At 40.6% G+C, this 144,179-nt stretch overlaps 3 protein-coding genes and 2 long non-coding RNA genes across 9 annotated transcripts; 3 read left to right on the plus strand and 2 right to left on the minus strand.

The window, feature by feature from the left end:
* Window positions 1–5,829: 5,829 nt before the first annotated feature.
* Window positions 5,830–7,620, plus strand: LOC143860643 (uncharacterized). Its single transcript, XM_077371387.1, has one exon. It carries the CDS (start codon window positions 5,880–5,882, stop codon window positions 7,410–7,412), a length of 1,533 nt encoding a protein of 510 aa, XP_077227502.1. The 5' UTR covers window positions 5,830–5,879; the 3' UTR covers window positions 7,413–7,620.
* Window positions 7,621–34,299: 26,679 nt separating this feature from the next.
* On the plus strand, window positions 34,300–37,044 carry LOC143861392 (uncharacterized). Its single transcript, XM_077372312.1, has 2 exons — window positions 34,300–34,440; window positions 36,136–37,044. The coding sequence occupies exons 1-2, from the start codon at window positions 34,300–34,302 to the stop codon at window positions 37,042–37,044; spliced, it is 1,050 nt and encodes a 349-aa protein (XP_077228427.1).
* A 9,215-nt stretch (window positions 37,045–46,259) lies between these two features.
* On the minus strand, window positions 46,260–86,900 carry LOC143860650 (PHD finger-like domain-containing protein 5A). 5 transcript variants are annotated; one of them, XM_077371400.1, is made up of 4 exons: window positions 86,746–86,883; window positions 85,965–86,057; window positions 46,677–47,083; window positions 46,260–46,468 (listed from the first exon to the last, which is right to left on the minus strand). In XM_077371400.1, exon 3 carries the CDS (start codon window positions 47,052–47,054, stop codon window positions 46,722–46,724), a length of 333 nt encoding a protein of 110 aa, XP_077227515.1. In that variant the 5' UTR covers window positions 47,055–47,083; window positions 85,965–86,057; window positions 86,746–86,883; the 3' UTR covers window positions 46,260–46,468; window positions 46,677–46,721. The 5 variants fall into 5 exon arrangements, with proteins under 5 accessions (XP_077227515.1, XP_077227514.1, XP_077227513.1 ...); XM_077371399.1 differs by having other exon boundaries at window positions 46,260–46,583; XM_077371398.1 differs by having other exon boundaries at window positions 46,260–47,083; window positions 86,746–86,900.
* Window positions 58,237–63,246, plus strand: LOC143862686 (uncharacterized). The gene is made up of 3 exons (XR_013240432.1): window positions 58,237–58,485; window positions 59,266–59,339; window positions 63,101–63,246. It is a non-coding gene; the product is annotated as an uncharacterized LOC143862686 (long non-coding RNA).
* Window positions 86,901–111,666: 24,766 nt separating the features above from the next.
* LOC143862618 (uncharacterized) lies at window positions 111,667–113,383 on the minus strand. The gene is made up of 3 exons (XR_013240391.1): window positions 113,023–113,383; window positions 111,930–112,022; window positions 111,667–111,802 (listed from the first exon to the last, which is right to left on the minus strand). It is a non-coding gene; the product is annotated as an uncharacterized LOC143862618 (long non-coding RNA).
* Window positions 113,384–144,179: the final 30,796 nt, after the last annotated feature.

Raw genomic sequence — 144,179 nt, forward strand, 5'->3', positions numbered from 1 at the left:
AATCCAAGATACCTAAAAGTCCAATTTTGCATAAATACTGAGCATAAACAAATTACAAAAGTGATAGTACAAAGGAGTATGGGAAAAATTGTAAAATGTGAAAAATATTAATACCCATCTCTAAGGCCCTTGAAATTTTCTTGTCCTATTACAAATTAAATGCAGTAAATAGTTGTTTCTCCTTACTTGCATCACCATATTTCAAATGTAATAGAAATTACTCCCTTTATTAACCATTTATATAAACATTATTTATGATAAAGATATGTTGAAACCTTGTTTGCATATGTACAATTCTATTAATTAGAAAATTTAGTAATTCAAAAGTAAAAAAGAAATTTACCATTGTAATTTGCTCCAAATTTACAAAAATGGTAATGGCACTTTTCTCTATTAGAGATATGAGTATTTTTTTATTGAATATAATGAAAAGAGGCTCAGTTTCACATAATCACTACAACTTTCACCTTTGAAGCGATCGAAGCAGTAAGGGTGATCAACGACTCATAGTGATTGGCCCCACCACCGCACCAATTTACAATAATAATAAAAAAATCTGAAATTCAGTTTAACAGCTGTCTTTTTTCATTTATTAAACTAAAAAAGAAGAAAAAAGAAATAAAAAAAGTCAGTGAAAAGTAGGCACCAATACCTCTCATGAGCAGAAAAATAGGGGGCCCTGTGATCTGTCCATGTGGCTGATGTGGCAATATTTTTCAAAAAGTATTGTACAAACCACTCCATAGGATGATCCAAACTGTTACCTTGTTGGGCAATGAAATCCCAAAGGGCAACACACAAGAGGGGGTGAATTGGGTGTTTTAAAACATTTTATTCAAAAGTTAGGGCTTATGAAATTAACCAAGTTAGTTCTAACCCTTGTTCAAGATTATATTCAAATAGAAAATGGAACGAGATTACCAGTCACACCACAAGAGAGACGAGAGGGAGCAAGGAGACTACACGGTAATTTTATAGTGGTTCGGTCACAACTTGACCTACTCCACTACCCAAGTACTTGGTCTTTCCTTAGGATTTTCTCCACTACGGTGAGACTCATCAACACCGCCTCACAAAGCGTTTACAAATGATCACCTCCTCCACAAGGGGGTACACCCTTGTTTACAATCAGCCTCCGAGGATGTTCTTCTTCGTTGCACCACCGCCTTGAAGAAATAAACTCCTCTTCACAACTCCAAATACAATAAAGGAAAGAAAATAGGGAATGAAAACTCTCAAGCTCATACAATCTCCAAATGATTGAAACTAAATGCTCTTGGAGACCATCTTTACAAGAAATGAATGCAAGTTTAAATGCTCAAGAGGTTTGAAGAAGAATCCTTTTGATTTTAAAGGAGAAAGTTCTAGGGTTTTAAAGATACTATCTCAAAAGGTGTGAATGAAGGTCTTTTGTGGTCTATAAATAGCCCTAGTTCATTTGGGACCGTTCAAGGGTAAAACTGTAATAAACTGAGTAGGTATACCTACCCTGCGCAGGCCCTAACGGCTCTTTTGCCCAACCGGCGCGGTCGACCGAGCCACCGCAGTCACCCGCCCTTATCGGGCGCCCTTTTTTATTTTTAAAATTCAAATCGCCGCGGTCGCCCGCCGAGGGCTACCTGTCCGATAAAAAAAATTGGTTCAAAAACCTTTAGCGGTTGACCGGACCATGGCGGTCGTCCGCCAAGACCTTCCTGGATGTTTTCTGGCTTTCCAGAAAACCAATCCGCGGTCGACCGGCCCGCTTAATTTCGGAGGTTACTGGATTTCCAGTTAACCTTCTGCGGTCGCCCGACCGAGCCCGGTCGACCGGCCCTGTATTAAAAACTTGATTTTAAATATTTTGATTGAGAGACTTGGGGCCATGGTCTTTGGGCTTCACTCATGTGTTTTTAAATGCTTTAATACACTAAGAAAAATGATTTTAAAGATGATTTGAAAACATTAAAATATGCAAACACTAAATGCTAAGACGACTCCAATGCATTCTAGATTATATGAACCTTGAGTCTTCTTGATCTTCAATCTTCTTGGGCGCTTGCATGAGCTTCTCCTTATCTTGAGATAGTCTTTAACCTTGTCCTTGCACTTTTCGTTCTCTTGAATCTTCGATCGACCATATGGCTTGAAGGATGACCACCAAGACTTGACTTTCTCCAAGACTAGCCCGGCTCTTCTTGCTTCAAGTGTTGATATGAACATAACCTGTCTAAATCACAACACTAAAGAAGCCATTAGCAAACAACCATCAATTTGGGTTTGTTAATCATCAAAACAAGAGAGGGATGTACCCTTAGGCTTACAAGTCACAACGTAAATAGGCTAAAAAATTCATTTTCATATAGGGTGATCCTAACCTTCGGATCTATGGGGAAAGGAAATGAGCCCATGTGGAACTCCATGAATACTGCCTTCAGCATATAGAATCTATGTTAGACAAAATAAAAAATTTCAACTAAATGATAAGTACCATGTTTTGTTATATGTATAGTACAAAGATTGTGTTTTGAACTTCATGTCTCATGCAAGTATTGGCTTACTTGAAAATTGACACACCTTGATTGGTGATCCTAGCCTCTTGATCGCATGGGATCGGGACCTTATGGATGGAATTATGATGGTGTGGTTCATCCATAGCGGGCACTGTATATTGGCAGCCCAGATCAGTACATAGTGATTAAATGTAAAAGAAAGTAAAAATCAAAATTATAAATCCTCTGTAAAATAGAGTGAGAATGAGATCATGAAAATAAAAAAAGGAGAGGGCCGGAATCATGTCCGTGCACTAATTCTTAGAAATCACTTGTGCATTACTTAAATCCAAAATCCAAAAGAAAACAAAGTTACCCCGGTTTGGGCTACTGTGTATTGTTTTATGCCAATATTTCCACCATTAATAACCATCAAGTGCTATTCCATTCCCACAACCTTTGATTTTCAATGTATACTGGGAGTTCCTATCTTCTAGCGATCATTGTGATAGTAGGAAACATGGAGTGGTGGAGAAATCGAAGAGGCATTTTAGTGGTATATTGTGAAGATAAGTGCAGAGGTGAATTATAAACGTTAGGGAATTTGAGGGTGATTGCAGATAATTGGAAAGGAATTTGCAGAAGGAAGGGTGATTGGAGATAATTGGAAAGGAATCTGCACGAAGATATTAATTGCTGATTTTAAAGGATATTCCAGTATTGAGGAGGTTAATCGAAGAGGAGTCATTTTTGTGATATCAAACATTATAAAAGGGGAGAAAACGTATATTAATTACTGATTTTTAAGGGAGAGATATTTTAGGAGGGATAGTGGAGATATTTCCTCATTGAGCAGTGGAGAGAGAATGAGAGATTTTAGGAATATCTTAATTTCCTAATTTAATTGCTGATTTTATGTGACTTTTTATGGGGGAAATGATATTTTCCTCCTTGGACGTTTTCCGTGACACGTTGGATTGAGGCCGGATGGGGGGGACTGTTCACGTCAGCGTGAACAGTGAAACCCCCATCCTGCTATTTATAATAGATTTACCTTCAATAAGAAACAACCGTCACTTGCCTAAGTTCCACTTGTTCTAAATTCATTAAAGAGACAGATATGTTACAAGCACATCCGATATATAATAGGGATATGATATATTCTCACCCTTTCTATCAAGGGACAAATGTAAAAGAGCAGTTAATACACTAGGGGGGCTTTCCCAGTGAAAAACGGATCGAATATATCTGGGCTCTAGGAAGACGATTAAAAAAGAAAAGACGAGTTATTGCAATTATCAAACAAAGTAGTGCCAATGCCAATATATAATAGGGATAATATAATATATATTATGAAATGATATCTGTGCGAAAGTGTTATGATAAACATGTGCTCAACTTGCCTGTCGTGTAGTATTTAAAGGGATGTCAGAGGATATTACGGTTCTCAAAAAGCTCTTAAAGCCCTTTAAGTATTGCACGACAGACAAGTGGAGCCCATGTTTATCAAAACACTTCGGCGCAGATATCAATTCCCAGTATATAATATGGGATTATCTAAGGACCATTGCAGAAGGCATTTAGCGGATGGTACCAGCAAATCCCCAACGGATAGGGTGGGGGCCACTATTTTACTCATCATGTTATGATGAGGTGGGGCCTATTATTTTACACTCAATGCTTAGGGGTGTAAACGGATCGAATTCGAATCGGATATGGCTATATCCGAATTCGATTACAGTATACACTATCCGAATTCGGATTCGGATTCGAATTTTACGAATATTTAATATCTATTACCGAATTCGTATCCGTCGGATATTGTTCGAATTCGGATATTATCAGTATACGTTTATCCGGTAAATTCGAATATTTTATTGCAGCACTTTATCTTTCTTCTCCTTCTTACTCATCGAATAAATTTTCCAAACCCTAAAACCAGACCTCTACCTTCTCTTCACAAAATTAACTCTCAAACTCTAAAATATGTGAGATCATCTTCTTCCTTTTAAAACAAAGGCAGAGAGAGAGAGAGGCGGTGGGGATGGATGATGGTGTTGGTAGTTGTCTTTGGGTTTTTTCTTCTTCTTTTTTATGTATATGATGGAATGGGTTTTGGCTATTTTGAACAGGGGAAGTGGAGTGCTGATGGTGGAAGATGAAGAGAAATGGGGATGGAGATGGGATTGGGTTAGAGATGGAGGTGATGGAGGTGGCTGTGAGAAGGTGGAGAGGGGCGGTGGTGGATTTTGGTGGGGTTGGAGGCACCAAGGAATGCCGAAGATGGTGTCTCAAACTCCTCCTTTCTCCTCTCTCTTGCTTCTCCTTGCAAACCTTAGAAGTCCCCTCTTTTAATTGCATTTTAGTTTTTTATATAACCCTATCTTAAAAAATTGATTTGAGCCGTCTATTTACCATCAATGACTATGGCCTTTTTGCTCTAGAATTCTCTAAAAACTATGACATCTTCTTTCAATCACCATCATCTATTTGTCACTTTCATCCTACAGCCCACATTTGTTGTTTCATAAAGAAGCCATGTCAAACTCTAAGAATGCCCTTAAAATGAGAGATTACTTCATTTCCTACCCAAAACACTTTCTGTTTTTTGTGTTTTTATAAAAAGAAAATTCAGTTTTCTTTTAGAAACAAAAGATAGTGTGTCATTACTAAAAATAAAGAGAGAACATTTCCTACACACTTGTGTAGGTAAGTTACCTACACACTAGCTTAAAATACAGTGGGGGCCCACATTGTTTGGGTGATCCAAACAATTCATTTGAATGGTCCTCACATAGATAGGGTGTCCACAAAAAATCAGATCCATAGGATCATCCCAACCCTACGATTTGTGGAGGTAAAATTGACGTGTATAAACCTTCACAAATTAGTCCATTTTTTGCCTCCATAGTTTGAATGGTTAGGATGATCCTATGGATCTGATTTTTTGTGGACACCCTATATATGTGAGGATCATTCAAATGAATTGTTTAGATCACCCAAACAATGTGGGCCCCCACTGTATTTTAAGCTAGTGTGTAGGTAACTTACCTACACAAGTGTGTAGGAAATGTTCTCTCAAAAATAAATATTAATGATATTATTAATAATAAATAAAAAGGATTTACTTCTTGGATTCGGATGTTAAACGGATTGGATATACCATTTACCAGATTCGCATCTGCTAAGAGCCGGATATCTCATAAACGGATTCGGATAATATCTGCTTGAAACGGATCCGGATAATATTCGCTTTAAAAGGATTCGGATGCGGACGGTAATCGAATTTTCGAATAACCATTTACACCCATTGATTCGGATGCGGACGGTAATCGAATTTTCGAATAACCATTTACACCCCTATCAATGCTCCAGTGACCACCCATTTCTCAGTGGAAGACAGTACACATGAACTCTACTTCTTTGACCACCAAGCCGACGAAATTGACTCTCCACGCTTTAAAGACGATCATCCCATCTTCGTTCCAACATATACAGAAACACAAAATGACTCTCTCTTCTCATCTTCTCCATCTTCTCCTTTTCCTCTCCACTTATTTTTTCTCTCCATGTTTTTCTGCCGGAAAATGCCACCCGGACGACGAATCCGGCCTACTAGCTTTCAAATCCGGCATCACAGAAGACTTCTCCGGCATTCTCTCATCATGGAAACCCGGCACAGACTGTTGCACCTGGTCAGGAATCAACTGCCGAGTCGACAACCGGGTCACTGAATTGAGTGTATCTGGCCAATCAGATAACCCCAAAAGCTTCTTATCTGGCTCCATCTCCCCTTCTCTCTCTAAACTGCAATTATTAGTTGGTATCTACATGGGAAATCTCCTAAATCTCACCGGCACTTTTCCCCAATTTATTTTCCATCTACCCAAACTCTCGTACGTCTATTTAGAAAATAACAAGCTCTCTGGCCCACTCCCACCAAACATCGGACAGTTATCCCAACTCGGGGCCCTCAACTTGGCCGGCAATCGTTTCTCCGGCAAAATCCCACTTTCAATTTCTAACCTCACCCAACTGGGCCAACTCAATCTCGGCCAGAATTATCTCACCGGCGAGATCCCTGCCGGAATACTGAATCTCAACCAACTCACTCTTCTCCGGCTAGACCAAAACAGACTTTCCGGTAAAATCCGCAATTTTTCGTCTTTCTCTCAGCTCTCGGTTTTAGACCTCTCTTACAATCAAATCTCCGGAGAGATTCCGGCCACAATTTCCAGTCTGGCATCTCACCTCCGCTATCTCGAACTGGGTCATAACCTTCTCACTGGAAGCATTCCAGATTTTCTTGGAAATTTTAGAAGTCTCGACACATTAGATCTTTCAGGGAATTATTTTTCTGGGGTTGTGCCAAAAAGCTTTAGTAATCTTACTAAGATATTTAATCTGGACCTATCTCGGAATAATCTCGTGGACCCATTTCCTGAAATGAATGTTAAAGGGATTGAGTCACTCGACCTCTCTTATAACAAATTCCATCTATCAAATATTCCCAAATGGGTCACTACGTCTCCTATTATTTACTCTTTGAAGCTAGCGGGTTGTGGAATTAAGATGAAATTGGACGATTGGAAGCCCTCACAGACGTATTTTTATGACTATATAGATCTCTCGGACAACCAGATTTTTGGCAGTCCAGTGGTATTACTGAACCGAACTGAGCTTTTAAAGGGTTTTTGGTTTTCTGGCAATCAATTGAAGTTTAATGTGACGGATTTGATATTGCCCAAATCACTGAATGATTTGGATTTGTCTAGAAATATGATATTTGGGAAGTTGCCAAGCAGCATTTCGGGGCTTCAGAAGTTGAACGTGAGTTATAATCATTTGTGTGGTCAGATCCCGCCGAACAAGTTCCCGGCCACTGTGTTTGTAGGGAATGATTGCCTTTGCGGTTCGCCACTTCCCCCTTGCCGAAAATAGACATGTTTATGGAGAATTAACTGTTTTCTTGTAATAAAGTGTGGTAGAAAGAGTTGCTTTCGCCGGGAAATGTCAATGCTGGTGTTGTTGTGACTTTGCCTGCAACACTTGTTGTTAGATGGATATGTAGGCCAGCATGAATGATTTTTAATAAATAAGATATTTTGAGTGGAGGGAATGATTTATCATTTCTATACTATTCAAATTAGGGCTGAAACTTGAGCCGGGTTTTACCCGACCTGAAAATAGCCTGGGTTGGGTTCAGGTTTCATGGGTTTCGGGTCGAGCCGGGTTGAGCATTCAAAAGCCCGCATGAATCTCGGGTCGAGCCAGGTTTGAAGGGGCCCGACCCGGCCTGAGCTACATAAGTTATAGTATGTACATTTTTTTCTATTTTAGTTAAAAGTTAAAAGTTAAAACCCACGCACCCACTGTTATTGTATGTGAGTGTAATTTCTGCTTCTATGAGTTGAGTTGATTCAAGTGTTTGATTCAGCATTGTTTGATTGTAATTACAACATTGTTTGATTACAGCATTGTTTGATTCAAGTGTAATGTGAGTGTAATTACATCATTGTTTGATTCAAGTGTAATGTGAGTGTAATTTCTGCTTCTATGAGTTGAGTTGCATTGCCAAACAAGAATTTTCCTTAAAAAATTGCGTCAACGTGAAAAAACCCGACCCGACCCGAGATTTATCATGGGTAGGGCCGGGTTTGGGAATCGTGGGTTTTCCAAAAAAAAACCCGACCCGACCCGACCCGAGATATTTCTCGGGTAGGGTTGGGTTCTCCAAAACCCGACCCGACTTGCAGCCCTAATTCAAATTACCGCATGGAATAAATGAAGTGGAATGGCCATGTTCAACATTGGCACACTAGAATCTACTGATGGCTGGATTATCTTGAAGTATAAATGATTAAATAACACCAACTCTAATATCTTAAGCTTTTGGAGTAATTGGTTGTCTCAGAGGATAAATTTAGGGGAGTGATACCCCCCCTCCCTTTAACAGAAATCGTTAACTTTCCCCTCCCTTTAACAGAAATTGTTAACTTTTATGTGGGGGGGGGGGGCTATCACTGCCCTAAATTTAAAAATAGGCAATTTTTTTGGGTATAAAAAAGGAGATTGTTGCACTCAACTGAGGGCATGTTGCCAACTATTATTTAATGAGGTTCTGTTTTTTTAGGTGGGATGAGAAAAGCAGAAAAAATCCTGAAAATCCCGTTCGTCTACCGACCCGCTATGCCTATTTCCCAATTTTCACCTCGTATTTTGACTAAAAAATGAGATTCTTTGGAGCAACTCCGTTGCTTCCGGAGATTCTCATTAATATGTTTTCGCCCGTTTAATCCAGCGAGGATGAGAAGCATTGCCGAACACTTCCACTGTGTTTTTCAAAATTAGCCTTTCACTTTCTGTGAAGGGCTTGAGTAAAAAATATGTGTCTTTTAAGTGAGACTGGCTTACAAAAAAGTTAAAAGGCTAATTTCTAGGCAACGAGCAACTTACTTGGTCGTGATGGAGGTGAAACAGTCTCTTAGAGAATACCGAAACTTTCCTTCTCTCCACCTCTTTTTTCTACTTGTTAGATGTGGTGTGGGTAAATTGTACTTTTGGGGATCGAAATATATCGTAATGTAATAGTGCTGCAGTAGATGAAATCGCAATTAAAAGAAGCAATAATCCAGTATGCATAGAACTGTAAACAAAACAGAGGAAATGTGTCACTTATCGAGTTGAGGCATGAATCTGCATTTGTTATCTTTGGCAAATCTCACCCCCACTATGACGAATCAACAGTGCAGATGAGCTAAGTGACGTATGCCTCCAGGATAATAAATCAACTCTCACTCTAGGGGTGTCCACTCATGCAGCCCGGATACTTATCGAACTCACTTATCTTTGCCGATTGCCTTATTCAGAAATATTTAGGGGAAGAAAAATGCAAAATACAGATGAAGAGAGACCATAAGAGAGAAAACAGAGAGCCTTTTTCCTTTAAGATCTGTTCTCTGTTATCTCAAAAACTGTTTTAAAGATAACAAAAATAGTACCCATTGATGCACAATTGACGTTTCCAAACAGTCAACTAAATTACATAGAAACCGCATATCAAACGATAAAATGAGATAAACTCCAAATGGTAAAAAGAAATGAAATAACGGCAACATAAATACTTTTCTGCTATAATGTCGACGCAAATGCCATCTTCGCTTTAGCGCTTAAGTAAATGCCTCTTAACGTTGACGATAATTTCCAGATAACGGCAATGTTATTCTTCTATTGACAGTAACGTTAAAAAGGAAAAGGATAAAACAGCAACGTAAATGGTGAAGGTTGATAGACTTTAGAAAATATAAATAAAACGAAGAAAAGAGCTTTGAACTGGGCCGGGCAGTGCGTCTGTGATATAGCCAAAAACCCACCAGGTCCCCTTAGCAACTCGTGCCCTTAGGCCCCCCTTTTTCCTCTTCTCATTAGAGGTGGAAATATATATACCTAATCGTCTCCCATTCTTCCAATGTGGTCTCCACATTACTCCATGAAGAATTGGAGGGAGATCCAAATTTGAGGATGAAAATTTACAAAAGTTTAAAAGAGTAAAAGTTAGCTAGAAAAGACAAAAGACACTAAAAAACAAAAGACCACAATTTGTAATTTTGAATCACAACTGGCTTTTCCGCTAAGAAAAATCAACACTACCGCCGACGTCCCTTGCTCATCAGTGAGACAAGGAAGGATGATTGCCAGCGCCATAAGAGACAGCGGAGATGAAGAAAGCGACTGATCAACACTTCGCAAGCGGGTGTCTGGGTCCACCACCCATCCTTCTTATACGAGAGTGACCGGATGTAGATGGGCACGGCTGACTTATTATTCGGCCCGCATGTTCTCAATAGAGCTGGTTTATAGATGATAATAAGTAGGGCTGCACATGTTTCGGTTCGGTTCGGTTTTGGGGGATTTCTTGAATCGAACCAATGCCATCGGTTTGGAAAATTTCCAAACCGGAACCGAACCGTTTGGGGGTCAAACCGATCTTGACCGGATCGGTTCGGTTCGGTTCACGGTTTATCCGATTTTCTTGAGTTGGATTGCTGCCTAAGTTATTCTTTTGGTCTTTGGTGTTATATTTCCGCCCATTTATTTACTTGGAACCACCCATTTTGGTTGGTCTCTTCTCTTTCTAGTTAAATACATTAGATTTGGGTGTGCCAAGTAAAGAAAATTGATATATATATATATATATATATATATATATATATATATATATATATATATATATGATTTATAACAAAAAATAAAAAAATGACAAAAATACCATCGGTCCATCGGTTCGGTTCGGTTTTTCCGGTTGAAATTTTTCCTAGACCGTGACCGAACTGATCCAAACAGTTTATGGAAAACCGAAACCGTGACCGAACCGATGCCACGAAAAACCGAACCGAACCAAACCGAAAGGCCCGGTTCGGTTTGGTTCGGTTTATCGGTTTAGGCGGTTAAATGTGCAGCCCTAATAATAAGATAAGGGAATTGACATCAGCACAACCATGTTTTGATATTTTCGCTAACCCATCTAGTCTTTTAGTATTTAAAGAGCTGTCAAAAGTTTATTACATTTTCCAATAATCTCTCACGCGTCAATTAAAAAAGAAAAGACAAGCTAGGTTTGTGCAAATTTTAAAATGATTGTGGTGATATCATTTCCCTAAGATAAAAAAAACCCTTGGATGAGACTGCTGTAAGGGGTGGAGACGGCCATGCCGACCCACCAACAACCCAATAAGATGGTGGTAAACACCTCCAGTCTTCTTTAGGATTGGAATCAGCTCCTATTTTCGTCCCCTTTTTCTTCCCGGGGTCAACTCTCTAATGTATTTATGACTAGGGGTGGACATGGTTCGGTTCTGGGTTTACCCAACCGAACTACAAACAGCCAGACAGGTATATATGGACTACAAACAGGCCCTATCAAATTATATGTGAACGGGTATATATGGACTACAAACAGGTATATATACCTGCATATCAAAGTTTTGGGCAATTCCTAATATACATTATCCAATGCATATCAAAGTTGGGATAATATTTATATATGGACTACAAACAGGCCCTATCAAATTATATATGAAGTTATGAACTACAAATTTGGGCAATTCCATATCCATTATCAATCCATTGTCAAATTTGGGATAACATTTATAAATGGAATAATGGACTACAAACAGGCCCTAATATCCATTATCCAGTGCAAAAATCAAATTAAACCAATTCCTCAAGTAAGTAGAGTCCGTTCTAAGTTCGGTTCTCGGTTCCGGGATCCCAAACCCAGAAACCGAACCAAATATCCCCGGTTCCAAATTTTCCGAACCGGAACCGAACCATATATAGCTGGAACCGAACCGACCAAATGTGCCGGTTCGGTTCGGTTCGGTTTGGTTCCCCGATTCGAACCGGAACCATGTCCACCCCTATTTATGACTATTCTTTTTACACAACAAGTGGTCTGGAGAAAGAAAAGGAGGCAAATATATCATTTCGCTAAGGCAGGCCGTTTGGATTGAAGAAATTTTCTAGAAGAGTTTGGAAAGAAATTTTTTTTCCAGAATTTCTTGGTTTTCCCTTGTTTGATCACATGATAAAAAAAATAAAAAAATTGAACCAGTGCAGTTTAGAATTTTTTAGAGGGATCTTCATTTGGTAATGATAGCCCTCTAAATAAACCATACCATATCATTTTCCTCTAAATCTTGGAAAGATTTAAAATTCTTAGTGTTAGGCCTGAAATCGGTAACAGATACATCAGTGACGTAAGAGCTGAGCTGGAAGACCCGAGGAGCTGAAGTGAAGGAGATAAGGAACTGAATCCTGGATAAGGAGCAAACGAGGTCAGAAGACCAACCCGGAGTGTTACTCCCGACAGGCCCTTCAACACTTAAGTCAGTATGAGCAGGAGTGCAAAGCTTGTTTTTAAGAGTGGTGGGTGAGAAGTTCTTACCCTTGGTTTGAGCTTTGAAAGCCCTTTTATAGAGGGTGGTTGGCTTACCTACGCCAGGACAGGTGTCAGCCTGTTATAGGCTTGAGTTTACCTACTCTGAGGTAATTACCATAATACCCATGGACAGGTGTCAGCCTATTATAGGTTGCTATTTTTATACCCCATCAGTTGCCCCCCAGTTCTCCAAGTCATTGTAGTGATTTCGGGAAGTGTGGTGAGTTATATTCTTGATCGGGGGGAGTCTATCCGACGAAGCCGTTTGTCCAGCCTAGAAATCAGTCCGGAAAATCTGTCTGTCCGGCGAAGCCGTTTGTCCGACCTGGAAATCAGTCCGGAAAAATCTGTCTGTCCGGCCTGGAAATCAGTCCGGAAATTTTGTCCGTCCGGCCTGTAAAAATCAGTCCGGAAAATCAGTCTGTCCGGCCTGGAAATCAGTCCGGAAAATCTGTTTGTCCGGCCTGGAAATCAGTCCGGAAAATCTGTCTGTCCTGCCTGGAAATCAGTCTGGAAATTATGTCCGTCCGGCCTGGAAATCAATCTGGAAAATCTGTCTGTCCGGCCTGGAAATCAGTCCGGAAAATCTGTTTGTCCGGCCTGGAAATCAGTCCGGAAAATCTGTCTGTCCGGCCTGGAAATCAGTCTGGAAATTCTGTCCGTCCGGCCTGGAAATCAGTCTGGAAAATCTGTCTGTCCGGCCTGGAAATCAGTCCGGAAAATCTGTATGTCCGGCCTGGAAATCAGTCCGGAAAATCTGTTTGTCCGGCCTGGAAATCAGTCCGAAAAATCTGTCTGTCCCACCTGGAAATCAGTCTGGAAATTCTGTCCGTCCGGCCTGGAAATCAGTCTGGAAAATCTGTCTGTCCGGCCTGGAAATCAGTCCGGAAAATCTGTTTGTCCGGCCTGGAAAATCAGTCCGGAAAATCTGTCTGTCCGGCCTGGAAATCAGTCTGGAAATTCTGTCCGTCCGGCCTGGAAATCAGTCCGGAAAATCTGTTTGTCCGGCCTGGAAATCAGTCCGGAAAATCTGTCCGTCCGGCCTGGAAATCAGTCTGGAAATTATGTCCGTCCGGCCTGGAAATCAGTCTGGAAAATCTGTCTGTCCGGCCTAGAAATCAGTCCGGAAAATTTGTCTGTCCGGCCTGGAAATCACTCCGGAAAATCTGTTTGTCCGGCCTGGAAATCAGTCCGGAAAATCTGTCTATCCCGCCTGGAAATCAGTCTGGAAATTCTGTCCGTCCGGCCTGGAAATCAGTCTGGAAAATCTGTCTGTCCGGCCGAGAAATCAGTCCGGAAAATCTGTCTATCCGGCCTGGAAATCAGTCCCGAAAATCTGTTTGTCCGGCCTGGAAATCAGTCCGGAAATTCTTTCTATCCGACCTGGAAATCAGTCCGGAAAGTCTGTCTGTCCGGCCTGGAAATCAGTCCGGAAATTCTGTCCGGCAAAGCATTCTGTCTGGCTTGGGCCGGACTGATTTTTGTCGCGTAGCGGACGCGCCATATTCTGTCCGGCTTGAGCCGGACTGATTTTTGTCGTGTAGCGAATGCTCCATATTCTGTCCGGCTTGGGCCAGACTGATTTTTGTCACGTAGCGGATGCGCCATATTCTGTCCGGCTTGGGCCGGACTGATTTTGTCGCGTAGTGAATGCGCCATATTCTGTCCGGCTTGGGCCGGACTGATTTTGTCGCATAGCGAATGCGCAATATTCTGTCCAGCTTGGGCCGGACTGATTTTTGTCGCATAGCGAATGCGCCATATTCTGTCCGGCTTGGGCCGGACTGATTTTGTCGCGTAGCGAATGCGCCATATTCTGTTCGGCTTGGGCCGGACTGATTTTTGTCGCGTAGCGAACGCTCCATATTCTGTCCAGCTTGGACCGGACTGATTTTCTTGCCGGGCACAATCGCTTTAAGAGCTGTCCCTTACACGAGCACTTCACGGGTGCCCTTAGCCCTTGGAGATACGCGCGTATTTATTCACACCCTTGCCTCGAAGTGTGTGTTCGTCATTAATGAAAGACATGTGGCACCATTCAAGGGCCCTCGAAGTGCGTGCCTTTCATTAAATGCGAACCGCCTCAGCTGAGGCTTATAAAAGGAGATTTTTACCTTTCACATTTCACTTTTACTTTCGCTCCCTCTTTTTCTTTCTTTCTTGCTCTGCCTGCTCGGCTCGGTTAGCTCGAGGTTGTGGTCGTCCGCGGATTTAGGAGCTTTTCTCTGTTTTGTCCGGTAATTTTCTTGAGCGCATCTTTTAGTCGTTTCTTTTCCTGCTTTCATGTCCCGTAGTAACTCCAGCTCTGAGTCCGGTTCGGAGTCTGGTTCAGGGGAATCATCTTCCAGTAGCTCAGGGTCTAGTTCGTCAGGGAGGGCCCAAAATAATTCGACCAGGACTTCCGGACCAATAATGGCAAGTCCCGATGTTAGAGTAGAGATCGTAGATAGTGATGACGAGGTGAATCTAAACGAGGTGATTTTGGATTTGAACACAACTCCGCCCCCAACGGATAGTTATCTCCGGGCAGAGGGGAGTGTTGGTAGTGACGCCGCCGAGGCGTCCACAACATTTCTCCCTGGCCGAGCCATTGAGGTCATAGCTAGGGCCCTGATGGACGCCAATCCAAAATACAACGTGCGGGCTCTTTACGAGGAGAATTACCTTGACGAGTCCATGATGAGGGACATTAGGGATAGGTACTGTGTTCCCCCAAGGTTTGGGCTGAGGGAGGCGATAGAGGGAGATAGGGCTTGCAACGAAAGCTCCGACGTCTGCATATACGATGAGTCGTTGAGGGCCGGGCTCAGGTTCCCTCTGCTCCCGTTCTTTATCACTGTCCTTCAATATTACGGGTTGGCTCCGGCTCAGGTTGCGCCGAACCCGTGGAGGACGCTGACCGGGTTCGTATACCTTGTCCAGGGCCGGCTTCAGAGAAACTTGTCTGTGTCTTTGTTCCGCGCGTGTGCGCACTTGAAGAGGCATAAGGACGGGGGTTGGGTTTACATTAGCCAGCGCCCGGAGGTGAAAATGATCACTGGCATTCCCTCTTCCATACAATTATGGAAGAACCTGTTCTTCTACGTCGAGGACAGGGAGTCCACCGAGCCCTGGCCGGTTCCTCTGAAATGGGATGCCCCGGATACAGTTGCAATGAGTCGCAAGCCGTTCCTCAAGGGCGAGGATGCGAGAACGTTTGCCCTAGTCCGCGAGGAGCTGGACCGTGAGGGACTGTAGACACCCCCATTTTACTCCGCTCTAATCAACAAAGAAATTAATGTTTTGTTATCAGTCTTTTTCAGTGCTTTCTATTCCCGTGTTCGTCCCTTATGCTTTCTCGATCTTTTCAATCATTTCCGCCATGTTTCGCATTTTTCCGCCAAGTGTTGAGGACGATTATTTACAAAAACCTAAACAAAAGGAGAATTTGGACCCACTGGGTGGCCGCTCATTGAGCATTTCAATTAGATTTGGATCAAGCAAGTGTGAACTGCGTTGTTTTCATAACAGGCATAGCGCATTTCGGCTAATGGACATTGCAGCCCGGTTTGGATTATCTGATGGAAAAGGTTTAAGAGGGCGCGGCCAATTTGCTTTGCGGTCCATTAATGGGAAGTTCTCGATTATTATAAGGAAATGAGTTAGGAGGCGCTACCAATCCACATCTATTTCGACATTTGCATGGCTCGGATCAACCCATGGGATGGTCTTGGTCACCCAACGAAATGGGCATGCAGGTACCTTTTAAATATATATATATATATATATATATATATATTAAAGGAGCGTACTGCCACACCAAGGCATGATCCTAGCCATCTAATGAATGGGAAAGAGTCTCGGCCGTCCATGTAAAATTGCCAACCCACCTACACGTTTTTGGCTTGTTTCTATAAAAAAAAAAAAAGAGAAAAGAAAAAAATAATTGTTGCCAAGGAATGTCGTTGTTACTCTATTCATGTTATATACGTTTGGTAGGAAGCCTCTATTATGGCATGGCCAAAGATATGGAATCAATCTCTCGGCTAGGCAATAAAAATCTCTTTAATTTAGTAATTAAGGGAAGCTATCAAAGAAAGAAAACAGCACATAAGCGGGAGACTCTATTTTTTTGGAGGAGATGGAGGGGCATCAGCTCTCTTCCCGATTGGTATGATTCTTCTCTTCGACAGCAGCCATATTCACCTCTCTCAGCCATCTTCACTTCTCCCTCTATCATTTCTTATCTTCCCCACTGTCTCTCGGCAGAAGCTCTGGGCGAACAAAAAAAAAAAAAGAAGGAAGAGAAGAGCCGAGGCTCTGTTTTGAGTTGGAAAAAAAGAACATAGCAATTCTGCGAACAAGAGAAAGGAGGGAGGATCGGTCTTAAGGAGGGAGGATCGGTCTTAAGGAGGTAGGAGCAGCAGCTCTCTGGGCTTTCGGATCGCTCTCATCTCTACACCATTTCAGCCTCTGTTTTTTCCCCTCTCCCCATTATTTTCACATTTTTTTCTTTTCCCCATCTCCTCCTCTGTTTTCTCACCTTCACCCATCACCTTATGTTTTCTCACTCTCCTCTCCCCATCATCTGCGAATCCCCACCTCTCATCATTTACACCTACCCCTCACCAACCCACAACACAAAAAAAGAAAAAGAAAAAAGAAAAGTAACAGATACAGAGCATCGTATTCACGTTTTTTCCTTTCACTCCCTGTTTGTTTTTTTCTTGTAAGCCCAATGGTTTCCTCCTTGGCATTCCCATCTTATTTTGATGATTCCAATACACAAGTGATTTATGATCACTAATGTGTTTAATTGTCTAAGTTGTAGATCACATTGGTGCTAAGACAACATTGCTTGGATTGAGGCCAAGAAGATCTCATTGGACCGATTATGAAGGCCAAAGACTTCGGAGATCCAAGACAAATGAAGACTTGAAGAATCGCATTGAAGATCGAAGTCAATTTAGATTGTATAAAATCCAATCTTAGTTTTAGATTTTAAGAGGCATAACTAAGGAAATAAACACACACCCAAAATTTATATGTGATTGTCTTTGTGGTGTTCCAACACCTTGGAACCTTCATAGCAATCCCAACTTGGTGTTAAGTTGGAAGCCCAAAAACATGAAGTGAAAATCTGCTCTTCATAGGCTTCTCGGAACTCTGAGAAATGGTCCAGTAGACTTTTTTCATCTTCTGTTTGTATTCCTGGAACTCCGAGATTTTTTCTCGGAACTCCGAGAACACTGTAACGGTCATATTTTGAGCCGTTGGGAATTTTGCTGGAATTACCACAATGCCATTGAACGGTCATATTTTGGTTTTCCTATATATATGGGCATTCTAAACTTCCAAACCATCAATCCTAACACTTTAAAAACCTACTTGAACATCCTTAGAGTGAATCAAACTTGTTTGTGCCTCTCATCATCTAAGATTAGGATTCGGATCTATAGGCTATATTTGTACATCTTCTGCAAAGTTGTAAACCCTTGTGAGGGATTTTTGTTCTTTCTTTCGTATTCAAGAAATTATATTCGGGCGAGTGTTCGGAGAAGCGTAGCCCACTCTTTGTGGTGAGGATTGCCACCAAGGTTAATGGTGATCGGAATTTGTAATCGGCACCGATCTTCGCCGAAGTTAAGAAGATCTCTTAGTGAAGCCATCAACGGGTCTTTGTTGGTGGAGTGGAGTAGGCCTCGCGTTTTGAGGACCGAACCACTTTAAATCTCGGGTGCACTCTCTCTTGAACTCTAGCTCTTTACTTTGCATTGCACCTCTAGATTTAACTTGTGTAATTGAATTTCATTTTGATCTCTTAATTTCAAATTTAGGTTTGAGTTTTCAAAAGATTAAAACTTGATAGAAACCTAGTTAATTTTCACTCCTCATAGTTGCCGTACTCGGGACCACCCTTGGAATTTCATTCTTCTTCTTTCATATTCACTCTCTATCTCCCCTACTCGCTTCATGTTCCTCTCTATAATCTATATCTCTCAACAAACAGAGCACTCTCTGTGTTGATCTCCATTCCTCTATTCCTCTCGGTGTTTCACCCTCTCATTCTCGCCCATCTCTCTGTTCATCTCACTTTCTATCTTTCTGTATCTTTCACTCTATCAATCCCGCACTCTCACTCTCTCTCTCTCTCGAATACTCTCCCTCCTTATCTCTCTCTCCCCATCGGCTGTGAGAAAAATAGAAAAAAACAAAAAGAAAGAAAGAAAAGAAAGCGGATATCGGATCGCACGTCGGCCGGATTTTCGGATTTTTTTCTGCTCTCGGATTCGGCGAGGATCTCAATCACAGGTAAGTGCTCAATTATCAGATTTTTCCAGGATGATTTGGTATTTTTTTTATATTTTTGCATGATTTTTAAACATTTAATTGAATTTAATTGAATATTATATGTGTGTGCTCAAAATCATGATCTGCATGGGTGTTTCAATTCCGTTCGGTTCCAAAATTTAATACGATGTTCTACTTAAATAGAGTAAAATAACTATCGGATCGGATCGGACATTGGATCAACGGTTTTTTAGAATTTGAGTGAAAAGTAGAATTTTATTTAAAATATTGGCTGAGAAATTACGAAATTCGAAAAAATAGCCATCTCAGGATGATCTATTTTTTGGAATTTTAAATTTTTTTTGTGTTCATCACATCAGAACAAGGTTGGAGGACATTTTCCAGAATCGTAATTTTCTCGAAAATCGTGTTTTAAAAATAGAAAACTCTTCGAAAATATCTTTTCGACGAAGAAAAATAAAATATATACTAAATGAATTCCAAAATTAATGAAATTTCGTGGGAAGATAATATGATACGGATACATTCTACCATGAATTTTTGAGAATTTATTGAATCTGTTTGGTATATTATTTTATGTTTTCTTTGAAAATTATCAGATTTTGGGAGAATTTTTACTGATGTCAGATCACAGATAAAATTCTCAAAAGTTTTACAGTAGTCTTATATTCCATATTTCTTGTTGTTTTAAAAGTTTCAAGTGCTTTGCATCTTGTTTCTTATGGGATGTAGTGTTAATTCATAATCTGGTCTGAAAATTGAAAAATTCGAAATTGATAGTAAATAGTTTCCTAAATTCATGAAAATCTTACAGCATGCTATATTTACTCATATATTATTTTTGTAGAAATTTCATTGAATTTAGATTTCTATTTCTAGTAGTTTCTGTTTTATTTTTGCAATCTGATCAATTAATTGTTAAATCAAAATTAAATATGGGCTTAATGTAAAAATATGTAAAAATCTTTCAGTAAGCTACATTTCATCATATCTTGCTGCTTTAGAAGTTTCAACTCATTTCGAATTCGTTTACAATAGTTTCACTTGTAAAATCACTCATATGTTTAAAATTGGTAAAATTCGTTGAAAATCCGAAATTAATTGAAAATCATCTAAAAATCTCTAAAGAGCCTTAAATCTCTGTCACATATTAACTCCTTAATCCATTGAAACAGAAATCTTAGGATCTTTAGATTTTCCTGGAAAAATGGCCAGCGCATCAATAATCGTATCCCTATCGCACTCGATCTTTGACAATTTGAATATTTAAGCTATATCACGTTGTTGGCTCCGAGGTTACTGTCCACGGAAATCCTGAGATATGCCAGTCAATAAGGTGCTATAACCTAAGTATTAAATTGCGCAAGGAAATAGCGCACGATTCCCTTCCTTGGATGCTATTCTGGGCCGAAATTGATGAACCCTAGAACCATTGGTAATCCTTGAATGTCCAGAAACTGAAAATCCTTGAAATCTGAAATTCATTAACCTCGAGAATTTAAATCAATTTGTCTTGTGTCTTTCGGAACCGTTGGATCGCGGTTTCCATCGTAAGAACCATTAGAGCCCAATTTAGGAACACTGGTGTCAGGTCGTGTCCTAGGTTTTAGGGAGTCTTAGGTTTTAGGGAGTCCTAGAGTTAGGAGTCCAGCCTCATCACGGACGCTTGCTATGGATAGCAACCGTGCCATAGGTCTAGTTACACTAGTCACCCAATCTTTCCCTAGGACAAGCCTAGTAAACTAGGATGTAGGTTAACCTGCATTAGTCTAAGGAACAACTTGCATTTAGATAAGAATCATATAGCATCTTAGATGAAATCCTAGGATAATAAAATCCTCAACTTGAATTAAATAACTCATCTTAAAACTGTTGAAACAGTCAAATCAGTCTAGATCGGTGTCTTAGTTGAGTTAGGCATAAGTAGCTTAGCTTAGGTGCACCGAACTACGTCGACTCTGATCCCAGTGAGGCTTGGGTACGTAGGCAGCTTGGATGTCTGATGGCATACCAACCGCGAGTCGGCTCCACAATAAATTGTGGGGTTTTGTATATTAATTTTCTTGTAAATTCTTAATTAAATCACTTAGGATTTTCAATGAAATTAGAATTTTAGGAGAACTTTCACTTAGATTGAATCCAGACAAATTAATAAATCAAGATACACATTTAGGATTCACATTGAAATTAGATCATAGGATGCATGTCACATAGTTCGCACATTAACAAAGAGTTGAATGAGCCATTTAAAATAAATTTAAAAGAGTTAAATTTTGAAATTGAAGACCGATTATCGGGCAGGAATGGTGCATGTGGTGGATAACTCCCCATACCTTCCATTATTGTAACCAGACGGCGAGTCTAGATTTCTGGTTAATTATGGGTCCTAGATCCCACATCTAGGTGGCGACTCTGTCACTCTCTTTTGTGTGGAATTCGGATTGCCTTAGTGATCCCAAGTTTACATAAAAGATGAATTAAAACCAATACAAAGAAGCACACGCCAATCGCGTGGGTACGAGAGACCAAGAGGGAGCGTGGCGGCTCGCGCCCCACCCCCTCTCGCAGGATCGGGTCCCACAGGGACTTATTCATTGTTCGGACTTCCATGGGGAAGAGGTTCTGGTCGGGCTTGGCCTTAGTACTGCGACCCCGGCACGTATGTGGCTAGTCCTGCTTTTAAACTCATTTTCCTCTTTTTGTTGTTTCTGACTGGTTTGTTCATCTGTGTTGACTTTCAAAGATGCAGAAACAATCCAAGATTGAGAGAGTGAGGCAAGGAGCATTTGGAAGGGCCCAGCAGGGCCAGAAAAGGAAAGCTACTGAGATGGCGAGTCCGGCTCCAACCCAAGACATGGCGCCTCCCAAAGGCAAGACTACGGTGAAGCTGGTCGGTGCCTACGGCCGAGGAGCCGGGTCTTCAAAGTCGAGTGGGACATCTACTGGAGCCCGTCCTCCCCCTGCGAGGACTGGAGATAATGTTTTTCGGCCCAACTGGGCCGTGTAGAAAAACGACTCCGGCCTCGGTGAGAGCCGGGTAGCTGCGGAGCTCCTCACTATAGTTCTCCTCAGCAAAGATAAGCACCAGGTTCTCCACGAACCTCCAGCTGCTGCCGACGAGGCCATATTTTCTTCACTTTATCAGGTAAGATAGCCCACGAGTATGCTTGTTTTCTGTCTTTTGCCTCGCTTTCTTGTGTTAAGACTTGCTCACCTGTAGATTGGATTGTACTATAATGACCTTCGGGAGAAGAGCAAGAAGTTCTCCGAGGCAATAACAAAGTCTGAGGAGGAGAGTGGTACGCTGATGAAGCGGAAGAGCTTTAGAGGTCCATTGGACAGACGGTCGAGGAGAACAAGCGGCTCAAAGAAGAGTTAGCCGTTCAGAAGCATAAGGCAGCCGAGGCCCTCAACGCACAGAGGGAGAGAGCCCGGGAGAGACTCGAGGCGGCCGTTCAGAAGAAGGAGGACGAACTCATCAGTTTGTCCAGCGAGTCCTACAAGGTGGGATTCTGGGATTCTTTGACTGCCTTGAGCAGGTTAAGGAATCCAACCCTACTGTGACCCTGACGGGAATGGTTCTCCCTGACTCACCGGCGCCTGACGACGATGAGCCGGGAACCACCGCTGCCGCAGAGGTCCCGGAGGCGGACCCATCACGGGGTGGTAGCCATGGGATGTCTTGAGCTCCCCTTCTTTCTCTCCCCTTTTTTTTGTAATGGTCCTTGGAGACCCAACTTTTGTAACAGTCGTTTGAGGTCTCATTTTTTGTAATGGCCCTTCAAGGCCCTACTTCATGAATGGAAATTACATCTTGTTATTTATCGTCCATTCTCCACTTGTCTGCCTCTGGCTCTAGTTAGCACTGTTTTTACTTACACTGTGGGCTAGATATAATCTGGGCAAACATTCAAGCTTCAACTGATCCAGGTCTTTGCGGGGTGAACCGAGGGGAATTAACCAGCGAGTACCCTAGTTTTAGCGAACTGGGTTTCCAAGCAGCGAGTACCCTAGTTTTAGTGAACTGGATTTCCAAAGAGCTTTGGTTTTTCTGCATCCGGGCTGGTTCCGGACCAGGAGTGCGCTCCCGGTCTTTGCGGAGACGAGCCGTGGCGAATCAAGCAGCGAGTACCCTAGTTTTAGTGAACTGGGTTTCCAAGCAACGAGTACCCTAGTTTTAGTGAACTGGATTTTCAAAGAGCTTCAGTTTTTTCTGCGTCCGGGCTGGTTCCGGACCAGGAGTGCGCTCCCAGTCTTTGCGGAGACGACCCGTGGCGAACCAAGCAGTGAGTACCCTAGTTTTAGTGAACTGGGTTTCCAAATAGCGAGTACCCTAGTTTTAGTGAACTGGGTTTCCAACGAGCTTTGGTTTTTCTGCATCCGGGCTACTTCCGGACCAGGAGTGCGCTCCCGGTCTTTACGGAGACGAGCCGTGGCGAACCAAGCAGTGAGTACCCTAGTTTTAGTGAACTGGGTTTCCAAGCAACGAGTACCCTAGTTTTAGTGAACTGGGTTTCCAAAGAGCTTTGGTTTTTTCTGCGTCCGGGTTGGTTCCGGACCAGGAGTGCGCTCCCGGTCTTTGCGGAGACGAGCCGTGGTGAACCAAGCAGCGAGTACCCTAGTTTTAGTGAACTGGGTTTCTAAATAGCGAGTACCCTAGTTTTAGTGAACTGGATTTCCAAAGAGCTTTGGTTTTTTCTGCGCCCGGGCTGGTTCCGGACCAGGAGTGCGCTCCCGGTCTTTGCGGAGACGAGCCGTGGTGAACCAAGCAGCGAGTACCCTAGTTTTAGTGAACTGGGTTTCCAAATAGCGAGTACCCTAGTTTTAGTGAACTGGGTTTCCAAAGAGCTTTGCGAGGAGATTTGCAAAAGTGTTTGTCATTCACATTCAATATATGTTTACAAAGTCAGTTTTCACGCCGGGTGGTTTACTACTGGGAATATTTGCGGAGGTTCTTTGAATTCCAGGCATGGGGTAATAGGTGCTCCTCCAGTGTCTCCAGCTTATAGCTCTCCGGGCGAGTCTCCTCTTTTAATCGGTACGGCCCCTCCTAGGTCGGGGAGAGTTTTCCGACCTTCTTTGGTTGGGAAATAGCAGCTTTCCTTAGGATTAGATCCCCTGCTCGGAATTCTCTGGGGCGTATCTTTGAATCGTGATAGTTGGACACTTTTTGCTTGTAGGCAGCGACTCTGATTCGGGATTCTTCCCTGGCTTCTTCCAATAAATCGAGATTTGTGCGGAGCCCGTCACCATTGAGCTGTTCATTGAAGTTGGTGACTCTAGGAGACGGGGCTCCCACATCGACGGGAATCACGGCCTCCGTTCCGAAGGACAAATTGAATGGTGATTCCTCTGTCGGTGTGCGCGGAGTAATGCGATACACCCACAAGACATGATAAACCTCATCTGCCCACCAGCCAGCTTTTTCGTCCAGCCTCTTCTTTATCCCCTGCATTAGGATTCTGTTTGTTACTTCTGTCTGCCCATTCGTCTGAGGGTGTGCCATTGAAGTAAATCTCTGTTCGATCTTCAAGTTGGAGCAGTACTTTCAAAAGTTTCGGCAGTCGAATTGTCTACCGTTGTCTGATATCAAGACGCGGGGGATCCCGAATCTGCAAACCACGGACTTCCAAAAGAAGTTCTGCACGTTTTGCTCTGTGATCTGGGCCAGAGGTTCAACCTCCACCCACTTGGTGAAATAATCAATGGCGACTACTACGAACGCGCGCCTTCCGGAGGCCGGTGGAAAGGGGCCCAAGATGTCCATTCCCCAAACTGCGAAGGGGAGTGGGCTGATGATCGGGGACATGGACACAACAGGTTGGTGGATGGTGGGATAGAACTTTTGGCATCTCTCACACTTCTTGACCAGGCTCAGTGCGTCTTGTCTTAAGGTAGGCCAGTACAGGCCTCTCAGCAGCACTTTGATTGCCAGGGCCTTGCCCCCTAGGTGTTCTCCACAAATTCCTTCGTGCGTCTCTTGCAGAGCGTATGCAGCGTTGCTTGGCCGGAGGCACTTCAGGTATGGGAGGGTGTACGACCTTTTGTACAGGCTCTCACCATCGAGGAAAAATCGGGCCGCTCTTTGTATCACTTTCCGGGCTTCCTTCTTGGCTTCGGGGAGTTTTCCACTCCGCAGGCATTCAATAATTTCATCCATCCAGCAGGACTCGTGTCCCACCTGCATTACCTCAGCGGCCTCATTTTCGATACTGAATTTCTGTAGAAACTCCATACATATACTCCCGAGAGTGGTGTATCCGGATGCGGCTAGTTTAGACAGCACATTGCTTTTGTGTTTTCTGTTCTGGGGATTCTGATGACCTCAAAACTTTTGAACTTGCTGGATAACTGGCGAACCTTGGAGAGGTATTTGATCATACGCTCGTCACGGGCCTCATAGATCCCTTGAATCTGGTTAGCAACCAGCTGGGAGTCACAGTATGCTTTCAGTCTTTGGGCGCTGGTCTGGACTGCAAGACTCATTCCGGCGAGGAGGGCTTCGTACTCAGCCTCATTGTTGGATGCGCGGAATCCGAACCTCATGGCGTAATCTAAAGTGAAGTTGTCAGGCCCGGTGAGAATCAAACCGGCTCCACAGCCACCCTTGTTCGAAGATCCGTCCACGTATACTTCCCAGAGCGGTTCGGCGGTCGATGGATCCTGTCCTGCGGGTACGGGGATGATTTCTATTTCAGTTTCATCTTTTGTCCGCTCCTCAGTTGTGATTACCCTTTCCACAGCTGGGGTTTGGACAATTTCGGATTCGGTGATCTGCTGGGGGATGGTGCATTCAGCCACGAAGTCTGCCAGCACTTGAGCCTTGATTGCCGGTCTTGGCACGTACTGGATATCGAATTCGCTCAGCTCCACGGCCCATTTCACGAGTCGTCCTGAAGTGTCCGTCTTATGGAGAACTTGCCTGAGCGGCTGATTGGTCATGACCTTTATTGTGTGGGCTTGAAAATACGGCCTCAACTTCCTGCCTGCCATCACCAGGGCGTAGGCCAATTTTTCGACCCGTTGGTACCTGATCTCGGCATCATGGAGAACTTTGCTAACATAGTAGACAGGCTTTTGCTGGTTGTGCTCTTCACGAACTAGGACAGCTGCTAGAGCCGTGGGGCTTACGGACAGATATAGGAGTAGCTCATCACCTGGTTCTGGCTTTGTCAATAGTGGCGGAGAGGACAAGTACTGCTTCAACTCCTCGAATACGGTCTGGCACTTCTCTGTCCAGGGCGCAGTCTTGAGTCCTTTGACGGCGTTGAAGAAGGGTAGGCACCTCTCTGCAGATTTTGAAATGAAGCGCCCCAGAGCGGCCACCATTCCTGTGAGCCGTTGCACTTCTCTGATGGTTTTTGGTGGAGTGAGCTCCACCACGGCCTTATCTTCTCTGGATTGGCCTCTATCCCTCTTTGGCTTACCATAAACCCCAAGAACTTTCCCGAGCTGACGCCGAAAGTGCACTTGGTGGGGTTGAGCTTCATTTTATGCTCCCTCAGGATCTGAAATGTTTCACTCAGATCGAACACGTGATCTTCTGCACTTTGTCTTTTGACCAGCATATCGTCGACATAGACTTCCATGTTACGACCGATCTGATTCTGGAAGAGTTTGTTGACGAGCCTCTGATACGTGGCCCCGGCATTTTTTAGGCCGAAGGGCATGACACGATAACAGTACGTCCCCTGGTCCGTTATAAAGGAAGTCTTTAGTATGTCCGACTCATACATTCTGATCTGGTTGTATCCGGAGAAGGCGTCCATGAAGCTTAGTAGTTCGTGATTTGCGGTGGCGTCAATGAGCTGATCGATTTTCGGGAGCGAGTAGTTGTCCTTGGACAAGGCCTTGTTCAGATCAGTGAAATCAACGCAGGTCATCCACTTTCCATTTGTCTTCTTCACCAGGACCACGTTTGCCAACCAGTCCGGATATTGGATTTCGCGAATGAAGTCAGCCTTAAAAAGCCTCTCCACTTCTTCTTTTATTGCCTGCCGCCTCTCGAGGGTGAAATGTCTTCTTTTTTGTTTCACCGGCCTGCAGGTAGGATCAACACCAAGTCTGTGCGTGCTGACCTCTGGGTCTATCCCGAGCATGTCAACAGGAGCCCATGCAAAGACGTCTGCATTGTCCTGAAGAAACTGGGTGAGGCTACGCCGGGTGCCGCTGTCTAGAGAGGAGCCGATCTGAACGACTTTCTCATTATCATTTTTACACAAGGGGATGGAGATGAGGTCTTCGGCGGGCTGAGTCCCCCGGGCTTCATCCCTCAGATCTAGTAGTTCAATCGGCAGCGATTCCACCGCGTTTTTGCCCTTGAGTGCCATTGCATAGCACTCCCTGGACTGAGGCTGGTCTCCCCGGACTTCTCCTACGCCGTTTGACGTTATGAATTTCATCTTCTGGTGATACGCTGAAGCAACTGCGCGGATCAGGTTCTGGCCAGGCCGTCCCAAGATAGCGTTATAAACTGAAGTGGCCCTCACTACCAGGAAGTTGACCATGGCGAAGGCTTGGCAGGGTGGCTCTCCGACGAGGACTGGGAATTCAATCTGTCCTGCCACTTTCACGACTTCCTCTGAGAAACCGAACAGATCGGAGTTTGCCGGCCTCAAACGGTCGTCACCTATCATCATTCTCTCGAAAGCATGATAGTAAAGGATATCGGCCGAACTCCCATTGTCGACAAGGATTTTCTTCAGCTCCCAGTTCGCGACGAGGATTGTCAGGACCAGGGCGTCATCGTGTGGCAATATCAAGTTGTCGAGATCCGCATCTGAAAATGAGATCTCGTTCTCTGTCCTCATCTTCTTGCTGATGTGTGCACGGTGTTGACTCGGCGTGCATATGCTTTTCGAGCAGCAGACGATGTGCCCCAGCGGCGGGTCCGCCCATAATTGTGCCAATGACTCCCCTTGGCTGGGATCGGTGTGCCTCTGGTTGTGGACTAGATGGCAGAGGGGATTGTCCCCGGGCAAGGGGCGGCTGCGACCGTTGAAGGCTCCGGCCCTGGGGACTCTTCTCTCTGCGCTCTCTTGAGTGGCCGTCACCTCGGAGATATTTTTCAAATAACCCCGGCCAATCAACAGCTCGATTTCTTCTTTGAGCTGCCAGCAGTCGTCTGCGTCATGACCGTGGTCCCTGTGGAACCGACAATACTTCGACTTGTCTCTCTTATTTCCCTTGGAGATCATTCTGGTCGGCCATCTTACGAACTCTTCTCCTCTGATTGCGGCCAGTATGTGTCTCCGGGAGGTGTTGAGAGGAGTAAAGTTCTCTTCCCTTCTCTGGGGGGACTTCTCTCTTCTGGGGGCCTTATCGTCCCTACGCTGCTTGGTAGGGTTTTTATCCTCAGAGGTTCTCCTCCGATTCGAGTCCAGGGCCGCCAGTGTCTCTTCAACTGTTATATACTCCTTAGCTCCGGCCATTAGATCTGCCAGTGAGTGTGGATTTTGGCGAGCTACTGACCGACGGAAGTCGTTAGATCTAGCGCCCGCGAGGAGCGCGTTCATTGCGGCTGAGGGATCTAAATTCGGCACTTGGAGTGCCTCCCTGTTGAAGCGGCTGACGAATGTTTTCAGAGGTTCATTATCCTCCTGCCGCAAGGCCATCAAGGATGCTGTTGTTTTCCTTGGCCTCCGGCTGCTTATGAAGTGGCGGACCAGATCGTCTCCAAAATCTTCAAAGTTGCTGATGGAGTTCGGTTTGATCCCTGAGTACCAGTCTCAGGCCGCATCAGTTAGTGTGGTCGGGAACGCTCTGCAGAGGAAGCCGTCGGATGCACCGTGGAGGAGCATCATCGTTCTGAACGTCTCCAAATTGTCCACAGGGTCAGTGGTCCCGTCGTATTGCGGGACGGTTGGCATTTTAAACCCTGTGGACGCCGGAGCGTTCATAACGTCGTCGGTGAACAGCATTCTACTTGAGAACACCGCGCAGCAGGCCAGCTCTGATCTTTTGCCAGCTCTTCTATGCGGTGGTCCATTTCTTCTATCCTTCGAAGCATCGGGTCAGCTTTACGGTCTGGTCGGTCCAGTGACCTGCTTCTCTCCACTGACGGGCTCGCCGCAGAGCCGGATTGACTTTCTGGGCTCCTTCGACGAGGCTGGGAGTTTTCTTGTGGCGCGTGGTCTTCGTGAGCTCGGTGCCTTCGCGCAGAGCGGGAGCGTGACCTCCGGCGGTGGTGAGGTTCTGTGTGGGCATGCTTGGCTCTAGAGTTCGGGCTTTGTCTCGTGGAGTGGTGAGTTCAGTCCTCACCGTGGCGCGCTGACTCTCCCCTGTGGATATTCGACCTTTCCTGTACAGGTCGTGGAGCTTCTGGAGGAGGTTGGGGAGGCGCTTGGAGTAGATGTTGGAATTGACCGACAAGAGCCGTCATCTGCTGAAAAAGAGCTTGAACTTGGTCCGAAGTGGGCATAGGATTGAGGTGTTCCGAGCGAGCTGGGCTCTGTTCTGCTGTAGCAGAAGTAGCCACCACTTGCGAAGCGATTCGCTCACTCCGGGTCCTGCGCGGTAACACGGCTCGAGTAGTTCGTGCAGTTGGTACCCGAGAATTCCTCTGTCCTGCCATTTTGTAAGGGGATCTGAACAACTTTTAGTTCGCTGTCCCACGGATGGCGCCAATCTGTTAGGCCTAAAATCGGTAACAGATACGGCAGTGACGTAAGAGCTGAGCTGGAAGACCCGAGGAGCAGAAGTGAAGGAGATAAGGAGCTGAATCCTGCGCAAGGAGCAAACGAGGTCAGAAGACCAAGCCGGAGTGTTACTCCGGACAGGCCCTTCGACACTCAAGTCAGTATGAGCAGGAGTGCAGAGCTTGTTTTTAAGAGTGGTGGGTGAGAAGTTCTTACCCTTGGTTTGAGCTTTGAAAGCCCTTTTATAGAGGGTGATTGGCTTACCTACCCCAGGACAGGTGTCAGCCCGTTATAGGCTTGAGTTTACCTACTCTGAGGTAATTACCATAATACCCCTGGACAGGTGTCGGCCTATTATAGGTTGCTATTTTTATACCCCATCACTTAGGAAAATATTTTCAGTCAAAAATGTTTTTCCTGCATTCCAAGCAAGGCCTGAATTAAATATGGTATGCATATGAATTGCTAAATAGGTATTAAATACCTTATAAATGTAAATTTCCTTGTAGCTATTAAGGCTTTGTTTAATTGTTTCTTTCAACGGAGAATGGGTGTAAAACAAATGTTGTGCCGACTTTTAAGTGGAAAATTGGCGTAAATTTTGTTTTACACCCATTTCTTAGGACAAAAGAAACTGAGCCTAAATATCTTATATTTTAAGCAAAAGCTCTATTCACAAAGGTTGATGATATTTTCACCCCCTGCAGTACTTGCAAACCCTTATAACGTGATTTGACATAAAGTTGCCCACTTGTCAAGTCAAATCAGGTTATAAGGGAGGTGTGCACGTAATGCAGGGCGTGAAAATATCATCTCCCTTCACAAAAGCATTTAGTTTGACATGAATATTGTTCGTGCATAGCACATGCTGTTTTTGTGTAATACAGAAAAACCGTGTGTGGTCATGTTCATTTTCCTAAGGCTCGGTTGAGTGGCGGAAATGATGTGGAAAAAAGTAAAGGAATAGAAAAGCTGTGGGAACGCTTGAAAAAAAAAAAATACGTGTTTCAGCTTCATGGCAAAGACTATCTGAATACACCCTTAAAGTTACTTGAAGATTTTATAAATGTAAACTTTATTGAAGCCATTAAATACCTTATAATGTGAATTCCTTAAGGGCCCTGATAGGGCATAAATACAATGGACCGTTGGATCTCACCAAGTGTCACCCATGCGGCGAAAGAATCTAATCACGATTAGAAGAGACATTAATACACGGTAAGGCCACGTGATCCTACCATGTGTCACCTCCTCGCCTCCAAAAAACTTCATCATCACGATTATGGGCAAGATTACACAACAAAGCCACGCGCACCGTCAAACCAGGGAGGCAACCCAATCCAGCAAAAGAAAGCCTTCTCTCTGAAATGATGAAAAGGTCAACGTGGTGCCCCATGAAGAAGATTTGCATGCAAGATCAAAGTATAAATACGCCATTAAGCCCCTAAGAAATGACCCGATCCAGCCGGGGGGAAAGCAAGGACTCCGAAAAAAGTAAAGTCATTAGAGGAAGCTCTATATCGCCAATAGGACTTCCCCAACTTTAATCACGAAGGGAAGGAGGCGCTGGACGCCCTATCCCTCTCACGGCCCCTAACTCACACACCTAGATATCGGAGAAAGAGCCCGCACATTTGCCCTGGTAAACCTGATTGTACCTTCGTCATTTCTTGTTGTTCTTTATATCGTTGGTCCAAAATCTGACTTGGGTGTCGAAGGGGTCTTCCGGGACCCACCCCGGACCTCCCTGACCCCTTTGTTTGTGATTGCAGACCCCCGCGAAGGCTCTCTACCCACCACGCGATCGCGAATCCGGATTCTGGGGCCATCATATTGGCGCCATCCGTGGGACTCGTCTGAGCCTGAACACTTTGTGACGATGAGAAACCACGTCCAACAACAAGAAATAAGAGTAATGACCAGAAGCCAAGCCCAACATGCACAAGCTCATGTCTCCAATTCTCGGGGCCAAAACTCGCAGGCCTCGGGCCAGCATAGGCCCGCTTCCAGCATACCACAGATGGTCCTTACTATGGAAATGTTCAATGAGCTTCGCCAGAAGCTCTTCCTACGATTGCCTCCGCAACCGAAGCCTCCAGTTCCGGAAATGCCTCCAGCAACAGGTGATCGGACTAAAGCCTACGAAGAGGATGGCAGAGACTCCTGAATAATGTCACCATCGACGGAGGTGCGCACCGGTCCGAGCTGCCTCCCTTTCGACAAATAGCCCTTTACCTCCCCTAGCCGGGGAGTATCAACCAGACGTCGGGAAACAAGCTATCCAAAGCCACGCCCTCCCTACCCGGACGACTCGGTTCCAAGAGTTACCTCCGGTATGGGCGGAGGAGGTGGCTACCTCGGCGCAAGTGCTAGGGCTGGACCAGCTGGCTGATCTGGAGAGACAGATCCGAGAAGTTAAGCGAGCGATGAAAAAGCCCTATGCCCATGACATCCTAGACGAGTGGGAAAGAGAGATAGTCTCCCCATTCACCGCGGAGATCCTAAAAACTCCCGTGGAGATGGGGATAGATCTCTCCCGATTCTTTTGTTACGATGGAAGCACATATCCCCTAGAGTTCCTCCAAACTTTCAGGAGGGTAATGGCACTCCGAGGAGCGTCGGATGGATTTTTGTGCAAGGCCTTTGCCTCCTTGTTGAGAAACACCGCTAACGACGGTACTTGCGTCTAGAGCCGGACTCCATCGCATCCTTCCATGAATTCGGAAGGAAGTTTACCGCAAGGTTCGCCAACAATCGCCTCCGCCATGACCCGGCGGACGCCCTCTTGGCCCTCCGACAAGGAAAGAACGAGATCCTGAGAGACTTCATGCTAAAATTCAATGCCGAGTTGGCTCAGCTTTCCAACATCGACATCCAGATAGCGGTTGCAACCCTAAAGCACACCACCACCGACCAAAACCTCAAACTACACCTCACCCTCAAGCCACCGCGGGACCTACAAGAACTTGAATCCAAAACTAATAATTTCATACGAGCGGAAGAAGCCTGCGTATGGGAACGGAGCCGGGCCGGCCACGAGGAAAAAAAGAAAGAAGATGGTAGGGGGCTCGGGAAACTTCCGGCCGAAGAAAGACCGGCGAACCGGAACCCCATTCCCATCTTTGAAAGATTAGGAAATGCTCCAATAAAGGTTCCCCTCTCCCATGTCCTGTTCGCCATCAGGGATCATGGTCTCCTAACCCCTCCCAAAAAATTGAGCACTGACCCAAGAAAGTGATCCTCCGGAAGGTTTTGCGAGTTCCACAGGGACCACGGTCATGAAACCGACCATTGCTTCCATCTCAGGCTAGAAAAACTGGCCGGGGAAGGTCATTTAGATCAGTACCTTAGGAGCCCCGCGTGAATAGAGCGCTCCCACCACCTGAGCGAAACGCACTGCTCTTCCCCTGCCAGCAGGTCGAGGGGCCGACGTCGGTCCCCCAGCAGACACCGATCTCGCAGCATACATACCCCTCGAGGCAGTCGCCACCGCTCGCGGCACCACCAGTCCCCCAAAAAAGAAGAGCCTCCCTGCCAGGCGCCAGCCCCCGAGCAGCCTCCCACTGTTGTTGGAAAAATCAACATCATCGCGGTAGGGCCTACGGCAGGGGGCCAATAACAGCGGTCGGCGAGCGTACGCAGAGCGAGTATACTCCCTGGAAATACCTTCTAAAAGGGCTCGTACGGATCCTCTCCAAGAAAGCCAGGTCATCTCCTCCACTAAGGACTACGACGGACTACAAGTCTCACACGACGACCCACTAGTCATCAGATTGATCATCGCCCACTTCGATGTAGAAAAGATCTTGGTAGATACCGGGAGCTCCGTCAACGTGCTACACCTCGAAACCTTCGAAGAAATGAAATTGGACGAGGGAAGGCTGGGACCTGTGGAGTATTCCATATACTGGTTTTCCGGTGCATCCATACGGGTCAGCGGCAAAATTGACTTACCCATCACCTTCGAGACGCACCCCCTCCAAAAAACCGTTATGACCACCTTTTTTGTCATGGATATACCAATCGCTTACAGCGTCATCATAGGACACCCCGCCCTGAGGGACCTAGGAGCGGTAGTTTCCACCCCCCACCTTAAAATGAAATTCCCCACTTTGACCGGGATAGGAGAAGTACGCGGACAACAAATGATAGCGCGCTAGTGCTACGCAACAAGCTTGAAAGGAAGCAATGCCCCCGCCAAAAACTTCGCAATCGGGAGCGAAGACCCCCGAGAGGAGCTAGACTCCCTAGAGGAGCTAGCCCGCACAATTAAAGGGAAGCAGATTGAGGAGCTAAACTCCATCCCTATATCTGAGGACCAGCCAGAGAGAGAGGTCCGGACTGGCTCCCTGCTAAGAGGCACCTGACGGGACCAAATGATTAGCTTCCTCAGAGCCAACAAAGATGTATTCGCGTGGTCTGCTTCGGACATGCCTGGCATACCCGCAGAGATCACGGTTCACCGGTTGAACGTTAATCCTACCCTCAAGCCCGTCCGACAAAAGAAGAGAAACTTCGTGGCGGAACGACAAACTCACATCAAAGCTGAAGTGGAAAAACTACTACAAGCCAGATTCGTCAAGGAAATCCAGTACCCCGAGTGGCTATCCAACGTGGTCATGGTCAAGAAGGCCAATGGTGGTTGGCGGGCTTGTATAGACTTTACTGATCTGAACCAAGCCTGCCCGAAAGACCCCTATCCACTACCACGCATAGACCAACTCATCGATGCCACTTCTGGGCACGAGCTCCTCACCTTTCTAGACGCCTTCTCCGGTTACAACCAGATAAAGATGCATAAGCCGTATATTCCAAAAACGCGTTCATCACTGACCGGGGCGTCTACTGTTATATTGTCTTGCTCTTCGGGTTGAAAAACGCGGGGGGCACATACCAACGGCTCGTGAATAAGCGGTTCCAAAAGCAAATAGGCGGAAACGTGGAAGTATATGTGGATGAGATGTTGGTAAAAAGTCTGGAAGCCCGTGAGCACATCTCCGACCTCAAAGAAACCTTCGACACTCTGCGGCGAGCCCGGATGAAACTCAACCTGGCAAAGTGTGCCTTTGGGGTGACCTCCGGGAAGTTCTTAGGATTCATGGTTAGTCAAAGAGGCATCGAGGCCAACCCCGAAAACATCAAAGCCATCCTAAGCATGGAACCCCCAGCAACGGCGGTAGAGGTGCAGCGGCTCGCAAGACGGGTCGCCGCCCTCGGCCGCTTCATGTCCAGATCTGCCGAAAAATGCCAGCCATTCTTTAAGCAGCTAAAGAACATACGGGAGTTCAAATGGACCCCGGCCTGCCAAGAAGCTTTCGACGCCTTAAAGAGGACCTCCAAACACCACTAGTACTGACCAAACCCGAGCCCGAAGAAGAGCTCTGCCTATATTTGGTTGTCAGTCCTACGTCGGTAAGCGAAGTACTGGTCCAGGAAAAGGGCAAGCGGGAACATCCGGTGTACTATGTGAGCAGGATCCTCCACGGTGCGGAGGTGTAAGCCCAATGGTTTCCACCTTGGCATTCCCATCTTATTTTGATGATTCCAATACACAAGTGATTTAAGATCACTAATGTGTTTGAATGTCTAAGTTGTAGATCATAATGGTGTCAAGGCAAGATTGCTTGGATTGAGTCCAAGAAGCTCTCATTGGACCACATTATGAAGGCCGAAGACATCAGAGATCCAAGACAATTGAAGACTTGAAGAATCTATTGAAGATCGAAGTCTAAAAGAATGTATAAGATCCAATCTTAGTATTAGATTTTAAGAGGCATAAATTAAGTTAATCTCACACACCCTAAATGTCTAAGAGATTGTCTTTGTGGTGTTCCAACACTTTGGAACCCTCATAACAATCCCAACTTGGTGTAAAGATGGAAGCCCAAAAATAGAAATTGAAAATCTGCTTGACATAGGCTTCTCGAAACTCCGAGAGAATTCTCGGAACTCCGAGAGATTCCTCGGAGCTCCGAGAAATGGTCCAGTAGCCTTTTTCCAACTTCTGTTTGTATTCCCGGAACTCCGAGATTTTTTCTCGGAACTCCGAGAATACTATAACGGTCAGAATTATAGCCGTTGGGAATTTTCGCAGGAATTACCACTATGCCCTTGAATGGTTATATTTGGGTTTTTCTATAAATATGGGTATTCTAAACTTCCCAATGATCAATCCTAACACTCTTAAACTCTACTTGAATATCCCAAGAGTGAATCAAAGCTTATCTGTGCCTCTCATCCTCTAAGATTAGGATTTCGATCATAGGCTCAATTTGTACATTTTATTCAAAGTTGTAAACCCTTGTGAGGGATTTTTTAGTTCTTTCTTTCTCATTCTAAGATTGTATTTGGGCGAGTGCGAAGGGACGCAGAGCCATCCCTAGAGGGCTAGTGCGAAGGGGACGCGGAGCCATCCCAAGAGCGAGTGCGAGGAGACGCGGAGCTTTCTCCGGTTCGTGGCAAGTCTTGCGAGGCGAAGCCGAACCAAATTGTAATTGGGTTGATTCCTCGCCATTAAAGGAATCCTTAGTGAAGCCATCAACGGGTTTGGTTGGTGGAGTGGAGTAGGCCTCGCGTTTTGAGGACCGAACCACTTTAAATCTCGGGTGCACTCTCTCTTATCTTTTGCTCTACATTTGCATTGCACTTAGGATTTAACTTGTGTGCTTAATATTCATTCCTTGATCCCTTAATCTACAAAATTAGGTTAGAGGTTTTCAAAAGATTAAAACTTGTTAGGAACCTAAATTTTCACTCCTCATTAGTTGCCATTTCGGGACTACCCTTGGATTTTCAGGAGGTCTGGTACCTGGACACAGAAAAGTTTGTCTTCGCCGTCGTCACCGCTGCCCAGAAGCTTCGCGCCTACTTCCAGGCCCACCCCATAGTACTCTTGACAAACCAACCCTTGAGAAAAATCCTACAGAAGCCTGAGACCTCTGGAAGAATGGTAAGCTGGGCCGTCGAGTTGGGAGAATTTGACATACAAGTCCGACCAAGGCCGGCCATCAAATCCCAGGTCCTCGCTGATTTTATAGTGGAATTCACCGCCCCCGCCACGGAACCAGCGCTGGTAGATGCAACCAGTACACCGCTGAAGAACCAGCCCGTGAAAACGAGCGCGATGGGCCCAGATCACCTGAGGATGACAACGAGGTCCATTTGGATCCTGAACGTGAACGGTTCGGCGAGCAAAGGGAGGTGCGGAGCGGGGGTGGTCCTCCAGGGCCGGGACGAATTCGTAGCGGAATACAAACTACGACTAGACTTCAAAGCCTCCAATAACAAGGCCGAATATGAAGCCTTATTAGCAGGGTTGAACCTAGCCGCGGAACTTGGCGCAAAGAAGTTAAAAATCTACAGTGATTCGCAATTGGTGGTGGAGCAAGTAAATGGGACCTATGAAGCCAAGGAGCTTAGAATGAAAAGATACCTCCGCAAAGTGAGAGAAGAGCTGGATGGAATGGGGAGAGTCGAGGTCCTCCAGGTGCCGCGAGGTATGAACGATCACGCGGACGCCATCTCCAAAATAGCCTCTGAAGAAACCCATGACTTGGGCTCCGTGTACACGGAGATACTGCTGCACCCCAGCATCGACGAAAAGCAAGTCTTAGTAATCCCGGCCAGACCAAACTGGATGGATCCCATAGTGTGGTACCTAGAGGCGGGGTACTACCCGAAAGCAAATTGGAAGCAAGGAGATTAATCGCCAAAGCCGCCCACTATGTGCTCCACGGGTCCAAGTTATACAAACAGTCATACACTACGGGAGGTACACGAGGGGATCTGCGGAGACCACGGGGGAGGGAGGACTCTGGCCCAGAAAATCATAAGACACGGCTACTTTTGGCCTACGATCCTCAGAGACGCCCAGGAATTCGTCAAAAAATGAGGTCCGTGCCAGAGATTTGCCATCCCCCCCCCCCCCGCCAGCCGGCCTCCCCCTATACCTCAGTGACAAGCCCGCTACCCTTTGCCATGTGGGGCATGGACCTGGTCGTCCCATTTCCAAAAGCCCCGGGAGGACATACAATGCTGTACATCACTATCGATTACAAGTGGGTCAAGGTCAAAGCTGTGGCAAGACCAAACTCTAAGGCGACAGAAAAATTATTCTATCATGACGTGGTATGTCGCTTCGGCATTCCAAAGGCACTCATGACGGATAATGGACCCCAATTCACGAGTACTGAAGTCTGCAAGTTCTGCAATAATCTGAGCATCGAACACCGGTTCGCCTCCGTAGCTCACCCTCAGGCTAACGGACAAGTGGCAGTGACCAACAGGATCCTAAAGAAGCGGTTGGGAGAAGCAGGAACTCCTGGGTAGAGGCACTCCCCAACGTCCTCTCGGCCTACCGGACAACACCCCTGGCCGTGACAGGAGAGTTCCCCTTTAGCTTAACCTTCGAGGTCAAAGCCGTCATCCAAGTAGAGATTAGTCTCTCCACTTTCCGCACAGAGAACTACGACGAGCATGAAAATTCTGAGCTCCTCCGGAACACTCTCGACCTTATTTTGAAAAAAAGAGAACGGGCTAGTCTCTGAATCGCCTCCTACCAGCAGAGGGTGGCGAGATACTACAACTCCCGCGTGAAGAAGCGCTCGGTGAAACCCAGGGATCTTGTATTACGACGATCAGAGGTATCCGACCCCCAAAACTCCGGAAAGCTCGCCCCAAAGTGGGAAGGACCCTACAAAGTCATTCAAGCACCCCGACCCGGAGCATACCAACTTGAACACCTTGATGGGACCCCGGTCCTCCGAAGCTGGAACATGGACAACCTCCGAAAGTTTTACCAGTAAAAAGAAAGGGTAAGAACTATTTTTTCTTTTAAATTGTTATGTATGTTTGTCTCTCTTTTTTGTCATTTTCAGCACGAACCTGTGTATCTCCTTTTGTGATCAATGAAATAGTGTTCCCTCTGAAACTATACGCACCTCCACTTTCTAGCCTGCAACGTATGCCGGGCTGAAAGAATACAAGGAGTGGGACAGAGGTAAAATCTGGGTTGATCCCCCCAAGAATACCCTAAACGCTCCCCATGAGAAAAAGACATGTCCTTTATAAGGGCAGATAGGGCCCATTAACTCTGAGCTGATCACTCCAGAGGAAGATAGCCCTTCCATGAGCCCGATACCCTAAAGTGACACCCCGCGAGGGCGCGCTAGAGGTATTCTAGTCGGCAAGATTAAGAGTCAACCATATTCCACAAAAAGAGAAGGGGGAAGGGACCTATAAAAGGCTCAACCACCCTACACAGTATCATACAAAATATGTGGGAAGCAAGCAAGCCTCCCTTTCGCAGGCCCTCGAAAAGAGGGAAAAAGGGGGAAAAGAAGAGAGAATTCAAAAAGTTATTACATACCCAGTGTGTCGACCTCAAATAAGGCCTTAAAGAAACAAAGTTCGACAAAAACTCAAAAGTGGCTGCGTTCACCACCTCACTAGCCTCCTACGGGAGCCTTAGCGTCGACAGAAGCGCTCGGAGCGGCCGCCAAGTCCTTAGCCGGCTCCCCGGCATCCGCAGGGGGATCCTTCGGGACAGTCTCCTTGGCATCATGCAACAGCTTTTTCAAAGGGAAAGAAGGATAGACATCACGAATGCGCGCCGGCACTCAACGCAAGCCTTTATCTATACATCGATGCTAAACGCAGCCGCGACCTTTAAGAACTCCTCTGAATCTCGCCATTCCTCCCGCGCCTGTGCCAGCTCCTCAGCATACGTCTGACGGACTACCAACAGATTATTCTCCGCCCTATCCCCCAACTGCTCAGACATCTGGAGCTACCCCCGAAGGTCGTTGACGGTGTCATCAAGCGCCGCCCTCTCGGCTTGGACCTTCTCGAGGTTCTCGCCCAAATTACGGATACGCTCTTCAAAAGTACCCATCTCGGACTCGTCCTCGATCATGTACTGCAGCATTTTCCTGGCATACCTCTGAGCCTGGGAAGTCTCACCACAAATGAACCATTAGCAACTCACCACGTACAATATCAAAACATCCAAGAAAACAAAGTCGACAAAGCAATGCTTACACAAGATATAGAATGAAGATACCGAGCCCCCAGCGCCCTGCGTGGGAAATTCTCCAACTCGGCCTCGTCACTAGAGAGGGCCGTCATCAACCCCAACTCCACCCCAACCCGTGGGTTCGACAGGACGCCGTCCTCCACACCAATCTTCCATTCCGGCCTGAACGTTTCTCCTTGCATCTCTTAACACTGCGTGGGGACCTCCATTCTTTCCAAGAGCAACTTAGTCATGCATGACCCCTCAAGCCAACTGGGGTGTCCTAAACAAATGCAGTCGAGGCATGGACCTGCCGACCAGCCTTCCCTTGAAGGGCACGAGGGGGAATGACCCTCTTGGCAGGTGGCTCCGACTCCTTAGGAGGAAGTCTTGTCGTATCTTTTGCCCCCACCGAACGGCCGGAGGAACTGGATGGCGCGGGCTCAAGAGGCCTGACAGCAGACCGGTCTTTTCTTGCCGCAGCCATAAAGTCAGAGGGAATCTTCGGCCGACCAGATTTACCCTTCGCTGGCTTCACCATGAGTTTCCCTTCGCAGCGTCCTTGGAGGAAGACATACCTGGCACAGGGAACAAAAAAAGGAGAATAGAAAAGAATACCAAAGATAGAAAACCCCAGACAAAACTATTAGCAATGAGAGGGGCTCACCACGAATACTGGCGGAACTTTCCCCCACCTCCTCACCCGTCCAGCGGGCCCTCCTCTCCGTAGCACGGAGCAGAGCATATTTCGTCAAATTTCCCTCCCACCTAAATTCAGAAACATCGATGGCCTCTCCAGAAGCAAGCCTCTCCAGGTCAAACTTGTTATAGTCAGACTCGTAGGGGGTGGACTTCCTTCTCCACTCATCCGAGCTCCTCCAAGACCTAGGAAAACCCCAATCCGCATCCAACGGAGGGATCATGAACACATACTCCTCCTTCCACTTCTTGATCGAAGAAGGCAAGTTCGCTGCAATCTTCCCCTAAGGACGCTGGGTCAGATACAACCAGCTGTCCTCACCCTTCACCAAAGGACTAAGGGCGACGCAACTACTAAGCAAAGGAAGGGTAGGCTGAACCCCGTGAAGGCCCGCCTTGGCCACAAAGGCCAAAAGAGTGCGCCAACTGTTGGGTGCCAGTTGGGAGGGGGCCACCCGGTAAAACTCGAGGGCCTCGACTATAATGCCCAAGAGCGGAAACCTAACCCCTGCCCTAAAAGCCTCTACATAAAAAGCCACATCCTCCTCCGTGACGCCCTCGCACACCCCATCCTTGGAAGAAGGGATGCTAATCCCGTAATCATCAGGGATATGATACTCCCTTCTAATCCTCTCCGCCGCCCCCTTGTCCAAGAAACTCTTGTACGACACCACCCAGCCTGGGCGGATAATGGGGCCAACCCTTATATCCCTAATCTCCTCCTCGAGAGTAGGAAGAGCCTGAGCAAAGGGTTCAGAGGCAGCGGCCTCCGAGGATGAGCCAGAAGCCCCGGAACTATCCTCCAAGTCTTTGGGCATCTGGTTGCCTCGGGAATGGCCGTCCCCACCCTTTACCAACCGCCTCCTTTTCCTTGGCTGGTCGCTCTCCACTATTTCTATTGACTCACTATGAGGGTTTTGAGAATCGGTTGTATCAGACATCGTCGAAGAACAAACGGAAAAGAATCAGAAATCAATTGAGACAGGAGGAATGGAACTCACTGGAGCAAAGACCAGAGAAGAATCAACAGCAAGAGAAGAAGATCGCCTCGAAGAAAAACCCACTTCACCCAAAGAAGACGAAGAAACAAGGCGAAACAGTCCCTAGGAAGCCTTAAAAGTTAGGGTTTCAACACGTGTCAGCCAGCCTCCCGCCTTTTCCAATTGGGTGGGACGTGCACACATGGCGCCGATTTAGGAACTCGAGGAAACCGCCGAAAATTGAAACGCCAGTTCTTGCGGGAAAAAGACATTCCTACCCCTGCCTCTAACTTCCCGAACAAGTTATCTCTACAACTTTCCCGTCCAAAACAAGGTGAACCACCATTTGAAGGACCCTCCTCGAACTTAGCCCCACCTAATGAAAAGTCTGGAAAGGACTCGGGTTTTAGATCGCCCTGCCATACCAAGTCCGGCGGGAAAAGGCTCAGAACCCATTAGAAGGGTCCGGCATACAATTCCACCAGATGGAAAATACCAAGTATGGTGGGAAAAGGCTTGGGACCCACCACAAGGGTCCAGCATACCATTCCACCAGATGGAAAATACCAAGTACGGTGGGAAGAGGCTCGGAACCCATCACAAGGGTCTAGCATACAATTCCACCAGATGGAAAATACCAAGTACAGTGGGAAAAGGCTCGGAACCAACCCAGAGGTCTGGCAGGGCCACTACAATTCCACCAAATGGAAAATACCAAGTACGGTGGAAAAAGGCTCGGGGCCCATCACAAGGGTCCGGCATAGAAAAGGCTCGGAACCCATCACAAGGGTCCGACATACAATTCCACCAGATGGAAAATACCAAGTACGGTGGGAAAAGGCTCGGGGCCCATCACAAGGGTCTGGCATATAATTCCACCAGATGGAAAATACACGGTGGAAAAAGGCTCGAAACCCATCACAAGGCTCTGGCATACAATTCCACCAGATGGAAAATACCAAGTATGGTGGGAAAATGCTCGGAACCCAGCCCAAGGGTCCGGCAGGGCCACTACAATTCCACCAGATGGAAAATACTAAGTCCGGCGGGAAAAGGCTCGGAACCCATCACAAGGGTCCGGCAGGGCCACTACAATTCCACCAGATGAAAAATACCAAGTCCGGCGGGAAAAGGCTCGGAACCCATCACAAGGGTCCGACATACAATTACACCAGATGGAAAATACCAAGTACAGTGGGAAAAGGCTCGGGACCCATCACAAGGGTCTGGCATACAATTCCACCAGATCAAAAATCTCGAGCACAGTGGAAAGGGCTCGGGTCGCATAACAAAGGCCCGGTCTTACTTCTACCGCTCCGCTCAAATAACTCGACTACTGCGCAGATGGAAAGGAAGCATAAGATACAAGTCAGAAGTACAAAAAGAAACTATTCATAACTATTTTCTTCTGGCCCACGGGCCTACAAAAAAGGGGGGAGGAGAGTAAAGACAAAGAAGAGAGGGCACGCAGACCTGGGCCCCCATGACCCCCAATAAAAAAAAGAAAAAAGGAAAAGAACCCCTCCAAAGTCCCCCTCATCCCATTCCCTCCAGCCTAAAGCGACTGGCCATTGAAAGAGTTTTCCGCATCAGAGAGCTCATTATCGCTATGCTCCTCCTCCGAAGAGCTCCCCCAATCTGGATCCACCAGGCCCGCCGATGTCTGGTCATTTAGCCACCTCGCCCGGTTCCTCAACAAGTCGTTCTCCACACGCAAGGCTGCGATCTCTCGATCCATGTCGATCATCCGGCTACAGACCTCCATTTCCCTACAATAAACATAAGAGAAGAACGAGCAGTTGCGATGAACAAAGGCTTCATGGGACTCCCTCTCAAAAAGGGGAGGAGGATGAGAGCGTGGGGGAAACCCTTGAGGCGGGCTCCTCTCAGGAATTGGTTTTTGAGGCCCCAACCCGTCAGGGTTTGTTTCAGGGCTGCTGGGAGGACTCCCCTCGGTAGCAGCCTTCCCCTTATCACTTACAGAGAGACCCTCCAGAGACAACAACATCTCTGGCAAGCCCGAAGAGAGGCAGAAAGAAAGCAAAGAAGGAGAAAGGAGCGGAAAAGTGATCTGTGTAAAAGGCGGAAAAAGTCATCCTTTATAAACCCAAAGAGAAACCCTTGGGTAAGGAAACGAAGCAACTTGCCCTACGCGTGTCCACTTCCTATTGGATGACCGACCAGCACCGCATAATGACACTACAATTCCTCGGGAAGGAACCGCCAAACGAAACAGCACGTCATCTCGTATTCCAAGGCTCCCATAAATGCCCTCGTCATGATATTCTTTGACCAGATAAACAAACTTACTCCCTTGGACCAAAGGAGTAGGGGGGTATTATGATAGGGCATTAATATGGTAGACCGTTGGATCTCACCACGTGTCACCCATGCGGCGAAAGAATCTAATCACGATTAGAAGAGACATTAATACACGGTAAGGCCACGTGTCACCTCCTCGCCTCCAAAAAACTTCATCATCACGATTATGGGCAAGATTACGCAACAAAGCCACACGCGTCGTAAAACCAAGGGGGCAACCCAATCCAGCAAAAGAAGGCCTTCTCTCTGAAATGATGAAAAGGTCCACACGGCGCCCCATGAAGAGGATTTGCATGCAAGATCAAAGTATAAATACGCCATTAAGCCCCAAAGAAAAGACCCGATCCAACCGAGGGAAAAGCAAGGACTCCGAAAAAAGTAAAGCCATTAGAGGAAGCTCTATATCGCCAGTAGGGCTTCCCCAACTTTAATCAAGAAGGAGAGGAGGCGTTGGACGCCCTATCCCTCCCGCGGCCCCTAACTCGCCCACCCAGATATCGGAGAAAGAGCCCGCACATTGGCCCTAGTAAACCTGATTATACCTTCACCATTTATGGTTGTTCTTTATATCGTTGGTCCAGAATCTGACTTGGGTGTCGAAGTGGTCGTCCGGGACCCACCCCGGACCTCCCTGACCCCTTTGTTTGTGATTACAGAACCCCGCGGAGGCTCTCTACCCACCGCGCGATCGCGAACCCGGATTCTGACGCCATCAGGCCCTTTTGGATACCCCTTAGATTTGGATTTGGATTTGGATTTGGATTTAGAGGTGAATTTGGATTTCCAAAATCCATGGATTCAAAATCCAGAATTTTAAAATTCAGAAATTTATGAATAATGCCGTTTGGATGACCACGTATAGATTTGGATTTGAAATCTAAATTAATTTTTTTTGTTTGGATGCTCTTTGGATTTGAATTTGAAATCTAACAAAACCAAAATGCCCTAAAATACTTGATATAGGGGCATTTCAGCCATTTTCCATGATCCAAGGGTATTCTAGTCATTTACCCTATATGGGGCCGTTTTGATCATTTTTTATGTCATAAGGGTGTTTTAGTCATTTTCCATAACTCAGGGTATTTTGTCATTTTCACCCGGTATAGGTGTATTCCGGTCATTTTGCATGACCCGGGGGTATTCTAGCCATTTTACCTAATATGGCGTATTTTTATCATTTTTATCTCATGAGGGTATTTTTAGTCATTTTAGTCATTTTTCATGAGCCATGGATTATTTTTACTTGATATAGGGGTATTTCAGTTATTTGTATGATCTTGGGGTATTCTAGTCATTTTACCCTATATAAGGTTATTTTAATCATTTTTATGTCATAAGGGTATTTTAGTCATTTTGCACGACTCGGGAGTATTTTTCATTTTTATCTGGTATAGGGGTATTTCAGTCATTTTGCTTGACCCGGAGGTATTCTAGTCATTTTACCTAATATAGCATATTTTTATCATTTTTATCTCATGAGGGTATTTTTAGTCATTTTTTATGAGCCATGGGTCATTTTTACTTGATATAGGGGTATTTCAGTAATTTTCCATAATCTTGAGGTATTTTAGTCATTTTACCATATATGAGGTTATTTTGATTATTTTTATGTCATAAGGGTATTTTAGTCATTTTGCACGACTCGGGGGTATTTTTTTCATTTTACTTGGTATAGGGGTATTTCGGTCATTTTCCCTGACCCTGGGTTTTCTAGTCATTTTACCTAATATGGCGTATTTTGATCATTTTTTAATGTCATGTGGGTACTTTAGTCATTTAACACTTCTTTAGTATATTTTGGTCATTTTAACCCATTACGGATCACATTTATATTTATAAATAACCTCTCGCAGAAAGGATTTATAAATCCAAAAAATTACACTAAGATGAGGAATTTGTAAATCTTGTGGATTTCACTCAAATCCAAATCCAGATGTCATAAAGGCTTGCCAAACGCCGAATTTGGATTTCAAAAAAAAAAAATGCACCTCCTAATCCAAATCCAAATCCAAGGGATATCCAAACGGGCCCTAATAGCTAATAAATATTTTACACATTTAAATTTCTTATAAGTTTAAATTTCTAATTTCTATTCAATACCTTAGCATGCCAAATATAATGGGAAAAGTTGCTACGCCAACTTTCCTATGGTATTGAGACCACTATAAATCTATTTTTTTCTGCAACTCGTTAATTTAAGCTCTCTGCTCACAATCATTTTCATTTTTCACCCCATAAAATATTAGTTATGGACTAATGGTATATATTTTGTGGACCAGACTGATATAAGCACAACCATGTTTTGATAATGGGATGAACCAACCTTGTTTTACACGTTTTAACAAGCAGTCATGTAAAACGAGGTGAGTTCGTCCCACTATCAATTGTGATGCTATTGGTGGCCTACATTCTTTGCCTACAACATCATATTCTCACATAGCGTGTTTGGTTACACATTAAAAAAATTAGAGAATTGCTAGCGTCCATCGCAAAAGGGTTTTCGCGGGCTGGTCTGTTGCACATTAGACCAGCAATGAAGACAACAGCTTTTGTCTCCATTCACAAGGTGGCTGGTCTGACGTGCAACAGACCAGCCACAAAAAGCCTTCTGCGATGGAGCTCAGCAAACCCCAAAAAATTAAGTTGCACCAGTAATTCGTGTTTCTTTTAGAAGGATCTCCAATTTATGGGATTTGCTACAGAATTTCAGGGAAAGGCATTTCGTGGCTGACTTTTGCACGAGAAGCCACCTTAGATGAATAAATTAATAACACAAAATCTGCTGAAAAGTGAGCATGTGTAGGTGTTCTCTCGTGCAAAAGTTGGACACAAAATGCCCTTCGCGAAAATCCCTAGCAAATACTTCAATTTATAATGACTGTCTCTAAATAAGTCACAGCAATATCATATCCCTCAAAATAATAGAAACTAAAAAAATTCCTTGAAATAAAATTTCTACCAGAAATGTTTTCCCTGCAATCCAAACAGAGCCTTGAGTAATATAGGAGATATCACATATAGGCAATTTCGCAGCTTACCATAATTCGAGGTATTTTAGTACGTCGCAGAGTTACTTTAAATCCAAAATAACCATTATAGAAGGTCAAGGCTGACAACTGCATTCACAGAGTTACGATAACCATTCACAGAGTTACGATAATATTCGAGGTATTTTAGCCCTACTGCCATGCTGCATGCCTGTCCTAGAAGAGAATTGTCTAATCTCTATTCCTAATTCATAAGAAACAAAAAGGATTTACTTGGAATGTCAGCAGAAAGAAACATAGGTTTCTGTAATTTCAAAATCAGAAGTTATCAACATACCATATGGAAAAGATGTAATGGACCACTGTAATCCTCTGCAATGCTTCATCGTTTTTTAAAACCATATTTCTTGCGTTCATAGAATAGATCAGTTTTGGCACTCCCTAAGTTGACAATCTTGGGACAACCATCCCTATCTTTCTCCTGCTGAGTGCACTCTTTACAGTAGTATGCATCAGAAATCCCAACGCCTCCACAAATAACACACCGACCTTGGAATGAACCATAATTGCATTCATCACAGACACGCACGAGTGTGCAAGGCCGCACATATGAGTCACAAATCACACATTTCCCATCGCATTTCTCACACAAACGGCCAATGGCAATTCCAGGTTGCTTTCGGCACATAATAAGATCAGGATGGTGCTTTGCCATGCTGACGCCAACTCTAGCTTGTCAGACACCTGCACCACATATTTCATAGATCTGTTATGCTACTAGATTAAGTACAAGTGCTTAGTTAATGATATGGTATCACATCTATATCTATATGCCAAACACGAGAAAATTGAGTGCTCGAGTACACCTGGAATACGGGTGTGACAACCCAAGAGGGGGGTGAATTGGTCAATAAAAATTTTGGTCTTAATTAAATGGGTTATTAAAATTAATTTACTAATTAAGCACTTATTAATCTAACCCTTGTTCAAAATATTCAAGATAATGAAATTTAGGATTTAGATATTACTTTAAGCCTATTTGCCTTAACCCTTGTTTTAATAAAATATAAATACAAGAAGGGGTAGAGTTTACCAATCACCACAAAGTGCGAAGAAGATGAGGAGAGAAACACAAGATTTATAGTAGTTCGGTCTATCACAAGACCTACTCCACTCTTCCAAGTTTACCTCCTTGGGGCGCTCCACTAAAACAATGAGATTCTTCAAAGGGCGAATCTCGAAGCCGTACACCCGACTCCTCCAACTCCGAAGGGAACAAACCCTTTTTCGCACGAAGCCTAGATGAGGGCACACTCACTCTTACAACGTCTTCACCTTTCTTAACGGGCCGAAGAGTAGACCCTCACAACGTCTTCACCTTTGTTACTGGGCCGAAGAGAAGACCCTCAAATACAAATGAAGAAAATAAAAGAAAAACTCTCTTGCCTCTTAGATAGGCGGATTACAAACTTGAAAGCTCACAAACACTCCAAGGAAGATAAAATGTAAAGCCTATGGAGTTCCTCTTGATAAAATGTGCAAATGCAAGATCAAAGAGCTTTAGCTTTTGATAGAAGGTTTTAGCTAAAGGAAAATGGGTTTTGATCCTTCTTAAATATTCAAAAGCTTGTAGAGATAGGTTTTAATGATGTGTATATAGTGTATTTGAAAATATGACCGTTTTAGGGTAAAACTGTAAATAACTGGCTTGAAAAAGTCAAGCTAAAAACGCCCCAACGGCTAGTTTGCTCGACCGAGCCATCGCGGTCGCCCGCCCATATCAAGCACCCTTTTATATTTTCAAATTTCTTACCGTCACGGTCGACCGACCCCATGGCGGTTGTCCGGTGAGGTCAACCTGTTTGCTCAAAAATTCGACTCATAAAACCTATCTCGGTCGACCGACCCACGGCAGTCGCCCGCCCAAACCCATGCCAAAATGGTTCTGATGAAACAGAACCCATTCCGCGGTCGCCCGGCTTGACTCGGTCGACCAGCCCGATAATTTTCGAGATATCCTGGAATTCCAAGTACCATCCCACGGTCGCTCGGAATATCCCGGTCGACCTGCCCTGTGTAAAATTCTATTTTTAACTTCAAAGTTCAGGGGCTTTTGGGCCATGGTCTTTAGGCTTAAGTCCTAGGTTTTGAAAACACATTTTTGGGTGTGTATGGTTTTCAAAAATGTAAAAACTTAAGTATGAAAACCATTTGAAAACCTATTGAAAGTGCTTTTTACAAAATATCAAGAGGACTCTAAATACATTCTAAAAATAATACCGTTGAGTCTTTTTGGAATGTATTCGCTCCTTTGCACTTCCTTGGACTTCTTTAGCTTGAGTGAACATCTTGAACTGTGTCTTGGCTTTTGTGACTTCCTCCGATCTTCAAATCATGTTGAGAGGTGCATGAGGAGTCACCATGGCATGTTCAACTCCAAGCTCCTTCTTGACACTTGCCTAGGGAACTTGTGGGATCTTCATGATGAGCTTCTTTACTTGAACATCTTCAAATGAGGATGTTTTCACTGTAGATGCAAGCTCTTGGTTCCTTTGATCCTTGATCCACAAGCCATGTGTTGAGAAGAGTTATGTACATGAAAATCATGTATACAACACAACACCTCAAAGCAACACATCAGTCCATAAATGCTAATCAATTTGTTTCGCTAGCATCATAACAAGAGGTAAGGTGAATGATTAACCCATGGGAACCCTTGGGCTTACAACACCAGTTTTGTCAGATTTATTAGAGTAGCGAGAATATATTTCATTTATTTTGTCACTTTAAAAAAAAAAAAAGATAACTAAGCAAGGATACAAGTTACAGAGGCAGAGACTGCCCCCACATACAAGGATTCACGACGCACCCCCATTTTGGCTACCAAATCAGCCAACACATTTGCACTGCAGGGGGGATGTTGAAAAGACAAGAAATGGTGATAATGATAGATAAGAACCCTGAATTCGGTAATAAAATTGATAAATCTACATGAAACCGAGAGCCAATGACCCGCGCAATAACATTGGACGAGTTGCCTTCCACTAATATCGAACATGCTTCATTCCGGCCATTCAAAAAAGAATCCATTGAAATGAAGCAGATACTACAACCCATAAGAATGGCACGAACCCCAGCCTCATTTGTATCGCCCCCACGCCCAGCCAATTCAAGCTGGGTTCGGGTTGCCCAAAGATACGCCGAAAAAGTTAATTTTTGTAGTATTATTGATCGGTGGGCCCTACTTTGGGCAGTGCTTTTCCTTATGCAGCCACGAAATGTCAAACTATCTAAGGATGTGGCTCCAAACTACTCTAGCCATCATATAGTGGATGAATAGATGATTACAGGTTTCCTCGAGAACATGGCAGAGAATGCATCTATTCCCTAAGCTGCATTGCTGTCTCGAGAATGTCAAAAGTGTTAATCTACCCACGGGCAACCATCCACCCAAAGCTTTGAACCTTAGGACGGGCAGCTACCAACCAAATCCTAGACCAGTTACTAGACAAACCTGGACCACTAACTGGACAATAGAAAAAAGAGCATCCGGTAAACATGCCTTTAGGATCCAGTGCCCAAATTCTACAATCATCAATGCATGGAGCAATGAACACATTATCGACGCATTCAAGAAGATTGGTCAAGGCTTCGATCTCCTGCTCCTTAAGATGGCAACAACACTCCCCACCCCAAAACACTCGAAACAATAAAAAAAACCAACTGCCTTTGTCACAGACAATCCAATAGAGGCTTGGAAACTCAAGACACAATAGACTTAGACACAAGCACACATCCTCCCAAAATCTCACCCTATCCCTTTACGCACCATAAACCTTGCAAAAATAAAAGAATACATCCCTAACACTACAAACATATCTACCATTCAGAAAATAATAATTAATTAAAAACATACTAGAAACATATCTCCAAATACACGAGCCTCGGTGATGAGGATCGGAGGAACCCGTGGGGCCATATTTGCCTAAAAGGACTTAGTGATTTTAGTTCCATGTAATTTAGTTTTAGGAATGTTATTTCCATGTTTACTTTCAGGAGTTTTATTTTCCATGATTATTTGCCTATATATAAGCGTGGTGTATGGGACTTCTATTTACCTTTTGGAATAATATTGAGTTACAGATTTTTTTTTTCCCCTCTAATTCTCTCTTTCCTCTTCTTCCTTCTTCCCCTCTTTCCTTTCTTACCTTCTTCTTATTCTTCTATTCTTCCATTTCTTCTCTTCCTTCCTCTTTCTTCCTTTTCTCTTCTCCCGCCTGCATCAAATTGGTATCAAAGCAAAAGATCCAAGTTATAGTTTTCGGTCGCCTTCAACCTCCAAATCAACGATTTTCTTGTTCACAGGCTCATTGTTGCCGAAATCTTCTAAATCGCAGGCTCATAATTGCTGAGATCTTCTAAATCGCATGCTCATCAAATACTTTTGTCTACTTTTGGCTTTGGAACTAGGTCATTGCTTCCCAACTTTAGGGAAGAAACATGATGTGCTACTAACCTTAGGGTTTGAAAGTCTTCTAGTACAGATTGAGGATGCCTTTGGTTCAGTTCTACTCTGAGAATCATGCCCAGAGAAGTCATAATATACAGCTTTAGTATAGAGGTGGATGATGCAGGCTCTGAGTTATTGAACTTTGGCCCTTTAAATAAGCTTGAAGAGAGCATCGTCGGCAACCAGGATTTGGTCTGTGAAGAGCATCAGCTTTGAAGGCCTGCAGCCTCTCCGCACGGACTTGTGCTTCAGCCAGAGGACTCAACTTTGTCGGCTTCCCCTTCTTAATCACCGCCTCCATCTTCCTTTTCTCCGACCCATTTTGAATTCTTGATTTCTCCTTTCTCCTCTTTCTTCTCTCCCTTCCCTATCCCGAAATCTTTGCATTTGTCGCTTACGGCTGTCCTTTCCTACGACCTAGGTACTTCCAACGCACAAGTAGCTTTGAGCAATCATTCTATTGACTCAAAGTAATATAATCAAAATGTGCACCTTCAATGTACTCCTTGTACCGTGACAATTTGGGTCCTCAGCTTTCTTAAGTCTGTACACTTCTTCTCATCTCTCCTCAAGCAAGTAGTAAAAAATCGACAGGGTCCGGTGACAGATCACACCCAGAGATTTACGCGGAGCTACAAGGGCTGGTTGAGAAGGCACCAATCTTGCTAAAACAAGGGCTGACCGATGCGGGGAAAGATGTCGGTTCGAGATTTCTTTAGTCGTCGACGTTTTAACCCTCAAGTAGGCTTGGATACTAGTTCCAATCACTATATTTGTGGCACCAGCCTGGATTGGGCATCCCCGACCTTTCTGGATTTGCTCGACAGCGGATACTCTACCCAGGAAGCGTTATCTTCGATTGGGGTATACAACAGTTGTTGTCGGGGTTCCTTGATAGTTCTGGGCCAAAGGGGAAATAGAGATAACCCCTAGTGCCCCCCCCCCCCCCCCCCCCCGACAAAAAAAAAAAAAAAAAAAAAAATTTCCCTCGATCGATCGGAAGCCAAGAAGATTTGGATTTATTGACACGCTGTCTTGACCTCAGAAATGGCTTTGCTCGCGGAAAGCAGTTTGTTTCAACTCATAATGCAAGTGATCGGAGGTGTTCAAAGTGCAGCTACAATAATTTTGGCACTACGCGTGTTTGTAGAAAATGTTTGGAGCCGAAAAACAGGATATTTGCTGATATCGGCAGAAAGATAGCTTCTGGAAAAGTATGGATCCCGAAGATGCCTTACCAAAACATCCCGAAACCCTCTAAGGATAGTAACCTCGTAATATCTATTCCTAGTGAAGTGATTAGCAAAGGAAGAACTTTTTGAAAAACTGCTTGATTGGTACCTTGAGAAACAGAGTCCTACTGGAAGAAATTTGGTCTTGGGTTAAAAGACATTGGGCTCTGCCACAGCTTAGCAAACCTTTTTGCTTGAGCCCTTTATCGGTGCTTTTCCCTTTGAGTCCCAACGTCAAGCTACCTCTATTCTCCGAAAGGGGGGCGATGCCTTGGGAGGTTACCTTTTATCCCTCCAGCCTCAGTCTCCTATTTTGAATACAGGTGCAAGATCAGTGAGACTTAGATTCTCTAATATCGAAGATCCGCCAACGGTTGGGCCTATCCCGGTTGCCTCCGGGGGTAATTTGGTCAATTTCATTGGGAAAGAGCCGTTTGGTATACCTACTCCCGATTTTGAACTTTCTTCCACCTCGGGAATGGCCATTCAGAAAAAACGTATTGAAAGGTCCTGTCCCATCACCGAATGGGATTTTGGTCAGTCCCAAGGAAATATCAGGTCAGAAGTATTTAAAAGCCAAATCTAGCATTTCTGCGGGGAAAGGTACTAGAAAGGATATATTTTACGGTAACCTCCACCCCGTGTTAGTCGAGAAGTCTGTAAAAATCAAAAATCATTTTTTCAGAAGGAAGAAGAATAAAATAATCCTGAAAAATTCAACGAAGAATACCAATAGTCGATCGTCAAGGAGTTGTGCCCTCATAAAAAGCGCTAGACCCCGAAAAGGTCTGCAGGGGCGAGGGATGAATATCGAGAAAAAATATTTATTAGCTACAAAAGGCGGTTTGTCTCTCTTTAAAAGAAACATTTTGGTTCTTGTAAGAGAGAGAAACCAAAAAATCTCAGTCTAGCATCCAAGTTTAATCTTCTTCTAAAAGACTTTGATAAACCTTTACATCCTCTTGTCCCCTCTATGGATTCTACTCCTCCATCTCTTCCGACCAATCAGGAGACAGTCTCGTTTCAGGTAAGCGATTTTCAATTTCTCCGAGATTTACAGTATGATGAACAAATGGCAACCAAAGAACATCCAACTCCCAAGGAAACTTACATGTCTATCTTGAAGAATCAATGGAAGCAATTCAAATGGGAAGCTATGGCTAAAAAGGAAAGCTTCTTCTAGATTTCAGGCATGTCTGATCCAAAAGAAGCATTTGTTCAAATTTATAAGATGGATTTTTTCCAGAAGGCTCTAGAAGAAGAGCGTCTTGCGCGTCGTCATCGTTGGGAGGAGAATAAGGCGGCAGAGATTGATCGGCTAGAGAAGTTAATAGGTTCCTCAAATGAAGTCTCCCAGATGTCTCGAGACTCCCTTGATCGGGAAGTTGGCTTAGAAATTCGCAAGCGGATGGGTGAGGTCGAGAATACGCAGGAGGTGGATTCTAGACTGATAGACTTCCTGGAATTGGAAGAGGATGTTGTTGTCCCTCGTGAGGAAATGGACGAACTCTTGGCAATAGGTGATGTTTTTGGAATTGGTTTTGATGATAATTTGGAAGCAACAAAAAACCTGTTTCGTGCTATGGCTATTAGGACATTGAAGGAGTAGAGAGAAGTTGGTAAGGAGAAGGAGAACATGGGGGCCAAGGGTAATAACCCTGAATGATATGCCTTCCGGCCCCGAGGAAGAAAACAGAAAAAAAGGAAGAAAAAGAAAAAAAAAGAAAAAAGGGAAGGATTAGAGAAAAAGGAGTAGGAAAAAGAGAAAAGAGGATTGGAAAGTCGGAAAATGATAGGGGATGTTAGGAGAAGAAAAATAGGGGAAATATGTTTTAGTTCAGTGAGATAGAAGGACTGGTTTTTAGGATAGATTAGGTTGGATTTAATGGTTTGTGGAGAGGCTATGCTAGCCAAAGGTTCAACTTTCAGGCTTAAGAATTTGAAGAATGATCTTCCCCAGGATTTACTGCCTAGTAGCTTGCCGATTGATATGTTACATATCTAGAATTTACTTTCTATTGTAGTAGCTTGAGAGATTCGTTCTTTCACTTCGCTTCGTCTGGACGTTCTAGGTAGGTTTTTCCTGGGCGTGCAGGAGTTTGGTAGTGTTGAGTTCATAGGGGGCAATATCATCTGTTTCTCCAGTCTTGCCAGATGATGTTTCTAAGGTTCTAGGTTGTTGAAGAGTAGTGAGTGGTGGCCTTATCACGCATAGGTGGTACATACTTTGTGGTTGAAAGATGATGTAAAGAATACAGTCTTTTGTGTGCAGGGATGAATATAAACCAATGTCAATGCTTTGTTTATCTCTTTTGGACTGGTGCCGGCATGTCAGTCCCGATTGCTATCTTAATATTAATGAAATATGTCAATTTTCAAAAAAAAAATCGACAGGGTCCAAACATTACGATCGGTAGCTTTGTTGGTGTGATTTGAAACTGAAACTCTTGTTGACTTTGTCATGTTTAACCTTGTGTGGCGTGTATGAGCTAGGGAACGTCAAAACCAGCTTTGTATGATGATAGTGCCTTTGGTTCGTTGCTCTAGTTTCGTGCTCTCTATAGAAGGTAACAAGAATGATTGTCTAGCATAAAATTATGACTGTGCAACCTGTGGAGTCTCCAAGTCTATAGGACGTGCATGAAAATCTTGGCGATCTACACCATCCAGGTGGGATAGCAACCCTTCAAATTTAGCGTTTCAGCCTTCTAACAACTCAACTATTCGATGAACACTACATCTAGAAGACATGTTTTTAACCTAAGGTACGATACCAAATCTCATATAGGATGATTCCTTGGAAGGGGCATTGGGGTGAAAAAATTTGTTGAAAATTAGGGTTTTGATCCATCCCTGACAACCAATGACACGCCCCAACCCAAATTTCTAGGCCGGTGCCCATAGCAGTCGCCGCAATGTCTGTAAAGTTACCCCTACAGACATGCAAGGCTCAATTTCCAACAATTCACCAATTTACTCACAGCATAATCATTGTAAAAGGGTATATCTTTCAGAACATTTACTAAATAGTGCGGAAGCTAACTTTACTTAATTAAAATAAAATACCATCTCAAATACAAAATTCATAATAAGTATTCTAAATACATCAGCATCAAATCACCTCACCACATTGAATACTAAACTAGAGAATAAAAGACTGAAGTAAAATCTCTCGATCAACCGCGTGGCAAATCTCCACTGCTCAGCGAAGATACTAATGATCCTCAAGGTCTGAAAAATTGTAGGAAACAATAATGAGTACAATGGCCTAGCGGATAAACCATAACCGACCAGCGAATACACACACACACACACACACATATATATATAATACGATGCAATGCCTACAATCTTAACTTATGCAAGTTAATAACATGCTTTTTCATTGTTCAAATTAACAATATTTCAAAGAAAAATTATTTGGAAAGCCGCTTTTGAAACTAAGTGCATTACGAAGTTTTCAAATTCATAACTTTGTTTAAAAATTATTATCCAGGGGGTTTTTCAGTCTTCTTTGAGGCCAATGTCACACCTCATTGGCAAGCAAGTACCCAAACGAACGAGATCACACCACATTAACCAACGTTCACGGGACAACAGTCAAGTGCGTGCAAAATATAATCAATCGTCCTCACCCCAAAATCCATCAATGGTGGCCTGCAAAATTCATCGTCTATGGCAAAAGACACAAATAAACCAGCAAAATCCACCATTGGGGCCCGAGCTACGTTACATGCTCCATCTCGACCATGTCTACGTGATCACGTCCAGCGTACAAACCCCCTGGCAGGTAGTGGGTACCAAGTCAGTGAAACACAACTCGCACTAACAATTCCATACCAAGACTGGGGTAGGTCTCAGTTCGAAGATTATAATTAATTTTGAAAAATCCTTAGGTCTCAAGGTACTTGGGGTATCTTTCAACCCCTTTTTCCCAATAAGTCAAGGGTATTTTCTAGAGTATATATCAAGAGTATCTTTCAACACAAATTGTTATAATGACATGTGTATCTTTCAACCCGATCATGTGATTTGCCAAGGGTATCCCAAACCCAATCAAATTTAACTTTTCAATCCATTTTAAATTTGAATGTTGTAATTAAGCTAAAGAAAAATATTTATTTTGGTTTCTAATGTTTAATGTTCTTTTTAAGGCTTTCAATGCAAATCGTAGTTATCACACAATTTAATCAACTTATTTTCTTACAAATTTTTGTTTTTATGCATATACAAACTAGGTTTTTTTCTAAAAATCAATGTACAAGTGGTTGAATTTCAACCGTACATGCATCACTATTCATGAATCAAGTGTATAAAGTATAAACCAATTCGTAAAATTTGCAAAGTATGCATGAGGTATGCAATTAATTCACATCATGTATGTAATTACATTTACAGAGGTCTCATTTAACCCATAGATTAATTTCTTGTGAAATTTATCATAGGGAGAAACAATACACCGGAGAAGTTACAATCTACCTACCTCAATTTGCACTCCCTCCAAGATGTTTCCGATGGGTCCGGGACGATTTCCAAATTCCCGAATCCTTCCCTTCTTTTCCCTTAGATTAACAAGATCTTCCTCCCAACAGTGCTTCCTCTCCCCCATAATCTCTCTCAATCCTTTTTCATCACAACCTCTCAATTTCTCTCTCAACAGAGCAAAGGTGGGCAGTATGGGGTGGTCAAATTCCTTAAATAAAGATGGAGTCGTCGAATTACACCACTTCATAAGGTTTTTTCGTAAAATCATATACCCATTCGCCCCCCCCCCCCGCCCCCCCACATCCCTCCACGTGTTAATGCAAGACACAAATCCCCTCTTAAATCGTGTTTTCTCTCTACTAAAACTCTTCCCTTTAAATACCCCACATGAACTTTCAAGTATTAACACCATTACCACTTATTTTTGCAAATTCCTGGAATGCCCCTATGTAAACATGTACCCCATTGGTTGATTTCTAACCAATCAAATTACAGATACACCCATATTAACAAAATAAAGGTAAATATAGTTTAAGAAAAAATAATCATTCAAAAAACATAGTTTGAGGAAAAATAATCATAAAAGAGAATGGAGCAGGGGATTACAACCAACCTGCCCAATAAAACCTGTAGAAGTTTCTTCCTAAACCGGCCAGTGCAGAGAGGGCAAAGGTTCCTCCTATTAGAAATGGAGCTAGGGTTAGAAGAGAGGAGAAGAGGAGTGAAGGACGGAGAGTCTCTACTAAGGGAGCTCCTCATGTAAATGATGTATATATATGCCCAAATAGGGCATCCAATGTACAATGACTACAATACCCCTAATCTACAAGTAATGACTAAACTACCCTAACACACTACTCAACACTCCCCCCTCAAGCTAAAGTGTATATGCTATGGAACTCCAGCTTGGCACAAAGAAAACTATAACAACTAAAAATAACAAAAAGTACATAATCTCATACACACATTCAGCTTGGTATAACACTCATCCTCAAGGTGGTCTGGTGAATACATAATAAAAGATAACGGCCACCATAAGAGTACGATCGTCGAGAATCGTGGCCACCAAAAAAGGAACAGCTCCCCCTGAAGCAACACTATGGCAAGAGCAAACAGAACAGGGCCTCCCTCTGAATGAGAGCCCGGCGAATAAAGTTGCAAACTAGCGGTGCGCACTATGAATAACGGCGAAGTAGCACAACGCCAGTAGAAGAAGAACAAGCAATGGGGAAACCATCGGAGACGAGGTCGACGGGGAAACCATCGCCTAGAGATAAGAAGAAAATAAGAAGATAACCAACTAAAAATGGGGAAACCATCGTCTAGTGAGAAGGTTAATGGCATGACCATCGTTGTCTGAAGATAGGAAGAAAAGGAGGAAGAAGATAACCAACCAACGATGGGGAAAACTAGGGGTGCAACTTGGGTCGGGTTCAACCCGAAATTGGGTTGGGTTGGGTCAAGCAATTTTGGAAATCGGGTTGGGTTGGGTTGAGAAAATTCAACCCGATTTGGAAATCGGGTTGGGTCGGGTTGGGTTGTCGGGCAACCCGACCCGACCCGAAACCCGACAATTCCTCCACTATTCCCTTATTCACTTTCAGTATTACGAATTTAGTCATTTACGATTTAATGATTTATAGTTTTATACTTTTATACATAGAAAACTGAAAAAGGCAAAAACCCAAAATCTGTAATACACGTATAGTCAAAACCCTAAGTCCCTAACCCAATAAAAAGTTAAAAAATAAAAATTGAAAAAACCCATTCTCCCATCTTCGTCTCTACCGCCTCTACGCTCTCTGGCTCGCCTCACGCCTCTCCCTTCCTCCATCGACATTCGACGAACCCTCTCAGGCTCGCCTCTCCCTTCCTCCATCGGACCATCGACGAACCCTCTCCAGCTCCCCTCCTTGCAGGTAAGATCTCTCTCTCTCTCTCTCTCTCTCTCTCTCTCTCTCTCGTTTTTTTTTCTTTTTTTATGGGTTTTGTTTAGGCCTTTAGGGGAGTGATATTTCTCCCCATCTGATGGCTATTTTCCCCCTCTTTAACAGTTTTCGTTAACTTTGGGTTCCTTTTGTTTTTGGAGTTAACGGTTGCTTCTCCACCCCTTCATAAAAGATTAAAAGCTAACGAAAACTGTTAAAGGTGGGGAAATAGCCATCAGAGCCTCAGAGGGGGAAATATCACTGCCCTATGTTTATTTGTTAGGGTTTATCTAAAGATCTGTGGACAAGGGACACAATTATTCTAGGGTTTTGATTTCTTAATGGGTTTATGCTACAAGCAGAGATTTCATTTTTTGTTTACTTTGGGTTCCTTTTGTTTCGAGAATCAAAATCTTTGTTAATCCCTCTGTCCTTTTTTCTGTAAAGGGTTTGTAAAATGCAAAGCTCTCTCTTCCACAGATATTATAATAATAGTAATAGCAGAAATTTCATGTTTTTTTATGCTCTGTACTGGATTATCAAAAATTTGCCTCCTATATTGAATAACCTCCTAGTTTTTTTTACTATTATCTAATGATCTATTGCCCTAATAACAATAGTAAATTTAGAGTGTTATCTATGCATATTGTTTAATTAGGATTGTTTAAGTAATCTCACAATCTGGGAAGTCTTATTGTGGATTCTATTTGCATTTGGTAATTTGGATCATTTTCGTTTCGGTAACTTTGATGCTCTTGGAATTTCATACAGGTTGTGGAGACTTGGGTTAAGAATTTCATCCTCATCCAGGCAAAGGGATTCAACAAGCAGCTTATTGATTGGGGGTATGGATATTATCTCATTATTTTTGCTTGTTCAATTCATCAATATCGGTACATTTTTTTATTTTTTTACTCATTTCATCTCCTTCATTCTATGATCAGATGTCTGAAATGGAAATTATGGAAGAAAACAATGCCAATCTAAATACAAATGTTGATCTTGATACGACTTCTTTGTCTGAGGAGGTTACATCAAAGTGTAAAAATCCATATAGAACCACCTCACGTGTTTGGGAACATTTTAGCAAAATTCCGAGGCCAAGGGGAGGGAAGCCAAATAGGGCAAAATGCAACTACTGTGACAGAGATTTTGGGTGTGATAGTACTCAAGGTACTAGTACACTTAAACGGCATTTGACAAAGTGTGTAAGATATCCACACCATAACAGAGGGAGGCAACAAGTCTTGTCGTTATCTACATTTTCTGATCAAGCTGGTACTTCAATTTCAAATTGGAAATTTGACCAGGACTTATGTAGAAAAGAATTGGTGCGCATGCTGATAGTTGAGGAGCTACCTTTCAAATTCGTTGAGCGTGAGGGATTTAGAAATTTTTGCAAATTTCTTCAACCTAGGTTCAGTCTTATATCACGTACCACCGTTACTAAAGATTGCCTAGAGTTGTATATGAGCGAGAAGAGGAAACTGAAAGAACAATTGCAGATATCAGAGCAACGTGTTTGTATCACCACTGATATGTGGACTTCCATCCAAAACCTTGGATATATGTGTCTCACTATCCACTACATTGATAGAGAGTGGAATTTACATAAGAAGATCATTAATTTCTGTGCAGTCCCCTCTCCACATACGGGTGAAGTAATTGGTAATGAAGTTGAATTATGTTTGTTGGCGTGGGGCTTGGAGAAAGTTTGCACGATTACGGTTGATAATTGTAGCTCAAATGACGTTGCGATCCGAAGTTTGCGAAGAAGACTGAATAAGAAGAATAGTCTATTATTGGAGGGTGATTTCTTACACATGAGGTGTTGCGCTCATATACTAAATCTAATTGTAAGAGACGGGATAGAGGAAGCCAAGACATCAGTGCTTAGAATTCGTGGCGCGGTAAAATACGTTAGAAGTTCACCTGCGAGGCAACAACAATTTAAAGTGTGTGTGGAGCAAGAGAAGATATCATGTAAGAAGGTAGTGTCTCTTGATGTATGCACTCGTTGGAACTCTACCTTCCTTATGTTACAGACTGCACTAGAGTTCCAAAAGGCATTCGAGCGTTTAGAAGATTTGGATACTAATTATCCGAAAGACCTCAAAGATGGGACACCTACTCAGGAGGATTGGGAGCAAGCAAAAGTTTTGTGTAGGTTCTTGGAACGATTTTATACCTCTACAAAAAAGTTATCTGGATCACTTTATATCACCTCTAATGTTTATTTTCACGAGGTTTATGCCATTGAAGTATTGTTAAGGCAGTGGTCAAATAGTCAGAATACTTCCCTACGTGATATGGCATTGAAGATGAGGGAAAAATACGACAAGTATTGGGGCAACATTGATAGGGTGAACATAATGTTACTTGTAGCGGTTGTCCTTGATCCCCGTTATAAGTTGAAATATTTAGAATTTTGTTATTCTAAAATTCGCTCTGCTGACATTATCTTGGAATTGATTGTAAAGGTTAAAAATGCTATCGATCGTCTATTGAAGCATTACCAAACCATTGAAGTGGTTTCTGAGGTTTTTTCATCTCAATCAAATCAACCTCGTGTACAAAATCAGATTGAGCTTCTTGATGAAGAAAATTTTGAGTTTCAAAGTTTTCAAGATGAGTATCGTAGACAGTTCGAAGAAGAAGAAAACATTCAGGGATCAGAGTTCGATCGTTATTTGCTTGAGCGTCTTGAAAAAGATTCTAACTTCAACATTTTGTATTGGTGGAAATTTAATGGGTCAAGGTTTCCCATATTGAGTAAGATAGCTCGTGATATTTTAGCAATTCCGATCTCGACAGTTGCATCGGAATCGGCTTTCAGTTCAGGGGGACGGGTACTTGATCAATTCCGTAGCTCTCTGACACCAAAGCTTGTTGAATGTCTGATTTGCACCAAAGATTGGTTAAGAAGTTCATCAACCCCTGCTGAGATTGAAGAAGCAATCGAAGAGCTTGAGCAAGTTGAGTTAGAAGGTAACTAAATATTCACTTTTATTGTATTTCTTTTGTACCATAGCAATGACATTAGATAATTAGCTTTTGTAAAGTACTAATTATGTTTCTTGTATTTCTTTCAGTCATCGGTGAGGGAGTTCGAGCTGGTTGACTATTCATTGGAATTGATTCTACGGCAGGTATACATTTCATTGTTTAGAGGAGAATGAAATGCAATTTTGTCATTCCTTTATTAGTTATATAAGAAATTTGAGTTGTGCTATTTTTTAATAGTTTTAGAACATGGCTTGCAGCTTGACATGAGACATCAAGGGAAGTGAGATGATATACGTTGGTGCAGACTTGGAGTGGTGTTGCTCAATGCTCTTTGACTTGGACTTTTTTTCCCATTCACCCATTTAGTTTAGTATTTTGTTGATGTGTGGATGTTGAGCAAGTTTTGTGTATTTAAAGATTGTCACCTCATGCATGTTTTTCTTTTTTTTGTGAAACAACTGAAATGCTTTGTCTGACCATGCTTTGGACTACTGTTTGGACATTTTGGATGGATTGTTTTTTATCTTCATTATATCACATGAATGCTTGAGAAAATGAAGTTTGCTTTTATCTTCGTTATATCACATTGTATTGGCCATTTGTCCCGCTAATCAAGACATTGCTACATCAGACACTACAAAGCTTGCAAGGGAAGTTGATCCTTCAGGTACTGTAAAAAACTAAAATGTGTTGAGCCTGTTTCTTATTACGTAAGAAGGCTGGGTAGTTCCTCGGGTTATCTCATTACTGCTCCAGGTGAATTATAGTTAATTTTGTGATGAAATATCTATTTTGTTGCTCTTTCTTCTGCCTATCTTGCTGGAGAATGGGAGCTTACTTTGTGGATCCACTGTCGAAAGTTGGAACTCTTGGGGGGCATGGATGGAGGTAACCTGGTTATTGCCCATATACTTTCAAAGTTTATTATAGCAAAAAATGTATTTTAAATTTAGTGGAACTCTTGGTGGGGCGCATGACTATCCGAAGAGTGGAGTCTGTTACAAGGATATCTGTAACAACTAACAAGTTGATTGGAAACTCAATTCCAAAATGGGTAAATCGACTCGCAAGTATAGGTATTACTTTCTACTTTGTATATGATATTGATATACTCCTATCAATTACTCATTGAAAAGATCTTCGTAGATTTCCAATTCACTGCACACTTTCCTTATTTCTAACAGTGTTTATGAAACCGTCACGGTTTTACGAAAAAAGTTAAATTTAGGCATTGTATTGTTATGAAAGGAAGTCAGCATATGTAATCTTTGTAACTTCTGTGAACTTCCTCTTGCAAAACCGTCTGTGTATCCTTCACCCCAACAACAGTTCTTTTTGCTTGTCCATATTCTGAAATCCATGTTTTCTCTGCATGGAATATACTATCAACAGGGCTGCAGAGTGCAGATACCAAAACAAGTGCAATTGCCATCCTTTTTCGTTAATTTAATATAAGTCTGTTTGTAACTATACTTTTATGTCCTAATATATACATAGCAATATATATTTTTTGAAGGCTGATATGTGTTCTTGTCCAAGTAACAAACATCCTTCAAATACAAAGTTGTCAATTTTATTTATTCAACCATATTTTCTGTAGGATCACTCAGCATCTGCGACTGCGTACTTGCTCCTGTAGGGCATGAACCCGATTACCAGATACACCATATTACTGACAGAGGGGCTAGGATCAGCCTACAAAGCTTACTGATTCTTAATGAGATAACCCAACCCAACCCAACCCAACCCAACCCAACCCGACCCAACCCAACCCGAATTGAAAATCGGGTTGGGTCGGGTTGAGTAAATTGCAAATCGGGTTGGGTCGGGTTGGGTCTAGTCGGGTTGGAAATCGGGTTGGGTCGGGTCGGGTTGGAAAAATGGGTTCCTCGGGTTGGGTCGGGTTGGCTTCAACCCGACCCAACCCGACCCGAGTTGCACCCCTAGGGAAAACATTGTCTGGAGACAAGGTCGACGGCATGAACATCATCACCTGAAGAGAGCTGACCAACGGTAGGGATACCATTACCCGAAAAGAGAGGTCAACGGGAGAACCGTCACCTATAAAAGAGCCGACCAATGATGGGGAAACCATCACCCAGAAAGAAGGTAGACGCCGTCACCTGTAAAAGGGCCGACCGGCAAATGAGGAAACCATCGCCCGGAAAGAAGGTCAACGGAAAAACCGTCGCCTGAAAAGAGCCGACCAATGATTGGGAAACCATCTCCCGGTAAGAAGGTAAGGCATAAATTCGGAAACTAATGCATAGAAATATGCCAGGAGAAGACATGAAAGAGAAGACACATGACGAAGGAGAAGAAGAACATAATCACCAACAATATCCCACCTCGAGCGAGACTACATGAGCCCGGAGACAACAAGACAAGAAAAGACAACAAGACGATAAAACCACCAAGCAGACGAACGAAGAACATAAAGAGAAGATGATAACACTCTCCCTCAAGAAAAGACAATAAAAGAGGACAAATACAAGAAAGAAGAACATAACAATACTCCCCCTCACGAAGACAATACTAAGACACACTAACACTCCTCAAGAAAAGACAACAAAAGAAGAACTACATGATAACACTCGCCTTCATGCTAAAGGTCAAATACCTTCAACTTGAACAAAAAGAAGACAATCAAGGCACCACACCTCTCTCGAACATTTCATCAAATACTTTGTGTGTGCCTTGAAGAACAACCCAAAGGCCGTGAAATCCAAGAAAGTGAAAGAGAAAACAAAGAGATGACAACAAGACAAGAATAAGAGAACCATAAGAAAACAATACAAGACAACACTCCCCCTCAAATTGAGGCCGAAGGCCTTCAACGTGAAACGAAAAGAAGACTTCCAAGGCACAAAACCCCTTTGAGACATTTCCTCAAACACTTGGGGTGCACCTTGAAGAAGAGAAAGGCCATACAAGCCCAAAACAAAATATAGAAAAGAGAAAATAAAGAGATTTAGAGTTAAGATTTGGGAATGGAAAATGATTGTGGGGAGTATGTCTACACAAACACAAACCATAAAGGCCAAAATATACAAAAAAAAAGAAGAAGAAAAGTATTTGGACTTGAGATTGGGATGCCTAAAAGGAATTGGGGAAGAAGATTTCTTTCTAAAAGTAAATTCAAAAGAGAAAGAAAGGAAAGAGTTGGATTTGGGGTTTTGAATGGAGATTTGAGGGTGGAGGAGAACACAAAATGGAATTAGAGTGGAGGTTTGTGAGCTTACGGCAAACACACATGAGAGAGATACTTGTTTTTTTTTTTCGTGTTTGAGTAATCACATGCCCAGAGAGAAAAGGGTAATCACACACCCTAGAGATAAGTAATCACACACCCTAGAGAGAAGTAATAGCAAGAAACAGAGGAAGCGTAATCGCAAGATATTTTGGAGGTGTTAATCGAAAAATGTGGCAGGGTTAATCGCACCATGCGATTAAGAAGGGGGTGCATATGCGATTTAATCACGAGATGAAGGGCAGGGATGGTTGCCGAAGGGTTTTCCATAAAGGAGGGATGCGCAAATGCACAACACAGAAAAAAAAAAATATGAGGGCTAGGGTAGAGATCTGGGAAAAGATTTTTTTAGGGATTTGGCTAGATAGATTGTAGGGGAGAAAATAAAGGGATTTGGTCTTCCGGAAAACCCAAAATGGGTTTGCGCAAGGCTCAAATGAGAGGGAGGGAAAAAAAGAAGAAAAAAAGGAATGGAGAAAAACAGCGTGCGTGAAAGAGTAGGTGGGCGTGAATGACTCTTCTTTCTTCTTCCCTTTTTCCAAGGATCTATGCTCCGATACCATGTTAAAAAAGGAGCTAGGGTTATAAGAGAGGAAGGAGTGAAGGATGGAGAATCTCCACTAAGGCAGCTCCTCATGTGTGTGTGTGTATGTGTGTGTGTGTGTGTGTGTGTGTGTGTGTGTATATATATATATATATATATATATATATATATAGAGAGAGAGAGAGAGAGAAAAGTGTAGCTACACGTGCAGCTAAGTTAGCTACACCAACGGCTTAAAATACAGTGGGCCCAACATTGTTTGGGTGATGCAAATCATTCATTTGAGGGGCCCTCACATAGATAGGTTGTGCCCAAAAAATCAGCTCCATAGGATCATCCCAACCCTACGATTTGTGGAGGCAAAAATGGACGTGAAAAAACCTTCACAAATCTGTCCATTTTTGCCTCCACAGTTTGAAGGGTTGGGATGATCCTATGGAGCTGATTTTTTGGGCACACCCTATCAATGTGAGAGCCTATCAAATGAATGGTTCAGATCACCCAAACAATGTGGGCCCACTGTATTTTAAGCCGTCGGTGTAGCTAAGTTAGCTACACGAGTGTGTAGCTTCACTTTCCTCATATATATATATATATATACACACACACACACAAATAGGGCATCCAATATACAATGACTAGAATACCCCTAATCTACAAGTAATGAGTAAACTACCCTAACACACTACTCAACACCTCCCATCAACAATCTTTTTTCAGCGAAACACTAGCCAACCAGTCTCTTCATTGGCGAGCAGCAACCATTCTAGCCGCACTTCTTCTCCGGCTGCCCAATCAGCACCAGCTACTTCTTCTCCGAAAAGCTCTACCACCAAGTTTCGTTTATTGAGATGAAACTTCTGTTTTCTATTTTTTATGACTTGTTCCCGAGTTTGTTTTTTTTTTCTTTGTTAATGTTATATGTTGTTAACAACTTTCATATTTGTTTTTTTAAAAAAAGGTAGTCGCTGTACGTGTCATTTAGAAAAGAAGGAAAAAAGCAAGGTAAGTATATAATAGCAACTTGGTATCCTTGGTAATACAATAGTAGGTAACAAAAGGTACAGTAAGTAATAAAAAGGAAAAGGAAAAAAAAGGAGAAAAGGAAAAAATATAAAAAAAATTCTTTATTTCTCTCTCTAGTCTTACTTTCTACTTTCTCTTCACCAAGCCTTTCCGGGTTGAGAATTAGGCAGCCACTTCAACACGAGTGCTGTTCGGGACAACTTCAAGATTATATCAAGTCCCTTCTCAGTAGCCAGCAACGAGCGCAAGTGCTAATTTGGGAATACATATCATCCGTCAATCGTGATCCGACCACCGATCCAATCCATTCAGACGTCCAATCTGAGATCTGCAAAATGCATCATATTCCTTTCGACATGACAAACAGATCGGACGGTTGATTTCAGTTTTCAACCCCAACCCACAATGGCTCCACCAGTTCCGTATTTCCATCAGTACAACTCAACTCAACTCAACTAAGCCTCTGTCCCAAACTAGTTGAGGTTGGCTCATTTTTCCATCAGTACAACGATCGATATTTTAAGACCCACAATGTCTACCATGAGTACTACGGCTATGCTCACCAACTGACCCTTTGCCAAGCCTGAGAGACCGTGAGACAAGGCACCAAGTTGTTGTGGACGGACATGTTGAAGGAGCGCCATAACTTAGGTGAGCCTCCACTCTTTCGATAGGAGGAGTTCATGACGAGTTTATGGGAGTTTAAGCGTCATTGGCTTATTGTCGGTGTGAGCGAAGGTTGATGCACGAAGAAACAATTCGTCGAGAACCAAAAGCCGCAACTCACCATGAATGAGAAGCCAAGGCCCCTCGTGAATGAGAAGCAGAATTTGAGGCAAGGATGAAAAGGGTAGATTTTCTCCTAAGTCAGTTTGATCTGCAGAGGAGCTGCTTAGCTACTTCTCCTCTACCACCTAATGATGAGGTTAGTCCTCAAGAAGGGGAGGAAGAAGTTGCTCACACTATTGAGTCACACGTGGAGCCGGATGCCATTGTTTATGAGACCGCTATTGATGTTGAGCCCGAGCATATGCCAGACCTTGATAAGTCAAATACAGATCCAGAGAGTACAGTGACTGATGAGGCATTGCTTGATAAGAGTTGGAACATGCCATTGAGGAGGTCGATTCCACATCAGGATAGGAGCATAATGGCACTATTGAGTCAACAGTAGATATTCAGACAGAAGATTTCGACACATGGGACGACAACGTTGAGCCAAATACGGTCCCAATGGATGGCTTTATTTCTAATTTCACTGAATCTGATGAGATACCAGCGGACGATGCCCTTATGGAGGCTGGTCATGGATTGGTGCTTCCCATAGTTATCCCGCTAGTCCATGACGAGTGCGTTGCTATATTCCTAACCAGTTTACTCATAAGGAAGGGTTTCAATTCTGATGGTTCTACATGGACGATTTCTTCGCTATCGCTTCGTTAGTCTTTCGGGCTACTTTCACGATTGTACATTATATTGCATGAGTGGCTTCGACGGATTACGACTCCCGCTCCTAGAGTGGGTCGTCTACATATTTGATCCATGCGGACTACCACACTAACGAGGTTAGTAGGGACCTCAAGGACGAGTTCTTTTCAAGAAGGGGAGAATGATGAGGATCTTAGGAACCTGTGGGGCCTAATAAGTGGCATATTTGCCCAAGAAGACTTTTAATGATTTTATTTCCATGTTATTTAGTTTGAAGACTTTTATTTCCATATTATTTAGTTTAAGAAATTTTATCTTCCATGATTATTTCCATTGCCTATATATGGGCCTGATGTATGGGACTTTTAGTTAGCGTTTGGAATAGAGTGCTGCTAAGAAAACTGAGAGGTGAACCAAGAGAGGAACCGAACAAATCCCCCAAAGCCATGTGGCATAGGAGGGTAGGTGCCATTTTAAGGAGACAAAAAGCCAAAAATTAAGGAGAAGAATGCTAATGTGAGAGAAGGCTATTCATTCGGTACTACTCTCTGTTCCCATATAATTATTCTTGAAATAATATTGAAATTTTTCTCCACTCTAATTCTCTTTCTTCTCTCTTCTTCTCTCTTTCTTTTTCTTCCCCTCTTCTTTTTTTTTTTTTTTGATGTCATAGGGTATCCCCACCCCAATTTGTAGGGCGGGACTATTCCCTAGGGATGCGCGCAGGCACCGGAGACCACGCGCATCGGGTAAACAAGAGGGGATTCGAACGCTCGTCACTTGGGAGCAAACCCATGACTTTACGCCAAAGAGCCACACCCTTCCTGGTTATTCTGTTCCCCTCTTCTTACTCTTCTATTATTCCCTTTCTTCCTTTTCTCTTCTCCTGGAAGATGCTCTCACTTCCCACTCACCCTTACCAACCCTCCCCATATTTACACATAATAATTCTTCTCCAAAGGGAATTGTGTTTCTCTCTCAATCTCCACAACCACCTGCCTAGAAGCGTGATGTTTCTTAAGCAGATGCTCCCAAGGCCAAGGCCTCCTCCAGATTTAAGGCGACACACTGTTTCTTACTTCACAAGGTGCTTCATCTTCCTCTACTACTCTGCCTTACTAGAGAAAATCCATTTAAAGTTCTCAATATTTATAGCAATTATCTTCAGAATCTGGAATGGGGACATGAAATACATGGGCAGTTTCACAACCTTGATTAAGGTTATCCTGCCACCGAAAGGTAAGAGTTCTTCTAATGGCCCAACTTTCTCAAAATCCACTCCACCACCTTATCCCAGAGGAATTCTAAAGGGATCCCAATAGAAAAGAGTGATCCAAGATAGGAAATAAGAAGCCTTTCCACATGACAACCACAAGAGATCCCAAACTCCCTAGCTCTCAAATCATCCACACTAATTATTGAGGTATAACTCTTCCCAACATTCACATTCAACCCTGAGACCTCCAACCACCAAAGTATGCCTCTCACATTGCTAACGTGAGGACCAGAAGTATCTCAAAAACATGGTATCATCCACAAATTGAAGGTGAGAGATCGTTGGATTATTATGAACCGTTGGATTATTATGAACCGAATGAAAACCGTCGAAGAGGCCCACCTCCACTGCTCTATGTAGGAGTCTGGTTTTAAATTTCCCTGAAACGATCGAAATGTTTCTGTCTCCATCCCCACCAAAATGAAATCTCAATGAATTCCTTCCGCATAATTATTTTCGACCGAAATCTGATCGAAATGGTTAGACCAACAAAAAAAATGGAGAGGTGTTATGATTTGCACTTCATTAACAGAGAATGATAGTTGGTAGGCAACATTGGTGGGCAACATCAATGAACTTCACATAAAAATAACCGTATCTCAATAATGCATCGTAACACTATGCATGTCGTTGGGTGTTCGATGTGATTAAACCATTTTTTTTATGACATAGGGTATCCCACCACAATTTTAGGGCGGGACTACTCCCTACGGATGAGCGCAATCACCCATATACCACGCCCATCAGGTAATTAAGCCATTATGGATTAAGCCATTCTGTGATTAAGCCATTCTGGATGACTTTCTTGATTATGTGATTGTTCCTAAGTATGTATTTGTGCTTATTCTGGCATTTCCCAAGGTTTCATCTTAAAATTTCATCATTTGCATATGTTTCCTTGCGTTTTCATGATTTTAAAAGATTTCCATTGAAATTTCCACCGAAAACGAAATGTTTCTTTTTCCGTGCAGTCCGAAATCAAAACCGAAACCAAAACTGAAAATTAAAACCTTACGCAGGAATGTACTCAAAGCTTCCCCCAATAAGGTGAAAAAGAAATGTGATGGGAGATCCCCTTGTCTTAGTACCCAAGAACTCCTTAAAAATCTAATGACTTCCCTATTAATAATAAAAAGATGTGAAGAGACACAACCCATGTACCAATACCTTCACCTATTCCCAAGCCCCATCTTCCCTAATAAATAGTGAACAAAATTCCAGTCTACCATGTACTAAGCTTTCACCATGTCCGCTTCACAAATAATCCCCGGGATATCATCTCTTTTCCAAGAATCGAGACATTCGAGAATAAAATTCCAAAAAGAATTTGCCTTCTTTCCACAACAGCCCCTGTGTTAGAGAGATTGCATCCCGTATGACCTTGCAAATTCTGGTGGGCAAGACTTCAGCAATAAATTTATAATGCCTACCCACCAAATTAATGGGCTGATAATCATTTATCTCAGCTCCCACTTTTTTAGGAACAAGCGTAATAAAAAAGTGACACTACACTCCTTGTCAATCACCCCTCTCTCGAATAAATACTTCATATCCTTTTTTATCATTTCCCACTTATCTTGAAAGAAAGCAATGGAGAACTCATCATGACCCAGAGCCTTATCCCTATCCATTCCAAAAATAGCACGTTTCTCTCTACCTCATCAAAAGGTCTTATAAGCCACTCAACCGTCTCCACCGAAAACTTATCAAAATCAACCCCGGTACGATTATGTATGCTCCTCTCCCTCGAATACAGGCTTTTATAATAATCTACAATGGTATATCATCTCTTATCCCTATCCATCCCATTAACTCTGAGAGAGCTAATTAGTTTCACCCTTCTTCTAGCGTTGGCCATCCTACGAAAGAAAGGTGTGTTCCTATCCCCACTCCTTGAGACAAAGAGCCTTGAATCTTTGTCCACACACTATTGCTTCCTATCTAATGGCATCTACACGTTCTTTCTTCCCATCTAATGCCATCGTACTCCAACAAAGTCATTCTTCTTCTCCAGTCACTTTCTACAAGCAGGTGACCCTCTTCAAATTTGCCCTACCTTTCAATATCATTCAACAATCTCTCTTTCTTGATGGGCACATTTTGAAAAAACATTAGATTCCAATTCTTCTTGATCTTCTTCCTCAAATCCTTCAGCTTCCATGATAGCTTCAACATGCCACTTCCACCCTCGCCTCGAACCACCAAGAGTCGAGAAGATTAGTGGAAACTGAAACCTTTAACCAAATATGTTCAAATATGATCAGGCCATCCCATTAGTGTCCAAGATGATAGGAGAGTAGTCGGCAGCAGACTTAAGGGCAATCTCTAGAATTGGTCTAATGTTTGAGTATGCATGGTGGTACTTTTTTTTTTTGGAAAAGTAACAATTTTAATTAAGCTGAGGAACTATTACAGCGAAGGGACAAGGTGTCCCACTAGTGTAACAGATGACATCAAGCCCAATTATAGAATAGCCCACCCTGGTCAATAAAAAAACTGCAGAACCCTCTACATAATCGTCGATTCCGAAATGTGCTCTGACTGGAAGATAACGATATCATCTCTATCCGCCCCATCTTTAGCTAATTGGCCAGCCGCTTCATTAGCCGATCGACGCATATGCTGAAGTTTTGGTGATAAGGAAGCTACAAGGTCCCTGATTTTCACTACAATACCGGCAATCGCCCAAGGGCCTACGGCTTTGTTGGTCACCCGAGATATAACATTGGAGGGGTCACCTTCTATTATTAATTGGCCACAACCATGATTTGCAGACCATCTCAATCCTCATAGTAGTGCACGAGCTTCCGCTTCATTTGAGTCGCAAATGCCTATCGGTCCGGAGTACAACAGTAGAGTGGATCCCCTTTAATCCACCAACCCCTGCACGACCTGGATTTCCTTTGGAGCTTCTGTCGAAGTTCAATTTGATCCAACCAATTGGTGGAGGATTCCACCTAGGCGTGATAGGCTGCTTTTTCTTCTTTCAAATATAACAGTCTTCAGATTTCTTAAGATGTCCCCTACGCTGTATTTTGGTCCGTCTTTCCCAATACCACGCCATGCTATAATATCCGCTTTGACATCAAAAGCAATTCTATCCCAACTACGATTTAGACCTCTAAATATACGATTATTCCTTTCCTTCCATTAGTGCCAAATCAAAGCAACAGGTGCAAGTTTCCACATACCTCTACCAACCTCTCCAAACGGCCCCACACTCCACTCGAGGATAATCGACTTAATAGATCCTTGGAAGGCCCATTTAAGGCCAAAAGAGCAAATTGTTCTAATCTAAAGCCGGAATGAGAAGGACAATTAACAATAAGACGGTCCAAAGATCCCTCGCTGCAACAACAAAAGATGCACTGAGTCACCAATTGTACTTTCCGCCTTTTCAAGCGATCACGTGTATTGATTTTCTTCCTTACCACAGTCCAAGCAAAAGCCACAACACTAGGGGGAGCCCCCACTCTCCATATTCTAGTACAGCGAGATACTTCTCGATCCAAGGATGCCAACCTGTAGAAAAAAGAGCGAACTGAAAAAGATCCAGAGGCGCCAGGGGTCCAAACATGACGATCATCAAGGATGGAGAAACAACAACACGACTCAAGATAGGACAGGAGCACGGACAAGCAATGAATTTCACAATCTTTCAGATTACGCCTAAGTCTAAGGGACCAAACTACCCGCCCATCCTCTCCCCGTTTTTAAGTAATCACTCACCCTTACCACCCTGTTGAACGCTAAAAGATAAAGGCTCAGAAAAGCATGGCACAACAACAACTCACCTAACCAAGGGTCTACCCAAAATTTTGTGCCATCCCACCCCTACGAACTAGAAACCTAACCAAGGGTTGGTAAAGAAATATGGACTCACAAATGGACTTCCATGCCGCCGAGCCTTTCCCCAACGACGGGTCTCTACTCTCCCAATCCCCCATCCCCTCTCATACTTGTCCCCAAGAATTTGATGCCATAAAGGGCCTGTTTGATTTGAGGATTGGTTTTACGTGGAATAAGCACTTGTCTCGCACTCTTGTTGACAGGAATAGCATGTTCTGCATTATTTTTATCTTTTGTTTGTAATCATTTGTTTTCCATCCTGAATTATATATGTCCACTGTTTGTAAAAATTGTCTTACATTTCTGTACACGTTGCTAAAGAAACCGTTGAGAATATTAGAGAGGCTAAAAATTAGGGACACGATATTTATCCCAAATAACTACAATCCAGCGTAAGTGAAATTCTGCCTCCCCGCTGAATTTCATTTGCGCTAACTTTTTGGGATAAAACCGCCAACGAGGATTGTTAGGATACGGGACAAAGGCCCACCAAATAACGAATTACGATTTATTCAGAGTTTAGTTTTATTCGGGAAAACTAAACCCAGAATCAAACAGGCCCAAAGAATTCTTCTCTCCCCAAATCTCCATAACCATTTTCCAAGGAGACTTATTTCTCAACTTCATGTTGCCAATCCCAAGTCTTTCATACCTCTTCAATCTACTTAGTTTCTTCCAATTCATTAAATGTTTTAATTTTCACTTACTTTCTCCCATTTCCCACAGGAAGTCTATTTGCAACTTCTCAATTCATTAAATGTTCTCAATGTATGGTGGTACATTGAGAACACCTTTCAAGCCGACTCACAAAGAAAAAGGGTTTTGTCGTCTTTTTCCCATTTTCATCTTCGATCACGAGGGTATTTAAGGCAGTTTTCAATTTGTTTCTATCTCTCCGGGAGGTTTGAAGTTCGCGTGGAGGGGAGGCCTTCGCAATTCACATCCGGCAATGAAAGTGAAGGCCAGCCGACCCAATCCATGGAAATGACTACAGCACTCTTTACAGGCAAAAAAATGGTCCAATCTTCCCAACATAGACCTCGCCCTCTTGCTGGACCATTTATGTTGAAGACCCTCACTCAGAAAATCCACGAACTCATTCCTGTTAATGAACTCGTTCAATTTCCTGATGCTCGTTTCACCTTTTGGTTACCAACTCGTTAATGCAAATACCTGGTAGTATTAAAGTATCCACCTATGCACAAAGGATGTGGCTATAGAGACATATCCCCATTGAGCTCCTCCCATAAGCAACTCCTTGATCTAGGATACGTAGGACCATAAACAGAGACAAACAGCTAAGCTTGTCGTTCACATTCTGTAACAGAAAGGAAACAATGGATTGGCCCGTGATAGAATCAATAGTGGTCACAACTCCTGGGTATCCCATATTACCTATTATTTGTGGACACAGTGATGCAGGGTCTTTTGCAGGCTAGGTGGAGATCAACTAACGATGTGGCAGCTTGGAGCAGATAGGTCCAATGAATGACGGAAGTGGTGGCCAACTCTTCACTAGTAAGACCAAACAGAATTTTAAAGCCTTGTCTAAAATCCTCCTCCTATTGATCGACCATTATAGTTTCAAAAGATGGCCAAGTCTTAGTGTCAGGAAGCACGAGATGCTGAACTTCACTCGTGCATAGGTCTGTTGTATATGTGTTTTCTACTAATTCTACATACTAGCCACAGATCGTGTGGGAAGGCAGGAGCTGGAGCTTTTTTATTTCCGTGCACCATAGGTTTATTTTTTTGTTTTTTTCTAGCTGTATTCCATTTTTATTGTATTGCCTCTCTGGGTTGACCTTCTCAGTCGGCTTTGTACCATGTGATTCCTCTTTTACATCAATGATATTTTACTATTCAAAAAAATAATAATAATCAAATATGCAAGGTCCTTGTAGAAGTCACAAGGCTTAAGAAAACATTTTCATTCCACTATATCTAAGTCTTTAACCATGCACAACCGCAACTAATTTAGCTACCAGATCCTTGCTACTCTGCTAGTAGATGCTAGCACAAACTTTCAACATACACCGAGCGGTCAGCAAACATACAAACCAGTGAATGACCTTACATGCAAATGCTGGCCTTCTTCACACACATGTAACCAAACAGCAAGCATGCACAAGGAAAATAAAAAAAATGACTGAAACTTAGAGCTGATCCAAACCGTTCTTCACATCACATGCTTAATAGAAGTTAACCACAATCCATAGAAGTAGTCTGATGCAATTTTGTCAATCTAAGAGATGAATTTTCACAACTGAATCGGATTATTCAGAATGAAATCTTCTTAAACCAAATCTGGTAGGATTTCATGGATGTCTATGGGATCAAAGCTCTTTCAAAGACAATCCTTCGAAACTGTTATTTAAAGTTGAACTCACCACCAGATTTATTGAGAAAACCTTCAAGGATTTAATAAGAAGGTCTCGATTTGGATAGATAGGCAATGTACAAATCGATGGTAATTGATCCCTAGAAGTCTTCTCTTATAGGGACAAATTCTTATTAAAAGATCCTTTTCTAATTGAAATTCCAACAACTAATGACTCAAGTTCATGCCAATGTTCAATAGATGAATCGTAACAAGATCCTTGGAAAGAAACGTCACAAAATTCCAAGGGTATGGCTACTCGAACAACACAATATTGGCTTTAACTTGGAAAACTAAGCTGAATTGGAATTGCAAATAATTCTTTTCTTCCAATTCGTTCCAGCACCTTCTTTATTTATTAAACTTTCACAGAACCAATCTAATACAAGAACTTTAAGTGATAAGTGATTAACATATGCCAAGATTCATAAGCAAATAGAACAGGAACCCGAAGGAATCAACTTCCATCAGCACGGACACATCACGGACAGTAATGAACAGACCACTGCCTTCTTAAGGTTCTTTGCAAACTTGTTGATGATACAAGGAAATCGACTAGCTAGGGTACAGAGATGCGCTGGTAATTCCCAATAAGATGGCTCGGCAACAGATCGCTTCTTCCTAAGCACCCCATGTTTGTTCCGCTCGCAACAATCCTATTAGTTCTCCGGGAGTCTGATTTATTGGCGAAAAGGCGAAGAAATAGATTCATTATAGCATTCCAATATGATCTTCCGAAACAACAGATTCGGTGAGCAACTCATGACTCTGTTGATCGGCCTTGCAAACTCTAAGGATTAAGATGAAACAAATCTGAAAAGAAGCTTGTAATTCAAGCTTTCAGTCTCCTTTCGCTTTAATGAATTTCAGGACTTCCCTCCAAAAGGGTCCTCCCTCTAAATTCCAGATCTTCTCTCCAAACTTTCCCAAATTCTTATTTCTCTCCAAATTCAAAATACAATTCTAAATCTCTAATTACAATTCCCTAAACTTCTAAATGAAAATGAGAGGGAATGGCTTTTATAACCCATTATAAATTCTACATCCTTAAACTACCCCTATTAAACCACAAATGGATTTAAAAGGGCATTACAAATTAAAATGACAAGACTACACTACATGTAAAATACATATGAAACAATTAAGACTGCCCTAATGAGCTCTTAGAGGCCAATGTAAAGATCGCTAAGGGGATGCTCCTGCATCACACAGCCACGAGTGTTGCATGTCAACACGGACACAGAGTGTCGGATACGGCTACTCCTCAAGATCTAGAAATGGCGACACGCTTTGGGAATTGTAACAGCCTTTGATTGCTTCTTTTGATAGCACCTCTCCTTAAACACTTCTTTCTATTGAGTTCTAATAGTTATTTGGAATCTGTAACGCACCTTTAACAGCTAACCAAAAGTTGTAAAGTTTAATCCATATAATAGTTGATGGCCAGCCAAAAGTTGACGGTTCGTTTCCTCATCACTCACGGTGTCACTCATGGTGACAAATATTAGGGGTGTTGTTTGGGATAACTAGACGTGGACACATGTGAAAAAAAAAAAACAGACAAAAAGTGTTAAGAGAGAGAGAGAGAGAGAAAGTCAAAGAAAGGACTGATACAGGAAAAAAAAAGATGCTACTGCAAAAAGCCGAAAGGACTGCTACTGCAAAAAAATAATAAAATAAAGGAAAAAAAAAGGAGGCTGCTACTGCCAAAAAAAATTGATATTGTTTTCTTGCTGCAAAAAAGGGTTGCTACTGCAAAAAGTCAAAACTGGTGTGCAGGCACCTTCGTATTAGCACAACCAAGCTTTTTGAAGACTTTTTCCATAATAAATAAAAGGAAATGATATCATCACAGTCTTGTTTTAGTAATTGCACAAACTCAGCTTGTCTTTTCTTTTTTAATCAACTTGTGAGAGCTTTTTGGGAACTGTAGTAACTTTTGACAGCTCTTTAAATAATTTTTTTTTTCTTGAAAATTAACAGACAGCTCTTTAAATAATAAAAGACAAGAATGGTTAGTGCAAATATCAAAAGATGGATGTGCTGACATCATTTCCCTAAATAAAGAAATATAAAAAAAGATGACTTTCAAAAAGGAAATTTAATGCATTTTACAAAATTGCGGTTTCCGGAAAATAACATGTAGACTGACATGCCTAAACCTGTGTCAACACAAAAGTCCATACAAAATACAACAAATGCCCACGTATCATAGCACATCACAATAATACCACCAGTCATCATTCTCCACGCCGAGAGCATCTTCCCCCCAAAACCACCACCACCACCACCTTAAGTCCTGAATGAATGATCCTATCAGACAGTACCCCAAGTTTAGATTTCTATAGAAGGATGATATCCACCCATCTGTTTCTCACCATCTCATTTACCTTCGCCCTTCTATCATCTTTCTGGAGCCCCTGACATTCCAAAACACAATTTCATGATACATGATTCTATTTTACCTTCTCATTCCCCTTGTTCCTCCTTTGATCACTCTTACTTCAATCCCCTCATTACTATAACTTTACTTCCTCACTGTCAAACCTGAGTATTTCAACTCTATTGCAACTTTCTTCTTGTACACCTCGTTTCGTTTGAAGCCAACTCGTAAAGCTCTACCCAACTCATAAAGATCCAAACATTCTCCTTTTTTTCCAAATACAACTCCGATGACAAAGTGATGGATAGGGAACTAGGAATGGAAGAAGAAATTTCAAACATCGCTTCCAGAAACCATTTTAGTTTTTCCAGCCTCTAAACAACCCTTCGCAATGAGCCTTCCACTGATCTCCATCCATAAAAATTGATCATCCTGGGACCACATGGAATTTATTGGTCAAGATTCCACAACTTTGTAAATTTTTTCTTGACATGACGCAGTTTTGATCCTATAACAAATCCAACTCCGATGACAAAGTGACGGATAGGCAACTAGGAGTGGAAGAAGAAATTTCAACCATCGCTTCCTGGAACTATTTTAGTTTTTCCAGCCTCTAAACAATTCTTCCCATTGAACCTTCCAATGATCTCCATCCATATAATTTGCTCATCCTGGGACCACATGGAATTTATTGCTCAAGATTTCACAACTTTCTAAGTTTTTTCATGACATGAAGCAGTTTTGATCCTATCACCACATCTGCCGAACCATATGCCTTCTGTTCAATCCGCCGGCTCATGGAATATTGAAGCTAAACTTTGACAGCTCTAGTGCTGGAAATCTAGGACCCTCTGGAATTGGATGAAGGGGGAGGAGTTTTATTGGCATTCAGTGGGCCAATTGGGGTAGCAGATGCTAACGAGGCAGAAGTCTGTGATATCCACCAAGGAATTAAAATGCTCATTAATGTGGATCTAAACAAGATTTTTATTGTAGGAGATTCTCTGATGTAGAACCAAGAGAGAGAAATAGAAGAAAGGGGAGAAAAGAGAGGAAGAAGAGAATCGAAGGAGAAGAATAGAAGTAGAAAAAGAGAAAATCTGTAGAGGGGAGAATCTCAATTCAAGTATTCATCAAAACTTCTAATCCCTAATACATGAGGCCTATATATAGGCGCCCAGTGCACGAGGCTCCCGCCATTGCGGGGTCTGGGGAGGGCTAGATGTACATAGCCTTACCCCTGCTTTGCAAAGAGGCTGTTTCCATGACTTAAACCCGTGACCACCTGGTCACAATGGAGCAACCTTACCATTGCGCCAAGGCTCGCCCTCTAAACCTATATATAGGCAATGGAACTAAATTCCATAGAAAATAAAATCCCTAAAAATAACATTGAAAATAAAGTCCTAGAAGGTAAATAACATGGAAAACTAAAAACATGTAAATAAATACTAATGGGCAAATATGCCACTTTTTGGCCTACTATCTGCATCATTCTCTCCCGCTTGAAAAGAACTCGCCCTCGAGTTCTAGTCCGCCTGTGGGGAGGAGGAAACTGTAGAATCCATAAGCACCAGGAAACTGTAGAATCCATAAGCACCACAAAGTGCAACTATCTGCAATCACACCACTAGAGCTGAAAAACAAAAGCCCGCCAACAGATCCCAAGGAAACAAGATCAACACAACAACACTCGACCAATAATGGGAATGCTGAAAAGGAATCATACATCCATGATGACCAACTACCAGTGCCAATATCAATGTAAGAGAACCAATATCCCAAATACCAAAACGCCATACGCAAGAGAAGGAGCACAACTCGAGTAATATCAACCCGCTGTAAATCTCAACAGAAACAAACCAAATGAACACCAACAATCTGCACTGGTAAAGTTAATTCCACCACCATGAAGTGCCAAGCAAAACAGCACCACGAACCAACAATCAACAAACACGAATCACTTCAATACTAATGATCACCAATAACGTCACCAACAAGAATCATTAACAACCAACAACACAATCACCACAACATTAACAATAACTCCACCAACAACAACCATCAACAACCTCCAACACCACAACCACTCCACCAACAACAACCACCACAACCATTGAGAAATCTAACAGCATACAACTAATATCACAGACAAATATCAACGATCCATCGACCCAGCATCCATCAAATCCACCGACTAATATCCAGTGACGAGGGACGAAGGTACCCCAAAGACACAAAGGGAGTCGTCCCGGAACAACTTAAAAAAAAAAACATTGAAAAGAGGATGATTAATGGACTGTTTTGAGAAGAACTTGAGATAGACTAAATAATTAAACGCCAAAAAGGTATGTAATCGAGGTAGAATAGTAGTTTAGGGTGTCCCACTTTAGTTTTCTGACGTCAAGTACATTTGCCCCACTTTAGTCGTTGATAACTGGCGCCAGATGTCCCTGGTGATCAAAAGTGGCGTAAATATTTTTTTTGAAATGGACGCTAAACTCACAAGTGCCCTTGCAAATTTGTGCTGAAAGGGCACTACCATTGGGTGAAAGTCACCAAAGTGCATTACTCTGACTTTTATCTGCTATTAATGCCAATGGGAGGGCCCTTTCATCTCAAATTTGCAAGGGCGCTTGTGAGTTTAGAATCCCTCACACACACACATCTGTGTGTGTGCATTTCATCAATACTAAGCTAAACCTTTCAAGCCATGCACATGGGTATTGTTTTAGGCCATATATTGCCTTCCTCAACCACACACCTTTCTAATGCCCCCGCTCCATAGACAGAAATTCGGCTGGAAGTTCCATGTATACTTCCTCGGGATGATCAACATGAAGAAATGGATTCTTCGCATCAAGTTAATGAGGAGGCCAATCTCTGTTCACCTTTCCAGCCCCCCAAGATTATGACAACCGATTGTGAAACAGGGCCTTAATTTGGAGTCCAATAATTGGTTTGTGCCCAAAACAGGTTGCAACTTGCAACAATCCTAAACGAACAGAGCCTTAACATTAGGTATTTGGGTGTAATTCTTTTGGACTCACAAACGAATCTCAAAATCCAAATCAAAATCAAAATCTTCATTTTGTAACTTAATTTTGAGCCCTTGTTTGTTTTGGATTTTGAGCACTGATTTCGAGTCCAAAACTGATTATTCGACCCAAATTTCCGATTAATTTTGGGTCAAATAATCTGTCATGGACTCACAATCTAGTCTCAAAATCCAAAACCAACAGAGCCTTAATTTTGAATTCAAAATCTTCAGTATTGGATTGTCTTAATGTGGGGCTATTGGATTGCTTTAATGTGGGGTAATTTTTCCTTTAAGGATGAATTTAAAATCTTTGGTATTGGATTGCTTTAATGTGGGGCTATTGGATTGCTTTAATGTGAGGCTATTTTTTCTTCAACTTTAATGTATCATCTATCATGTATCATCATTCCTTTTGTAATCTGATTTTCATTTCAGGCATTGAATTTACAAGTTTGTATTGCTTGGAGAAGTTTGAAGCTTTGAGAAGTTTCAAGTATATTGCTTTGATAAGTTAGAAGTGTAGTATAAAGATGGTTAAAGTTAGAGAAGTGGATGTGACATGGGAGCACTGCACGGTGGTCAATCCCAATAACAAGACAAGATTAGGTTGTAAATTATTGTGGGAAAGAGTATTCTGGAATATTTTTAGAATGAAACATCATTTGGGACGTACAAAACAGAATGTAGCTGCTTGTACCCAAAATTCAAATGACATTGCTGATAAATTTAAATTATTATTGAGGAAAATGAAGAAGAGAAGGAAAAAAAAGATGATGTCGGGTATGATGTGGGACGGCCAGACTTTTATTACCAAGGTAGGGAAGAAATAAAGGATGCATGTGTTGCTTGAGGGAAGAGAAAAATTGATGATTTTGTGATGAAGGGGGATAAAAACAGGCAAGCAGGCAACTATCAATCAAGTTTGGAAAAAGAGGGCTAGGGATAGTTTGCCAAAACATAGCAAGGTTCTTTTTTTTTATTCAATCTTGTTAAATGCCCATTTTTTGACGCCATAGTTGAATCCATATGTCATTTTGGACATGGATTAAAAGTTCAAAGTTACCATAAGATGAGAAATAAATTCCTCAAAAGAGAAATGGATAACATAAAGTCGATGATGGAAGCATATAAGAAAGAGTGGAAGAAGACGGGTTGCATGATTATGTCAGATGGTTGGACGGATGGGGCGAATAAAACCATTACTAATTTCTTGGTGAATAGTCCAAAGGGGATAATTTTTTTGAGATCAGTAGATACTTCTGATATCTCAAAAATGTAGATAATTTATTTACTCTACTTGACTCAGTGGTGGAAAAAGTTGGAGAGGAAAACGTAGTACAAGTTATCACAGATAGTGCAGCTGCATATGTGAAAGCAGGACAATTGTTGATGGAGAAGTGGAAAAAATTATTTTGGTCTCCTTGTGTCGCTCATTGCATAGATTTAATGCTTGAAGACATTGGAAAATTACCAACCCATGCAGAGACCTTAGCAAAGGCCAGGATGATCACAGTGTACATTTACAATCATAGTTGGGTTTTGCATTTTATACGTAAGCATACGAAAGAGGAATTGACAAGGCCAGTTGTGACACGTTTTGCAACGTGTTTCCTGACATTGAAGAGTCTAAGAGAGATAAAGGGGGCTTAATGGAAATGTTTGCCTCGGATGATTGGCAAAAAAGCCCATATTCCAGAAAAGTCGATGGGATCAAGATACGCGAAATTGGGTTGGGCGATTCCACATTTTGGCCTAATGTGTATTATTGTTTGAAATGCACATCCCCTTTAGTGAGAGTCCTACGCTTAGTGGATTCAGATGAGAGGCCCGTCATAGGATACATTTATGAGGTTATAGACCGAGCCAAAAAGGCCATTGCAAAGAATTTGGGCCACATAAAAAGAAATATGAGAAAATTTGGCAGATCATTGATGAACGTTGGGACAGGCAACTTCACAGGCCCTTGCATGCAGCGGGTTACTTTTTAAACCCTCGGTTTCAATACGATGACTCAAATAGCGTGGACATTGAAATTAAGGTGGGGCTATTGGATTGCTTGGAAAGAATGGTTCCAAGTTCAAAAGAAATGGTGCTAATTGACATCCTCATTCGCATCCTGATTATCATCTTCGTCATCGGCATCCCAATTCCTCCCTCAACATTAACATCCTCATCTCCATCATCTATGTCGGGAGAAGAACCAAATTCTTCTTCTTCATCTTGCAATTAGCGCTTGTCCTTCCTTTTATTGAGGTTTATAGCGCCTATTACATTTACATGAATGAATATCAATAAATCATGTCTTTATTACTAAGAAAATAAATTACAAATAAATCATATCAACTAAAATGTTAAATAACTTACATATTTTCTTTTGTTGAGGCGCATGACTAGAGCCAGTGCCCGTCTCATCTCCTGCAACTTCCTCCACAAAACATCCACCCATATCTATCCAACTTGTGTCTTCGAGAAGCACAGGTCCATCTCTTCCCGTTATCCACTCATCATTATCAACTCCTGGTTGCTTTTCTATCCTCATTCACTTTGCCGCTTTCCGTCCAAAGAGACCCTCTGCTTTCTTGAACTTATCAATTTGGTTATCAAGTAGCGCCCTTTCTTTTGAACTTGGAACCATTCTTTCTAAGCAATCCAATAGCCCCACCTTAATTTCAATGTCCACGACATTTGAATCCTCATACTGAAACCGAGGAGTTAAAAAGTAACCCGCTGCGTGCAAGGGCCTATGAAGTTGCATGTCCCAACGTTCATCAATGATATGTTTAATTTGCTCATATTTCTTCTTTATGTGGCCCAAATTCTTTGCAATGGCCTCTTTGGCTCAGTCCATAGCCTCATAAATGTACCCCATGGCAGGCCTCTCATCTGAATCCACTAAGCGTAGGACTCTCACTAAAGGGGATGTGCATTTTAAACAATAATACACTAAGCCAAAATGTGGAATCGCCCAACACAATTTCGTTTATCTTGATCCCATCGGATTTTTTGGAATATAGGCTTTTTTGTCAATCATCAGAGGCAGACATTTGCATCAGGCCCGCCTTTCTCTCCTCTTAGAATCTTCAATGTCAGGAAACACGTTGCAAAACGTGTCACAGCTGGCATTGTCAATCTCCTTTCATATGCTTACGTATAAGATGCAAAACCCAACTATGATTATAAATGTACATTGTGATCATCCTGACCTTTGCTAAGGTCTCTGCATGGGTTGGTAATTTTCCAATGTCTTCAAGCATTAAATCTATGCAATGAGCGACACAAGGAGACCAAAATAATTTTTTCCACTTCTCCATCAACAATTGTCCTGCTTTCACATATGCAGCCGCACTATCTGTGATAACTTGTACTTCCTCTCCAACTTTTTCCACCACTGAGTCAAGTAGAGTAAATAAATTATCTGCACTTTTGAGATATCAGAAGTATCTACTGATCTTTAAAAAATTATCCACTTTAGACTATTCACCAAGAAATTAGTAATGGATCTATTCGCCCCATCCGTCCAACCATCCGACATAATCATGCAACACGTCTTCTTCCACTCTTTCTTATATTCTTCCATCATCGACTCTATTATATCCACTTCTCTTTTGAGAAATGTATTCCCCATCTCATGGAAACTTGAGACTTTTAATCCATGTTCAAAATGGCATATGGATTCAACAAAGGCGTCAAAAGACGGGCATTTAACAAGGTTGAATGACAATGCATTCACATAAAAGAATCTTGCTATGTTTTGGCAAACTCTATCCCTATCCCCCTTTTTTCAAACTTGATTGATAGTTGCCTGCTTGCCTGCTTTTTATCCCCCTTAACCACAAAATCATCCATTTTTCTCTTCGCTTGAGCAACACGTGCATCCTCTATTTCTTCCCTATTTTAGTAATAAAAGTCTGGCCGGCCCACATCATACCTGGCATCATTTATTTTCTCGTTCTCTTCTTCATTTTCCTTTAATAGTAATTTAAATTTATCAGTATCATCCGAATTTTGTGTACAAGTAGCTACATTCTGTTTTGTACGTCCCAGATGATGTTTCATTCTAAAAACACCTCCAGAATACTCTTTCCCACAATAATTACAATGTAACATTGTCTTGTTATTAGGAATGAGCACCGTGCAGTGCTCCCATGTCACATCCACTTCCCTATCTTTAACCAGGTTTATACTACACTTCTAACGTATCAAAGCAATACATCTCAAACCTCACATAGCTTCAAACTTCTCCTAAATCCCGCCCTTTAAGTTAAGTCACGGGGCCCACTGTTGTTAAAATAAGGGACTTAAAATGAATCGTACGATTCAAAATCGAATCAAATTGTATGAATCGTACGATTTTCAGAACACTGCATGTAACCATGTGATGCCTACCCAACATGAAAATATCTTAAAAGATGGAGCGGAGTTGTTAAAATTCAGAACCCAACTTAAGTCCATAAAAAAATGGATGTTTTTTTTACCACAACAATTGTTTGAGGAACCCAAATGAAAATAGCTGCAACCAACCATGTAACATTATTTATTGAATGAAACCCAAAGAAAATCCAAACAAAAAGGGAAAATATAACTAAAATTGACCCGGTGAACATAATCTCCAAACTTCATTCTGTCCATGATAAATTTTCCCAAGTCCTAAACAAGCATCATTCAAATTCCATAACAAACATTGTAAAGGGAAAGCAATTAGTTCAATAAATTATTTGAAACAAGCATTAGATGGGGATACCAACTAACAAGTAGGGAGCATGGTGTGAATTTTACATTCACATAATCTTTGTGGAGTCAGCTATGACAATAGATAGAACATAGAAGCATGCCATAGCTTTTTGCCATTTTTTATATATGGGAAATGAAGTAAAAGAAAAAAAAAAAACTGAATGCATCATAAAAGTTCTGGTCATGATATAAAAATTCACATAATCTTTGTGGAGTCAGCCATGACAATAGATAGAAGCATGCCATAGCTTTTTGCCATTTTTAATAAAAGGGAAATGAAGTAATAGAAGAAGAAAAAACACTGAACGCATCTTAAAAGTTTTGGTCATGATATATTAACACATACTGTTGGAAAACTTATTCTAGAAAAGAATTCCACTCTTTGGTAACAATTTTATTGTCTGTCTTTTCATTTTGCAATTATAGTTATTAATAACTAAACAAATTGTGTCTGTAGCAAGGGCGACATGGAAAAAACAAAGTCATTCCTATCCTACAGATCAAATCAGTATGAATTAGAGCATCTATTCAAACATGAGTATCAAATCCATTCTTACCTGATTAACTGTCCGATGCAAATGAAGAGTGGGAGATTCCTAGCAGTGAATACTGACAATGTCTGCCCCAACCTTAATAAAACCCGGTACTCGCTGCTCAGATTCCACAAAAGATGAAAGGTGAGAAAAGAAGGGAAATGATATCAGCACAACCATGTTTTAATAATTGCACAAACCCAGCTTGCTTTTACTTTTTAATGGGTTTGTAAGAGCTTTGTGGACACTGTAATTACCCTGACAGGCTCTTTAAATAAGACAACATGGGTTAGTGCAATTATCAAAACATGGTTGTGCTGATATCATTACCCGAAAAGAATATGGATACTGGGAAAAAAGAAACAGAGGCACAGCAACAACTTAGTATTGTTAAATATTTTAGAGATGTGGGTCATTCAGAGAAAAAAGAAGATTATACAGGCCAAATTGGAGAGGCCCCTAAATACATTGGTTAAAAGTCTGAAAAACAAAGTCATTTGTCCAGGAAGAAAACGGGGTCCACTTTTATCTCTCAAAAAATCGCAGATGGGAAAACCCTAACCCTATCCCAAAAAAAAATTGCTCCTAACACTAACAGTATAAACAGTCCACATTTCTCACTCCAAAAATCGTAGAATGGAAAACCCAAGAAACCGAAACGAAATTTCTAGCAAAAGATCGCTTCAGATTGGCGATTTTGGGGAACCTGCTCAAAGGGTTTCGAGAGGAGAGGCGGGTAGGAAATAGAAAAGGGGGGGAAATAAAGACGAGAAAGAACTGGCGAGAGAGAGAAGAAGAAGAATACCTGAGCGTCTATATGGAGGGAAAAGCGAGCTTCGGCTGTGTCCAGCGAGAGGGAAAGAGCCTGACTGCAGTTTGTTTCACTATTATTCTAGAAAGGATAGTGCTTATTCGCCCATTTTTCTACTCGGGACAGCCCCCCCTGGTGGAATAAAAAAGGGGACGAATTCACTGGACTATGCTGTTCCGAGCAAGGTTTTAAATTTCGGTTTCGGAATGCGTTTAGGTACTCACCGAAACCGAAATTTTTGCCGAAATTACGAAATTTCGTTCGAAATCCAACGAGATAAAAAAATAAGTATTATTAAATAACTAATTAATTGCAGATTTATCCTGAAATTTTGCTGGAAATTTTGGGTATATATTAAATAACTAATTAATTGCACATTTTTTTGCGAAAATCCCTTAAATTTCGGACCGAAATTCTAAGAAAACAAAATTTCGGCTGAAATTTCGATCAAATAATGATGTAACGTTTCGATTTACATCAGTATTAACCGAAATCCAAAATTTTGAGCCGAAATTTCGGATTTTGATCTAAATTTAAACTAAAAAGTGGCGAATATATCATTTTCCTTACCCCTATTTGGATTGCAAGAAAAACATTTCTTTTTTTTCATCGTTGCAAGAAAAATATTTTTCACAAACAAAATCTTTCTTTGGAATATTTTTTTCTTTTCCACAAATTATAGGTCATCAAAGATGAGAGGGGAAAAATCATAAACTAAGAATTCCCTCCAATACCATCGTTCGGATAATGTTTCTTAGTCACTGAAAAATAATAAAAAGGCATTTTTGCACTAAAAAAATTACTTACACGCTATGATTTAGCCAACACTTTGAATTTCTTGCCGACATGTGTCCTGCCGTATCCGACAAGACACACGTGGCCACATGTGTCGACACTCCTTTGAACACTTTTAAAGGTACTGCTAGAAGTGTAAGACTTAATTTGGGGCGTCTGGACACGTTTTTGTACCGTTTCAAGCGTGACATTCATTTTTATTATTGAACTAATTGCAGACCCATGTGTTGCACGGGGCGGCTAAAAAAGAAAATGATTCACTCTTTTTTTACAGAGAAGCAATATTAAGAACATCATTCAAATCAAATTTGCTAGTGTCAATTGAGAAACAAAAACAAAAAAGAGAAATGAAAGAACAAAATAATACGTGCCAAAATTACTTACAGAGTTGTCTGTCATTGTGTTGCAGGAGATGTCGTATATAGTTGTTAAGTGTGTTTGAAACCCAGTGCTTGATTCAGTCTTTGAAAAGAACTCAAACCACAACAATCAAAAGAAACAGAAGAAGACACCCTTAGACTTGCATTTATGGAAACCGACAATGACAACCACAAAGAGAAAGAGAATCTAAATCGTAGTATAAACTCCGTACATGTTTGAACAATATTCAATTCCTCTTCCATTTATTTGCTAAAACTGAAAGCCCAAAAAATCCCGCAATGAACTTGAGAAACCTACAAAAAAGAAACCCAAGAAGAAAAGTGATATGACATTTAAAGTAGCTAGAATATGAAAGTAAATGGAAAAGTTCGTACATACCTCATCTCTAATATTGTCTCCATGAAAAGGACCATGATCTAGTGGACGCATGGATATGTGATTAGTGATCGAGATTGTTGATCTGATGGGCTATCACAAAGGTGAATCAATGGGTCCAATCTAATGGCAGACGGAGATCTTATATGCAAGATTGAGGCAAGCAAAAATCAATAGCTTATAGATCATGCTTGATCAAAGATCAAGAATCAATAGATGAGAGTGAAATCAAGGGCTAAAATAATGTGGTCTCATTCAATTCGTACAAAAAAAAGAAAGAAAAACAGAAATTACCTGGCATGAGAAAGGATACATACTTGTTGGGTTTTTGTTGGAGAGAGAGAGGGAGAGAGAGAGATTTTAGGATGGTTTGAGATAACCTTTCCTTCCCACATGTTTAGAGATAGGATATATAGGAAGTCCTGTTTTTTGGGTATTTTTTAAGATATGACGTGCAGATTTTTAGGAAGTGGCTTTTGGAATTCCAACTATACTTAGATACGAAAGACTTTTGGAATTCCGCGTACATACAAAGGGGGTGCCACGTGTGTAGACACCCCATTTTGACCGAACCCTAAGCATGTGTTTGAGTAAATTCCATTCAAATAAATGAGCTAGAGTTTTTAATTTAACCCTAGAGTAGTTTAGAGTCCCAAGCAGGTCCCTGTAAAATTTCGTTAAGATCCGTGCACGTTTGCCTAGCAAACGAGCTAAGGCAGTGTCGTGGTGCAAGTTCAGAGGGGGGGTGAAATGCATCATTTCCCTATAAAAGAGGGCATTCTGGGGAATTCATGTTGCTTCTTTCACAAGCAATCTCTAAGAAACATTGGATTAAATCAGAAGGCTAGGATCGTGCAAAGACAAGGGAATTCATTTGCCCCTGCTTTCTGCTTGAGCCACCCCCTAATAGTGTAGAAAGGAGTAGACATGAATACATGGGGGGCGGGGGAGGGGCTGTCCTAGGAGGAAAAGAGGTTGAATTTATCACTGCCCTATAAAAACATCCACCGAATTAGGGTTTGGGGATTTTGGATTTTTATCTTCTCCCGAAAGAGAGCTCGTTTTTTCGATCGGAAAAATCAAGGGAAGAAAGAGAGAAAGAGAGAGCAGAGAGGGAGAAAAGGGGAGCTTAAACCCCCAACCTTGTCTTCTCCGGCCAGCCGCCCCTATCAAACCCCTAATCCGACTTTCTTCTTCTTCTTCTTCCCCAAACCCACATCCATCTTCAACCTCATAACCATTAAAATAAAAACCCATCTCACCTTCTTCCATACGAAACCCATCCCCATTAATTCAGGCCAACACCACCACCTTCTTCTCCAGCCAGCCACCCCTCCAATCAAACCCCAACTCCACCCCCTTCAGCCACTCCTCCTCTGGCCGCCTTCGTCCGTCCACCTTTGCCACCACTATCAACACCCACTTCTATTACCACCATGTCATCATCTCTCTATTTCTACCCAAATCAGCCACATCTCCAATCAGCCCAAGCTTCTATACACCTTGGCCATTTTTGCCTTCTCCGGAAATATCGCCAGGATTCCGATCATTTTCTTCACCCCTGTTTAACGGTAGCCATTCACTCCTTGAGAAGAATCAGAAGCCTTCTTCTATCCCATCTCTTCTCCCTTCAAACCCCATTGAATATCATTTTCTGGTGGTGGGAAAATCGTCTCCGGATCGGAAACTTTGTCCGTCAACGACGAAGGGCTTTTGTAGAATTGATCTTGATTCCACCTCAAGCGGTGCTTCAGGTAATCATGTTCTTGTTCCCGATCTATATTTCATCAAGGTGGTTTAATGGATTTGGTTTTTTGTAATTTCTCTTTGATTGGTTGCCAGTTTTGGTCCCTCTGTCCATCATAATATTGGGTGGTTTTGGAAACCATGGGGATCGGATCACATCTTTGATCCAGGTCCTTCGACCCCAATTGCAAGCAGATGAAGAAGTATATCTTCCTCTATATTACTTTAATTGTAGGAATTCAATTTACTTGTTCTATTATAAATCATTTCCGCTTTTGAGTTTTTATGAAATGGAATACTGTGCATTTTGACTTTGTTTTGAATTCGGCTTTACTGCCATCAATTTGGGCTTCCTTGTTTTTAAAATGGATTTACAAAAATTTTTAAGAGTCAAGTTCTCCTGTTTGTTCTTTGTCTGTCAATTTTGTTTCCATCTTGGTTGGTTTTACTATTTTTCCACCTATTTGGTTATGTGTGATGACTGTGTTCTAAAGCTGAATTAGAGTGTTAGAGTTGGCATATGATTTTTAAAAGGAATTCGTAATGTCATTAGTTGCTTGAATCTGTCTAATTGTTGGATGCTCACTGTTTGCTCTTTAGAGTTCAAGTTATTGGTGTTGATGCTTCTAATTTCATTTATGTTGTGGTTATGGGCCTCAATACGTATATTTAGACTAAAGCTGAATAGGGTTCAAACATTTGGATTGAATTTACATGAGCCTTGATACTTACATTTGAAGAAAAGTTTGAAGGTATAGGTTAATCTGCTTTTGATCCCTAGTGTTTGGAAGGATTCAAGGGTGGTTTTGAGATCATCAAATGATTTTCATTTGAAACCTTAGAGATACTCAATCGGCAATTTTTGTTGTGTCTGCTCGTTGAACGTGTTGCATTTACCTAGTGATTGTGAGTCTATCAAATCATCCCCATTGAAGACTTTGATTCTGCATGTTTAATGATCTTCATTGTATTGCCAATCCAATGTTGTAGATATTCACAACACTTCACTATATTACAGTTAATGCTTGAGATGAAATGATGTTGTTGCCTTATAGTGCTACCCCTACCATTTCACATTATCGGTTCGATTAAAACCATTAGCAACCGTACTGGCTTTGTATTGTCCTGAAAATGATATATTCATTCTCTATATTGTACATGATTCTGACTTAGTTTCCTTTATTGAGCTTGCAATATTTGTAATTGAGAAACTCTTGTATTTCATTACCAAATTCTGTTTCTATTTAGACTCAGGAAATGAAGTTTCATGTATAGTGTGAATCATTGGATTGAGGTGTTTAAGAGTATCCATATCTGCTATTTGTCATGATATTCGTTAACTGGATTGACCTCCCTTTATGAGTGGTAATGATAATGTAGCTTTCTTGGGTGTGCGATCTCAGATTATTCTTTCATCTCATCCAAGCTGGCCTTATTTCTAATAGACTCAGTTGATTGAGATACTTGATTTCATGTTTCGTCAGTGTCATTTCATTTCTTGATCAAGTTAGCCCAAGCAACGAACCTCATTATTTTCCTTCGATCATCCCTCATCGCACTCGTGTCCTCTCGGATCGGAGTCCACAGGCTGGCGACTCTACTGGGGAGTTCTTAAAACATTGCCTAACTCTTTGAAAGTGCCATTTTTACTAACTTTGGAGAAATTTAGGCTAAAATCATTTTAAATGGGAACTTTATCGTTAGAATCCAGGGGCACCAGATAGGTGCGTAATTAAAATGAGGGATTCACACACTGCACATCATACATTGTCATACTCTTCATTATTTATGTCTTTCATTATTTTTCATTATTATTGGTTCCACGGGATAGATATAATGCGTGCCAAATGGGATGTCATTACCCTGCTGGTGCTGTTGAATCTATTTCCAAGCTATGCGCCGGCGCTGCACCCGTAAACACTCGGTGCACTTGTGTTTACAGCAACCGATGAGCAATGAAGTCTGGAGCCCTTGAGTTATACATCTTGAAATAAACAAGAGGGGGGTGAATTGAATTTATCTCAATATTAGGCCTTTTGAATATTTCCTATGAATCCTAATTGGAATTTTTCTTCACTTAATTAAATATTTGGTTAGTGCAAATATAATTGAAAAACAAAAAGAAATGCCAAACCAAACAATAATGGAAATGCAAGAGTGAGAAATGACACACCGATATATAGTGGTTCGGCCAACGGCCTACTCCACTCTACTCAAGGTCGCACTTGAGGGATTCCACTATTGGAGACCTCCACGATGCCCGGCTCCGAGGCGGTTACAATTCCAAGGGATATTAAACAAGGATGCCCTTACACCTTTACAAAGACTCTCCTTCTCCGCCGAGTTCTAAGCGGTTGCTCTCTAGGGAATTAAAAATGGAATGCCCTAGCCACCTATACAAGATATGAAAGATTGATAGCTTGGCTTCTTCTTGAAAGCTTGATGCCCTTTGTAGTTCCTTGATTGCTCTTCAACAATAATTTGCAAGTGATAGCTCTAAAATATCCAAACTCAATAGGTTCACAAGTGAAAGGCAAGTTTGGGAAAAACCAAAAATCTTAAGCTTAAAAGGGTTGCAAGTTTGCTTGAGTGCTTAAGAGGGTTTTTCAAAAATCAAGAGAGAGGAAATAATCCTCTAGATGTTGTATAAATAGCCTCTCCTCAAAATATGACCGTTTGGGGGTGTAGATAACAAAAATCAACTTTTAAATCAAAACCCAACGGCTCTTTTTTGAGCTGTCGCAAGGTTCTCGGAGTTCCGAGAATCATTCTCGGAGTTCCGAGAATTCTCGGAGTTCCGAGACAACGGCCAGAAGAAATAAAATTTCTACTGGACCATTTCTCGGAGTTCCGAGAAAATGTTTGGACGCTACTGGACCTTTTCTCGGAGTTCCGAGGGAACTCTCGGAGTTCCGAGCTCCAGTCTCGGAGCTCCGAGAAAAATCTCGGAGTTCCGAGAAGCCTAAAAAATCTGATATTTTGATGTGTGATTTTTGGCTTTTGGAACTTGACTCCTATGATAATTTTGGAATGTTTATGAGGGTCCCAACATGTTGGTCCACTACATAAGCATTCACTAAACCGTTGAAGTTCTTTAAGTGTTATTTGAAAAAACAATTTTGAAAACACTTTGAAAATACTTTGCCTTGACTTGAAACTCTAAAGAGAAAGGATGTACAATGATACCTATGCAATCTTCGATCCCTCTTTAGCTTTGGTCTTCAAATGATCTTCCATCTTTGGATGCTTGCTTGAGTGATGATGTGAGCTTCACTTAGCTCCTTTGGCTCTTGTTTGGTACATCTTCAAGCATGACCAAGTTGAGTGTTGGTTTCTTCAACGATCAATCCTATCTTAAACACAACACTTCAAAGCAAATTGATTAGTATTCAAAAACACAATCCATTATGTTTAGAATCATCAAAACAAGATTGGAGAGTAGACCCTTGGGCTTACAATCTCCCCCTTTTTTATGATGACAAACAAAATTGATTATGAGGTGTGTGTGGAGTGACATAGTAGGCAAGTGAATACTAGAACTCCCCCTCAATATATGCACACATATAAATGATACAAGTTATAAGCATGTGGTGCATATAGTAAATTTGAATAGATAATCAATTTCAAACCTTCTCCCCCTTTTGTCATCGACAGAAAGGGTGTAAAAACAAATTTAGGAGTAGATAACTCCCCCTAAATCAATGCTTATGATAAAAAAAATATAACCAAGTAATGCACATATACCTGTTCATGATCGAGATGTTGACATATGTCAAAATGTTAGGTATTTTAATTAAAGTGAAGATACATCTCCAACTTAGAAAACTAAGAAGGCTAAGAATATCAATTGAGTGATTTTTAAGATTAAAAATTTGACATCTCATTCATGCAGATACTACCAAACAAATATTATATATATAAATACTATATAGATAAGCTGGTTAAAGGCACAAAGTATTTATTTGGCAATTTCTTTAATTTGATCCGCACTCCAAATGTTTAAGGCACTTCGGATATAACAAATTCTATCATCACTAAGGGGTTTTGTAAAGATATCCGCTAATTGATCTTCAGTGTTGATATATTTTAAGCAAATATCCCCTTTTTGTGAGTGATCTCTGATGAAGTGGTGCCTAATCTCAATGTGTTTTGTTCTTGAGTGTTGTATGGGGTTCTTTGTTAAGCTTATAGCACTAGTATTGTCACATTGGATGAGAATATTTTCCATTTTGATTGCATAGTCCATCAATGTGCTTTTCATCCATAGGACTTGAGCACAGCAAGCTCCAGCTACCACATATTCTGCTTCTGTTGTGGACAGAGCTACTGAATTTTGCTTCTTGTTAAACCATGAAACAAGTAATTTACCAAAGAATTGGCAAGTCCCACTAGTGCTTTTCCTATCTACTCTACATCCAGCAAAGTCTGCATCTGAATATCCGATGAAAGTGAAGGAAGATGATCTTTCATACCACAGTCCTAGACTTTGGGTTCCTCTTAAGTACTTGAAGATCTTCTTAACTGCTGATAGGTGAGATTCTTTAGGATCCGATTGAAATCGAGCACAGAGACAGACAGTAAACATAACGTCTGGTCTGCTGGCTGTCAAATAGAGCAAACTACCTATCATACCCCTATACAATTTCTGATCCACAGATTTGCCAAATTCATCTTTTTCTAGCTTAGCAGTAGTACTCATGGGAATTCTTGATGTCTTACTGCTATACATGCCATACTTCTTTAATAACTCCTTTGTATATTTTTCTTGATTTAAAAATATTCTATTTTTGTATTGTTTAATTTGGAGTCCTAAGAAGTAGGTTAACTCTCCCATCATGCTCATTTCAAATTCATTTTTCATTAAGGTTGCAAATTCATCACACAATTTTTGATTAGTTGAGCCACAGATGGTATCATCCACATAGATTTGGACAAGGAGGATATCATGATTTTCTCTTTTGATAAACAAGGTTTTATCCACCTTTCCCATCTCGAATCCTTTTTCAACTAAGAAAGTGCAAAGCCTCTCATACCAAGCTCTAGGAGCTTGCTTTAATCCATATAAAGCTTTATCAAGCCTGAAGACATGATTTGGATGTTTGAAGTCTTCAAAACCTGGAGGTTGCTCAACATACACTTCCTCTTGGATATAGCCATTTAGGAAGGCACTTTTGACATCCATTTGATATAGTTTAAATCCTTTATGAGATGCATATGCCAAAAGTATCCTAATAGCCTCCATACGGGCAACATGAGCAAATGTCTCATCATAATCTATCCCTTCCTCCTGATTGTACCCTTGGGCTACAAGCCTAGCTTTATTCCTAGTGATAATTCCATTTTCATCCAATTTATTTCTATACACCCATCTCGTGCCAATGACTGGATGATCACTAGGTCTAGGCACTAGCCTCCACACTTTGTTCCTTTCGAATTGACTTAGCTCTTCTTGCATGGCCATCAACCAATATTCATCCTTTTCAGCTTCCTTGATGGATTTTTGATCTAATTCGGATAGGAACGCCAAATTGTTACTCACACTACGATAGTATGATCTAGTTCTCACTGGCAATGTGGCATCACCTAAAATTTGGGATTCAGGATGATCTACCAATGTTCTCCTATCCCTAGGCAATGAGTCATCATTTTCATTTTCTACTTCCTCACTAGGTAATGTATGACTTGTTGATGCAAGAGGAGGAGCACTCAATTTTGGAAAAAGATGTTCAATGGGTTTATCCTCATCATGTGGCATTTCTTGTGGTGTTGGCTCTCTTTCATCAAATGTCACATGCATGGATTCTTCTACTACTAGGGTTCTCCTATTAAATACTCTATATGCCTTGCTATGAGAAGAATACCCTAAGAATATTCCATCATCCGATTTCCTATCAAATTTGTGTAGATTATCTTTGATGTTTAAAATAAAGCATTTACATCCAAACACTCTAAAATAGCTTATATTTGGTTTCAAGTTTTTCAAAAGCTCATAAGGTGTTTTCTTAGAAATTGGCCTTAAATATACCCTGTTTATAATATAGCAAGCGGTGCTAACCGCTTCCGCCCAAAAATATCTAGGGAGATCATTTTCATGCAACATAGTTCTAGCCATTTCTTGGAGAGTTCGATTCTTTCTTTCAACTACTCCATTTTGTTGAGGTGTTCTAGGTGCGGAAAATTATGTTTTATGCCATGTTCATTACAATAAGTGTCAAAATGTACATTTTCAAATTCCGTTCCATGATCACTTCTAATGTGGGAGATGGCAATACCTTTTTCATTTTGAATTTGATTGCACAATGTAAGAAAGTTTTCATAAGTTTCATCTTTATGTCCTAGAAATATGACCCATGTGAATCGTGAGTAGTCATCCACAACTACAAACACGTACCTCTTTCCACCTAGGCTACTAGTCTTCATTGGTCCAAAAAGATCCATATGAAGTAGCTCCGAGGGGTAGGAAGTTGAAATCATATTTTTATGTGCAAATGAGCTTTTCAATTGTTTTCCTAATTGACAAGTTCTACAAATGTGATCCTTGATGAATTTGAACTTAGGTAATCCTCTAACACTTTCTTTTGAGGAGAGGGTCGAAATGAGATCCATTCCGGCATGACCCAACTTCCTATGCCATAGCCAAGAATCCTCACTAATGGCATTAAGACAAGTCACATTTTGGAGTCTAAGATCATCTAATCCAATTGTGTAAATGTTATTGTCTCTAGAACCTATGAATTTGACTACTCCATCTATCTTATTTTTAACAATGCATTTATCGGGATTGAAGACAACTTCAAAACCATTATCACATAATTGACTAATGCTAATAAGATTATGGGACAAACCATCAACAAAGAGTACATCATGTATGGGAGAGGTAGAGTTACCTATGGTGCCTTCACCTTTGACTTTTCCTTTCTTGTCATCTCCAAAGGTAACTTCTCCACCATCCTTGAGTGATAGTGATGCGAATTGAGTGAGGTCTCTAGTCATGTGTCTAGAGCATCCACTATCAAGGTACCATGTGTTCCTCTTGTTATGGCTTTTAAGGCATACCTACATATGAATAGGCAAGTGAGATCCCTTAGGTACCCAAATCCTCCTAATCTTGCTATGTTCATTTGTTTTTACTTTAGAGTTCAATTTGATTTTATCTTGTTTAGCATGTAAGCAAGCAACCTTGTAATGACCTTCTAGACCACAATAAAAACAAATTTTGGTACCACTAGAAGAAGCCTTTTCAAGTTTGTTTTTATAGTTAGATATGGTAGTATTCCATTTGTGTCCAAGTCCACTTTTATCACTTGACATTCTTTGAATATTAACAAGCCTATCCAATTTTAATGAACTATTTTCAAATTTTTCAAAGAGTTTCTTGAGTTCATCATACTCAAAAGATAGTTTACCGTTTTCATGCTTTAGTTTGTTATTTTCAATAGAAAGATTTTGTCGATTTACATTCAAAGTCTTAATGGTAGCATTTAGCTCATGAATTTTTACTTTGCATTTTTCATTTTCATCATCTAAAAATTCATGATCCTTTTTTAACCAACCAAATTCTTTTGTCATGTTAGCAAGAGAATTTTCAAGTGATGCAATTTTATCAAATTGAATCTCCAAGTTCATCATTTGCATTTTGTAAGGAATTTAGAACTTCTTTTAAGACAATAACATCATTTAAAGTGTTTACCTCATTGTTGTCGTTTGTTGAGGCCATGAAGCATACGTTCCTTGCTATCAAGCAATCTTCGCCATCATTTTGTTCGCCTTCGCTTTCAATTTCTTCATCCCACGTGGCGGTCATTCCTTTCTTGCCTTCTCTTCTCTTGAAGCGGTTGTTTGAAGTGGGTTCATTGTTGAGTGGACAATCCGGGCGAATGTGTCCAAGCTTCTTGCAACCGTAACATCATGGTTGAGAAGATCCATCACCGAGTTCTTCTTTCTTCTTGAATGGAGGGTTTGTCCTTCTATTTCTCATCCCTCCCATGTTCCTTTGCAAGAATTTGATCCTTCTTGTTAGGAGGGCAACTTCATCTTCCATGTCTTCTTTTGCATCTTCATTTTCACCTACATTACAAGCAAAAGCAATTCCTTTTCCTTTTTCGATTTCGGGTGCTTTTGTTTTGAAAATCATTTCATGGGTGATCAAGGACCCTATTAGTTCATCTAGGTTCAATGTGTTCATGTCCTTGGCTTCGGTGATTGCGGAGGTTTTGGATTCCCAAGACAAAGGTAAGGACCTAAGGATTTTAGTCACTAAATCTCTATTGGAAAATTGTTTTCCAAGACCCCTTAATCCATTTACAAGATTGGTGAATCTAGTGTACATGTCGGCAATTGTTTCATCGGATGTCATTTGAAAGAGTTCGTATTGCCGAAAAAGATGGTACATTTTAGATTCTTTTACTTGATTGGTTCCCTCATGGGTGACTTCTAAAGTGTCCCAAATTTCCTTAGCCGAATTCAAATTTGATACTCTATTGAATTCTCCGGGAGATAGAGCACAAATAAGAGAATTCATGGCTTTGGCATTATAATTCGAAGCTTGTTGTTCGGCTTCGGTCCAATCATTTAAATTTCTTGTGGGTAAGATGTATTCATTATTAATTGCTCTCCACATTTGATAGTCTTGGGTTAAAAAGATTTTCATTTTGGTTTTCCAAAAACCATAGTTTGTTCCATCAAAATAGGGTGGCCTAGTGTTTGAGTAACCTTCATGGTGTTGAGGGTAGTTTGCCATTTTAGAATCTTTACTCTAGACCGGTTAGGGTTTTCTAAAAATTAGAGACGAGACTTTGATACCAATTGAAATAAACAAGAGGGGGGGTGAATTGAATTTATCTCAATATTAGGCCTTTTGAATTTTTCCTATGAATCCTAATTGGAATTTTTCTTCACTTAATTAAATATTTGGTTAGTGCAAATATAATTGAAAAACAAAAAGAAATGCCAAACCAAACAATAATGGAAATGCAAGAGTGAGAAATGACACACCGATATATAGTGGTTCGGCCAACGGCCTACTCCACTCTACTCAAGGTCGCACTTGAGGGATTCCACTATTGGAGACCTCCACGATGCCCGGCTCCGAGACAGTTACAATTCCAAGGGATATTAAACAAGGATGCCCTTACACCTTTACAAAGACTCTCCTTCTCCGTCGAGTTCTAAGCGGTTGCTCTTTAGGGAATTAAAAACGGAATGCCCTAGCCACCTATACAAGATATGAAAGATTGATAGCTTGGCTTCTTCTTGAAAGCTTGATGCCCTTTGTAGTTCCTTGATTGCTCTTCAACAAGGATTTGCAAGTGATAGCTCTAAAATATCCAAACTCAATAGGTTCACAAGTGAAAGGCAAGTTTGGGAAAAACCAAAAATCTTAAGCTTAAAAGGGTTGCAAGTTTGCTTGAGTGCTTAAGAGGGTTTTTCAAAAATCAAGAGAGAGGAAATAATCCTCTAGATGTTGTATAAATAGTCTCTCCTCAAAATATGACCGTTTGGGGGTGTAGATAACAAAAATCAACTTTTAAATCAAAACCCAACGGCTCTTTTTTGAGCTGTCGCAAGGTTCTCGGAGTTCCGAGAATCATTCTCGGAGTTCCTAGAATTCTCGGAGTTCCGAGAAATATTCTCGGAGTTCCGAGACAACGGCCAGAAGAAATAAAATTTCTACTGGACCATTTCTCGGAGTTCCGAGAAATTTTCTCGGAGTTCTGAGAAAATGTTTGGACGCTACTGGACCTTTTCTCGGAGTTCCGAGAAGCCTAAAAAATCTGATATTTTGATGTGTGATTTTTGGCTTTTGGAACTTGACTCCTATGATAATTTTGGAATGTTTATGAGGGTCCCAACATGTTGGTCCACTACATAAGCATTCACTAAACCGTTGAAGTTCTTTAAGTGTTATTTGAAAAAACAATTTTGAAAACACTTTGAAAATACTTTGCCTTGACTTGAAACTCTAAAGAGAAAGGATGTACAATGATACCTATGCAATCTTCGATCCCTCTTTAGCTTTGGTCTTCAAATGATCTTCCATCTTTGGATGCTTGCTTGAGTGATGATGTGAGCTTCACTTATCTCCTTTGGCTCTTGTTTGGTACATCTTCAAGCATGACCAAGTTGAGTGTTGGTTTCTTCAACGATCAATCCTATCTTAAACACAACACTTCAAAGCAAATTGATTAGTATTCAAAAACACAATCAATTATGTTTAGAATCATCAAAACAAGATTGGAGAGTAGACCCTTGGGCTTACACATCTAAAGTATGGATCATTTGCATAGTGCCCGATAGATTGCATCCGGAGCCCTACTTTGTTTTATATACTATGTATATACTTACTGACATAGTAAAACCCAACTAGGAAGTACCCGTGTTTATATATATATATATATATATATATATATATATATATATATACTACATTCACATAGGGATGAACATGTGTTGCTTACACATGTAAAGCCTAGAGTTAGGAGCCTTGTCCCATTTGTAGACTAGGGTAGTTCATTTTATATGGCTACAACATGGTCCTAATACACTTTTCAGTCTGTATTGAGTCGGGATTTTCTTGACTCTGTTAGATTAGATTAGGGCTGGTGCCCCTGGTTAGGGTAAATGTATATGTCTATATACATATATGTATTTATATATACTGATTATATATATATATATATTGAGGTTCTCCTTTTAGTCAGAGTTCCTTATTCATTTCAATCGGTTATACTTATTCTTTATTCAGATCTGGATCTGGTCCGTGGCTTTTACTTGTCATTACCTTGGCCATGATCTGTCCTTCGATCTGTTGGTCATAGGATTTGACCCGTTGTCATATGTTCTCACCTATGGTCAGTCCTTCATTTGATTACCTTTCTTTGGTAACCATATTTCGTTTACCGATTATGAGCTTATCTCACCACCATTGTTCATATACCTTTATGTTGAGTTTTGGGATCCCTTTTGTAGCGTAGTCATGCTGCCGGATTTTACCTAAAATATTTTAAGCATGACCGCTATTCTTTAGAGTCAGTTAAACCATGAGTTTACCATACCTTGACCTTCTTGTCTAGCTGTTATGCTGCTGAATTTTTTACAGAACATGTTGAGCATGACCGCTATCCTTTAGAGTTGGTTAAACCATGAGTTTACCTTACCTCGACCTTCTTGTCTAGCCGTTATGCTGCCGGATTTTACCTGGAACATTTTGAGCATGACTACTATTCTTCAAAGTTATGGATAAATCATGAGTTTGTTGTATCGTGATCCTTTTATTTATTCCTATTTATCCATTTGTGGATTATCATCAGATTCTTGACTTTGGTCATAATCTATTTTTTTGATCTTTTGTACATATAACTGATTCATATTTTCCATCATGGATTTACCTTTCTTATACCATGATCATTGATGGATTAGCTAAATCTTTCCTATCTGTCATGAGTGCATGATTATTGCTGAGGTCCAAACTCATTTAGTTAGGGGTGTCAATCATTCCTAATTTTTTCATACCTCAAAAGAGAGCAGCCATATATCAAAAAGACTTAAAGGGATAAATTGAAGATTCCTTGAGATCTTGTTGGTGTAGGTCATGTTATCAATGCCTAACTTTCTTTGACCTTCATAGATTGACTTACTTGTTTTGTAATTCAAACATATTCGGGATTATTTTTTTGTCTCTATTTGTACAAGATATTTTATCCCCGTTATCATCCATTTAACATAGTGTTTTAACCTCAATTTCAGGATTCTAAAGAGTGCAAATCACTGTTCCTAGAAAGACAATCCTAGCCAAACCTGCTTGGTCTAGACCATTGAAATTCCAAGGGTAGGCCCGAGTACTATTCTAATGGCAACTAATGAGGAGTGAAAAAATTAGGTTCCTAACAAATTTTAATCTTGTGAAAACTTCTAACCCAATTTGAAGATTAAGAGATCAACAATGAAATTTAAGCACACAAGTTAAATCCTAAGTGCAATGCAAATATAAAGCAAGAGATAAGAGAGAGTGCACCCGAGATTTAAAGTGGTTCGGTCCTCCAAACGCGAGGCCTACTCCACTCCACCAACCAAATCCGTTGATGGCTTCACTATTTGATCCTTTTAACTCCGGTGAAGATCGGTGCCGATTACAATTCCAATTGCCTTTAACCTTGGTGGCAATCCTCACTACAGAGAGTGGGCTCCGCTTCTCCGAACACTCGCCCGAATACAATCTTTTGAATAATGAAAGAAAGAACAAAAAATCCCTCAGAAGGGTTTACAAACTTTGTAGAAGATGTACAAATTTGAACCTAATGATCCAAATCCTAATTCTAGAGGATGAGAGGCATAAACAAGCTTGATTCACTCTTAGGATATTCCAATAGGTTTTTAGAGTGTTAGGATTGATAATTTGGAAGTTTAGAATACACATATATATAGAAAAACCAAATATGACCGTTTGAGGGGCATAGTGGTAAATCTGGCAAAATCCCCAACGGCTATAATTTCTTTCCGAAATAGTGGTCTCGGAGTTCCGAGAGATTTTCTCGGAGTTTCGAGAAATTCTTGGAGTTCCGAGGATTTCTCTCGGAGTTCCGGGAATACAAACAGAAGTTGGAAAAAAGCTACTGGACCAAATCTCGGAGCTCCGAGGAATTTCTCGGAGCTCCGAGAAGCCTATTTTCAGCAGATTTTTAATTCTGTTTTCTTATTCATTGGGGCTTCCAACTCTACACCAAGTTGGGATTGTTATGAGGGTTCCAAAGTGTTGGAACACCACAAGGACAATCTCTTAAATATTTAGGGTATGTGAGATTAACTTTATTTATGCCTCTAAACACCTAAACTAGGATTGGATCTTTACATTCTAAAACGACTTCGATCTTCAATTGCGATGCTTCAAGTCTTCATGCATCTTGGATCTCCGATGTCTTTGGCCTTCCTAATGTTGTCCAATGAGTGCTTCTTGGCCTCAATCCAAGCAATCTTGTCTTAGCACAATTATGATCTACAACTTAGACATACAAACACATTAGTGATATAAAATCACTTGTGTATTGGAATCATCAAAAGAAGATTGGAATGCCAAGGTGGGAACCATTGGGCTTACAATCTCCCCATTTTTGATGATGACAAGCACAAGAGATTTTCCAATAAAAGCATACATATATTTCCTTACACTAGATTTTTTTCTCCTTTTGGCATCTATCAAAAAGATGGGGTAAAAGAAAATCAAAGGGATAAAATTTACAATTTTAAGCTCTCCCCTTTTCAAGGAAAATGACAAACATAGAACTCCCCCTATTTAAAGTTTTTATTCAACACAAGAGGGGATATTTAAACAATCATACAAAGATATTCAATTTTTAAGTGCAAGCCCCTAATCTAAGCACATATGAATAGAATCATATGGGGGCTTTGGGAACCCAAGCTTTCTTGGTTCCACCACAATCCCTAATCTTAGATGCACATTGGAATTGGTAATGACCATTGATTCCACAATAATGGCATCTAACATGAGGGTTAGATAGACTAGTCCTATCATAAAATACATGATTAAGTCTATGACTAGCCTTCTTTAAGATTATGTCAATAATTTTATCACCATTTAAGAATCCATGGAGACATAATCTTAACCTTTCATTTTCATTATGAAGATGAGTTATTTGATTTAAAAAATCATTAGTGTCATCTTCATAAGATTTGGAAGAGCTTGCCACATTTACTAATTGGCAAGTTTTCTCATCCAAAATACCCTTAAGGGTTTCAATGTCAAGTTTAAAATTTTCAATTTGTGCTTGAGATTTAGATATGGAAGAAGATGACTCATTTTTCAAAACATTAAGTTCATTTTCTAATTTTGAAATAGATTTTTTAAGAACTTTATTTTTTGAAATTTGAGAATGCAAGGTTATGCACAATTCATCATAAGATATTTTTTTACTATCACTACTTGATGAATTACAAGAGGGGTTAGAATTTACCTCATCTTCATGGGTGAGTGCCATGAAGCAAAGATCATCCTTATTAGCTTCCCCTTCACTTGAGCTTTTGCCCGACGTGCTTGAAGCATCCCAAGCGGCGATGAGACCCTTATTCTTCTTCCAATCTTTCTTCTTTCCCTTGTACTTTGAGGAAGATGACTTGAGAAGTGGACACTTCGGTCTTTTGTAACCCGTCTTCTTACAATTATAGCATCTTATAACTCCCTCAACATCACTTTCTTCTTTCTTCTTCTTTTTATTCTTTTTATACTTCTTTCTCCATAAGCTTTTAAATTTTCTTAATGCTTCTTCCTCATCACTATCCACATCACTTGAGGATGATGAGTCCGTCTTGGAGGCCTTTAGAGCTAGAGATCGACTTTCTTTTTCTTTCTCTTTCGGCTTCTTCCCTTCTTGACGGATAGTGAGGAGCATCTCTTGAGTGATAAGAGATCCTACAAGCTCCTCCATAGTTAGTGTCTTGAGATCCTTTGATTCTTGAATGGCGGTGACTTTTGGATCCCAATGTGGAGGAAGTGACCTAAGCAACTTACTCACAAGCTCATCAGTAGAAAAAGATTTACCAACATTAGCTAATTCATTTGATATTTTAGAAAATCGGGTATACATTTCAGAAATACTTTCATTTTGATCCATTCTAAACATTTCATATTTGCTCTTTAACAAGTTTATTTTGGAATCCTTGACTTGTGATGTTCCCTCATGGGTAACGGCAAGAGTATCCCAAATAACCTTGGCGGAATAAAAAAGAGCTACTATATTAAACCCCTCCGTAGATAAGGCGCAAAACAAAGAGTTTATAGCTTTGTAATTTAAATTTGCATGCCTTTTCTCTACAACATTCCATTCTTCAAATGGTTTGGAAGGTAAAGTGTATCAATTTTCAACAATATGCCAAAGTTCCACATCTATCGAAAGAAGATAGATGTGCATCCTTGTCTTCCATTGTCCATAGTTGGACCCATCAAAGAAAGGAGGTCTAGTTGTGGAATGGCCTTCTGGAAGTCGGGTTCCATTTATGTTTGCCATTTCACAGTTAGAAAGTTGCCAATGATCTTATGATCTTTCCCTTGTTAAAATTAAAAAAAAATTTTACCAAAGATTTTAAGAAAAGAAAATCTTTTAAGAGCCAATGCTCTGATACCAAGTGAAATTCCAAGAGTAGGCCCGAGTACTATTCTAATGGAAACTAATGAGGAGTGAAAAAATTAGGTTCCTAACAAGTTTTAATCTTGTGAAAACTTCTAACCCAATTTGAAGATTAAGAGATCAACAATAAAATTCAAGCACACAAGTTAAATCCTAAGTGCAATGCAAATGTAAAGCAAGAGATAAGAGAGAGTGCACCCGAGATTTAAAGTGGTTCGATCCTCCAAACGCGAGGCCTACTCCACTCCACCAACCAAATCTTTTGATGGCTTCACTATTTGATCTTCTTAACTCCGGTGAAGATCGGTGCCGATTACAATTCCAATTACCTTTAACCTTAGTGGCAATCCTCACCACGGAGAGTGGGCTCCGCTTCTCCGAACACTCGCCCGAATACAATCTTTTGAATAAAGAAAGAAAGAACAAAAAATCCCTCACAAGGGTTTACAAACTTTGTAGAAGATGTACAAATTCGAGCCTAATGATCCAAATCCTAATTCTAAAGGATGAGAGACATAAACAAGCTTGATTCATTCTTAGGATATTCCAATAGGTTTTTAGAGTGTTAGGATTGATAATTTAGAAGTTTAGAATACCCATATATATAGAAAAACCAAATATGACCGTTTGAGGGGCATAGTGGTAAATCTGGCAAAATCCCCAAAGGCTATAATTTCTTCCCGAAATAGTGGTCTCGGAGTTCCGAGAGATTTTCTCGGAGTTCCGAGAATTTCTTTCGGAGTTCCGAGAATACAAACAGAAGTTGGAAAAAAGCTACTGGACCAAATCTCGGAGCTCCGAGGAATTTCTCGGAGTTCCGAGCTCGGAGCTCAGAGAATTCTCTCGAAGTTCTGAGAAGCCTATTTTCAGCAGATTTTTAATTCTGTTTTCTTATTCATTGGGGCTTCCAACTCCACACCAAGTTGGGATTGTTATGAGGGTTCCAAAGTGTTGGAACACCACAAGGACAATCTCTTAAACATTTAGGGTGTGTGAGATTAACTTTATTTATGCCTCTAAACACCTAAACTAGGATTGGATCTTTACATTCTAAAACGATTTTGATCTTCAATTGCGATGCTTCAAGTCTTCATGCATCTTGGATCTCCGATGTCTTTGGCCTTCCTAATGTGGTCCAATGAGTACTTCTTGGCCTCAATCCAAGCAATCTTGTCTTAGCACAATTATGATCTACAACTTAGACATACAAACACATTAGTGATATAAAATCACTTGTGTATTGGAATCATCAAAAGAAGATGGGAATGCTAAGGTGGGAACCATTGGGCTTACAACCATCTTCGGTATCTAGACTCAGTTGATCCTCCCATTACATCGAGAATACATTTTCTCTCTTTGTCTGAGTTGTCTGTGTTACCAGAGGTTCATCCAATGGCTGACCCAGTTGATCCTATGATAGCCATTCAAGAGATGCTGAAAAATCTTACTCACGACATGACGAGCATGAAGGAAGAGATGACCCATTTAAAAGTTCAAAGTACTGACAAGGCCCCTAATTCTAGAGGGCCAATACCCCAATTTCCCCAAGTTTGTCTCCAGATTCAAACAGACCAACTGTTTCACCATTTGAAATCAATTTAGAGGATGGGCAATATGCTGAAGAATATTGTGTACCTATGGTCAGTAAAGAGAAAGGGATGTATGACAAGTTAGAGAAGGAGATGTACAACAAGTTCAGAAAGTTGGCTCAAGATGTAGAGAATATGAAATTTCAGGGGCCAAAGAAGTTCGACATTTCTGAGTTTATGATACCTCCTGAGGCTATTCTGCCACCCAAATTCAAAACCCCTGACTATGATAAATATGATGAGACTGGGTGTCTTCGGAGTCATGTAGGATGGTTCATAAAGCTTTCCCAACAACATGCACTCAACCCCGAGCAGATGGCACAACTATTCCCTGTGTCCCTTGTGGGAATCGCAAAACAGTGGTTCTTGCGCTTGATACCCGAAGAAGTCAAAACTATGGAGGCCATAGCAAACAAACTTGTCGAACAATTTTTGATGGAGGACGGAGTAGAGGTTACGAAGAGGGATTTGAAACAGTTGAAACAAGGTCCTCAAGAGACCTTTACCACTTTTATTCGTAGATGGAAGAGGAAGTTGGCACAGTTAAGTCAGAGATTATCTGAGGAAGACCAGATTAAATTGGTGATCAAAAGTCTATCTTCACCGTATTTTCATTTCATGGCACCTCAGCACTACTCAAGTTTTGACCATCTGATAAAAACAGGAATCCAGACTGAAGATGCTTTGGCAAAAGGCCTGAGGGCCAAGACTTTATCTGATATCAAAGAAGGGAAAAGACCTATGGTTGAGCCAAATGAGGTACATAATGTCAATTCTGTTAGGACTCCAGTCAAAACAGTATTGGAAGGGGAAGAATCAGCAGAAAAGAAAATAAGAAAATTTACTCTGCTTCCTTGCTCGTTATTCTACATTTTCAAGAGATTGATCAAGGACAACAAGATCAAATTTCCTGAACAAAGAGTCCTACCTAATCCTCTGCCTAAGAATTAGAGAAGAGATTTATATTGTGCATATCATCGTGGTTCGGGTCATACGACTGATAAATGTTATACTCTGAAGCATAAAGTGCAAGATATGATCGATGAAGATGAGCTCACTATTGAAGAGCCTGGTGTTCTTCAAAAGCCTTTCGATACTCATGTTGTCCCGCCACCAGCCTCGATAAATGCCATTTCTACTGAAGGACCGATCTTAGATTCTGCATCCCTCATTCGCCCTATTTCTGAGAACCCATCTGTCCCACTAAACACTCGATCTGTAGAAGAATCTGTTGAGAGGACTACACTTGTCAGAATGGAAAACTGGATGGTCAAGCTCTTTGGTCAGATGGCTATGCTAACTGAGGAAGTAAGGGAGATGAAAATTCAGATGCAACACTTGTCCATTAAAGGTGACTCTGTTCCAAAACAATTTGTTGATATGGGTACTATGACAGAAGAGGCCTTGGTTCAAAGTTTAATCCTTGATAGATATGTTGATTTGCATAATGGGAAAACGCCTTACATTGCTCCAAAAGAAGTTAAAAGTGTTGGACCTTCTCGCCAATCTCTTAAGAAGCCTTTCATTGCTCCGAGGGAGGTTAAGAATGTTGGATCTTCTCACCAACCTCCTAAGAAGCCTTTGGTAATAGAAGAAAACATGGGTCAGAAGTGGAAAAGAGAATTCACCCAAATGCCATGTTCTCTTATAGTCATCATGAAGAAATGGGTCAGTGAAGGTTGTTTGAAACTTCAAGATATTAAACCTGTGCCTGATCTATTCCCCAACAATTGGAGGGTGGATAAATACTGTGAGTATCATAGAAGCCCGGGTCACCTAACGGAGAATTGTTTAGCTTTGAAACATGCAGTCCAAAACCGAATAGAGAAAGACTTTTCTGCTCTTGCTGAAATATATGCTTTTGTGAACCAGACACTTGAAAGAACCATTCAACCTCCCAGAGATCCCATCACTTATGTCACTTCAGAGCCGGGGAATAAGTTGAAGGGAAAAGGAAAAATTACAGAGTGTGAATCTCCTAAGAATGTTGAGGTAGAGAAGATGATGTCACCAGCAGGTTTTCAAAGACAATTTGGGCCAAGTCAACAGGACTTCAGAGGACCACTCTTTCCAAGATTTCTGAACCAGGGTCGAACTTCTTAGCCAGCATTATCATGGAGGAAGGCGTGCTACTTGGGAACTTCAGTGCCAATTCCTTGCCTCTGTTCAAGTGTTTTGTTTCAAGAGTCATGTGTCAAGCATCTTGTTTCAAGATTTGTACCTTGTCAAGTTTATACTAACTCCTAGGTTGAAAGTTGGTGAGTCTTGTAGTATCAATGTTAAAAGAAAAGAAAAAGTGTGTCATGTCTGTCAGTCTTCTTATAGAGTCAGCATTTTGTTTTCTATCAAATCAAATGTAAAGTCCATAGAGGCGTGTCTATGAGTCCCTATGTACTTCAAAGTTTTCAATTCAATAAAGATTTGGTTCTATGTGTTCGATATTTTGATTCACTCTTAGATCTAATGTTTAAAATAACTAAAGACCCCCCTTTTCAGATGAGAATGCAGACGAAATTCCTTTCGAGATCTGAAAGAATGTCAAACGAGGGGAAGATCGTCTATCATAGCCACTTGAAGAAGAAATCGAAGCTATTGATAGTGGTATCGAAATTCGAACTCAGAAAAGATGGAGTGGCAAAACTTTATCTCCCGAGGAGCGCAAAGAATTGATAAACCTGTTTAGAGGGGTTCGAGGTAGTCTTGCTTGATCCTATAAGGATAAACCAGGGGAATGCCCTGTCGTTGAGCAAAGCAAGACTTCATCGTCTTTAGATATCTCCTTTGGAGATTGATTAGGGCTTATTAGTTTTGTTTTCGTCTCTTCGAGATTGTTCTTTTCCTTGGGACTTTAGTTCCCCCGTTTTGATTTCTTTCCCCTTAAGCTTTAGGGATCTTGTTTCCCTCTTTAATACTCTACTGTGCTATGGTGGGTATAGAGAGTCTTCTATCGGATCCCCTTTAGAAAAGCATAAAAAATAATTTAAAAAAAACATCAAAAACCTTAAAACCATCTAAAGTGTTGTGTGTTTGGAGTAGTTTAGGAAGTTTGTTTTCGAACTACGTTGGCTTGATCCTCTTTCACGAGGTACGTAGTGCAGCTTGGGATCTTTATCCCAAGTCCAGCCAAACTTTGTAAATAGACTTTATAAATCTTTAAAAATCATTCAAACTTTAAAACCTTGTTTTCAAAAAGATCTTCCTCTAGAGTTATGAGTTTGTCTTAGATAGAGAGTTTTAGAGTCGGGAGTTTGTCCTTGATGTGCTGTTTGATTGTTGTGTGTTTGGTTTGTGTCTGTGTTAGAGTTAGGAGTTTGTTACGCATCCGTTTGGTCAGTTGGTGATTCACATCGCCGACTGATGACTAGGTCTAGAATGCGTTAGTAATCCCATTATTTTCCTTAGGGCACACAGCCTAGTTATACATAGGTTGTAGGAACCACCTGCATTAACTTAGGGCAACCTGCATTTAGTTAGGGCATATATGGTGTCCTAAAATTCACAATCCACTGGAATATAAATAATCGCACAAGAAGCTTTAATAACTAGTCTGGTCTTTTAGATCGAGTCTAGGTTAGAGGTCTAGATGTCTTAGGCATCATAGCTTAGAATAGGTGCGAAGAACTACGTTGTCTTGATTCTCGTGGAGGCGGGGATACGTAGGCTTCTTTGGATGAACATCAGATCATCTAAAGACTCGGGCTCAATCGTTAGAGTCTTAGGATTTGTTGTGTTGTCATGCTGTATATTTTGCTGTGTTCTCTTACTTTCATGCGCAGACCTTATATCTTTAGCTGTAGCATGCATGTGTTTGCCCATCAGAACTTAGACACATATTAGGCATGTCACCCATAATCTAGCTATTCTTAGGTGACACACTTCTTTCGGTTCTTTTGTGTGTGCTTATTATTTCATCTCCGAGACATTCATGATTAGTTAGACGTCTTCTCGGAGATGCGTGTTCCCATTTCACATGATTTTCGTCCAAAACTCTTCGAAGTTAATAATAAATGGCGTAAGAGACCAAGTGCTTGCACTCGGACGAATTGGGGGTGCTCTTCGGACCTTCTCCATTCGTAATCAGGCACGGACCTTTTGTATCTCTGGTCATCCGTTGCAGACAAAGCATTTGTTTTAGTTCCATGGCGTATCCATGGATGGCGACTCTGAGATATTTTTAGGTATATCTTGGTTTCGAGCCTTTGCTCCTGATCAAGATGTATCTCATTCATTATGTATCGCCACTCATCCTATGCTGTGAGAGTGGCACTTTTTTCGAGAGTTCCTTGGTAGAGCTCTCCTTCACATGTGGAGATTTTGTGAGGATTGCAGGGAGATCTCGCGTCCCTCGTCGCACTCGTGTCCTCTCGGATCGGGGTCCACAACGTGGCATAACCCCAATCGTGCAACAATCCCTTTTACATATATATTATTAGATATTGTGTTTACCTCTTTTGTTATTAACTCTTCTTTTATTATAAGGTCTTCTTTTAGCTCTTCTTTATCTAAACCTAAAACACTAAACAAACTCTTATTCCAACACTACATCCATTGCATCATATTGGTTTCCCTTCTTCATTGATATTTGAGACAAAAGAGAACTAGATCAAATAGATGAATGCGTTATTATTTGATTATCTCATATTTGTTTTATATTATAGTTGATTGATTCTAAGATTTATTAGTTTGTTAAATAAATACTATATTTATTTTGCTATAAATGGTGATAAAAATAAGTAATTTTATGTGTGTGTACATGTCACTATTTTCTAGATTTTTTTATGTTGCCATGTCAGACAACTTGTATCCGTGTCAAAACTCGACACACGAATCGGTATCTACAATCATGATTATTTGTATTTTAGCCGTGTCCCCATTTCTAAATTTTGGGGGCTTGACGTGTCCGTATCGACACACGACACTCGTGTTCGTGTCCACAAAACATAGCTTACACAGATTCTTTATTCACCTTAGGGTCTCGAGTCTTTGGTCCTTTATGTTGTGAACTCGATGTTTGGCCCTTGCGGTTTCCTTCAGGAAACAAAACAAAAACAATAGAAAGAAAAAAAGTGAACAGCTTTTGAAGTAAAGCATATATTACCACTAATTTGAAGAACGAATCAAACATTAAAAGAATAAGAGAAGGCCCAATGCATACCTCAACCTCCTCCACTTCGAAGTCATCGGAATGTGCAAGGCAGGAGACAACAATTGGTTGCATTAATATAAAATTATTTGCACCCACTGCACCCTAAAACGTTTAGCAAGTAGATGCATATCAATATTCATTTGAACTAAATATGTGCATATTAAACAAAAATAAGTACAAGGAGAGGAAAGTTAGTAAGGATGTAAAGGGTTGACCTCAACAAACCGAGCATGATCTAGAATTCAGTACTTTTTACAAGCCACTTTAAAATACCCCAAACGAAATTCATCTAGGGGATATTTTTGTCAAATCCAATCCTAGCTAATTAGGGCTTCTTAAATTGAGTTTATTAGGGCTTTTTATTCCTGCTAAGTTAGGACTCTAATTTAGAGTCTATAAATATACATTCCAACCCAAAAATCCTGTAGAAAATAAGCCTAGAGAAAAACTTGTGGAAATTTTGGGAGAATTGAGTGCTAGAAAGGAATTAGAGAGAGGAGGCAATTGTTCTCAAGGGATGTATCTTGATCTCTTTGTTAGTCTTTGAATTCCTCCATGGGTTTTCATCTTGTTCATGGAAATAAGATTAAGGAGGATTGATATAGGATTTGGTTCTTCATCCGGCAAGTTTAAATCAAGGTTTCGATGATCGGGTGAGAGTTTTAATGTTAAAAACCACGAACCTAGACCAAATCCCAATGATCTTGCATTTTCCATGAAGTTAAAATAGATTCTTGGGGAAAGGAATTGTTGGTTTGATCTTAATATAGAATAGGGTTGTCAAAATCAATTTTTCCCAAGAATCCCCACTATCATGTCAGATTTGACAACCCTAATCAAAGTAAAGAATTTAAGAAGGGTCATACCAAGTTATTTCATGTGTTTTAAGAGAAAAAAAATAGAGTTTTCGAATGGAAAATCACATTAAAATAGGGGTCACCGTGCGGTTTCAAAAACCTAGAATCAAGGGTTCGGATGCCCAAAGGCTTAAGGATTGGCACCCGAACCCTTTGAACCAGAAATAAAAAAAAATGCAGGGTGGAAGTTCGGACGCCCGAAGGGGGTCTTTGAACACCAGAAGGATTGGTTTGGACATCCGAACCGTTAGTGCTTGGTGGTTTTTGAGAAGTATTTCCCAGGCAGTTTCGATGGCGCGGTTTCTCCTCGAATGGCTTCCTCGCAGTTTGCAAGGATGGGATGACTCGCAGGTTAGTGGGCAGTAGTCTTCCACATGTTTTGCAGGGATGAGATTTATCGCAGGATTGCGAACAGTTATCTTCCGTATATATAGCGGGAATGAGATTGCTCACGTGCTTAGTGAGGAACAGGTCACCCACAGGTATTGTGAGAACATGATCGCCCACGTGTTTAGTGGGGATTGGGTCTCTTATGGTCTTCCAAGCCGTCCTCCATATATGAAGGCTGCTCAAGCTAGGCCTGGTATATTTTGGGCAGGATGAACACCATGTTGACTTCCACCTTGCTTGGTAGAGATTGTATGGCTTGTATTTATTTTTCGAATTCATCCTCATAGTCGTTTTCACCCTCGACTCAGCTGGTCGAATGCTGGTTAGAAGAATCTCCTAATGATTCTTTTCTCTAACAATGGTTCTTTCAAAGATTCTACTCCTCAATTATTAGATTCTTTTTTTTCAGATACACTGATTTGTCAGGACCTTCAACATTTGTTTCTGACCAAACTCGATTTGAATCTTCCCGGAGAGTTCATGCTGCCACTGTAGCTTCCTTTTTCAATCTTGGTTAATAGCATAGATCGATGTGGAAGAAGGTAAGGTTGACACCCTAGTCTCTGCCATACACTGACTGGACTCATGAGTGATTTCATCATTCGAGGTTTATTGCTCATTTCTCTCGGAGTACAGTCTATAGGAAGTGACAAGGGCACGTACTTGCCTGACCGAGTAAAACTTGGAACCTCTCTGTCAAACCTCCTATTCATGGCCTCTTTCCTTAACGAGCGTGGTTTGGGTTTTCGGTCCTAGACCCCGAAGAAGTTAAAAGTCCCAAACCTGTAAAATTTTGAAGGTCGGCTCAGTATTCTTTGAAATTCGGCATGTACACGAACTCCTCCTTTCTGGTTTCTTACTTGCACCTAGGAAAGAGGCATCCATGGCAATCCGCCTTAAATTTTCTCGTTAAGTTGGGATGTTTTTGGCAACAGCGACCAAAATTGGTTTAAGTCAGTGGTCTAGCAATGATTTTTCGACCAAAGGTCCATTCTTTATGTCCTTTCAGTCTTGTCCCCAATCTTGCTCAGACTAGGCTCACCAATATTTTTCCACGACTGGATTCAATGTAATCACATTGACATCCATGACGGATAGAAATGGGATTCCAGTGACCATCATGACCCCTTTTTCCTTTTCAGAAAAAAATGAGCAGTCCATCAATGTTGGCTTTCTGTAAAGCTTTGCAAAAATTAATACAATTACTAGTATTATGGCTCCATATATGGTGTCATATACATTACTTTCTGCTTTTGAATTCATCTAGAGGAATGATGTAGCCCTCCAACAACTTCAACAGTTTCTCTTTGAGCAAGTGGTCAAAGATTTGTTCGGTCTTAGTTATATCAAAGGAATATTGTCTATAGTGTCATAGTAATTCCTCAGATGAATCGACTTTCATTAAAGTTGCCATCGGGTTTGTCGTTTGGCTTTCGTGGTCTAGCAAGAGCCTTGCATGTATAAGGTTTAGGACCTACAAGTCCGACCACGACTATCTTAGTTTTTCCAAAAGATTCTTCTTCTTTGAGATCATCCTCGGCCCCCACCATGGTGTTTATAGTTGGGATCCCTGTAGTAGGTCCCTTTTGATGAAACTTTCTTTTATTCTTCTTCCTTAATCAGTCTCTTACATCTTGGAGCCTGAGAAGCTAGATAGTAGAGGTCTATGAACTCTTGACCGGCGAACTTTTACCTTATTTCCAAACCGAGTCAGCTCTGGGCTAATTTTACATAATCGGCTCGCTGTAGATTAGAATGGCACCTATTCACAACCCTTTTGAATCAGGCAATGTATGATTCCACTGATTCGATGGGTTGTTGGATAAGCCTAGCCAAGTCCACGATGTTACCTTGGGCTCAATAAGACAAAACTGTGAATATAAAGCATACTCCATGTCCACTCACGTCTCAATATTGTTGGATGGCTGACTGATATAACAGTTAAAGGGAAAGAGCCTAAGTTTGTAGACTTTTTCGCTTGCCTCTCTACACTAGGCTATGAAAACGGCTTACATGCTCAACGATATAGTGATTATCTTCTCCCGAAAATAGTGCAAATTCAGGTACCCAGTATCCCTGTGGGTACAGGTAGTTGAGGTCATACCAATCAAGGTACAATTTCCGATACATTGGCCTATGTATCAGTCTAAACATCGGATTGAGTTGTTGTTGTATCATTTCTATAACCTGATTTCTATTGAGGCTGATGTACTTGGGAATATAATTTTCCCAAACGAGAGGCTCGTTTAGACCCACCCTAGGATCAACCGGTACTGGTTGCCCCCAATTCTAACCAGCGATGCCCCAAGGATTGGCCACACTCTCATTTGGTCTTATGACTCCGTGGTCAGGTTGAGTTTCTATAGACAACCTCGCTTGCTGTTGGGGATAGTAGGGGTGAGGTTGTTAGAAACCGTAATGTTTGGTGGCAAATTCTAGTTTGGCACCAAATTTTGGGTTGATTCTTTCAGGAAAATACTGAGGGGCCACAAAATTGGCCTCCTAGGACAGCATTCGACCTAGTTCACATTTGGAACTTGTTGAACCTGATTCTATCATCCGACTGGGTTGTAGAACTAATAATTGAAGATCAAGTGTATGGTAGCTATTGGGCCAGTCTATTACCATGCCAAATGGGCAGTTTAATTGGCATGTCGCTGACATCCTATCAAAAAGCAAGCCAAACAGTCTGGACCTTTTTGGAATTATCGCTACAGAATTGAAAAGGCCTAATTACTTTAGAAATTTGCCGAGCTACCATCTGGGATAACGCATGCAAATTTTTATCTAGATGCTTCATTAACATGGCTGCCACATCTTGTAGTAAGACGGGCACGTAAGAATTTTGTCCTTGAAGAGAAGTATCTCTACTCGGCGAAACCAGATTAGGATTCTCCCCTAGAGGAGGATTCTTCCTATTAAAAGTTCTTTGATCTAGAGTCTCGACACTCTCAGAGACAATAGAATCACTAAGGTTTCTAGGAACACTGATGCTTACACTTTCAGCAATTAAACGTCGTGTAGCACTAAGGTCCATCGGGCATGCCAAAAAAGTTGTTTTCAGTCGACGATCGACAGTGTGATCGGGAAACGCAGCGCACGCACATGTGTGTGTTGAATGCATAGGTGTGCCAGTTTTAGAAGACAATTCAAAATTCAATTCGTGACGTTAGACAATTGAGTTTTTTGTCCCTAAGGAATGGATTTTAGCAATTGAGAAGAAGAGGTGAGAGACGCTTCTTCCTTGGGCTCTAATGCCTTTACACAAATGGAAAGGTCTTTTTCACAGAATGATGCAATGGCAAATTTGGGATGTCGACTCTCGTGGAATGTGAACAACATGTTGACACACTCAAAATGTGAACACCTTGCAGTGAAAACTAATGCACACATAACGTAAATGATGCTGTCAATGCATGCATAATGAAACAACTCACATGATCAACAATATCTGATTAACTGACTAATAAAACAACATAAACAAATGCCAGTGTGGAGGAGAGGGAATTAAAGAGACGCTAATCTAAGAACATGAATTCATGTCTTTAATTCGACCAGACAAGCAATAGCTACGAAAAGTAAATGACAATTCATAATAAGGATAAATGCTAAGACATGTTTCTATTTGGTTTTGGAACCTCTTCCTTTGAGGAAGTCATCTCTTTTCATAGCTTTTGACCCCGAAATTGATCACTACTGGCCCATGTTCTCAAAGAGAGAACTCCTAATAATTGTCCACTTCATGTTACAATCTTCACACATTCTCTTATTTAATGATGACTGCAGCTTCTATTTCTAGAAAACAACATCTGGCGCATATCGCCTTGGACTTTGTTTGGAAAGGTCATCAATCGGTAACTCGGTCCCTCAATGATTGATTTGAAATTATAAAACGAATGTAAACAGGAATTTATACTCTCTTATTTAAAATACCTAATATAAAAATTCAATTATATAAGACATAATAGTACCTTCACAGAAAACGTTTCTCCAAGTAGATACATGTTGTTAAGATGTGTGTTTTTATCTTTTCCTTAATGGGTGAGCATATGCATATAAATGCTATCCCTTATGTAAAAACCCTAAAATGAAAATCTCTTTTTCTCTCCTCTGTTAACCGTACCCCCCCTCTCTCCCCCTGTCAAATAACATGGTATCAGAGCCATAGGGTCCTTGATCCCTATTGATTTCTTCTGCTTTTTGTTCTTTCTTTTTGTGATCTCTTTGTTCTTTCCTTGAGATATGCAAATACAAACACAAAGTGGTAGTTTTGGGTGATGTACGACATCTTTGCTTGTATTTTGGTACGGTGGTGTTATTTCTATCAATGGTTTGAGGACTTGAAGCCATCTTTAATTCCTCTTCCTCTCTGTATGCCGTTTCTTCTCGGTAAGATTTGATTCCTCCTCTTTTCGTGCATATGATGCAACTTTATTGGTCTGTGTAGACATTATGTCTATTGTGATATAGCACCTTCACCTTTGCCTCAGTATGATTAGTGATTGTAGTCACCCCATTTTGACCGAACCCTAAACCATTATGATTGAATAATAACCTTTTCAAATTAGTGAATAAGTGTCCCAAATTGTATTCTAGAGTAAATTAGGATCCCCAGTAGGTCCCTGTGAAATTTTGTTGAAATTCGATCAAAATTACCTAATAGGATGAGTATAGTTAGAATAGTAGTGTTAAAGGGGGAGTGCATTATCCAGTAACCCAGCCTAGCCAATAAATAGAATGCAATAATTGTTAGGGGGGTTGTCCATGAACTTTAAAGGGGTAAGTCATCTTAACTAATTTTTCACTAGATTTTTTCTTATAGACCACTCTTCATCCACAAAAACCAAACTAACATATACCAAAAGAGGTTGTCCAGGTAACATAATGGGGGAGGGGGTAAATTATACCCAAACCCCTATAAATAGGGATGAGTTCTTCTCATTTCTGAGTTTCTGATTTCATTTGTTAGAGAGAAAGAGGTTTTAGCTTTTTCCCAAATTCCGAAACCCTAACCTTAGCTCCCATTCTTCTCCTTCTCCGGCAATTTCCAGTGAGCTCTCTGGCCGATCCATTATTTTCGGCAAGACTTCGGCCACCTTGTTGCTAGTGGCTAGCACTATTACACTTAGCTCTCCTACTTTTCCGCCTCATTAGCTTCCTCCATTTACTATCCTTTTCATTATTCTTAAACCCTAGCTTAAGAAAACTTTAGATCTGACCATGTTGTACTTAATAAACCTGAGATCCAACCTTTCTTGAGTTAGATCTGTTAGTTTTGTTAAAGATTTTGTAATCTCTGACTCAAAGTTAGATGATTGTTCAATCATTGGTGGATCTTTGCTGGTCTATTCCACAACCAGGTAGAGAAGAGAAGAAGAAGATCAAACAAGAAGAAGGTAATATGTTTTTTTTATATTGAGAAAAATCTAGCTACTAGTATCTGTTATTTATGATGTTTGCTTAATTTGGAGCATGAGTTCGTGTAACTAGAACAGAGTATCTTGTTCAATTGTGTTGGCTAATTGTCATGATTCTTTCATGGAGACATGTTTTCGAAGTTATAGTTGTTCTGAACAGATTTTATAAGCATTTTATGGTTAAGCTCGAATGGATGAACATTTGAAGCGTGATTGGGATATAAGTTGATCGAGGTTGGGTTTATAGCTATATCATAATTTGGTCTTGGTCTATTATTATCATTTAGCTTGGATTTTGATGATTTTTTGGAAATGTTTTTTTAATATGATTATCCTCTTTAATTATGGTGTTAATATGATTCCTAATTTGTGATTTGTATCTTCACAAAATGTTTAGAAATGTGAATTGGCTTAATATTACTTGCATGATGAGTGTGTTATTGAATCATGAAAGCTTGTGGATCCAATTTTCGAGGTAATCAACAGTTAGGTTTGCAATTATTGTCATAATAGATCCACAAGTATTGAATATGAATATTGACTTTCATTAGATTTGTGTCCTTGGGGATTTCGAAATGATTTTATATTCTATATATTTGACTTGTTTGTAGATGCAATGGTATTGTCTTAAGTGATTTTTTTATCATAGTTGTTGTGTATGTTTTGTGAATTGGATAATCTCTATTCCATCAGGTTTGCAACTATGGTTAGATAAAATATATATATATATATATATATATATATATATATATATATATATATATATATATATATATAGAAAAGGGTTGCTGCGCTCGAGCACAAAAACAGGGGGTGGGGCCATTGGGGGGGTGATTCTAAGCATTCATTTGGAAGGCCCCATCATGGATGGGGGGCCTACCAAAAATCAGCTCCATTGGATCACCTTAGGGTGTCCATTGGTGCGGCCAAAAATTGACAGATACTGTTTGTCTACAAATCTGTCCATTTTTTGCCCCACAAATGGACACCCTAAGGTGATCCAATGGAGCTGATTTTTGGTGGACACCCTACCAATGAAAGGTCTCATCAAATGAATGCTTTGGATCCCACCCAAAATGTGGCCCCACCCTGTTTCTGTGCTCGAGCGCAGCAAATGCATGCTCACATATATATATATATATATATATATATCGAGCGCAGCAAATGCATGCTCACATATATATATATATATATATATATATATATATGAGAAAAGTGTTTCTAGTCTGCCGACTAGAGATCATTCTCTAGTCCGGCGACCAAAAAACATGGGTCCCACCTTATCTGGGTGATGTAAAGCATTCATTTGATGGGCCCCGACATAGAGAGGGTGTCCACAAAAAATTTGCTCCATAGGATCATCCCAACCCTGTGATTTGTGGAGCTTAAAATGGACACTATAAATCAGCACAAATCTGTCCATTTTTTAGCTCCACAAATGGAAGGGTTAAGATGATCCTATGAAGTTGATTTTTTGTGGACACCCTATCTATGATGGGGCCTATCAAATGAATGCTTTAGATCGCCACAAAAAATGTGGGACCCAAGTATTTTTGGTCACCGGACTAGAGAATGATCTCTAGTCGGCAGACTAGAAACACTTCTCTCTCTCTCTCTCTCTCTATATATATATATATATATATATATATATATATATATATATATATATGTTTTGGATTTGTCTACGCCTGTATATGTCTTCCTATCTGATGAGTTGAGCTTAATCCTGGGGCAAAAGAACTATGATTGCATATATTATAATTATATATATGATCTGTTGATGGGAGTTTATATAATGGGTTTTGATTGGTTTGCCCTTATTATTATATTGATTCACTTGTGAGGTTATATATTTTAGTAAATATGATATGGAGGTTATATCTTCAATTCTAATCCCATTTAAAATTCTAGAGTTTTTTTTAGACATGTATCTAATTGACATAATAACACATTTTAGCTTATGGCTTATCCATTGTTTTGATTTTACAAACATAGTAGAGACAAAGATCGATTCTTGCTTATATTTCCTGATTAGATAACGGTTGAATGTTTAGATGAAATTCCATCTTTATGGTGAAATGGCTTTATCTGATTTCATGAAGTTGTACTTTGAGTGATTGTTTGAAATATCCGACAGTTTGTATTGTTTGAGTTATTATTCTAAGCCTATGTGATGTTTCATATATATTTTTTCATACTGATGATTTTATTAAACCATATGTTAATATGTCGGAGGAATTGATTTTCATCTTAATAATTGTATAATTAGTAAAAATTCTTGATTGTGAATATTTGATTTGTCAAATAATGAAACCTTGCTTGTAGCAATTTTTTTAAAAGAAGTCTATTGATAGATTTAAAGAAAAGGTAAAAGATAAGCCCAGTTTCTTCGATCTTATAATATTGATGCAAACTCGAGTTGATTCTCTTTACTTTGAGCTGTGAAAATGTTTATTGTTCATCAAGCTATAATGCAGATTCATTTCATTTGATGACTGAAATTACCTTAATTTAGGTTGTAGTGTGTCAAAGATGTGGAACGAATAGAATAGGGGTCAGTATATGAATTATGTAATGCCAGTACGAGTGAATTAGTTTAATATTCTCTCTTATGTTAATTCTGATGGTTTAGACTTTATCATTTTTTGATGGAATATTTATTTGCATGGACTTTTGATTGAACAATTGAATTATAGTTCAATTAGAGGTAAAATGATAAGATAAGATTTGGAAATGATAAGATGGGACTGCATTGATGCTATTCTGTTGTTTTTGTTTTTATATTTGAGTGATTGACATTATCATATTTAAACAGGTATTGACATTTTTTCTGAAATTATGGAGATACTAAAATTATTTTATAATTCACCAGATAGAATGCTTGAATACTACTCTCTAAATTGTTTTACAAGAATTTTCTTTGAAATGCTTGATATCTTTTCAAATAATAGGGAAAGGATAAGCTAATATGGTTAGAAGAAATGAATTAATGGCATGATGTTGCCTCAAACAAGTGGATTCATAGTATTATTGTAGTTTCTTAATCTAGTGAGTTATAGGAAATCATGACTACAATTCTATCACTAATAAATCTAGATGATCAGGAGAATTTCTCTTCAGTTAAAACTTAAAAGCACTTGCTTACAATTAGTCAGATTTTTTAGGTTTCTTTTGTGTTCACTTGAATTTACAAGATATTATATTGAGATATGCATGAACAACTTTTGGAAGAATAAGTGCTTGTTATGTAATACAAGTTCTGTACAGTAGAGAAAAGGAGGAATATAATACTATTTCATATAGGCGCTACAATATAAAAGATATTATGCGTTAATGGTTGCATTAAAGTAGGATAAATCCAAGTCCTGTTTGGTTAATCTGTTTTAAGTCATTGTATCGACTTAATCTCACATATCATATATTTTAGGGTAGTCCAAATACTTCCTGCGTCTTATGGTTTATTTCATGTATCTTAAAAAAATTTATTTTTGTTTTCTTCTTGCAGGAATTTGTTGAAATCTGATTATGAGAAGTCATTATGTCAGCCAATGGATCTTTTAGTTTATTCTCCATAGCTATTTGGATGAAAATACTTGTTTAGTAGGGTTAATGTGACTTTTATGTTACCTGGATTCATATGGTAATGGTAGGTGATCAAAAGGCATGTGTAATTATATAGAAGTATGATATCATTTAACTTGTGTTCTAGTTCTTTTAAGGTTCTCATCTCAGGTAGTTCGTTCGGACAAGTTAGTTTAGAAATGAAAAGCAATGGCAATGATAGAGTCATCTAGAGCCCATCCATTAGGGGACTTGGTTAGTCCTTATAGCATTTCCCTCTTTTCCTCCTTTATTTAAGGGACTTGCTTAGTCCTTTGAAATATTCTTTGCTATATATCTCCTCTCATCATTGTAAATGGCAATGATGGAGTTATCTGGAGCCTCCCCCTTTAGGAGACATGCTTTGTCTCATTAGAAAAGTACCCCTTTAGGAGATCATCTTGGTTTCATTAGAAGCCAACCCCTAGGAGACTTGCCTGGTCTCATTTTAGTAACACCCTCTATTACTATAAAGACTATCTTAGTCCGTTAGATATTCCATTTCTATTTATCATTGCAATTATTGCAAGGGCAATGATAAGATTACTTGGAGCCCATCACCGAGTCTAGGAAACTTGCCTAGTCTCACTAGCACCCTTGTTTATCTCCTCTTCTTCTAGGAGACATGCTTTGTCTTATTAGTATTCCCCCCTTAGGACTACTAGTTAGGAGTCTATCCTTTGGTTATATGAGTCTGTCTTTTATGTTAGACATTTACCCCCTACTTAAAGACTAGCTCAGTCTTGTTAGAGCTTTACCCTCTTGGGATCTTAGCATCATTACCTGGGACAGTAGTTTACTTGTTTAGGGATTTCCTTTAAGCTCTACGGATTCTGTCCTTCATGTTGACACTCTGCCAGGCAGTGGATCACGGAGTCTGGTCTTATAGGTTCCCTTTAGCTAAAAGGGTGAAAATACCATAGAATAACAAAAACACTTGAAAACATAAACAACAAAAACATCATAAAAAATAAAAAACACTAGAAACATTTTGGAAAATTTGTTTCTGAACTACCTTGGCTTGATCCTTTTTCACGGGGTACGTAGGTGTAAGCCCAATGGTTCCCACCCTTGGCATCTCATTCTTGTTTTGATTATTCCAATCTCAAGTGATTTTGTATCACTAATAAGTTTGATTGTCTAAGTTGTAAATCTCATTAGTGCGCAATCAAGGAAGCTTGGATAAAGGTATTGAAGCTAACTTGGAGTGATTTTGGTGTGCCCCAAAGCTAGGAAGATCAAAGAAGCATGGTAGACTTGAAGCTTTGAAGTTCAAGAGAAGATTGAAGTGCTTTTCAAGTCAATTGAGTTTGTTCTCCTCTCCTTTGTTTTTAGAGATGTCAAAGGCACTTAGAATATATTTGAAATAAACTTGAAAATGTATTAGAAAATGTAGGACTAAAGCCCAAAGACCATGGCCCAAAGTCCCTAAGTTTTTAAAGTTAAAATAGATTTTTAAACAAGGTCGGTCGACCAAGGGTGTCCCGGGCGACCGCGGAACCAAGGTTGGAATTCCAGCACTTGCGGAATTTTAGTGGGCCAGTCGACCGCGGAGGTGTCCTTGGAAATCCAAGAACAATCCTTCATGGTTTGGGCGGGCGACCGCAATGGGTCGGTCGACAACAATAGTGTTTTTGAGCCGAATTTTATTCAAACAGGTAGTCGTCACCGAGCGACCGCCATAGGGTCGGTCGACCGCGCCATTTGAAATTTGAATTTATAAAAGAGAGCCTGATAAGGGCGGGCGACCATCGTGCCTCCGCGGCATGGAAAAAGAGCTGTTGGGGCTTGCGCTGGTTGACTTTTTCAACCCAGTTTATCACAGTTTTACCCCAAAATGGTCATATTTTCAAGTGGGCTATATATACTGAAATACATGTGTGACAACCCAAGAGGGGGGTGAATTGGCTAATTAAAAATTTGGGGCTTAATTATAAGGATTATTAAAATTAATTTACTAATTAAACACTAATTAATCTAACCCTTGTTCAAATTATCAATATAGTGAAATCTAGGGATTAGATGTTACATTAAGCTTTTATACTCTAACCCTTGTTCAATAAACCATAAATGCAATTAAAGGGTAGAGATTACTAATCACCGAGTGCAAAGAGAGGGAGAAGAGAAAGCATCCACAAGGCACGAAATTTATAGTGGTTCGGTCACAACTTGACCTACTCCACTATTCCAAGTTTACCTCCTTGGGCGCTCCACTAAATATGAGATTCTTCAACGAGCGAATCTCCAAGCCGCACACCAACTTCTCCTTCAAAGGGATCACACCCTTTCTCCATGAAGCCTTGCGAGGGCACACTCCCTCTTACAATGATTCACCTTTCTTAGCGGGCCGAATCGGAGACCCTCAAATACAAATGAAGAAATAAAAAATGAGAACTCTCAATGCCTCTAGATTAGGCGGATTACAAATTTTATAGCTCACAAACACTCCGAAGAATATAAAATGTAAAGCCTATGGAATTCCTCTTGAAAGAATGTAAAAATACAAGTTCAAAGAGGTTTAATCTTTCATGTAAAAGTTTAAGTTCAAGAAGATAGGATTTTATCTTGCAAAAGGTTATTTAGAAAGGTTTTGATAGTGTATATACAGGGTTAAAAAAGTCAACATGCGCAAGCCCCAACGGCTCTATTTACATGTCACGGCGGTCGACCGAGGCATAGTGGTCGCCCGCCCTTATCGGGCTCTCAATTTGAATTTCAAATTTCATACCGGCGCGGTCGACCGGCCCTATGGCTGTTGCCCGGCGAGGGCAATCTGTTTGAATAAAAATTCGACCCAAAAATATTGTCGCAGTCGACCAGACCTATGGCGGTCGACCTTCAGGCCCAACCTGGATGTTTTCTGGATTTTCAGAAAACATATCCGTGATCGTCCGGCTTACCCCGGTTGATCGGCCCGATAAATTTCGAGATGCCCTGGAATTCCAGGTAGCATCCCGCGGTCGCCCGGAGTAGCCCGGTCAACCGGCCCTTAGTAAAATTCTATTTTTAACTTTAAATTCAATGGGCTTTGGGCTTTAGTCTTTGGGCTTAAGTCCTAGGTTTTCAAACACATATTTGGGTGTGTGAAATGATTTTCAAAGATATAAAAAGTTAAGTATGAAAGCCATTTGAAAACCTATTGAAAGTGCATTTAAACATAAAATCAAGAGGACTCCAAATACATTCTAAAAATAAGAACCTTGAGTCTTCTTGGAATGTTTTGGCTCCTTTGCACTTCCTTGGACTTCTTATGCTTGAGTGAACAACTTGAACTTTGTCTTGGCTCTTATGACTTGTCCTCCAATCTTCAATGCATGTTGAGGTATATGAGGTATCACTATGGCATGTTCAACTCCAAGCTTCTTCTTGACACTTGCTGGGGAACTTATGGGATTTTCATGTTGAGCTCCTTGACTTGATCATCTCCAAATGGTGATGACTCCAATCCCAAATTGCACCCTAGGCTAGCTTAGGGTCTCACCAAGGTCCCTACAAAATTTTGTCGAAATCCGAGCATGTTTGCCTAGCGAACGAGTCGAATGGGAATTATAGTGCAATTACAGAAGGGGGGTGCATTTATCTCTAAGAGGCCCTGCCAGGTCCAAATAGGACACGATGAATGGTGCGCCCATCAATTTTTTGCTCAACCGCGTCCATCAACTTTGGTAGTCCCAATATCAACCTCCCCTTTTTCCTATAAATTCAAATCCAAGCCATTGTTTTCAGGAGGGAATGGGGGTCTTCATTTTCTAAAAAATTCTGAGAGAGAGAGAGAGAGATTTCTAAAACCCTTTGTTTTTTTTCCTTTTCCGATCAACGCTTGCCGGAATCCGGCTATTAGGCCATTTTATCCGGCCGATCTTCCTTCCATCTGTTCTACATCAAGTTCTCTTTGTTGCATCTTTATCACAGCAGCCATCATCTTCACAATTTGAAACCCAAATTCCAAAACCCTAACCCTGTTCGTCCTTGCCTTCTTCTCCGGCGGATCCAGTTGGATCCTGTCAAATCTCCAGTTGTTTAGTGTGCATTTTATCTTCCGGCTATGTTTTCTTACATACTACACTAGATAAGCTTCAAAACTCAAGATCTACCATACCCTAGTTTTATCCTCTAATTCCTTGAAACCCTAGATCCGAAACTCCATAGCTTAGATCTGAACTATTGAAAGCTTTATCAGTGCTTGCATTGTAAGAGCAAACGAGAGAAGGGAAGGAGAATCAAATTACACTTGTTTTCTCTCCAATTTGATCAAGTAATTTCCTTTCTTTTCCTCAATTTGTCATTTCATGGATTCTGTGTTTAAGTTGTCATAGTTATAATGAATTGGTCAGCATGTCTTGATTGTTGTCGTGGTTTTGAAAAAGGATTTATGAAGATAGCTGAATTGTGGATGTTTGAAACTAAGATTATCTTTTATTATGTCTGAATGGGAATGGATCCTTAAAAGATGGTTCCATCAGAATTTGACATAAGTACTGATTTTTTTAGGTCACGTTTTCTCTGATTATGGATCTTTGATATCATAGCTTCTTTAAAATAAATGGATAAGATCAGTGTGATGATTTGTCTTAGTATTTTGCCCATTTTTAATTTTGAAATTTTTATGGTAATAAAGATCAGATCTGTAATTTTTCTTTGGGTTGGATGTTGTCTTGAATGCTTAAGGTCATGTCTGGAGTGGAATAAGTAGTTAGCTTGGTATAATTGTTACTGTAATGTCTTGTTTGAATTGATTTGCTGGGTAATACTCTTTTTTATTCTGGATTTTGATGTTATAATGTTTTGAGAGAAAATGGAAGAACTCAAGGTGAGAATCTTCAGTTCATCTCACATGCGCAGGGTTAAAATTTTAAGGTCTTCCTGTTCAGTAGCTATTTCTAATTAAATTGTGTTTATTGTCTTCGCAAAACATGAGTTGTTGGTACTTGAAGTTAGATTCAAATTATTTTGTCTACATTTTATTTTATAATTTTTGGGTGGAATTGAGAAATGATGTGACTATTAATAGGTGGTTCAATTAATCCTAGGACAATCAGAGCAATGTTGTCATATTCACGTGAGTTCCATTCACCTACCCTTTCCTGGTAATGAGTAAAGATGGTAATAATACAATCAGGGGTTGTCTTGCACAATGTTCTAACTTGCCAATGTTTACTCATTCCTAAGTAATCTTAGCATAACCTTGTGCTTGTACCCATGTACTCACACTTGCACTTCATTGACTAGTTCTTATTATGTTTAAATAAGATTATGAGAATCAAAGCTTTGTGACTGAAATATATTCGTTGAGTAATTTACTAATAGGAGCTTAGTCTCAAGAAATGGAAGTCACATAGAAGTCTAAAGATGTATTGGAAATGATAATGTTTCATAGTCACATATCTCACTATTTCACATGCTTTACTGTTGCATAGTTAATTTTAAATTACATTTTGCTTCTTGTATGGATTATGCTTCTTTTATCTGTGTGATTTGTGGGTGGTGTGAAGAAGAACCTCCCGTTGTTTGAAGCTGAAACGGATATGAGGTTTGATATTTGGAGGGTGGAGCTTATGATTTTTTTTTTATTTTTTTTATTTTTGAGATAATGCTCACTTGGTATCATTAAATTGCAGATGTCTTTTATCCATTTTGTAAACTTGCTCTTAATTAAGTGATATGTCTACTCAGCAGTTCAAGTTATCTCCTTAAGAAGGAAAATGTTTTGGAGTCATAGTCGTAGAATAATTAAAACTCCTTGGTGTAGCAAAAGAGGTTTGGTTTAATGACAATAGTTATGTTTTGGATAGAGTTTTTTTTTTGTATTCTTTACATCATAAGTATTATGTAATGGTATTAATATTTTCGGTCATATTTTGTCATTAGATTAAATTCATTTAAAATTTTGAGATAATATGGAAATGTTTTAAAATTGACTTACATTTTTCATTGTGATGGTTTGTAATTATGGTTTACATGTACCTTTAATTGGTATACTCAATAAAGTTCAGAAAGTTTATAAAAGTCTTAACTGAATGGTCATATCTTCTTTTCTCATTTTGTGGAAAATTTGTTAGTCAGTAATTATTGCCAGGCATGATTTTAGAGTGTGGTTTTTTAATAAATGCATAAGTGATGATATTATTTTACTATGTTGCTTAGGGAAGAATGTGTCTTAAGGTGTTTACCTTACTTTAATTTTGCCATGATCTGGATAATTCGCCTAATGATATTGGACTGTTTGGTTCATTTTTTAGAAGACTTAGTGTTTAGCCATCATATCTTGGTCATACATGATTAAAAGTTAAAATAATTAACACTTATATGGAGCGGATGAATCTTGGGAATTGGTTGATAGAATGGATGAGATCTAATTTGATGAATGGATGAGAATTGGTTGATAGTGAGGTATGCTTATTAAATGATCTTTTATCATAGTTTTCATTGTGTTGTTGGGTGGTTTTGATCTTACCATATGTTTTTCATTTAGAACTTTGAGTTTATTCATTTGGATGTTTATACTGTGTATGTACTTGATTCTCCTTGAGTTACCAAAGGGTTGTGAGCTTGCTAAATCATCCTATAGAGGACTTACCCAGTCTTAGTAGTAATCCCCCTCTCATTTAGAAGACTTGCCAAGTCTTTAAGACATGAACACCTTTAGACATTAGTAGTCCTTTCATTACAAGGGCGATGAAGGCGTTAGGCCAAGCCCATCCTTAGCGAATTTGCTCGGTCCAAGTAGCGCTCCCCTCTTTTATTTAAAAGACTAGCCTAGTCTTTTAGATACACTTAAGCCATAGGTTCCCTTATTCATTGCAAGGGCAATGAAAGAGTCATCTAGAGCCCACCCTTTTAGGAGATAAGCTATGTCTCATACGGTTAAAGTCACACCCTTTAGAAACAGGCTTTGTCTCACTAGTGAGTCACACATAGGAGACTTACCTAGTAAGTCTTATGTCAGAACACCCCTCATTAATTAGAGGCTAGCTTAGCCTTTTAGATAAGTACCCCTATTTATCATTTCAAGGGCAATGATAAGGTTACTTGGAGCCCTCCATATGGGACATTTAGTATCTCATTAGAATTAGTTGTTCCCTCATAGGAGACAGGTTTTGTCTCATTTGCCCAAGTTATCCTCTTGTTTTAGGAGACTAGCCTAGTCTCATTAGCACTCCCCTTTTAGGGTTATGCACTAGGAGTCAGTCCTTTAGTATATGAGCATGTCCTTAGTTAGAGAGTCGGTCTTTCAGGAGTCTGTCCTACCGTCATAGGGAGTAAGGATTCTGTCCAACCTTTCATAAGTCATGTGATTCTGTCCAATCCTTGCAAGGCATAGGATTCTGTCCAACCCTTGCAGAGTTGGAATTTTGTCTCCCCCGCAAAGTATAGGATTCTGTCCAACCTTTGCGGGATATTAGAAGTCTGTCCTACCCTTATGATGATAGGAATCTGTCATCTTGAGTCAAAAATAACAAAAACACTTGAAAACATTTCAAAACAACAAAAACACTTGAAAAATCAAAATATCTGAAAAGTTATGAGTCATTAGGAGAGTAGTTAGGAGAGTCTGTTTTCGAACTACGTTGGCTTGATCATCTTCCACGAGGTACGTAGGCAGCTTGGGATCCTTATCCCAGATTCAGTCAAACCTTCAAAAACAAATCATTTAAGTTCTTTCAAAGATGCAAAAATTCCTCAAACTAGCCTTGCAAAACAGTTTTTCAAAAAGATCTTCCCCTAAAGTTAGGAGTTTGTCCTGGATATTTGGGGTATCTTAGAGTTAGGAGTCTGTCCTGGTTATGTTGATGCTTTGTGTGTCATGTCGTATGAGTGTCCCTAGAGTTGGAGGCCTCGAGTCGTGGTTGGTTAGACATTTAGTCGAGCCAATGGCTAGACCAGGATGCACTTAGATTAGCCCATTATTTTTCTTAGGACAAACAGCCTAGTTACACATAGGATATAGGGCCCACCTGCATTAGTTTAGAGCTAATTTGCATTAGTTAAGGCATATAAGGAGTCCTAAAATTTACAATTCACTTGAATCTAACTAAACGTAAAAGAAGCCTTAAAAACTAGTCGGGTCTAGTTAATCGAGTCTAGGATAGCGGTCCTAGATGGTTAGGCATCATAGTTTAGAATAGGTCACCGAACTACGTTGACTCTGATTCTTTCCGAGGCCGGGATACGTAGAGCAGCCGGGATGGCCATCCTGGTCCGAGTCAAGTATCACATTAGAGTCTTAGGGTTTATTGTCTTACAGTCATAAGAGTATGTGGTCTGATACTTATTTGTATGCTTGAATGATTGCTTTCTGTAGATGATTCACATGCTTAGCTGTAGCATTTGCATGTTTAATCTAGTTTACTGCTTGCTCATATGTTTAGCTGTAGCTCTCACATGTTTAGATGTAGCATTTATCTTCTTATTTATCTTGATCATATGCTTAGCGGTAGCACTTTATTATTGCTTGTGTCACGCCCCGATCCCAAAATCCAGGGTCCGACACACGTGACAGCTGCGGCACGCCCATAGGGTCACCCCCACAAGCATGCAAGGCTTCCTCACAACCAACTATTCTCAATATTCAGATCGATTAATATATGTGGAAATTTTAGTCTCAATTAAAGCTCCAATGAAATATATCTATAGCTCCATAATTATAAATCCAACAATAATTATTCCAAGATAATCACCTTAATAAAATAACAAAAGTTTCTAAATTGGAATAATGAAGGAAATTTCTTTAACTGCACGCCCCGAACCCAAAATCCAGGGTCCGGCACACATGACAGCCGCCGCACGCCCATAGGGTCACCCCCACAAGCATGCAAGGCTTCCTCACAACCAACTATTATCAATATTCATATCGATTAATATATGCAGAAATTTTAGTCTCAATTAAAGCTCCAATGAAATATATCTATAGCTCCATAATTATAAATCCAACAATAATTATTCCAAGATAATCACCTTAATAAAATAACAAAAGTTTCTAAATTGGAATAATGAAATAAAGAAGGAAATCTCCTAGGCTCCAATCCAAGTGCCTGATCTCACCAAGTCTACTGCCGCTCCTCTGTATCTGAAAATTTTTAAACCACATAATAAGCTAACAGCCTAGCCGGTTTTCCAAATCCAAGCCAGCTAATAGGAAAACGAAAACAATGCTGGTATGGAAAAGAAGTAACATGCCATAAAATTTTAATCTATGCAGAAATTGAAAAGAAGCAAGAAAATCATTTCTACATAAGCTACATAAGAAAAATACATGCTTTTACAAAAACGGTTCCAACCACTGGGTTATGCAGTTTTCCACTTTGAAAACAATGACAAAGAATATATATTTTCAACCACTTGGTTTTACAGTTTTCCATTTAGAAAACAAATACTTAACAGTCTTCTCTGTGGCCAATTTCCAACCTTATTGGCAAGTAGCGTAACCCAAGGCAAACACTCGTTCGCAGGACTCACAGGTCCAAAAGCGCGCAATGTAATATTATCAATAGCCAGAGGACTCCCTACTGGCCGCCCGAGATCAACCTTACGGGCAGATAAACTTTGACCGGTCTACGTGATCACGTCCAGTGTACTCACCCACTGGCAGGTTGGGCACTTGATCCCCACCAGAGATCAACCTTACTGGCGGAATCCATTCCATACCAAGACTGTATACAAATATAGAGAGAAGCAATTTAATGTTTGCAATACCGTGCCATAAATTTTGTAGACGTTTCAAACCATTGGGGGCTCCCCCGTTCCAAACCATTGAAACCATATCATATATAAAATCCTTTTCAATAGTGTTTCATGAACTTGAGTTTCCAAAAATCATGTTAGTCACAAAGCTCCCTTTTTTTTGTATAGATAAGGAAGCATGTTAAGACTAAAGCATTTCATGGATAATGACAATTCAATCATTTGGAATGACATGCTAAAAGAAAACAGTGAGAAACCTTTTCAAAACAAGTTCCATGTAATGAACTGTAATAAAAGCTTGCCACAAATCTAAGTATATGAAATATACATAATACACTGACATAGGGTAGGATCACCTACCTTAAGCGCAATCTCCAAGAATTACTTTGCAAGGTCAAGATTGATGCAGGTGTAACCACTAGCTCAGTTAATACCCAAGTCTAGGGAAGGATCAACTTCTTTAAGGAATTCCGTCGAAAACACCCTATGTAGCATCAAATTCCAATAAGGATTTTATTCTAGAAGATATCAACTAGTAAAAATCATTTAGGCCTTGGATATGGTTCAAATATGATCACCGAAACCACTAAGTCCATAGTTTGTGATAAAAGCCAAAGGTCAGACTAAGGAATTCAACTTCCTGGACATTTTAGTACCCATAGCTCAATTGGAGACATCATAACCAATGTTGGTTCTATTATTAGAGAATAGCCATAAGGCATAGCATGATGATCTGAACCGTCCAATTCATGCCTAGGGTAACCAAATGCCTTATGGAGTGAAATTAATTCACTTTTGGTTCCATTTATGAAAACTTAATGATCAGCTATAGTGGAAATTGAGAGGGCTTTTACAATCAATTTGTACTATCCAAAGAAGACATTTAAATTAAAATGCCGCATTTAAACAATGGCTAGGGATTTGTTAATTTTTAAGACAAATTACATTTTTTGAAGCTAAGTCTTAAGATTAACAAAAAGACCCCCCCTCAAGCATAGAGAGATGAGAAAGAGGTTGGTGGATGAAATGAAACCTAGAGTTATTGGAAGGTTACTCACCTCTCGCTGCAAAGACCAAGCAGCAGTAGGCTTTTTCCCGGTTGAGAAGGGACGGTGACAACCAATTGTGGTCGTGATAAAGGTGACTACAGGTACGAGATAGAGGGTCCAAAGACAGCAAGCTTCCTCTTGCAATTCTCACCAAAGAGGACACAGAACCGCCAAGGTATTTCAAAACCCCAAGAAATAAGGCTAAACAATGCAAATGAATGGCGGAGGGGGCTAAAACAACAGCAATAGGGGCTGCTTGTATTGAATTAGAATCCATTGGCATTGATTTTAGGGAATGTTGTAGATAAGGGCACAAATACAAAGTGGTTGTTGTCATTCAAGGAAGAGGGGAAAAATGATGCCTTGAAAGAGAACTAATCTAGTCTCTGATATTATCTTCAATTGAGAGAAAAGACCAACAATGGTCTCTTGTCCAAAGTCAATCCTCTTCATACATGCTAGGTGACTCATTTTTTCATAAGGCTTGATTTGTAAGAAAGGCAACTGCCTTGATCGACCATGCAACAATTAAATTTGATTTGGCAAAATTTCCTTCCTTGCATATGACAAAAAGGTAAGCAATTTAATTGGGTTAGGTAACTTGCCTTCCTTGCCCATGGCCAACCCAACACACCAATCCAAATTGCCTTGCTTGCCCACCATGCTATATTTAGTTAAGAAATTAATTGGCTATTCTTATGGCAACAAATCATGGCCATCCAAAATTCAAAGATGGCACTAATGGATTTGGTCATCTCTCCTACTTTCCCTTTATAAACAAGATTGATATGGGAATATCATTCTTTACACTTTCCTTTAAGAACTTCTATTTAGGATCCTACAGTACCTTACTATTCCAATAATCATCATGGCCTTTAAAAATTAAAACACTTCTAATTCAATTTCTAGTCACCGAAATTGAAATCCCTAATGAGCACACAAAAATCTTGTCCTTACTTTATTTATGGCATTTGCTAAAAAGCATAGCTAGTTTTAGTAAAACATCAAATACCTGATTTTGATAATGACACCGTACTAAAAAAAACTACCACTTTTAAAATTACCCTATTCTAGAGGCATGAGTTTTGGTAGGGACACTCATTTCCAAGCAAATATTCCTAATTTCAATTTTAGTAACGACACTCATTCCAAGGAAATTAATCATAATCCCATTTGATAATAACACCCATTACAAGTAGTTAAAACATGTTCAAGCATTGGGGCTGGGTGTTACAGCTTGATTATTATTTTGCTATCCTCTACTGACGTTTGCTCACTGTGCAGATTCGTCTCTTTAGTTATAGTTATGCATGTGTATGTTTACCGCTTTCTAGATGTGATGAGTTGGGACTAGATATGATTGATGGAGATTGGTAACAGGGTTATCTGTTATCAGATCGATACTAATTTTCTCCGCCTCTTTCTGAGAGACGAAGAATTCTAGTGTTCATTCTGATAACATATGAAACTGGTACTAACTCTCCTTAGGCATGGATGTTAGATATGATGTATGGAGACAGGTAGTAGGGTTATCTAATATTGGATTTGAAATAAACAAGAGGGGGGGTGAATTGATTTTAACACTAAATTAGCCATTTTGAAAATTAATTATGAACCCTAATTTGAATTTTCTTCACTTGATTAAATATGTGGTTAGTTCAAATATAATTAAAGACACAATGAAATGCCAAACCAAAAAGCAATAATGAAAGTGCAAGAATAAGAGATGACACACCGATATATAGTGGTTCGGGCAAAGCCCTACTCCACTCTTCTTAAGATCGTCCTTAAGGATTTCCACTATTGGAGACCTTCACGATGCCCGGCTCCGAGGCGATTACACTTCCAAGGGATATTAAATAAGGATGCCCTTACACCTTTACAAAAGACTCTCCTTCTCCGCCGAGTTCTAAGCGGTGCTCCCTAGGGTATTAAGGTAGGCTGCCCTAGCCACCTTTACAAGAAATAGAGATTGAATAGCTTGGCTTCTCTTGAAAGCTTGATGCACTTTGTAGTCCCTTGATTGCTCTTCAATGATGGTTGTAAGTGAAAGCTCTAAAAATCCCAACTCAATAAATTTGCAAGTGCAAGGCAAGTTTGGGGAGAAAACAAAATCTTAAGCACAAATGGGTTGCAAGTTTTCTTCAATGCTTAAGGAGGTTTTCAAATCATCAAGAGAGAGGAAATGAATCCTCTAGATGTTGTATATATAGCCTCTCTATGGAATATGACCGTTTGGGGGTGTAGATAACAAAAACCAAGAATTAATTCAAATCCCAACGGCTATATTCTCACCTGTCGCGAGGTTCTCGGAGTTCCGAGAACCATCTCGGAGCTTCGAGAAATTCTCGGAGTTCCGAGAAATATTCTCGGAGTTTCGAGAGAACGGCCAGAAGAAATAAAATTTCTACTGGACCATTTCTCGGAGTTCCAAGAAATGTCTCGGAGTTCCGAGAAAATGTCCAGAAGCTACTGGACCATTTCTCGAAGTTCCGAGCTCGGAGCTCCGAGAAAAATCTCGGAGTTCCGAGCTCGGAGCTCCGAGAAGCCTAAAAAATCAGCAGTTTTGAGATTTTATTGCTTGTTTGATTTTTGGCTTTTGGAACTCAACTCCTATGATAATTTTGGAATGTTTATGAGGGTCCCAACATGTTGGTCCACTTCATAACCATTCACTGAACCCTTAAAGTTCTTTAAGTGTTTTTGAAAAGTATTTTGAAAACACTTTGCCTTGACTTGAAAATCTAAAGAAAGGGGATGTACAATGATACCTATGCAACCTTCAATTTCTCTTTAGCTTTGGTCTTCAATTGATCTTCCATCTTTGTATGCTTGCTTTAGAGATGGTGTGAGCTCCACTTAGCTCATTTGACTCTTGTTGGGTACATCTTCAAGCATGACCATGTAGTGTGTTGGTTTCTTCAATGATCAATCCTATCTTAAACACAACACTTCAAAGCAAATTGATTAGTATTCAAAAACACAATCAATTATGTTTAGAATCATCAAAACAAGATTGGAGAGTAGACCCTTGGGCTTACAGGATTGACACTAGTCTTCTCCGCCTCCCTGAGAGACGGTGGATTCTGGTGTTTGTTCCAATGTCAAATAATTTTGATATCACTTCTTAGGATCTGGATGTTTATTTTTCTTTTGCCTACCCCCGAGACATGCATGTTTAGGTAGACATCTTCTCGGGGATATTCGTTCCCATTTCATATGATTTTTGCCCAAAATTCTTCAAAGTTAATAAATAAATGGCATAAGGGACCGGGTGTTTACACTCGGGCGAATTGGGGGCGCCTAACACCTTCTACATTCGTCATCAGGCACAGACTTTTGTATCTCTGGTTATCCGTTGCGACAGAGTATAGTATGTGATCCATGGTTTACTTCCTTGGATGGTGACTCTGAGTTACTTTAAGTACGTCTCGGTTCAGGGCTTGTCCCCAAATCAAGAGGTATCTAATTTTACATTGCCACTCATGCTGTGAGAGGCACTCTTTCGAGAGTTCCTTGGTAGAGCTCTCTTTCACGTGTGGAGATCTTAGAGGATCGATGGGGATCTCGTATCCTCGCCACCTTCCTCGGGATCGGGGTCCACAGGCCTCTTTTCTTTTTGTGCAAGCATTTTCCTTCTTGAGGATTCCATTCTAGGATTTGGGTTTTGTGAGAGGATTAAAAAAATGAGAAGAGAATGAGGGAAAGCGAAATGGGAGACGAAAAATGGAAGGAAGAGATGGAAACACAAAGAAATCGAGAGATTAGTGGAAGATATGGTAAGAGAAATGGAGAAGATGAACAATGAAGTGGTAGAACAAGAAAAATACGAAATGGAAGATGGAGAAAGAGAGAATGAGAAGAAAATTGAGGAAAACTCACTTGAACCTGTTGATCTTGAAATTTTTCAGCACAAGCTGGCTTGGAAGCAGAGAGGGAAGAAAACCCTAGGAGAGAAAGAAAACAGCAGAAGTGAAAAAGTGATTCGTGGACGCCTTTTTAAAAAGCAGTTTTCGACCGTCGTGGTCGACCGAGCTATCGCGGTCGCCCATCGCCACCCTCCTGTCCCTTTTTATTTTTCATTTTGCGACCATCCGTGGTCACCCACCGAGGGTCGGTCGCCCGCCGCGACTAACCAGTTTCTTTTTATTTTTGTCCAGGTTGCCTTCCGCGGTCACCCTCTGAGGCTCGGTCGACCGCCACACCCCAATTTTCAATTTCTTGATATTTTTCATGGGATTTTGTGGACAAATTAATTTTCTCCTACTTTTCTCGCCCCTATGGGATTCTAATGGCCATGTAAACTTGATCCCTAGGCTATGTGAGGACATCTAAAAATTCATTCCTATTTTTCTAACATTTAAGCCCAAGAAAATGAATGGACATGTGTTTTCAATGAAGTTCTTTGTGGATGTGTGTTTGATGGATTTTGCTAGAAACAAAATATAACACATGCTTGATATATGTCTAGCAAGGTTTGACATGTTAGCTCTTCTAGTTTGTGGATGCTAAGTGCACATGTGTGTGTTTTTGCACTTAGATGGATTTTATTAAAAGATTTTCAATATAGCACAACACATAGTCTAAAGAGGTAATTTCTTATTTTCTTTATAAACTATAAGTGATATATGATGTGATCATGAAGCTCAATAGGCAAAGATACATTCAATTAAAAACATGACTAATGATATGTATCTATGCTTAATTATGAAATGATATATCATTAAAGCACAAGTGATCTACATACATTGAATGCAACATTGAAGTAGTATCTAGAGAGAATTCATATGATATAGCAATTAAAGCACAACCCATTTAACCAAAGTGTTCAATGAAGAGTTTTAGTGGGGGATTTTGGAACCCAAATTACTTTGGTTCCAACCAAGTTTGTGTGTGGAAGTGAGTTTTTTCTTATCAATACAAACTTGTTTGATTTCACAAATCTAAGCTTGCACCTAGATTTGTGATGCCCTAATCTACCACAATATGAACATGAATAAGCATAGGTAGATGAAGAGGAACTAGAACTACAAGAATACACATGAGAACATGTATGTTTGTCTTTATCTTCTTGTAATATTTAGTTCTTTAAAGAGAGTTCTTTATTTATTAATTCAAACTCAATCATTTGATTCTTTAGATGATTTATTTGATGAGTATAATTAACTTTTATTTTTTCTTCATTTTCACAAATAATCTTGTATTTTTCATTTAGATCATTATTTGTGTTTTCAAGGCTTTCCTTTTCTTTTCCAAGAATAATGCACTTTTTAATTAAGTCATCATTTTTATTTACCAAGATTTTGCTCAAAGGACTTAATTTTTCATTTCTTGTCAAACATTCATTAACTTTTGATTTCAAATTTTTAATTTATTTTTTCAAGTCAAAAATTGAATGTTTAAAAGAATTTTCTTTACAAAAGATTTTTGTAGAGTCTCTTTTTGTTCAAAAATAATATTTTTATCATTTGAAGAAAGACTATTATTTTTCTCATAAAAATTTTCAAGATTAATCCAAATATCTTTTGCATTTGTATATGATGAAATTTTCTCAAAAGTATTAGGACATAGTCCACAACATATTATAATCATAGCTTTTGAATTTAATAAAATAATTTTGCATCATTTTTTGTGCATTTCCTTGGAATAGAAAATCTCCTTTCAATGACATCTAAGTGTGGGACCCGATCCCGCGAGAGGGGTGGGGCGCGAGCCGCCACGCTCTCTCTTGGTCTCTCGTACCCACACGATTGGCGTGTGCATTTTATGATTGATTTTAATTCATCTTTTATAAGGCAATCCGAATTCCACACAAAAGAGACTGACAGAGTCACCACCTAGATGTGGGATCTAGGACCCATAATTAACCAGAAATCTAGACTCGCTACCTGGTTACAAGAATGGAAGGTATGCGGAGTTATCCACCACATGCACCATTCCTACCCGATAATCGGTCTTTAATTCCAAAAGCTAACTCTTTTAAATTTATTTTAAATGGCTCATTCAAGTCTCTGTTAATGTGCGAACTAAGTGACATGCATCCTAAAATCTCATTTCAATGTAGATCCTAAGTGTGTATCTTGATTTCTTTATTTGTTTGGATTCAGTCTAAGTGAAAGTTCTCCTAAGATTCTAATTTCATGGAAAATCCTAAGTGATTTAATTAAGGATATACAAGAAAATTAATATACAAAACCCCACAATTTGTTGTGGAGCCGACTCGCGGTTGGTATGCCATCAGACATCCAAGCTGCCTACGTACCCAAGCCTCACTGGGATCAGAGTCGACGTAGTTCGGTGCACCTAAGCTAAGCTACTCATGCCTAACTCAACTAAGACACCGACCTAGAAGGGATTGACTGTTTCAACAGTTTTAGGAGAAGTTATTTAATTCAAGTTGAGAATTTTATTATCCTAGGATTTCATCTAAGATGCTATATGATTCTTATCTAAATGCAAGTTGTTCCTTAGACTAATGCAGGTTAGCCTACATCCTAGTTCACTAGGCTTGTCCTAGGGAAAGATTGGGTGACTAGTGTAACTAGACCTATGGCACGGTTGCTATCTATAGCAAACGTACGTGATGAGGCTGGACTCCTAACTCTAGGACTCCCTAAAACCTAGGACACGACCTGACACCAGTGTTCCTAAATTGGGCTCTAATGGTTCTTACGACGGAAACCATAATCCAATGGTTCCGAAAGACACGAGACACATCGACTCAAGTTCTTGAGGGTAATTAATTTCAGATTTCAAGGATTTTCGGTTTCTAGACATTTAAGGAATACCAATGGTGCTAGGGTTCACCAATTTCGGCCTCGAATGGCATCCAAGGAAGGGAATCGTGCGCTCTTTCCTTGTGCAATTTAATACTTAGGTTATAGCATCTTATTGCCTGGCATATCTCAGGATTTCCGTGGACAGTAACCTCGGAGCCAACAACATGCTATAGCTTAAATATTTAAATTGTCAAAGATCGAGGGCAATAGGGATACGATTATGGATGCACTGGCCATTTTTCCAAGGAAATCTAAAGATCCTAAAATTTCTGTTTTAATGGATTGAGGAGTGAACGTGTGACAGAATTTTAAGGTTCTTCAGAAGCTTTATGATGATTTTTAATTAATTTCAGTTTTTTAATGGATTTTATCAATTTTAAACCACATGAGGGATTTTACAAGTGAAATTGTTACAAACGAATTCGAAATGAATTGAAACTTCAGCAGCAACAAGACATGATGGGATGTAGCTTTTCGAAAGAGTTTTACAGATTTTTACATTAAGCTCATATTTAATTTTGATTTAAAACTAATAAGACCAGATTGCAAAAATAACACAGAAACTACTAGAAATAGAAATCTAAATTCATTGAAATTTCTACAGTAGAAATATATAAGTACACATAGCATGCTGTGAGATTTTCATGAATTTTAAAGACTATTTACTACCATTTTCGGATTTTTCAATTTTACGACCAGATTATGAACTTACACTCCAACCAATAGGAAACAAGATCCAAATCAATTAAAAATTTTAGAGAAGCAAGAAATATAAAATATAAGACTACTGTAATAATTTTGTGAATTTTAATGGTGATCTGATGTCAGTAAAAATTCTCACAATATCTAATAATTTTCAAAGAAAGCATTAAATAATATACCAAACAGAATCCAAAAATCTTTAAAAATTCATGGTAGAATGTATCAGTACCATATTAGTTTCCCACGAAATTTTATTAATTTTGGAATCCATTTAGTATATATTTTATTTTTCTTCATCAAAAAGATATTTTTGAAGAGTTTTCTATTTTTAAAATACGATTTTCGAGAAAATTACGACTCCGGAAAACGTCCTTTAATCTTGTTCTGATATGATGAACACAAGAAAATTTTAAAATTCTAAAAAATAGATCATCCTGAGATGGCTATTTTTTCGAATTTCGTAATTTCTCAGCCATTATTTTAAATAAAATTCCACTCTTCACTTCAAATTTTCGAAACTCTTTTATCCAATGTCTGATCCGATCCGATGGTTATCTTACTCTATTTAGGTAGATCGTTGTATTAAATTTTGGGACGAAACGGAATTGAAACACCCATGCAGATCATGATTTTGAGCACACACATATAATATTCAATTAAATTCAATTAAATGTTAAAAATCATGCAAAAATATAAAAAATACCAAATCATCCGGGAAAAATCTGAGAATAGTGTACTAACCTGTGATGGAAATTCTCGACGAATCCGGGAGCCAGAAAATCCGAAAAAACCTCGCCAACGCACAATCCACTCCGCTTTCTTCTTTTTTCTTTTCTTTTTGTTCTTGTTTTTCTTGTTTTTTCTCACGGCAGAGATAGAGAGTGTGTGTGTGTGTGTGTGTGTGTGTGAGAGAGAGAGAGAGAGAGAGAGAGATATATAGAGAGAGAAATACACACGCTCTGTTTTTGGTTTGTTTGCTTCTTTTCTTTTCTTTTTTAAGAAACAACAAACATCAATCTCAATACTCTGTTTTTTCCAAGATGGAGAGAAAATGAGAATGAGAGGGAATATAGTGAGAGATAAAGATCGGTTGATGTGTGAGATGAGAGGTTGAAGAGCAGAAACAATGGATGAGATAAAAAAACGTGAAAACAGAGGATAGAGAAGAGAGAAAAATTGATAGAGGTAGGGAGAGGGAAGAGAACAGGGGATAGTGGGGAGAAAAAATCGAGGGAGGTTGGGAGAGGGAGGAAAGATGTGAGATAGAAAGGAAATCACCGAGAGAGATAAGAGTTCGAGAGTTCGTGTTTTTCTGGAGGAAAAACAGAGCCTCGGCTTTTGTTTAAAAATTTTTCTTTTTTCTACAGAGTTGCTGCCGTGGAGGGTGATGGGGAGAAAGAGAGAGAGAGAAAGAGAGAGAGAGAGAGGATTGTTGGTAGATGATCGAGACAAAGAGATGGAGGAGGCCGATAGATGGTTGGGAGTTGGGAGGAGGCCGAGAGGTGTTTAGGAGTTGGATCTGTGGAGAGTGAAAGCCATGGGAGAGAGTAGGGAAAACTAGAACCGAGGGAGAGGGTAGGGAAGAACCGAACAAAAAAACCCCCACTCTGTTACTTCTTCCTTTCTTTTATTTCGGTTTCTCCCTCCTTTTTTTCGCCGAGTTCCTATTTTTTTCTTCTCTTCCCAAACAGAGCCACCGTCAATTTTTATTAGCATGCAAGCTTGCCCATTTTATTTCTTTTATTCTAGAAACCCATCCTCCCTTCTTCCTTTTGTTTCTTTTTTTTTTATCCCCCAGAGAGGCTTTCCACATCTAGAAATATAAGATCGATCACTCTTTCCAAATCCAAGAGGAATTGCCGAAATTTCAAAATAAATTCCATATCACTTTAGAGACGTGATATTAGGGGAAATCAAAGTTGCGCCGACTCTGTTAAAAAATAAGAGAAATAGTGTATCTGCTATATTTGGAGAGAGAGAGAGAGAGAGCAAGATTGTGATAATTCCAGGAATTGGAAAGATTCTAAGGGTAACGACATATTTTGCTAATTTTCTCTAGATTTTCTTCTTCTTAACCACACCTGCATATTCGAATCAATATATATACCTCAAGTGGGTCGCGCTAAAATTAACCCCGCCTGTATATTTGAATCAAGATACACTCCACACGGGTCCCGCTAAAATTAATCAGGCCTTCCTAAATCCCCTCCAATGATGATCCTGAGCCGCTTAATTGGGTGGGCCGCATTATACATAAGATGTGAACCCAAATCATTTCAATAATTAGTTCCATAGAGTAATCCGATCTTGCCCCCCTAAATCATCTTCATGGGATGATCCACGCCAATTTGTGCCTAAAAATTATTCCCAAGAATTATCCGAATAATTCAACTTGATGGTCGCAACCAAATTGGGTGTAAAAAATGATTTTTCTGAGATCTTGATCGTTCCCTTTATGGTCATCTTTATGCACTAGATCGAAGTAGGCTCAACAATCATTTTTCATTAAAACAATATGCGGGCCCCCCGGTTGATCCGAATTTAAACTAATGTTCAATGCGGGCCCACCGAATGGGTCCAAATTGCTCCCTTGCTTGAATTCTAGTGAATGACTCCTCTCAACACTTAGCGGAAAAATGCGAAACATGGCGGAAATGATTGAAAAGATCGAGAAAGCATAAGGGACTGACACGGGAATGGAAAACACTGAAAAAGACCGATAACAAAACATTAATTTCTTTGTTGATTAGAGCGGAGCAAAATGGGGGTGTCTACAGATACCCCTCTTTGGTAGAGATGACGTAGTCATCGAATACCAAAGCAAAACTGACAGTGCCATTTTGCGTAGCTTTAATCGACAAAGGACTCCCTAGACACAATGCAACCTAACATAATGCAAGACCCTAGATGAAATCCTAGAATTTGAACACATACCAAAAATCATTTACTCTAAACACCATTAGATGGCAGTTTAAAATAACGGAGAATCAGATTTACTCTGGGTGCAAAAATCTTGCAATCCAGAACAAAAGATGATTATGATGCGGCGCCGTTTTCGAACGGGCAACGAAAGAATGGGATACCATTTTCAAATGGATATCCGGAGGGAAAGGAATACCGTTTTTTAACGGTTTCAGAGGAAACTAGACGCCATCTTCGAATGGTTTTTAGAGAATAACAGATGACTTTCGAAAGGTTTTTGAAGAAAACGAAGCATCATTTTTTAATGGGCTTGGATAAGATGAAATACCGTATTTTTACGGATTTCAAGGAAATGAGACATCATAGTTGTATGATGTTCAGAGGGCAGAGACCATTTTCAAACGGCTCGACGAGAATGAAATTATTTATACGGATTTTAAGGAAAATGAGACATCATATTAGTATGACGCTCGAAGAGAATTGAGGAGCCATTTTTGAATGGATTCGGAGAGAATGAAATACCATATTTGTACGGATTCCACGGAAATGAGATATCATATTTGTGTGATGCTCAAAGAGAATAAGAGACCATAGTTGTATGGACTCGAAGAGAAAGGAATACCATATTTATACAGATTCCAATGGAAATGAGATATCACATTTGTGTGATGCTCAAAGAGAATAAGAGACCATAGTTGTATGGACTCGAAAGGAATGGAATACCATATTTATACGGATTCCAAGGAAATGAGTCATCATATTAGTATGACGCTCGAAGAGAATTGAGGAGCCATTTTTGAATGGATTCGGAGAGAATGAAATACCATATTTGTACGGATTCCACGGAAATGAGATATCACAT

The sequence above is a fragment of the Tasmannia lanceolata genome, unplaced genomic scaffold, assembly GCF_043159265.1.
Source record: "Tasmannia lanceolata isolate RefF3 unplaced genomic scaffold, GAP_Taslan_0.1 ptg000037l, whole genome shotgun sequence".
Classification (NCBI taxonomy): domain Eukaryota; kingdom Viridiplantae; phylum Streptophyta; class Magnoliopsida; order Canellales; family Winteraceae; genus Tasmannia; species Tasmannia lanceolata.

What these genes read in the sequence shown, in the direction of transcription:
- LOC143861392 (XM_077372312.1), top strand. Translation starts at nt 34,300, where the DNA reads ATGTTGGTAAAAAGTCTGGAAGCCCGTGAGCACATCTCCGACCTCAAA. An exon ending in GGAAGTTCTTAGGATTCATG is followed by an intron (nt 34,441 to 36,135) that starts GTTAGTCAAAGA and finishes TTGGATTTTCAG; the next exon opens with GAGGTCTGGTACCTGGACAC.
- LOC143860643 (XM_077371387.1), top strand. Translation starts at nt 5,880, where the DNA reads ATGAACTCTACTTCTTTGACCACCAAGCCGACGAAATTGACTCTCCAC.
- LOC143860650 (XM_077371398.1), bottom strand. Translation starts at nt 47,054, where the DNA reads ATGGCAAAGCACCATCCTGATCTTATTATGTGCCGAAAGCAACCTGGA.